General features: G+C 44.4%; 4 protein-coding genes and 1 pseudogene across 6 annotated transcripts in view; 3 read left to right on the forward strand and 2 right to left on the reverse strand.

Annotated features, from left to right (window-relative positions):
* Positions 1-14,070, forward strand: part of LOC139010973 (zinc finger protein 14-like) — a 25,040-nt gene extending 10,970 nt beyond the window's left edge. The window contains exons 2-4 of one of the 2 annotated variants that reach the window (XM_070416109.1): positions 6,666-6,792; positions 6,986-7,058; positions 7,894-14,070. In XM_070416109.1, coding sequence (XP_070272210.1) covers positions 6,666-6,792; positions 6,986-7,058; positions 7,894-9,415 — 1,722 coding nt within the window. In that variant the 3' untranslated portion in view covers positions 9,416-14,070. Of the gene's footprint in view, positions 1-6,665; positions 6,793-6,985; positions 7,059-7,890 lie in introns of both variants that reach the window. The other variant, XM_070416110.1, reaches the window with a different exon arrangement.
* A 1,122-nt stretch (positions 14,071-15,192) lies between these two features.
* LOC139011456 (ornithine decarboxylase antizyme 2 pseudogene) lies at positions 15,193-15,760 on the reverse strand (annotated as a pseudogene).
* An 11,937-nt stretch (positions 15,761-27,697) lies between these two features.
* Positions 27,698-43,282, forward strand: LOC139010975 (zinc finger protein 14-like). Its single transcript, XM_070416112.1, has 4 exons — positions 27,698-27,775; positions 39,366-39,492; positions 40,381-40,453; positions 41,458-43,282. The coding sequence occupies exons 1-4, from the start codon at positions 27,773-27,775 to the stop codon at positions 42,902-42,904; spliced, it is 1,650 nt and encodes a 549-aa protein (XP_070272213.1). The 5' UTR covers positions 27,698-27,772; the 3' UTR covers positions 42,905-43,282.
* Positions 43,283-63,612: 20,330 nt separating this feature from the next.
* On the forward strand, positions 63,613-90,130 carry LOC139010971 (zinc finger protein 14-like). 2 transcript variants are annotated; one of them, XM_070416104.1, is made up of 4 exons: positions 63,613-63,695; positions 84,421-84,547; positions 84,927-84,999; positions 85,855-90,130. In XM_070416104.1, exons 1-4 carry the CDS (start codon positions 63,693-63,695, stop codon positions 87,881-87,883), a joined length of 2,232 nt encoding a protein of 743 aa, XP_070272205.1. In that variant the 5' UTR covers positions 63,613-63,692; the 3' UTR covers positions 87,884-90,130. The 2 variants fall into 2 exon arrangements, with proteins under 2 accessions (XP_070272205.1, XP_070272206.1); XM_070416105.1 differs by lacking the exon at positions 63,613-63,695 and having other exon boundaries at positions 84,537-84,543.
* A 14,094-nt stretch (positions 90,131-104,224) lies between these two features.
* On the reverse strand, positions 104,225-120,564 carry LOC139010977 (zinc finger protein 709-like). Its single transcript, XM_070416115.1, has 4 exons — positions 120,479-120,564; positions 108,371-108,497; positions 108,080-108,152; positions 104,225-107,336 (listed from the first exon to the last, which is right to left on the reverse strand). Exons 1-4 carry the CDS (start codon positions 120,479-120,481, stop codon positions 106,346-106,348), a joined length of 1,194 nt encoding a protein of 397 aa, XP_070272216.1. The 5' UTR covers positions 120,482-120,564; the 3' UTR covers positions 104,225-106,345.
* Positions 120,565-121,896: the final 1,332 nt, after the last annotated feature.

Raw genomic sequence — 121,896 nt, forward strand, 5'->3', positions numbered from 1 at the left:
TTGCTCTTTTTTGTCTGCAAATATATCCTTCCCTGTTGCCTGTTTTTGGCTTCGCTTCCACTTTGCAAGAGCAGGTTTGGCTGACAACCTTGCCGACCTCCTCTTGGGCTCCTCCTTGGCCACCCCCTCAGCAGAACTGACCTTCCTCCTGGGCATCCTGGCAGCGGGGCAGGCACATGCTGGTTGCCTGAAGGCTTGGGCTGCCTCAGGTACAACCCCTAGATGGGGAATTGGACCCTAGACACCTCTGTGTGGGGGCTGATGCTCTATCCCCTGAGCGACACTGGCCAAGGCTACCATAGCTTTTTTATCCATCTACCTATGGTGGGCACTTGAGCAGCTATCAGATCTTCTCTTTAAAAATTTTTTAAAAACATTTTTGTATTGATATAGAAAGAGAAAGGGAGAAGGAGAGACAGAGAAACATTGATGTGAGAACAAGACATCTATCTGCGGCCTCCTGCATGCCCCCTACTGGCGATCCAGCTCACAACCTGGGCATGTACCCCCACTGCGAATGGAATGACTAATCCATTGGTACACAGGATGACACTGAACCAACTGAGCCACACCGGCCAGGGCTTGCTGCTTCCAAATCTTGTCTATCCTATCTAATAAAGCAGGACTATGCTAATTGACCCTCATGCCATCACAAAGATGGTGGCACTCACAGCCAATAAGGAGGGAATATGCTAATAGACTGTCACGCATTCAAAGATGGCGGTGCCCACAGCCAATAAGGAGGGAATATGCTAACCCTCAAAGATGGTGGTGCCCACAGCCACAAGATGGTGGCGCCCAGTTCCCTCAGCCCTGCCTGCCTCCGGAGTCCCCCAGTCCCCTCAGCCCCTTAGCCACCCAGGGCTGCCCGAGGCTCAGGTAACCAGGGCCGGCCGAGGCTTGCGCTGCCAGCAGTGGCAGCAGCAGAGGTGTGGTGCGGCATTGTCTTCCTCTGATCACCAGGTCACCTCCTGCCCCTGAGGGCTCCCGGACTGTGAGAGGGGCAGGCTGGGCTGAGGGACCCCCCTCCAGTGCATGAATTTTCATGCATCAGGCCTCTAGTTAAAAATAATGCTACAATGAATATAGGGGTGCATATTTTCTTTTGAATTGGTGTTTTGGGGTTTCTTTGGATATATTCCCAGAAGTGGAATCTCTGGGTCATGAGGCAGTTCCATTTTAAATTTTTTGAGGAAACTCCATACTGATACTTGTCAACTGTGGATTTATTGATGATGGCCATTCTGACAGGTGTGAGGTGATTTTTCAGTGTAGTTTTAATTTGCATTTCACTGATAATCAGTGACTTTTAGCATTTTTCATGTCTATTGGCCATCCCTATGTTCTCTTTGGAGAAGTGTCAATTCAGGTCATATATATATATATATATATATATATATATATATATATATATACATATATACATACATACAGTGGGGCCTTGACTTACGAGTGTCCCGACTAATGAGTTTTTTGAGATACAAGCCGTCTCTCGGCCGATTTTTTGCTTTTTCAGTTGTGAGCTAAAATTCGGGTTACAAGCCAGCTTCAGATACCCCACCGCTAGTTGGCGCAGCGAACGACACAGTGAACGCCACAACATCAGCCCAGCATCATGTGTCTCACTTGTTCACTTTTTGATTTGACATACGAGTAATTTGAGTTACGAGCTCCATCATGGAACGAATTAAACTCGTAAGTCAAGGCCCCACTGTGTGTGTGTGTGTGTGTATATATATATATGCTGGGTTCTTTTTGTGTTATTTCCTTTTTTAACAAAAATTCTCTCCAGATATGTTTTTTATTGCTTTTGGAAAAATAGGAAGGGAGAGGGAGAGAGAGATACATTAATTAGTTGCCTCCCATATGCACCCCAACCAGCAATCTAACCCACCACTGGGATATGTGCCGTGACTGAGAAGCGAACCCACAAACTTGTGGTGTACAGGACAGTGCTCCAACCGAGTCACCAGGTCAGGGCTGCCCATTTTTTAATTGGATTGGCCATCTATATGCCCTCTTTAGAGATGTGTCTATTCAGGTCCTTTGCTTATTTTTTAATTGGATTGTGGGGGGTTTTGGTGTTGAGTAGTATAAATTTTTGTTGTTAATCCTCATCTGAGGAATATTTTTCCATTAGTTGTTTGTTTTTTTAGAAAGAAGGGATGAAGGGAGAGAGAGAAACATCGATTGGTGTGAGAGACACATTGGTTGGCTGCCTCCCACACACACTGATTGGGTCAGGGAACAAACCTGAACCCGCAATCCAGGTACATCCCCTTGACCGGGAATTGAACCCAAGACACTAACCAATGAGCCATAGTGGCCAGGGATTGTATACGTTCTTTATACATTTTGGGCAATTAACCCCTTATAAGACATTTCATTGTGGAATATGTTCTACCATTCAGTTAGTTGTCTTTTCATTTTGTTGGTGATTTCCTTTTAGTTTGATATAGTCCAAATTGTTCATTTTTCTTTTTTCAAAATATATTTTTATTGATTTTTTACAGAGAGGAAGGTAAAGGGATAGAGAGTTAGAAACATTGATGAGAGAGAAACATCCATCAGCTTCCTCCTGCACACCCTCTACAGGGGATGTGCCTGCAACCAAGGTACATGCCCTTGACCGGAATCAAACCTGGGACCCTTCAGTCCACAGGCCTATGCTCTATCCACTAAGCCAAACCAGTTAGGGCTGTTTATTTTTCTTTTGTTTCCCTTTCCAGAGGAGATATATCAGAAAAAAAAAATTGCCAGGAGAAATGTTCGAGATTTTACTGCCTATGTTTTCTTCTAGGATTTTTATGGTTTTGAGCTTTACTTTTTTTTTTTTTTTTTTAATATATTTTATTGATTTTTTACAGAGAGAAAGGAAGAGAGATAAAGAGTTAGAAACATTGATTAGCTGCCTCCTGCACACCTCCTACTGGGGATGTGCCCGCAACCAAGGTACATGCCCTTGACCGGAATCAAACCTGGGACCCTTCAGTCCGCAGGCCGACGCTCTATTCACTGAGCCAAACTGGTTAGGGCTTGAGCTTTACTTTTAAGTCTTTAATGCATTTTGAGTTTATTCTTGTGTATGTTGTAAGAAGCTGGTCTAGTTTCATTTTTTTTTTTTTGCATGTATCTCCCCAATTTTCCCAATACCATTTATTGAATAGACTAAAGTAGTTTATTCTTTGTATGCTCTTGCCTTCTTTGTCAAGTATTATTTGACCATAAATCCATGGGTTTATTTCTGGGATTTCTGTTCTGTTCCATTGATTTTCATCTGTTATTATGCCATTACCATGGTGCTTTGGTTACAATGGCCTTGTAGTATAATTGAATATTAGGCAGTGTGACTCGTCCAGCTTTGTTGTTCTTTCTCAAAATTGCTGTGGCTGTTTGGGGTATTTTGTGGTTCCATATGAATTTTTGGAATATTTGTTCTAGTTATGTGAAGCATATGATTGGTATCTTGATAGGAATTGCATTGAATGTATAAATTGCTTTGGGTAGTATGGACATGTTAGTGATATTAATTTTTCCTATGCATGAACACCATATATGTTCCACTTAAAGTTTACATTCCAATTACAATTTACATTTAATTTTATTTTGTATTCATTTCAGGTTTAGAAAATAGTGGTTAGACAAATCTTTATAAATGTTCCCCCTGATATATTTTTTTTTAATTTTTTTATTTTTAATTTTTAAATTTTTATTGTTCAGATTACATTTGTTCCTCTTCCCCCCCCCATAACTCCCCTCCTTCCAGTTCCTGCCCCACCCTCCGCCTTCACTCCCTACCCACTGTCCTCATCCATAGGTGCACGATTTTTGTCCAGTCTCTTCCCGAATCTCCCATTCCCCTTACCCCCCCAAGAATAGTCAGTCCATTCCCTTTCTATGTCCCTGATTCATTATAATCACCAGTTCATTCTGTGCATCAGGTTATTTATTCACTTGATTCTTAGATTCACTTGTTGATAGATGCATGTTTGTTGTTCACAATTTGTATCTTTACCTTTTTCTTCTTCCTCTTCTTAAAGGATACCTTTCAGTATTTCGTATAATACTGGTTTAGTGGTGATGAACTCCTTTAGCTTTTCCTTGTCTGTGAAGCTCTTTATCTGACCTTCAGTTCTGAATGATAGCTTTGCTGGATAAAGTAATCTTGGTTGTAGGTTCTTGGTATTCAGCACTTTGAATATTTCTTGCCATTCCCTTCTGGCCTGCAAAGTTTCTGTTGAGAAATCAGCTGACAGTCGTATGGGTATTCCCTTGTAGGTAATTGAGTCTCTTTCTCTTGCTGCTTTTAAGATTCTCTCTTTGTCTTTTGCTCTTGGCATTTTAATTATGATGTGTCTTGGTGTGGTCCTCTTTGGATTCCTTTTGTTTGGGGTTCTCTGCGCTTCTTGGACCTGTAAGTCCATTTCTTTCACCAGGTGGGGGAAGTTTTCTGCCATTATTTCTTGAAATAGGTTTTCAATATCTTGCTGTCTTTCATCTTCTGGCACCCCTATTATTCTGATGTTGGTACGCTTGAAACTGTCCCAGAGGCTCCTTACACTATCTTCACACTTTCGGATTCTTTTTTCATTTTGCTTTTCCAGTTGGGTGTTTTTTGTCAAATCTTTGGTTTGATTCTTGTGCTCCTCTGGTCTGCTATTGGGTATAATATTCTTTATTTCAGTCCGTGTATGCTTACTTTCTAATTTCTTTATCGTAGCATCGAGGGTCTCATTAGTTTTCGTGAGGCTCTGCACAAGTTTATAGCAAGCCCTCAAAATTGCGATTCTTAGCTCCATATCCTCCATTTCTGTCATGTTTTTTTGTCTCCGCATCTTTTATGCTTTCTTGGTGCACCCCCTTGTGGTCTTTGTGCGCAGTCTTGTTCTAGCCAAGCCTTAATTGTTGTAGTTAACACTAGAGGGATTTGACCACCAGGCCGACTGGCTGTTGGAATCAGCTGTCTGAAAAACTTCAGTCCTCTGGGGAGGCGCTAGTCCAGCCTTTGCCTGAGGCGATTGGCAAATGGCTCTGCGCAGGGCCTGGGCAGGGCGGGCTCAACAGGGCGGGGGGAGGGAGCAGCTATGGCTGCTCTCAGTCCGTCTCCAGGGGCTCTGCCTCTCTGTCCCCACAACCGCTGCAAACCTCGAAGGGACCGTAGCCAGACAGTCCCGCTTCTCCCGTCTGAGTCTGGGTCCCTAGAGACTCGCCCGGATCTGTAGCCCAGAGTCTGAGACTCACTCCTGATTGAAAACGACAACTGCGCACTCAGCCACCAGCCCGCTTTGCGCGCGCACCGCCGCACCACCGTACCTTTAAATTTTCCACACTGCGCCTCCTCTGGGCCTCGTAATGCTGTTGTTTTTCCTTCTAGTTGAAGAGTCTCTCCTCAGCCAGCCTTCCTGTGGTTCTGGGTGATGTCCGTTCCGTCTTTTAGTTGTATTTTTAAAGTGGTTGTTCGAGGCAGCAAACTCCGGTGTTTACCTATGCCGCCATCTTGGTTTCTCCTCCCCCTGATATTTTTAATATTCCCCTGGCACCTTTTGTATGCCAATTCATCATGAAAATATTATGGATTGCAATGAAGGCCATTGTACATGTCAAGTCTTAAATTGTGCCTCAAGGTCAAGGCCCAGCTTACAGTGTTACAGTTTTGCTGCAAAGACTTTTCTTTTGTGTGATCTATGGGTCCTAAAAATTTGTATTAAGCAACCCTCAGGCTCATGAGTGGGAGGACTGTTGTAGTGTCTAAGTTGCCCTGCTTTCCTCATGCCTAAGCTCTAACTCTGATAACTTCTTAGCTCCATGAAATGAGACAGGCAAAAGAAGGTCAAACTGACTCAGAAATAAATATTATATAAACAAATGATAATTCATACTTCTCCAAAATAATATTTTCATTCAACCAGGTAGAGCTAAAACACTTATAATAATCTGGAGTACTTCAGGATGATATGACCAATTACATTTTGTTACAAGTTGAATTTTCACATACCTCCTGGCCTCTCGTGTTTGGTAATGAGAATAGGAGAAAAAGCTTCTAGCCTGGCTGGCATGGCTCAGTGGTTGAGCATCTACCTATGAACCAGGAGTTTATGGTTTGATTCCCGGTCAGAGCATATGGTAGATGCCTGAGTTGTGGGCTCCATCACTAGTGTGGGCATCTGATCAATGATTCTCTCTCATCATTGATGTTTTTATCTCTCTCTCCCTCTTCTTTCATCTCTAAAATCAATAAAACATATGTTAGAAAAAAAAGAAAAACCTTCCAGGCCTTTATTGTATTCATAGTCATTAAAACGTTATACAGATATGATAGTGTGCTTCCTGGAATGCTGCATCATATGGTGGTTCTGAAGGAGATGAGTTTTCTCACCAGAAATTGATGTACTTAAAATAGACATATTTTGTTATCTTTTTCAAAGTGCTCTTTACCCTGACATTAGAGAGCAATGAAGTGATCACAATAAAAACAAACAAACACATGGCAATAATTCCATGTGTTCATGAGCAAGTAAGTGTGGCCAATAAATAATAGTCTGACACCCAAGTCATAGAATGAATGTTGGGGGGCACATGTCATATATGAACTTATGAGTTATATATAGATCTCTTGTGCTGTCTGTCTCATCCTTCCTCCTGTATATGTATGGGGGATGTTTTAGGACACAGTGGCCTTTGAGGATGTTAATGTGGAGTTCACCATGGAGGAGTGGGCTTTCCTGGATCCAAACCAGAAAAAACTCTACACAGATGTGATGCAAGAAACCTTCTGGAACCTGGCATCAGTAGGTAGTGATCACACCTTCTTACTTATTTAATCAATTAGAAAACAAATGTTGCTTGCTCATCAATATTGTTTTAAGAACTGAAATGTGGAAAGGGGAATGAATACATTGATAAACTGGGCATTGTCACAGCTCATTGTGTACCTGAAATCTAATCATTTTTAATATTCTTTAATAGTTTATAATGCTTTTTCTAGCATGTATTTTGGAAGAAAAATGTGAAGAACATGACAGTGAAGATCAGTATGAAAATCATGGGATGAGTCTTAGGTGAGTCACATTGACATGAGAAAGCATTAAGAGCATCATTGCTTTTTTAAAAAATATGTTTTTATATATTTATTTTCTTTATTTATATATTTAATGTTTTTTTATTTATTTAAGAAAGGGAGAAAGAGAAACATCAAAGATGAGAGAGAATTATTTAAGGCTGCCTCCTGTACGCCCCACACTCAGAATCAAGTCCAGAACCTGGGCATATGCCCTGTCCAGGAATTGAACACTGACCTCCTGGTTCAGAGGTCGGTGCTCAACCACTGAGCCTCGCTGGGGGCACAAAAATAATGTTTTTATTGATTTTAGTGTGTGGAGGTGAGAGGGAGAGACAGAAACATCAATTGGCTGCCCCCTGCATGCCCTGTATTGGGGTTAATAAGTATGCAGTCTGGCCACATTCCCTTTTGGGGAATTGAACCAGCAAACCCCTGGTGGGTGGATCCATGCTTAACCACTGACCACATGGGCCCAGTCCACAAAAGAAGCTTTAAAACAAGTAATCCAATTGTATCAGCACAGTTTTAAATTTATTGACTCTTACAATATTCTCATCCAAATGTTTTTTTCTGAAATATAATCTAGATATTTACTGTATAAAAATAACTACACTTGGAAACAGTATACAGAAGTACCATTAATTACTATAAGTGTTTTCATAATATCTATGATCCAACCTATTTCAGAGGTTTTAGGATATTTACATTCAAATATTGGATATCCGGATACGCTGAATTTCCCTTGAGAATGGTGAAAATGTCATTGTCATGCTATTAATAAATATTAAATTGTTAACAGAGTATTAATAATATGCTTCTGATTTTTACAGCAGTCATATGGTAGAGAGACCCTGTAAAAGGAAGGATGGTAGTCAATGCAGAGAAAACTTCAGCCAGATTCCAAGTCATAATGAAAGAAAGGAAACTCCTACTGAGATAAAACAACTGAAATCCAAGTTGTGTAGGCAAATCTTCATGGGTTATTTATCCTTGAATAACCACCTGAGCTCTCACATTGATCCCAAACTATACCTGTGTCAGGAATATGAAGAAAATGATTATAAATGTAAGGAACCTGAGAAAGCTTTCAAGCATCACCAACATATTCAAAGCCGTGAAGGCAGACCCAGTGGGAAAGCTTTCCACTATTCAGCTTCCCGTAGAAATCATGAAAGAACACATATTCCTAGGAAACCGTATGAGTGTAAGCAATGTGGGAAAGGCTTTAGTCGTCTCAGTTGCTTTAAACTTCACGAAAACACTCATAGTGGAGAAAAATCATATCAAACTAAGCAATGTGGCAAAGCTTTCAGTTCTCCCAAGTACTCTGGAGAAAATGAAAGAACACATACTGCAGAAAAGCCCAATCAATGTAAGAAATCTGGTAAAGCTTTCAGTTCTACTTCTCTTAGAAACCATGAAAGAACACATACCAACAAGAAACCTTATGAATGTAAGCAATGTGGGAAAGTCTTCAGTTTGCTCAGTTCTCTTAGAAATCATAAAAGAAGTCATGAAGAAAAGAAGCCTCATGAATGTAAGGAATGTGGTAAAGCATTCCGTCATTGCTGTTCCCTTCGAAAGCATGAAATAACTCATACTGGGGAAAAACCCTATGAATGTAAGCTTTGTGAAAAAGTTTTCTCTTCTTCAGTTGCCCGTCGACGTCATGAAAGAACTCATACTGGGGTAAAATGCTATGAATGTAAGCATTGTGGTAAAGGTTTCTATTATCAGTCTTCTCTCCTAGATCATGAAAGAACTCATACTAGGGAAAAACCCTATGAATGTAAGCTTTGTGGCAAAGTTTTCTCTCATTCAACTTCCCTCCAATATCATAAAAAAACTCATACTGGGGAAAAACCCTATGAATGTAAGCAATGTGGGAAAGCCTTCAGTTCTCCCAGCTCTCTTGGGAAACATAAAAAAAGTCATGATGGAAAGAAGCCTTATGAATGTAAGGAATGTGGTAAAACATTTCATCATCACTATTCCCTTAAAAATCATGAAAGAACTCATACTGGGATAAAGCCCTATGAATGTAAGGAATGTGGGAAAGTCTTCACTTGGCTCAGCTCTCTTGGAAAACATAAAAGAAGTCATGATGGGAAGAAGCCTCATGAATGTAAGGAATGTGGCAAAACGTTCCTTTATCCTGCTTTCCTTAGAATTCATGAAAGAGTGCATACTGGGGAAAAACCCTATGAATGTAGCCATTGTGGTAAAGCTTTCTCTTATCCAACTTCCCTCCGATGTCATGAAAGAACTCATAATAAGGAAAATCCCTATGAATGTAAGCTGTGGGGGAAAGCCTTTATTCATCCCAGTTCCCTTCAAAATCACAAAAACTCTTAATAGTGGAGAGAAACCATAAGGAATGAAATAACTCACACTGAAAATAAGCCCTGTCATGTAAAGATTGTAGAAAAGCCTTTGACCATCCTAGTTTTGTTTTGTTTTTTTAGTCCACACCTGAGGATATTTTTCCATTGAGATAGTGGAATTCAGAGAGAAAGAGCAATATTGATGTGAGAGAAACACATAAATTGGTTGCCTCCTGCATGCGACCAGACATGAAAACACACACAGTAGAGAAAAGCTCTGTAAATGTAAGGAATGTGATAAAGCTTTCAGTTTCTGCAAGTCTCAGAAAGCATGGAAGAACACATAATAGGGGAAAACCTTAATGTAAGCAGTGTGGGCAAACCTTTCATTGGATGTCACATGTTTCAAGACATAGAAGAATTCATAATGGAAAGAAGCCTCATAAATAAGGAATGAAGTAAACCTTTTTGTTATCCTTCCTCTTAAGTATCATGAAATGTATACTGGGAAGAAACCCTATGAATGAAAAAAATGTGGGATAACCTACAGTCATCTCAGATCCTTTCAAATTCACAAAAATTCTCAGAGTGGAGAGAAACCATAGCAATGTAAGGAATGTGGTAAAGCCTTCAGGTTCCAACTAGTTTTTACGGACATGTGAAAACAAATGTATTGATAAACACTGTTAATGTAAAGAATAGCAAAGAGCCTTCATTTATCTCTCAGCTCTGCCATCATGTGTGATTATCCATATTGGGGATGGACCGTAGAAATGTGAGAGTTTTAGAAAGCATTCATTTCTTCCATTTTATTGTAAAGGATGACAGAACTCACTGAAGAGAAGACCTGTCATGTAAAGATTGTAGAAGAGCCTTTGGCCATCCTAGTTCTTTACAAAATCATGGAGGGACTCACACCCAAGACTAAGTATATGAACATAAGGAATGTGGGAGAGCATTTCTTGGACATGTGAGAATGCACCTAGAGAAATAGTGAATACATATAGAGAAGGTGGGAAAGCCTTCAGCTGTCCCTTTTCCTCAGAAAGGTCATGAAAAAACTCAAGGTGTAAAATGTATTGAATGTAAAAATGTAGGAAAACCTTCATGTTGCCTCATATCCCTACAATACCATGTGAGAATGTACACTGTATAATTAACAACTAAAAAAAAAAAAACTTAACAAAAACTTTTAACACATACTTTCAGAGTAGCTAGAAAACTGCACTGGAAGGAAATCCTATTAGTGTAACTAACTGGTACATGTAAGCCTGCTGTAAATTAAGTTATATGCTGGAGTCCATTCATTGTCTTCACTAGCTGAGTTTAGACAGAGACCCCCAAAAGCTAGTAACCTTTGAAGTCCTAGCAAAGGTCAGAACTGTGCACCACCCAGTTAATTTAGGTAATAATAGTTGAAGCATCATCCCCACCTTAGTTCACTTAATTCCTTAGATACTTATGTAGATCCTTGTTGAATATTGTTGATCAGATACTTTGTCTATTCCTGGAAATCATCTATTGATGAGCTAATCAGATACTTTGTCTATTCCTTGAAATTGTCTGCTGATCTGTGTGTCGTTGAAACCCCCTTACCCTAAGGGCTACTCCAGATCAATAAAAGATTGGAGCAGCCTGAGCATGGGTGGAAGTCCTTCGGGACTTGCCCGCCTGGTCCCCCGATATTGCAAAATTATCTCGTGTCATTTCTCTCTCATTTGTTGTGCGGCTCCTCTTTCAGATACCGAACCCTACTCCACGCAGAACGTGGAGGGAGTGTTACTCGACAGTTATATACTCCCTCAAACTCACAGCATTAAAGAAGTCCTATAAGCTTTTGACATATTTGGCCATTATCAGTACTCATTCTTTTTTTATTAGTTTCTTTAAATTGATGCTTTAGAATGAGGAAGGCAGAGAGAAGTAGAGGGAAACATCGATGTGAGAAACATTGATGGGTTGTCTTGCCAAGTCCCCTGACCAGTAATGTGCCCTGACAGGTATTGAATGAATAGGCCCTACACACATATGTATTCTTTTTTAATTTTCAATTGCACTTGAGATTACTATTATTTGCCATATATTTTTACATAGTTACTGTTCATAGTTAGAGTCCCCCTGTGTATTCATGTTTTGTGTGTGTGTGTGTGTGTGTTGCTTTTGGCTGCGAATTGTGCTATGAAGTTCATATTAAGAAGATAATATTTTAGTTTTTTTCCTCATCTTTACCCTGCCAGCCAAGAATATCCTCAAAACAGCCAGCCACTGCTTTAATTCCATTGATGTTGGGTGTAAGCTTTACAGATGTTCACAATTCAACATTAAAGATCCAGCATAGGATGGCTTTTCCTGCAAGCCCATAGGTGTCCACCAGGCAACAAATGTAGACTGTCATGGTTGAGGCTGTTTTCTGAAGGGTGCACACTGTTCTCTAGATTGCATGTGCATGAGGTCTAATTTGACTAGAAATCATCTTGTCTTGTTGGTTCTACTACTAACTGATTCAGATCCCACTGTGACAGCTGCAGTGGTGCAGTGCCAAGGAGCCCCGTGACAGTTTGTTCTTGTACCACCCTCTGCAGTGAGGGCTCTGAGCCAGTCCTCCCATGTGAGAATCGGCATTTTCCTCATTGCAGGCAGACTCTGGATGTGTGGTGTCACTCACAGCTGAGCCTAATTTCTCAACGTTTTCAGTTATCTTGGGTTGTATGTGATTAAAATTATGTGCATTTTTCCTAATAAATGCATTTAAAAAAATATATATTTTATTGATTTCAGAGAGGAAGGGTGAGGGATAGAGAGTTAGAAACATCGATCAGCTGCCTCCTGCACACCTCCCCCTGGGGATGTGCCCGCAACCAAGGTACATGCCCTTGACCGGAATTGAACCTGGGACCTTTCAGTCCGCAGGCCGATGCTCTATCCACTGAGCCAGACCGGTTATGGCAATACATGCATTTTTAAAAATAATTTTCTTATTGATTTCAGAGAGGAAGGGAGAGAGAGAGAGAGAGATAGAAACATCAATGATAAGAATCATTCATCAGCTACCTCCTGTACGCTCTCTACTGGGGATTGAGCCTGGAATAGTGCATGTGCCCTTGACCAGAATCAACCCGGGATCTTTTAGTTTGCAGGCTTACACTTTATCCACTGAGCGAAACTGTCTAGGACAATGCTTATGTAATTTTTAATGAAATATTAACTGTTTCCCAACCACTCTTATGCTAAGAAATGTTATGGTGTTTTGTTATTTCCTGATGATGTATTTAATTATCCCATAGTAATTATGTATTTTCAGATCAATTTGTCATTTTTTCCATCTAATCATTATACACTCTGAGTCACAGGTGTCGTGTGTGTACAATTAAGACATGGTTTCCTCAGGGAAATTATATTTTTTCTTATCTGTATACTTATAATGTTTGGACCAGACTAGTTTCTTATTTGTTCAAAGTATTAAAAACTTCAGTCATGCCGAAACCAGTTTGGCTTGGTGGATAGAGCGTCGGCCTGCGGACTGAAGGGTCCCGGGTTCGATTCCGGTCAAGGGCATGTACCTGGGTTGTGGGCACATCCCCAGTGGGAGATGTGCAGGAGGCAGCTGATCGATGTTTCTCTCTCATCGATGTTTCTAACTCTCTATCTCTCTCCCTTCCTCTCTGTGGAAGATCAATAAAATATATTAAAAAAATAAAAAAAAAAATAAAAACTTCAGTCATGTATTTTTAGTTCCTGCAGCTAAAGACCAACAAAATCACATCTGCAGTAAAAGAGAAATGAGATGGAATAAATTAAAATACGCATGATCAGAAACCATAAACGCCTGAGATGTAACAGTAACAGCAGCCTTTAAAGGATTTCAATGTGGGACATTTTCTGTGTCTCTGATGAGAAGAGTAGCTGGAGGTTTTTTGTTTCAGCAGAAGGCACCGAGCCATCCATGTTCATTTTTGTTGTTTCCAGGGGTCATTTCCATGTGTACACTTCCAGGAGATGTTATGGAACATGGGGGAAAAGGTATTTCTTTTATTTCTTTAAAGAGCAAAGGACATCGAGTCTTGGTCCCTCTCCTTTCTCTCAGTGCTAATTTGTTTTCCTAGCGGTGTAGATATTTTATGATATAATCATTGGTATCTCCTATGACCCCCCCCCCCCATCATTCCTCCCACCATGCAAATGAAGACAGGCAAGTAGAAATCTTGTCCCAATTTACATAACTCATAACAGTAGAATCTCTATTTTGAAGTCCTAATGTGTGCCGCATTGTCCAAAGTCAAAAACTTTAGCTCAGAAGGACGCTGCTAGCCTTGTATAATTCTGTACCCTTGCAAATGCAGTGTCAAAGTTTCTAAACAGGACTTAAGAGACAACATGGTGACCCACTGCATGACATTCTGGAAAAGCTCCAGGTTTGGAGGAACCTGTACCAAATCCCTGTTCAAAGGTGAATACAGTAAAAACCGCCACCACGACTGTGTTCCTTTGGGTTAATGGAGTGTTTTCCGTCTTGATGGTGGTGTAACCGCATCTGTGGAAACTCATCTTGAAACAGTATGTGCGAATGTTAAAAATATGAAACAATAAAAGTGTTAAACTTGTTCTGCATGTGTGACACTTTCTTCCACCACCTTGTGGTCCTTCTGATAAAGAACTGAGAACACAGTCTGGAGAAGAACACAGGCCACAACAGGACGTTTGATTGTTTAACTTTAAATCAGTTTATTGACACTGTAACACAACACACTTGCCTTCCTGACACTCCCACCCCCTCACCCAGATTAGATCTCTCGCCCTTCCTCTCCCTTTAGAACAAGATGTATCTTGAAAACAGAAAAGGGCAGGCCACCTCCACAAGCCCAGGCCCTGAGGAGCAGGGTCTCAGGCGCTATTCAGAACCTGTTGTGGGGAGGGGTATGCAGTTAGCTCCACACTCAGCCAGGCAGAGGCATTCGGTCCTTAGGAACAGATTCCCCTCCCTCAACCGCCAGGGCCTGAGTCGCCATCCTCTTCCTCTCTGCTCTTTGTGACCCTAGGAAGGAGATGCTGGGGCCTGGGCCGTGCAGCCAGTAGCAAGAACTGGCCATGATCTGAGCATTGGACTTGGGTAGTGTTTTGTAGGGGCCCAGGCACCCCGAAGAAAGCCCTGGTGGTGGGAGTGAACTTGAATGTCCCTCTGCAAAATGCACTGATAGCATTTCACAGATGAAGCCAGTTTAACCAAATGCCAGAATAACACTAAGCTGTAAAAGGGGGTCAGGCCTACTTTCTCCAGGCCGGACACCAATGCACACAGAAGCCCAGGTGGAGCGTCAAAAAACAACACTGCTGCCCATGGGGCTGCAAAGCTTATACTCAGGAGCTCCTGGGGTGACAGGAAGCAAGGAAAGGAAATACACAAGTCTTAAAAACCAAAGAGAAAGCCCAATAGCTGGGGGGCCTGAGGCTGACAGTACTACTCACCACCTGTCCAGGTCTTGGCCCAGACCCAGATAGTCCCTCCCCCTCTAGGCAATGTCCTTCCTGTAGGCTAGATAGAGCACATCACACAGGGCAGTTTAGAAAGCTTCGAAGGCCACTTCATAAACATCTTCATTTACTACTGGTGGTCACATGTGAATAATATGTTTATACTGTTCTTTATGGGAAACAATTTCAGGGAGTCAACACCAAGAATACAATAGGCAGCCCTCACCCTGAGCCCCTCAGCGTCCTTCCCTAGTCAGCGAGGAGCCCCCTCCTCTGTCCCAGGGCTTCCTAACCCCCTCTGTCCCCACTGTGGCTCTTGGGCAAAGCATCTTCTGACCGTTAGTGCTCATGGGACAAGTTCTGGTCCAGCGGGTAAACCATGAACATCACATCTGACTGAGAGGGTACACAGGGATGGCCTGGCCGTACAACCTCAAAGCCCAAGAAGCTGGAGATCTTCAGGAGTGGAGCTCTGTCTTCCCAGCCTTTCCAGATGCAGATGGAGACATAGTTCACTTTCATCTTCTCTTCTGCAAACTCCAGCAGTGCTGACAACCCGTCTTTGCTCCCATCAGCTAACACTCCACCTGGGATTTTTATAAACAGGCTCCGGCTGCACAGGACTGCATCCCAGGGAGAGACCTTCCCCTCGGTGACCTCGTACTGGAAGTGGGCGATGTGAGGTTGTCCATCGTTCACGGGAGGTCCTGGTCACAGTGTGCTTCTGGTCCTTAGTTATTAGAGCTGAGAGAGAAGGATCCCTGCCGCCCCTCGCCCCTCGGGGATCTTCCTCAGTGGGTGACGGGCACCAGGAGCACCACAGAGGTCCCGGAACAATGTGCCTGCAGCACTGGAGCTGGGGGCAGTTACTCGGGGGCAAAATGCTACTGTCCTGGGTGCTTATCATCCTCGGCGGCTCTGCTCAGGGTGGGAGGGGGCAGCACAGGGAGTGGGTGGGTGTGGGTCGCGTGCGCAGGGCCAATCTTTGTGGGTTAAGACCCTGTCAGCCCGCGGGCTCACAGCCCTCCTCCAGCCTGGGCAAGCCCCTGCCTCCCACAACTGGACATTCTTTTTTTTTAAATTTCTTTATTGGTTAATGTATTACAAATGTGTCCTAATCCCCCCATTAACCCCCCCGCTCCCACTCATGCTCTCATCCCCCTGTTGTCCATGTCCATTGGTTTGGCTTATATGCATGCATACAAGTCCTTTGGTTGATCTCTTCCCCTTACCCCCACCCTCCCCTACTTTCCCTCTGGGGATTGATAGTCTGATCGCTGTTTCTCTGTCTTTGGATCTGTCCCTGTTCATCAGTCTATGTTGTTCTCTATATTCCACAAATGAGTGAGATCATGTGGTATTTATCTTTCTCTGACTGGCTAATTTCACTTAGCATAATGCTCTCCAGGTCCATCCATGCTGTTGCAAATGGCAAGAGTTCCTTCTTTTTTACCGAAGCGTAGTATTCCATTGTGTAGATGTACCACAGTTTTCTAATCCACTCATCTGCTGATGGGCACTTAGGCTGTTTCCAAATCTTAGCTATGGTGAATTGAGCTGCTATGAACATAGGGGTGCATATATCCTTTATGATTGGTGTTTCTAGCTTCTTGGGATATATTACTAGAAATGGGATCACTGGGTCAAATGGGAGTTCCATTTTTAGTTTTTTGAGGAAACTCCATACTGTCTTCCACAGTGGCTGCACCAGTCTACATTCCCACCAGCAGTGCACAAGGGTTCCTTTTTCTCCACATCCTCTCCAACACTTGTTGTTTGTTGATTTGTTGATGATAGCCAGCCTGACAGGTGTGAGATGATACTGCATTGTCGTTTTGATTTGCATCTCTCGTATAATTAGTGACTTTGAATATGTTTTCATATGTCTTTCGGCCTTCTGTATGTCCTCTTTCGAAAAGTGTCTATCTAAGTCTGTTGCCCATTTTTTGATTGGATTGTTTATCTTCCTATTGTTAAGTTGCATGAGTTCCCTGTAAATGTTGGAGATTAAACCCTTATCGGTGATATCGTTGGCTAATATGTTTTCCCTTGCAGTGGGCCTTCTTGTTGTTTTGTTGATGGTTTCCTTTGCTGTGCAAAAGCTTTTTATTTTGATGTAGTCCCATTTGTTTATTTTCTCTTTAGCTTCCATTACCCTAGGAACAGTATCAGAGAACAGGACGTTCTTGATACTGAATTTGACTTTAGGATACACCCTCTTGGGCAACATCTGCCCTCATGCACACAACTCAGAGACAGTGGTAGGGCTCTTGGCCCCGACCTTTGAGGTGATACCAGGGTTCTCGAGTCCTATTCAGGAAATGCTATGATCTTGATCTGAAATGAGGACTCTAACTGGTCTGCACAAGTGAGGTCAGCCTGGAACTGTCCTAATCTAACCCGTGGGCATCAGCCTTATGTCTTTCCAGGGCAAGTCTTGAGGCCTTTTCCGATCCTTACATTTGCCATCTGAAGCCAACTCTGTGCCTGCTGTCTGGGAAACATGTTTAAATGCAACACCTGTCCCACTTTGTCAATTTCCTGCTATAGGATCAGTTAGGTGAAAATAGCCAAGTCTAACTTCAAAATAAGCACAAGTGGTACCTTTAGCTTACTGTTCATGTTTCCTTCTTCCCAAGTGTTTGGGAAGACAACCAGCGTTGGCAAAATGTAGCCTCAGGTGACTCTGAGGTGAAGCAGGGACAGAACCCAGAGCCCATGTCATGAAGAACACGCCCCTGAAACCATAACCCCACTGTCCCATGAGCACCCCCCTGTGCCAGGAAGCACATTTCACAACAGTCTTCCTCCACCAACAATGTCAAAGGGGATGCCCTGCCTTTTCCTAGCCTCTAGGAGACCCCCAGGAGCCTACTGGTCCCTAAAGAGCCTTCCCTGAGTCCTGTGCACACTCCCCTGTGTTTTCAGAAGCGCATGTGCTGACCACACCCGGCCTCCTCACCTCAGATCTGCCTCCACAGTGTGCAGCAACCCCCCCCCCCACAAAGCTGGTGCCTACTCCTGTGGGATAACGCTCCAGAATTTCACCTCCATGGCCTGTGGCAAATGACATAGCACCCCCAGAGTCACTCTCACCTCACTTGTGTCCCAGAATGCAGTGCAGCACCACACCTCACTAAGGGGCTCAAAATGCTATGATTTCACCCTTCCCTGAAGTGCACAGGTGCAGGAGGTGGTGCCCTGTCCCCTTGTTGGAGCCACGTCCCCCTGTACTTGCAGGAAGAGTCAGATGAGCCACACCCATGGTCTTGCAACAGCTTCCACTGTTTTCTTGGGTCTCCAAGGTCACCTGCCTGTGGTTCAAGGTCCGTAGGCTGCCCCCTTTTCAAGGAACATTTAGTGAGAAGGAAACAGGTAATCAAATTCATCAGATGAATGAGTTATGGTTGGAAGGACACCATCAACACTCTTTGGAACCTGGTGTGCTACTCCTAGGATATGGTATTTTGTCATGGTATGAAAAGCAACATAGCAATTACTTAAAAATTACAAACTACTTCTCAGACTAGACTGAAACAGATACATGTTCACTCATGTTCATATTAACATTATTCACAACAGCCAAAAAGGAGAAGTAAATAACCACTCATCAACAGTTGAATGCATAAAAAATGGGATACACACATCAGGAGTATTATTCAGCTTGAAAAGAAAGCAAGCCTGACATGCTGCAACACAGGTGATCCCTGAGGACCTTGTGGTAAGTGAGTTCAGCCTGTCTCAAAAGATGACACACTGTGATTACACTTGTATGAGGTACCTGGAGTAGTCAAGTTCACTGAGACCAGAAGTAGAATGCTTGTTGCCAGGGGCTGGGGTAAAGGGAGAAGGAGGAATTGTCATCTAAGAAGTAAACAGTTTCATTTTGTAAAATGAAAACAATCCCGAAGATTAGTTTCACATTCTCAGTGCATGTTACACTCCTGACTATACACCTAAAACGGTGAAAGTGTACATTTTACTCTGTGTATATTTTGGGGCGCGGCTACAGTGTTTTGGACAGGTTCAAGCTGTGGACTGATGAGAGGGCACAGTCCTCTCATTTCCACGTGCAAGTCCCAGCTTGGAGGCCAGAGGCCTCCCACCACAGTTATAGCCAACAGCTATAGTTGCAAGCTTGAACCTGTGATCCGAACACTTGGCCCCACCTGCTTGAGTGATGTAGGTCAGGTGCATGTAGTTGAGTAGGATCGAGACCCACGAGAATGTTGTAAACATCTTGATCACGCCCTTATTTTGCCTCGTGGAATCTGCTATAAAGTAAAGACATGGCTTATGGGTATGGGTGCTGTCTCTCAGAGAAGCAGTATCCCACTGAGACCCAGCTTTCTTTCTCTTTTCTATCTTTTCTAAGCCTTTCAGCTGCCCCTCTCAGGTTCACCCTTGGCTCTGCCAGTACGACACATATTTTATCACAATTGAAGTAAAATTTTTAGGGAAATAGAGTGAAAACACAATCCACAGAGTGGATGAAAATTTTGCAAATCCTATATCTGATAAAGAACTTGTATCTAAAATATCTAAAGACCTCTTGCAACCTAATTCTTTTTTTTAAAGTAACATATTTTGCTCAAGAGCTTTTATTTTATTTATTTATATGTTTATTGATTTCAGAGAGGAAAGGAGAGGGAGAGAGAGATAGAAACATCAATGATGAGAGAGAATCATTCTGGATGCCCCGTACTGGGCATGTGCCCTCTCTGGAATCAAACCCGGGGCCCTTCAGTTCACAGGCCAACACTCTATCCACTGAGCCAGACCAGCTAGGGCACAACCGAATTCTTAAAAGTGAGATAAATCAATCTAAATATGGTAAAGTATCCCCATACACATTTTGCCAAAGAAGTTATGCAAATGGTCAAGAGCATATGAAAAAATGCTAGATAGCATTAGTCATCAAGGAAAGGGAAGTCAAAACAGTGAGACAGAACTTGGAATTTTAACACATTGCACAATTTAGATAATTGCTGTCACTGCAATGGAAAATGGTTAGAGATTCCCTATGTGTAGGCCTTTTCACCCCCCAGTCTCCACCCTCTCTCTGTCAGTCCTGCTCTACCCATCAGATTCTTCCCCTTCACACAAAACATCATACCCCAAACACTTCTGACTTCGAATCTACTTTTGACCCAGAAGACCACCAACCTTCACCCCCTTACACATCCCATCTCTCACCTGCAGTAGATTCCTGTGGGGAATCACTGGACTTGGCTGGAAAGTCTGTAAGGAGGAATCTCCAAAAGGCCTGGGGCCTCTAGGGACACTGCAGACATATCCGTTCTCCCAAGATTACTTACCCTACTGATTGCATCTCAAAGATAAACTTTAGCTCATACCACTGTTACCAAAAAAAAAAAAAAAAAAAAAAAAGCCTACAGAGGAAGGTGATTGAGGCTGTCTGGTTCCTTTAGCCAGGCAGTCCCTTAGCCCTCTCTTTCACAGTGTCAGAGTAATCATTCATCTGTCACTCAGGGTCTGCTGGCCAGCCCCTGCAAAGTGGTGCCCCATGTGAGGTCCAAGGAAGGCAACAAGATGCAGTGGGAACCTCAAAAATGAAGAGTAAGAAAAAGTTACTGCACAGTAAGTCATTGGAGCCTTGGACTTCCAAGTTCGAGGGTATGCTTTTCAGCTAAGCTTTCACAATAGGACAGCAGCTGTCCACCGAGTCATAGATTTCTTTGTTACTTAAACAGTTATTAAAAGCAAATGGTGCCTCGGTTACAAAAGAACAATTAAAGGGCCTGTTGCAGCCCTAACCGGTTTGGCTCAGAGGATAGAGAGTTGGCCTGTGGACTGAAGGGTCCCGGGTTTGATTCCAGTCAAGGGCATGTACCTTGGTTGAGGGCACATCCCCAGTAGGGCATGTGTTGGAGGCAGCTGATTGATGTTTCTCTCTCATCGATGTTTCTAACTCTCTATCCCTCTGCCTTCCTCTCTGTAAAAATCAATAAAATATATTTATTAAAAAATAATAAAACAAAGGGCCTTTTACATACTGTTATAATTTATAATCCTTGGTTTCCTGATGCTGGCACACTGGACTTTGACTTCTGGGAACAAATAAGTAGAAATGTATTTATTTATTTATTTATTTATTTTAATATTTTTAATGATTTCAGAGAGGAAGGGAAAGGGGGAGAGAGAGAGAGAGATAGAAACATCAATTATGAGAGAGAAGCACTGATCAGCTGTGGCAGGCATTTTTGGGCGGTAAACATGGGAGCCATAGGTGAATATTACTTAGGTGTGTGTAAAGAATCTTTCCCCAGAAATACTCTCATATCACCATCCCCAAGCAATGGATGCTGGACTCATACTTTTGGCCCTTCCCCTATAGGAGACCGAAAGATTGGCATTTTTCTGGACTATGAGTTGGGAGAGGTTTCATTTTATAATTTGAATAACTGGTCATTCTTGTATGGAATCACTGATACATTTATAGGAAAACTTAAGCCTCATTTCTCCAGTGCATCTTCTTCAGAATCTCTTGCAATCAGTATCATCAGAGTCTCGTGATGAAAAATTTGGATGAAATTTTGTATGTGCTTAGTTTCTCCCCTTGTTATTGAAGGGAATAGTTATAATAAAGATACTGATTTCAGTTTTGATGTTTGAATGTTGAAAGCCTTTAGGATGCACCCTTCTCTCCTCCCTGACCTTACACCTGGGAAAGCTGATGAGCAAGTCCAGGTGCTCCATCCTTGGGTGCAGGGGGAACGTTCCAATCAAGCAAGCTTCCACCAACAGCACCCAGTAACCACCAGGAACGCCATAAGCTAGTCCCTTTCCCCTGTGCTCGCAGTCATTTTGGGACTTCCACTAATATCCACCCTACTCTCCCCCGCAAAACTCATCATGTGAGTAATAAACTTTTTCATACTCTTCTGGTATGTGGTGAGTCATCATCAGTGTGAACATTTGAAACCAGTTTTGGATGGCTTGCACCTGGCTCTGCAAGCTGGTCACCACCATTGGCATGTGAGCAGGATTTTCCAGACATGAAGCACCCCACCAGGGCTTCCTCCTCTGGGTTTGTGTGGTCACACACCCTGGTTCCATGGGCCAGGGTGTCCTTGCAGCTTTGTTCTGCATTTGCTGAGTTCTGTAGAGGCTGTGGTGTAGATTTGACTGACCCAAGTGAGGAGTTTCAGTAAGAAACACATTCTAGGCCAGCCAGCGGTGCTCAGTAGTTGAGGATTGACCTATGAAACAGGAGTCAAGGTTTGATTCCTGGTCAGGGCACATGCCCTGGTTGCTGGCTCAGTTCCCAGTAGGGGTTATGCAGGCCGCAGTCAATGGATCATTCTCTCGCATCATTGATGTTTCTATCTCTTCCTTCCTTTCTGAAATCATTAAAATTTATATATTTTTTAAAAAGAAACACATTTATTTATTATTTATTATTATTTTTTATATAATTTTGGGGCAATTCTAATTATATTGTTTTTGTTTCATGTTTTATAAAATGTTTATGTACAGGGCAGAGCAAAAGCAGGTTGACAGTAGTGATACAAATATATACAGTAATAAATAACAAATAATACAAGAATAAAATTTTGCTTATTAACCACTAGAAACATACTTTTGTTTTAAATCCTCACCTGATGATATGTTTATTGATATAGAGAGGAAAGGAGAGAGGGAAAGAGAAACATCTATGTGAGAGAGAAGCACCAATCAGTTGCTTCTGTACTTGCCCTGACCGGATTGAACCTGAAACCTATGTGCCCTGAAAGGGAATCCAATCTGCTAGTTTTTTGGTGTAGGACACCGCAATCCAACAAAATGAGCCACCCAGCCAGGGCTGTAAACCTACCTTTTCCAATCCCTGTATGACTTCAAAACATCACATACTCATGTTTGACATTATGTGAAATTTCCAACCTTTGAGAACACGCTTCTGTTTGTATGCCTGTATGTGTATTGTTTACAATATTTGGAAATAAAGTTTTACTTTGCATATCTCCATACTCTTTGTCTATCTCCAGATCTTGAGAAGATGCTCAGCAGAGCTTTCATTGAGATACAAGGGACCACTGTACTGATCAGAGTAGCCACACTATGCGGTGGTGATCTCAGTTGCTGACTCTTGTAAAGTGCAATGGAGGCCAGCAGGATGCTGCTTCATTACCCAACCAGGGATCTAACTCCCTCAGTCATGTGCTGTCACAGCACCTATCATTACAACTAGAGAAAGAGGGAGCACTGAAGGGCCACCCTGAGCATTGAAAGCCAATACCATGAAGAGACACACGCTTTTCTCATATTCCATTTTCTAAAAGTAATTGCAAGGCCCTACTTCTCTGCAAGGGGTGAAGAAGAATACATGTATTATGAGGTGAAGAGCTACTGTTTGCCATAATTCCTGAATCCAATTAGACATTAGTGCAATATACATCAACGATGAGTGCTAGAATGAAAACTTGTAAATAGATTAACATAGACATTTATAATAGCTTGACTGAACCCTATAGCAGTTGTTGGGTAATATCCCCCAATAAAGAAGATATTTCAGTTAAGTAAAATAAGCCTAAAACATTCGTTATTTGGTAGCAATGTAAAACTATTATTTTGAAATTCTGGTGATTAATTAGAAAAGGAATCATTGAGACTAATCTATCCTATCTAATAAAGAGGGAATATGCTAATTGACCCTCATGCTGTTGCAAAGATGGCAGTGCTCACAGCCAAAAAGGAGGGAATATGCTAATTGACTGCCCCACCCTCAGATATGGCGGTGCCCACAGCCACAAGATGGCGGGCAGGGGAGGGCAGTTGGGGGTGACCAGGCCTGCAGGGGAAGGCAGTTGGGGGGGGACCAGGTCTGCATGGGAGGGCAGTTAGGGGTGACCAGGCCATCAAGAAAGGGTAGTTATGGGTGACTGGGCTGGCAGGGTAGAGAGGTTGGGGGGGACCAAGATGGCAGGGGAGGGCAGTTGGGGAGGACCAGGCCTGCAGGGGAGGGCAGTTTGGGGTGACCAGGCTGGCAGGGGAGTGCGGGGGGTAGGGGAGGGGTGACCAGGCCAGCAGGGGAAGGCAGTTGGTGACAACTGGGCTGGCAGGGGAGGGTAATTGGGGGTGATCAGGCTGGCAGGGGAGCAGTTATGCATCCATCAGGCTGGCAGGGGAGTGGTTAGGGGGTGATCACACAGGCAGGCAGGTGAGCAGTTGCGAGCCAGCAGTCCTGGATTGTGAGAGGGATGTCCGACTGCCGGTTTAGGTCTGATCCCTGAGTGGTCCCAGATCAGAGAGGGTGCAGGCTGGGCTGAGGGATACCCCATTCCACAAAGCACGAATTTCATGGACTGGGACTCTAATATATATAAAAGGCTAATATACAAAGTGTCCCCACAAAAGTTCAACCTGGAGACCAGGAGTTCTATCACTTGCTATGATGTGCGCTGACCACCAGGGGCAGTGAGCAATGAAGGAAGGCCCTGATGGCCGTGATGGATGGCAGAGCCCAGCACAGCACAGGCACCCTTAGATCAGTGGTTCTCAACCTTCTGGCCCTTTAAATACAGTTCCTCATGTTGTGACCCAACCATAAAATTATTTTCGTTGCTACTTCATAACTGTAATGTTGCTACTGTTACGAATCATAATGTAAATATCTGAAAAGCAAGATGGCCTTAGGCGACCCCTGTGAAAGAGTTGTTTGACCGCCAAAGGGGTCACGACCCACAGGTTGAGAACCGCTGCCTTAGATGAACTTCATGCACTGGGCCTCTAGTATCTAAATACAATGGGATGAATGAGGGGCCTGGGGAAAGGTGGAGAGGTCCAGCTGGCGGGGGCTTTGGTCTCAATGCATAAAAAATGGATACACACCCCCCAGCGGGGGGGTGGGGGGAGGGTTGCTGGAGGATTTGAGTGCTCAAAAGCGAGGGGGGTGGGTGTGGCTGGCCCCAAATGCACTGGGCAGAGACTGAGTGGGGAAGCCACTCTCACATCTAGTTGCTGGGGCTGGAGACAGGAGGAGGCACCAGGGTGGGGTGGGGTCCTCGACCATTCAGCTTCAGGCTTATTTTCCATGTGGGTCCCCGCCAGAGTGGGCTGCTTGGCGATGGATGCGCAGGGCAGTGGATGCAGGTGGGCAGCTCACCTGCAGTGTGCCTCTGCTTCTGGAACTCAGCGCTTCACCTGACCTGCGTCTGGCTCCTTGCCTGTCCTGGGCTCCTCTCTATCCCACTGGGGTGCATGGGGTGAATTCCCCTCCTTGCGGGTCTCCTGCCTTGGCTCTGAAGGGCTGTGGGACTTGGAGCAGCTGCAACAGGCAGGCCAGCCACCAGCGTCCCTCAGGCAGACCTGTGACTACCATCCCCAGGAAACCGACTTTGGAGAAAAACAGGCAGGAATGTAGTTTTTAATGGTGAAAATGAAGAAATTATTTGTCTTCAGGAGGCATCTTTCCTTCCCCTTTCACTTGCAGATGTGAATTAGAGAATGATGGGTGCTGTATGTGTGGAATTACTGTATTTCCTATTGGATCCACTGGAGAGTGTATTTGATATGGACATTATGTACTTATTGAACATCAACTGAGAGGCAGAGAGAAGACACTGAATTGTAGGCCCAACCCCTTCAATGTTGTAGTCATGGAAAATAATGCAAGGCAGCATGAGAAATATTGCAACCAAATATTAAGAGTAGTATGTTCCATAGGAGTTTTCAAGTAGAAAGAAAAGACTTGTCTGGACAAGTTTTAGAGAGAACAAGTTTTGTTTGGCTAGGATCTTGAAAGATGAGTTGGATTCTGAAAAGATAAAAGAGTCTTATTTGTGGGGCAGTCCAGAAAGCTCATTCAGGCTAGAGGAAAAGGAGCATGAAATGGAAGTCGTGGAAGATAGATAAACAGCCATTCCACTTCCCTCAGCGCAGTGCACTCTACTACCTTACTGAGTAGGTCTTTGGATGTGAAGTTGTACTTTGAAAACGCAGTTATATTAGTGCTGAGTTTCTTTTCAATAGCCTTTTCTTCATCAGCTAATCTTGAGAACTATAATAACCATAAAGGATGGTCTGAAATTAAACCACTTTAATTAGAAGCAGTTTATGGCAGATAGACATGTCCCAGGCTAGGATCTCCCTGACAAAACTCAATCTTTCCCTTCCCTACCCTGTCCATTGTGTTTTGCATCTAAGATAGAATACCTTGGCAATGTCAGGGTGACTCCCCCTATTTCAGACCCCGCAGTGCAGCAGGGCTGTGACTATAAATCCTCTCATTGTTATTGTTATGCTAATCATTAACTATTAACTACCCCGTACCCAGCTATGTAAAATATATATGTATGTGTATCATTTTGCTTTTCATCCTATCCCAGGTTTTCCCTGTTTGTTTCCTCCCAGCTTCCTAAATATATCCCCAGTGGATTTCATGTAACTCACTGGGATCTTCTCTTTTGATTGTAATGTATAAAATAAGGCACCAAACTGCCATACTCCGGACATTATCTCAATTCACTGAGATTTTGCCTCCTGGCAATGAACTCAAAAAAAATTCTCTATAGGTTTGAATGATTCTTACATTGATGGAACCCAGTTTTCTGATAAATCTCATTATTGCTGGATTAAACAGTGTAACTCTGCTGGCAGCAGCAATGGCACCCTGTGTCTAACATGTAGGGTCAGACCCAACCTGGGTTCAGCAACCTTGGTTCTTGGTTCTGGCTGGGTAAGAATACAGGGCAAGACCCAAAGAGTAAGAGAACATTTAATGGGTAAATTACAGAGGAAGGAGAAGTAAGTCTTAGGGGAAATGGGTTTAGGAAATGAGTTAAGGAAGTAAAGAAAGTGCTCTTGGAGCTTGGGAGCACAAGCTAATGGTAACCTGTCTGGGGGAGGAGGCGAAGGGGGTGGAGGGAAAGATAACAGGTTTGCTCCAGGGAGGGAGAGCGCACTGGGTCCTCCTTCCTGAAGGTTTTAAGGGTGGAGATTTCAGGGGAGGTCCCAGGGGAAGAGCTGAATGGAATATTCTGTAGCTTCCAGGTGTGTCCATTCAGGGATGTGGCCTCCACTGATGGATTGGCCGGCACCAGGACAGGGGTCATTATTCAATGCAGCTGGTCCTGATGTCAGCCCTGGCATTTTGCTGCTTATCTGGGCCTGGAGCTAGAGGAGGAAAAGTCACCCTCGGGACCAGGCCCCACCCTACAATTGGTTGCCCATTGCTGGACACCTGGGCCTTCCACCCTGGTGACCTCTGTCCCTGGCCCATCTCCCTGCTCTAGGTAGGTCTGTGGAACTGCCCACAAGAAAACCACAGGAAGGGGTGGCTCATGACCTCAGAGGAGCGTGACTGAATGACCAGTGGGAACACATGTTTTCATGTGAAAAACATTTTCTAAAGTTAACCATTCTAAATGCACAGAAGTCACTTTTCTCGCTGGAAATGATGGCTTGTTTCTGGTTTCAATGCTCTTTTTGGGAATCTGGCTGTGATCTGGGAGGATACCACCCTAAGGCATCCCTGGTCCCTGAGCCTGTGCACCTTTTTGGCAAATGCACAGGTTATAGTCCCATTGTCAATAAAGATGAAAATGGAGCCAGATTCATTAGGTGCCTTTTAAGTGTGTGTGTTTGCCAGGAAGGACCGCTGTTCCCTGGGGACTCTTAGCTCTGCCTCTCAATGCAAACTTCCCTGGACAGGAGTTGTGGCCGCAGGGGACTCAGACCTGTGTACCTCAAGCGCTAGGGGGCGATGTCGTGCAAAGTGTGCGTCCTATGATTAGCGGTGGGGGCGGGCGGGCGGAGCTATGCTCTGCTTCCACCCTGTTGTTGTTCACTTTACTTCAGCTGCACTGGGGTCACACCTCCCTTGTTCTGTCCTCATCTGCGATCTGCAAGGTGGTGGGTGGGAGCTGCAGGCGGGACTCGGGAGGCCCAGGAACTAGAAATGGTGAGTGTGCGGCCGGGCGCGGGGACGGGGAGGAGGGGCGGGTGGAGCCGCCGTGGCGGGACCGTCTCTCCACGGTCAGGTCCGGAGCCTGCGGACCCGAGGCGCCGGGGGCTCCGCTGAAACTGCAGGCCCCTCGGGCTCGCAGGGTGGGGCGCAGGCGGGACCCGGGCGTCCAGTGTGTCCCCGCGGCAGGGCCTTGGGCTGCGGAGCGCGTCTGGGCAGCTCTGCACCCTCATCCCCGCGGCTCCGCAGTCGGTGCGGTGACCACGGGGAGGGTCATGGGGGACAATGGTGACTCGGTCCCCGCGGTTCGTGCATGGGAGGAGCTGTGGTCTGTGGGGTCCCCTGTCCCTCCTTTCTCCCCAGAAGGATCCCGTTTTCTCCTGAGTTTAGATGTTTGTGGAGCAGGCTCTCAAGTCCACCCCATGCCCCCCAGGCCTCGCTCTGCAGCAAATGCCTGCATTTCCAGTCTCTCTCCCGAATCCTAAACGCCATCTTCCCTTCTCTGAGTCACAGCATCTTTATCAGCTATTTGTTTTGTGGTGCTTTTCAAACTCTTAAAACAAAATTCAACTGAGTGAATTGGAAGGTCTGACTGGCTTGATTCCCCATTAACGAAAAAAAACACACACAACACATTCAAACGTGTAAAGAATTTTTGTGAGTTTATTTGAGCCAAACTGTCAACAGTATCAGGGAAGCAGTATCTCAACTGGTTGGGATAATGCTCCAGGGAATGGCGGTTCCTCTTATATTTTTATACTTTGAAATCAAAGGAAGGGACTTACTTGGGTTACATGAAATCCATTGGTGATTGATTGGAGAGGCGGGAGGAAGCAAAGGGCGGGGGCGACTCTGGGATTGGATAAAGTGTAAAATGGTAGACACATACTTAGGTGGGTGCTGGGACAATTAACATGATAACGATGAAGGAATTTGTGGTATCTGCCCTGTTGCCTAGGCACTTTAAGTTGTGCCCCAAGGGGTCTGGAAAAAGGGAGGTTACAAGTTACCCAGACATTTCAAGGGTTTCTATAATAATAAAAGTGTAATATGCTAATTAGACCAGACATCTTTCCTGAGGACATTCCAGATGAAGCCAGGGCGGCAAGAGAAGCCTGGGTCCCAGGTGCCAGAGGGAAGCTGGTGCCCACAGCTGGGGAAGGAAGCCCTACTCTTGCACGAATTTCTTGCATCCGGCCGACCTCTTGTGTTATTATAGATGCAAAAAGACAGATGGGTTCAGTTAAGGTAAAGGTTTACCTTGTCATCAGTGAAGATACAGGCCTAGGATGTAACTACCCACCATAACTGCTTTTAGTTAAAGTTTAATTTCAGACCATCCTGTCTGGTTACCTTAGGTCTCTGACTTTGCAAGACCGCCATTGAGGCCTTCCCTGAGCTTGTGAGGTTAGCATGTGGCCACTGTGGCCCACACATGAATCAGGCAGCATCCCATCTAGTAAATGGAATCTCAGAGCAGCTGTTCACAATGGAAGGCTTTTACAATAGGCAGAAAGGAAGTGGCTTTGAGAGGTTAATAGCAAAAGAAAAGAAAGGATTGCTTCAGGCAGGGTCACCCTTCCTTAGGGGAAGGAACAGCAGGAGTCTTTAGACAGATTAGTGTTGAACAAGTGGCAGAGTGACTGGGCTAAAATTTTACTCCTGGGAGAGGTGAAACTGCAGTTACATACAGTCATGCACCCCTGAACCCGGGGAAGACATCCTGAGGCAATTTTGTTGTTTTCAGTTCTCTTACACAAACCTGCATGGTGTAGCCTGAAAAAATCAGACAGAGGCCGAAAACCAGGACTACAGGCTTTATTAGAAGGAAGCACCTGCAGGGCTGTCTGGCAAGGGGAGAACAGCAGCATGTGCAGGGGTGGGCACGCCTTTTGAAGGGCGCAATGGGAAGGGGTGGGGGTTTAGTGTATTTGGCGCACACTGATTGGTAGCTTACTGTATGGTCCATATAGGAACAAGGGCTTAGGATATTTGGCAGGTGTGGATTGGTGGTCCAATATATAGTCAATGTAAGGTACATAGTTAGTCACTCTGGTATTTCCGGGCTGCAGGTTACGTCGTACTCTGCCCACCAGTTGGGGGAAGGAAGGATCTATCATAGCCTACTACACACCTAGGTTATGTGGTATGGCCTGTGCATCCTTGACAACAGGCCTGTACAACATGCTACTGTACTGAATACTGTAGGCAATTGTAATGCAGTGGTAGTTAGCATTTATCAGAAGGTGCAGTAAAAATGCAGTGTGCCAGATAAATGGTACATCCCTGTGGGGCACTGACCCTGAATAGGACTAGAGGCTGCTCTGCAGGAGTCAGTGATTGGTGAGTGATTATGAAGACCTACGACATTACTGTACCCGACTGTAGAATTTATGACACTCTACACTTAGGCCAGGAAATTTACAAAAAACAGATTCATCAAGCCCAGGAGTCAATGATGCAATCAACAGGCACAGTCAACACAAGACCTGTGAGGCTGCTGCCTGCATAAAACTATTTCACAGCCAAGTTTTCTTTCAGTAAGTAGCATACCGTTTCACAGCAAAGTTTTCTTTCAGTAAGTAGACTTTTATGGTTTCATGACTTACATTTAAGTCTTTTATCCATTTTGAGTTTATTCTTGTGTATGGTGTAAGTTAGTGGTGTAGTTTCATTGTTTCCATGTGTCTGTCCAATTATCCCAACACCATTTATTGAAGAGACTCTGTTGACTCCATGCTATGCTCTGGCCTCCTTGGTCAAATGTTAATTGAGTGTAATGGCTTGGTTCGATTTCTAGGTTCTCTGTTCTGTTCCATTATTCTAGTACTAGAGGCCTGGTGCACAAAAATTTGTGCACTCAGGGGGCAGGGGGTGTCCCTCAGCCCGGTCTGTGCCCTCTCACAGTATGGGGCCCCTCAGGGGATGACCACCTGCTGGCGTAGGCCTGCTCCCCGGAGGATTGGGCCTAAGATGGCAATCAGACATCCCTCTGCCAGCCCGGCAGCCCTCGGGAGATGTCCACTTGCTAGCAGGGAGCAGGCCTAAACTGCAGTTGGACATCCTTAGCGCTGCTGAGGAGGCAGGAGAGGCTCCCACCACCACCGTTGTACTGGCAGCCATTAGCCTGGCTTGTGGCTGAGCAGAGCTCCTCCCATGTGAGAGTGCCCTGACCACCAGAGGGCAGCTCCTGCACTGAGCGTCTGCCCCCTGGTGGTCAGTGTGTGTCATAGTGGCCAGTCATTCCCAGTCGTTTTGCTGTTAGGGTCAGTTTGCATATTACCCTTTTACTATATAGGATAGAGGCCTGGTGCACGGGTGGGGGCTGGCTGGTTTGCCCTGAAGGGTGTCCCGGATCAGGGTGGGGGTCCCGCTTGGGTGCCTGGCCAGCCTGGATGAGGGGATGATGGCTGTTTGCAGCTAGTCACACCCCCTTCAGGGTGGGGGTCTCCACTGGGGTGCCTGGCCAGTCTGGGTGAAGGGCTGAGGGCTGTTTTGAGGCTGGTGGGTGACTGAAGCTCCCAACCTCTCCTTTTTTTCTTCTTTTTTTTTTTAATTCTGGGATTTATTTACCTTCTATGGCTGTCACTGAAACTGAAAGCCGGCTTTAGCTCTGAGGCTGGCTCCAGCTCTGAGACCTTGGCTGCTGAAAGCAGATAACTGGTTTTGTTTGGCTTCTATAATTGAAACAGTGTTGCAGCTCCAGCTCCCAGCCCGGCTGGCTGAAAGCAAGTTTCTGGGGTTTGTTTAGCTTCTATAATTGCAGCATTGTTTCTTATTGAGTGCAGCTCAGAGGCCAGCAGCGGCAGGTGGGGAACCTTGGCTTCCTCCATCACTGGAGCAAGCAAGCCTCCTGTTTGCTTCAGCTGCCTGGCTGCTGGCTGCCATCTTGGTTGGCAGTTAATTTGCATATCTCCCTGATTAGCCAATGGGAAGTGTGTCAGAGGTATGGTCAATTTGCATCTTTCTCTTTTATTAGTGTAGATATGCCTATTCTTGTGTCAGTACCAGGCTGTTTTTGTTCTGAGGTGGGACTCTTGTAGACAGAATATAGTTGGATCATGGTTTTTTATCCGTTCAGCTGCCCTATGCCTTTTGATTGGAGCATTTAATCCATTTACATTTATCGTTATTATTGCCTGGTAATTATTTATTGCCATTTTAAATATATACTTTATTGCTATTTTTACAGAGAGGAAGGGAGAGGGATAGAGTTAGAAACATTGATGAGAGAGAAACATCAATCAGCTGCCTCCTGCACACCCCCTACTGGGGATGTGCCTGCAACCAAGGTACATGTCCTTGACCTGAATTAAACCAGGGACCCTTGAGTCCGAAGGCTGATGCTCTATCCATTGAGCCAAACCGGCTAGGGCTTTATTGCCATTTTAATTCTGCATGCCTAGGTTTCTCTTTTTCTTATTATTATAGCAATCCCTTTTGCATTTCTTTTTCTTTTCTTAATTTAAATTCTTTAGTGTGTAAGTTATTACATATATCTCTTTTTCCCCCAATTGACCTCTCCCCAACTCTCCTATCCCCAGCACATACCCTCATCCCCTCCTGTCTGTGTCTATTGGTTATATGTATGCATACAAGTCGTTTGGTTGATGTCTTATCCGCCTCCCTCCCCTGCCAACTCTCTGAGGTTTGACAGTCTGTTTGATGCTTTTATGTTTATAGACCTGTTTTTTAAAATACTTTATTGATTTTTATAGGGAGGAAGAGAGAGGGATAGAGCTGTTTCCTGTACACCTCCTATTGAGGATGTCCCCGCAACCAAGGTACATGCCCTTGATTGGAATCGAGCCTCGGACCTTTCAGTCCACAGGCCAGCATTCTATCCACTGAGCCAAACCAGTTAGGGGGCTGCAGATCTATTTTTGTTCATCAGTTTATGTTGTTCATTATATTCCACAAATGAGTGAGATCATGTGATATCTTTCTCTTACTGGCTTATTTCGCTCAGCATAATGCTCTCCAGGTGCATCCATGCTGATGCAAATGGTAAGAGTTCTTTTTTTTTTTAATTGTTTTATTGCTTAAAGTATTACAAAGGGTATTACATGTCTCCTTTTTCCCCCGCCCTTGACAATCCCCTGGCCTCCCCTACCCCCCAGTGTCTTATGTCCATTGGTTATGCTTATATGCATGCCTATAATTCCTTTGGTTGATCTCTTACCTCCCCATTCTGCCCCCCTTTCCTCCCCGGCCTTCCCGCTGCAGTTTGACAGTCTGTTTGAGGCAGCTCTGCCTCTGTATCTATTTTTGTTCATAAGTTTATAATGTTCTTTATTATCCATGAATGAGTGAGATCATGTGGTATTTTTTCTTCATTGACTGGCTTATTTCACTTAGCATAATGCTCTCCAGTTCCATCCATGCAGTTACAAATGGTAAGAGTTCTTTCTTTTTTACAGCAGCATAGTATTCCATCGTGTAGATGTACCACAGTTTTCTAATCCATTCATCTACTGATGGGCACTGAGGCTGTTTCCAGATCTTAGCTATGGTGAATTGTGCTGCTATAAACATATGGGTGCATGCAAGGCCGGCGTGCCCCCCTCCCTGCCCCCTCGTGGGGACTCAGGGAAGGGGTACCGGGGGCCTCCCACTTATTCTACACCTCTAATGTCTCTTCACTGTGCCAGACTAGAGTCAAGCTCAACAGGGTCTTCTTTCCCCGCTGATTCCGCCAAGCCCGTTCCCTTGGCAGTGGTTTCACTGGATAGTAGGTAGGGACAGTGGGAATCTTGTTCATCCATTCATGTGCGTCACTAATTAGATGACGAGGCATTTGGCTACAGTAGAAGAGTCATAGTTACTCCTGCCGTTTACCTGCACTTCATTGAATTTCTTCACTTTGACATTCAGAGCACTGGGCAGAAATCACATTGTGTCAACACCCGCCGCGGGCCTTCGTGAAAGAGTTCTTTTTTACAGCAGCATAGTATGCCATTGTGCTGATGTACCACAACTTTTTACTTATTATTTTTAATAAATTTTTTATTAATTTCAGAGAGGAAGGGAGAGAGGGATAGAAGCATCAGTGATGATAGAGAATCACTAATTGGCTGCTTCCTGCATGCCCCCTGAATGTGCCATTGATTGGAATTGAACCTGGGACCTTTCAGTCTGCAGGTGGATGCTCTTATCCACTGAGCCAAACTGGCTAGGGATGCCACAATTTTTTAATCCACTCAGCTGCTGATGGCCACTTAGGCTGTTTCCAACTCTTAGCTATTGTAAATTATGCTGCTATGAACATAGGGGTGCATATATTCTTTCTGATTGGTGTTTCTGATTTCTTGGAATATATTTCTAAAAGTGGGATTACTGGGTCAAATGGGAGTTCCATTTTTATTTTTTAATTTATTTTAAAAAATATATATTTTATTGCTTTTTTACAGAGAGGAAGGGAGAGGGATAGAGAGTTAGAAACATTGATGAGAGAGAAAGATCCATCAGCTGCCTACTGCACGCCCCCCACTGGGGATGCGCCCACGACCAAGGTACATGCGCTTGACTGGAATCGAACCTGGGACCCTTCAGTCTGCAGGCCGACGCTCTATCCACTGAGCCAAACTGGTTTGGCGAGTTCCATTTTTAAATTTTTGAGGAAACCCATACTGTTTTCCACAGTGGCTGCACCAGTATCCATTCCCACCAGCAGTGCACCATGGTTCCTTTTTCTCCACATCCTCGCCAGCATTTGTCATTTGTTGATTTTTTTGTTGGTAGCCATTTCAGATGTGAGATGATACCTCATTGTCATCTCTCAGATGATTAGTGACTTTGAGCATGTTTTCATATGTCTGTTGTTCTTTATGTCCACTTCCGAAAAGTGTCTATTTAGGTCTTTTGCCCCCTTTTGCATTTCTTGTAATGCTGGCTTGGTGGTGATGTACACCTTTAGTCTTTTTTTTTTTTTTGGTCTGGGGAGCTCTTTATTTGACCAGTGATTTTGAATGATAGCTTTAATGGATATAGTAATCTTGGTTTCAGATGCTTGCTTTCCATTACCTTGAGTACTTCATGTCATTCCCATCTAGCCTGTGGAGTTTCTTACGAGAAATCAGGTGTCAGCCTTATGGGAACTCCTTTATAGTTAACAGTTTGCTTTTCTCTTGCCTTTAAGTCTTGGCAATTTAATTATGTGTCTGGGCGTGGGCCTTTTGGGGTTCTTCTTGCTTTAGTTCTCTGTGCCTCCTGAACTTGTGTGACTTTTTCCTTTTCCAGGTTAGGGAAGTTTTCTGCATTATTTCTTCAAACATGTTCTATATCCATTTCTTCCTTTCTGCCTCTTCTGGCAGCTATTCTAATATTGTTACATTTCACTTTGTCCCACAGCTCACTTAAGCTATCCTCCTGTTTTTGTTTTAATATATTTTTATTAATTTTAGAGAGGAAGGTAGAGGGAGAGAGAGATAGAAACATCAATGATGAGAAAGAATCATGGATCGGCTGCCTCCCACAAGTCCTCCACTGGGCATCGAGCCCACAACTTGGGCATGTGCTTCTAACTGGAATCGAACCTGGGACACTTTATTTCATAGGCCAACGCTCTGTCCACTGAGCCAAACTGGCTAGGGCAATCCTCCTGTTTTTTAATCATTTTTTCTTTTCTGATTGAGTGATATATTCAATTCCGTCTTCTAATTCACTGATTCGATCCTCAGTTTCCCTTAATCTGCTCTCTATTCCTTCCAATGTTCTTTATTTGTGTTATGCCATTCTTTATTTCCAACTGTTCTTTTTTTCAGTTACTATATCTTTTTTCATGTTGTTGAGCATCTTTATCTTCATACTCTAAGCTCTGTTACAGATACATTTCTTATTTCTGCTTCATTTATCCCTTTTTCTGGAGAATTCTCTTGTTCTTTCATTTGGGGGTTGTTTCTTTGTCTCCTCATTTTAGCTATTTGTGACTATGTACTAGGTAGATACTCTACACCTCTCAATTTGTGGTGCAGGACAGTGTTAAATGTTGTTTCTGACTAATTAGATCAGGCAAAGACTCATTCTCCAGAGACAGCTTGTACCTACAGAAAGATAGGATTTGGACTTGACTTGTGGCCCCAGGCAGTGGTCCTGAGGCATGGTGAGAATTTTTCAATGTGGTAGGGCAGTTGCTTCTGCCTGGAGTGTAACTGTTTTGTTTTATTTTTAATTTTTTTAGTTTCTTAAGTGGCCTCAGGGCAAGGTATTTTCCAATAGGGAATGTCCACTGTCTTCCCCCAAAACAAGGCAAATTTCTGTGTGGGACAGATGTTCTCTGCTGTGTGAGGGAATGACTCACCCCAGGAAAATGGGGATTTCTGCCTTCTGGCTCTACCCTCTGAGTCCCCAATCCTGGCTTCTGCTCACACAGCTCCAGGCCACTCCACTCTCCCTCTGCCAGAGCACAAGGTGGGTGGCTCCACAGGGAATTTTTTGCATTGACCCTTTCAAGGGTGGCTTAATTTTCAGTTGTGCTCTGTACTAGGGGGTCCATCTTGGGGATTAGGTCCCAGAGTTCTCTGTGGCAACCCACCATAGCTGAGATATCTCTGCGGAACTTCAGTTGTTGTCTTCAGTTGCATGGCTGAGCCTGTTGTGCCTCACTTCTATGTACCAGAGTGGGCAGTTTCATGCATTTCTAGGCAATTGGCAGGGAGAGTATGGTATTGTGCCCACTTTATTATTTTTTTTAATTAAAAAAAATTTTTTAAATTAAATATTTATTGCTCAGATTATTACATTTGTTCCTCTTTTTCCCCCCCATAACTTCCCTCCACCGAGTTCCCACCTCACCCTCCGCCCTTGCTCCTCACCCATAGGTGCACAATTTTTGTCCAGTCTCTTCCCGCATCCCCTTTCCTCCCCAAGAATAGTCAGTCCATTCCCTTTCTATGCCCCTGATTCTATTATAATCACCAGTTCAGCCCGCTCGCCAGTCCCTGCCCACCCGAGCCTGCTGCACATGCTGCCTGGCGTTTGGTCATCCATTCAGTCATTTTGGATGTTACAGACCCTGGCTCTCTCTATATATAGATATAGGTATAGGTATAGGTATAGATATAGGTATAGATATAGATATAGATATAGATATAGATATAGGTATAGGTATAGGTATAGATATAGATATAGATATAGGTATAGGTATAGGTATAGATATAGGTATAGGTATAGATATATAGATATAGATATAGGTATAGATATAGGTATAGATATAGGTATAGGTATAGATATAGGTATAGGTATAGATATAGATATAGATATAGATATAGGTATAGGTATAGGTATAGGTATAGGTATAGGTATAGGTATAGGTATAGGTATAGATATAGATATAGGTATAGATATAGGTATAGATATAGATATAGACATAGATATGTTGGGTGCTTTCCTTTTTTATTTCATACTTCTAAATCCTCACCGGCGCGTATGTTTTTATTGATTTTAGAGAGATAGGAAGAGGGAGCGGAGGAGGGGAACATTTATTAGTTGACTCCCTTTCATATCCCAATTGGGAATTAAACACTAAATTGGGCCTGGGGCCTGACCTGAAACCGAACACACCAACTTTTTTTTTTTTTTTTTTTGGTGTTTAGTTATAGAAATTCTTTATAAATTTTGGGTATTAACCCCTTTTCAGATATTTCTTTTCAATTATTTCATTGATGAATATGTTCTCCCTTTTAGTTGTTTGCCTTTTTATTTTGTTGATGGTTTTCCTTTTAGTTTGATGTAGTTTCATTTGTTTATTTTTTCTTTTGTTTCTCTTTCCCAAGGAGATATATGAAAAGTGATATTGCTAGGAGAAATATCCAGGGTATTACTGCCATTGTTTTTATCTAGGATTTTTATGGTTTTGAGTCTTACATTTAAGTCCTTCATGCATTTTTCTGTATTCTGGTGTAGGTATAAGAAGCTGTTCTAATTTCATTTTTTTGCATTTTCCCAGCAACATTTATTGAATATACTATCTTTATTCTATGTTCTTGCCTACTTTGTTAAGTAAGTATTCCTTCACTGTAAAGGCATGCATTTATTTCTGGGCTCTCTGTTCCGTTCCACTGATTTATATGCTGTTTTTATGCTAGGACCATGCTATTTTGATTACTATGGCCTTGTAGTAAAGTTGGATGTTAAGTAGTATGATTCATCCACATTTGTACTTCTTTCTCAAGATTGCTGTTGCTATTCAGGGTATTTTGTGGTTCCATATAAAATTTTTGAGTATTTGTTCTAGTTATGTGAAATACACTATTGGTATCTTGATAGGAATTACATTGACTCTATAGATTGCTTTACGTAGTATGGACATTTGGTGATATTAATTTTTCCTATCCACAAACAACATATATGCTTCCACTTATAATTTACATTTAATTTCATTTTGTATGTTTCAGGTGTAGAACATAGTGTTTAGACACATATTGCAGAGTTTTCTGCCTGATGTTTTCAGTACCCCCCGACTCCTAATGTATTTTGTCATCATGTGCCGTTTCAACATAAAAATGTAGCGGATTTTAATAAAGGCCTTATACATGCCAAGTTTTAAATTGTTCCTCAGGTCCAGGCCCTGGTTACATTGTTAAATTCCACCGGAAAGACTTTTTTGCGTGTGATCTATGGTTTCAATATATGTGTCTATATGTCCTGAAAATCATGTGTAGAGGACTTTTGTAGAGGGCTAAGTTGTCCTGTCTTGCTCATGCCTGAGCTCTAACCCTAACTTCTTTTTTTTTTTTTAATATATTTTATTGATTTTTCACAGAGAGGAAGGGAGAGGAATAGAGAGTTAGAAACATCGATGAGAGAGAAACATCGATCAGCTGCCTCCTGCACACCCCCCATTGGGGATGTGCCCGCAACCAAGGTACCTGCCCCTGACCGGAATCGAACCCGGGACTCCTCAGTCCCCAGGCCGACGCTCTATCCAGTGAGCCAAACCAGCCAGGGCTCTAACTTCTTATCTCCATGAAATGAAAGAGGAAAAAGGTCAGAGTTACTAATATAGAAACAAATGATCATTCATACTCCTCCACAAGAATATTTTCATTCATTCACGTGTATCTACTTCTAATAATCTGGAGTACTTCAGTACAATATGGCCAGGCACATTTTGTTCCAAGTTGAATTTCCACACACCGCTTAGCCTCTCCTGTTTGGTGATGAGAATAGAAGAGAAAGCTACCAGGCCTTTATTGTATTCAAAATCATGAAAACTTTATGCAGACATGACACTATGTTTCCTAGACTGTTGCATCAAATGGTGGTTATAATGAAGATGAGTTTTCACATAAGGAATCGATGCTTTCAGTATAGATGTATTTGAGTTAATTATATAGAACTTGTTCAAGGTGCTTTTTACCCTGACATTAGAGAGCAATGAAGACTTGAAGTGATCACAGTAAAATCGTATCAATAAATTTCATGTGTTCTTGAGGAAGTGAATGCAGCAAATTACTAATAGTCTTACAATCAAGTAATAGACTGAATGTTGGGTACCACATGTCCCATGTGAACTTCTTATGAATTATGTATAGATCCCCAGTGCTGTCATACCCATTCTTCTATATGCATATGTGGGATGTTTTAGGACTCAGTGGCCTTTGAGGATGTTAATGTGGAGTTCACCATGGAGGAGTGGGCTTTCCTGGATCTGACCCAGAAGAAACTCTACACAGATGTGATGCTGGAAACCTTCTGGAACCTGGCATCAGTAGGTAGGTATCACATAATCTTTCTTTCTTTCTTTCTTTTTTCTTTCTTCCTTCTTTCCTTCCTTCCTTCCATCCTTCCTTCCTTCCTTCCTTTCCCTCCCTCCCTCCCTCCCTTCTTCCCTCCCTCCCTCCCTTCTGGAACCTGGCATCAGTAGGTAGGTATCACAAATTCTTTCTTTCTTTCTTTCTTTCTTTCTTTCTTTCTTTCTTTCTTTCTTTCTTTCTTTCTTCTTAATATTTTTATTGATTTCAGAGAGGAAGGAAGAGGGAGAGAGAGAGATAGAAATATCCATGATGAGAGAGAATCGTGGATTGGCTGCCTCCTGCAAGTCCCCCACTGGGGATCGAGCCCACAACCCAGGCATGTGCCCTTGGCTGGAATCGAACCTGGGACCTTTCAGTTCAGAGGCCAACGCTCTATCCACTGAGCCAAACCAGCTAGGGCACACATTCTTTTTTTAAATATATTTTTATTGATTTTATTTTATTTTATTTTAATTTTGCAATATTGGTATTTTTATTGATTTTAGAGAGGGAGGAGAAGGAGAGAAATAGAGAAAAATCAATGATGAGAGAGAATCACTGATTGGCTGCCTTCTGTGTGCCTCACACTGACGATCTGCAAACCAGTCCTACTGGGAATTGACCTGTGACCTCCCGGTTCATATGTTGATGGTCAACCACAGAACGACTCTGCCCTGCAACAACTTGTTACTTATTTAGTCAATTAGATAATGAGTTGGTTGCTCATCAATGCTGTTATGCTATTTCAAGAACTGAAATTTGGAAAAGGAATACATTGGTAATTAACTGGGAATAATCACAGCTCTTTGTGTACCTAAAATCTAACCATTTTTAATATTCTTTAATAGTTCATAATTCTTTTTCTAGCATGTATTTTAGAAGTAAAATGTGAAGACCGTGACAGTGGAGATCAATATGAAAGTCATGGGATGAATCTTAGGTGAGTCACTTTGTTTGAGAAAGCATTAAGAGCATCTTTGTGGGTTTTTTTTTTAATGTTTTTATATATTTTATTTATTTATATATTTAATATTTTAAAACAATAATTTCGGAGAGCTAGGGAGAGGGAGATAGAGAGACAAACATCAGTGGTAAGGCAGAATTATTGATTCCTGCCCATGCCCCACACTCGGAATCAAGCCCAGACCTGGGCATGTGCCCTGAATGCAAATTGAACTGTGACCTCCTTGTTCAGAGGTCAGTGCTCAAGCACTGAGCCATGCCAGTGGTGTAAAATACGTTTTTATTGATTTTAGAGTGTGGAGGTGAGAGGGAAAGGTAGAAACATCGATTGGCTGCCACCTGCATGTCCTGTAGTGGGGTGAATAAATCTGCAGTCTGGCTGTTTCCTTTTGGGGAATTGAACTGGCACCCCCCTGGTGTGTGGGTCCATACTGAACCACTGAGCCACATGGGCCTGGTGCAAACAGAATCTTAAAAACAGGTAACCCAATTGTATCAGCCCAGTTTTAAATTTATTGAGTCTTCAAATAATCTCAACATGTTTTTTTCTGAAATAAGACCTAATGTTTAGTGTATAAAAAATAATTGCATTTGGAAACAACGTACAGAAGTACCATTAACCCTTTTCGGTCCAACATGGAGGCTGACTCAACAGACCAGGTGCTAGGAGCAGGTCCAACGTCGAGGCTGAGGTCGACACCGCAAACCGGTTCAACATTCAATCCCATCAATTAATTTGGACCAGACTGTTTGAATTCCAAAAATAAAATTGGACCGCAAAGGGTTAATGACTGTAACTGTTATCATAATATCATGATCCATCCAGTCTATTTCAGAGGTTTTAGGATATCCACTTTCAAATAATAAGAATGTACAGAAACCCTGAACTTTCTTTGAAAACAGTAAAAATGTCATTGTCATACTATTAATAAATATGAAATCATTAACAAAGTATTAATAATATGCTTCTGACTTTTACAGCAATCATATGGTAGAGAGATTGTGTAAATGGAAATATGGTTGTCAATTCAGAGAAAACTTCAGCCAGATTCCAAATCATAATGAGAAGACGGAAACTCCTACTGAAATTAAACAACCTAAATCCAGGTTGTGTAGGCAAATATTCATGCATTATTTATCCTTGAATAACCACCTGAGCTCTCACATTGGACCCAAACTACACCTGTGTCAGGAATATGAAGAAAACCCTTATAAATGTAAGGGACCTGAGAAAGCTTTCAAGCCTCACCAACATATTCAAAGACATGAAGGCAGCCCCAGTGACAAATCTTTCCACTATTCAACTTCCCATAGAAAGCACGAAAGAACGCATATTGCTGGGAAACCGTTTAAGTGTAAGCAATGTGGGAAAGGCTTTAATCATCTCATTTACTTTAAACTTCACAAAAATATTCATACCGGAGAGAAACCATATCAAAGTAAGCAACGTGGCAAAGCTTTCAGTTCTCCCAAGTACTCTCGAGAAAATGAAAGCACACACACTGGAGTAAAGCCCAATCAGTGTAAGAAATCTGGCAAAGCTTTCAGTTCCACTTCTCTTAGAAATTCTGAGAGAACTCATACTGGTGAGAAACCTTATAAATGTAAGCAATGTGGTAAAGATTTCTCTCATCGAACTTCCCTGCATTATCATAAAAGAACACATACTGGGGGAAAACCCTATGAATGTAAGCAATATGGTAAAGTTTTCTCTCATTCAGCTACTCTCCAAAAGCATAAAATCATTCATACTGGGGGAAAATCCTATAAATGTCAGTATTGTTATAAAGATTTATCTAATCGAACTTCCCTCCTACGTCATGAAAGAATTCACATTGGGGAAAAACCCTATAAATGTCAGCATTGTGGCAAAGCTTACTGTGATCGAGGTGCCCTCTGTCGTCATGAAAGAACTCATACTGGGGTAAAACCCTATGAATGTAAGTATTGTGGTAAAGGTTTCAATTATCCATCTTCTCTCCAAGGTCATGAAAGAATTCATACTGGGGAAAAACCCTATGAATGTAAGCATTGTGGAAAAGCCTACAGTTATCCACAGTCCTGTCAAAGGCATGAAAGTACACACACTGTCAAAAAGCGCCATGTATGTCAGAAATGTGGTAAGGCTTTCAGTCTTTCTGCATATCTTAGAGATCATGAAACAATACATACTGGGGAGGAACCCTTTGACTGTAAGCAATGTGGGAGATCTTTTAGATATTCCAGTTCTCTTAGAAATCATCGAAGAATGCATACTGGGGAGAAACTCTACAAATGTAAGGAATGTGAGAAAGCCTTCTATTCTGCCAGATGTCTTAGTAAGCATAGAGTATCTCATCATGGAAAAAAGCCTCATGAATGTAAGGAATGTGGTAAAACTTTCCTTTATCCCTATTTGCTTAGAAATCATGAAAAACATCATGCTTAGGGAAAACCCTATGAATGTAACCATTGTGATAAAGCTTTCTCTTATCCAAGTTCCCTCTAACTTTGTGAAATAACTCATAATAAGGAAAAACCCTATGACTGCAAACCATGGGCCAAACCCTTTATTCATCCCAGTTCCCTTCAAAATCACAAAAACACTAATAGTGGAGAGATATCAAAATGAATGAAAGAACTCACACTGAAAATAAGCCCTATCATTTAAAGACTGTAGAAAAGCCTTTGACCATCCTAGTTTCTTTCTCTCTTTTTTAAATACTCACCTGAGGATATTTTTCCATTGAGAGAGTGGAAGTCAGAGAGAAAGACAGAGCAATAGTGATGTGACAAAAACATATCAATTGGTTGCCCTCCTTCACATGCCTAGATATTTAAGGACACAAAGTGGAGAAAAGCTCTATGAATGTAAGGAATGTGGTAATGTTTTCAGTTTTTCCAAGTCTCTTAGAAAGCATGGAAGAACACACACTGCGGAAAAACCTTATGAATGTAAGCAATGTGGGAAACCTTCAGTTGTGTCACACATCTTGGAAGACAAAAGAAGACATGATGGGGGAGCCTGGAAGATGGTGGCATAGGTAAACACCTGTACTTGCTGCCTCTCACAACCACACCAAAACTCAACTAAAAGATAAAATAACTATCATCCAGAACTGCAGGAAGCTGTCTGAGTGGAAGTTCTACAACTAGAAGGAAAGGAAAAGGTGCATTGAGACTGGTAGGAGATGCGGAGGCGCGTGGAACAGGCTGGCGACCGGGTGCACTATTTTGTTTTTTTTTCAATCAGGAGGGAGATACAAGCTCCCGATTGCTCTGAACTCCAGTTCCGGGATACACTCTGGTTACCCAGACTCATACAGGGAAAAACTGGACTGTCTGGCATTGGGTTAGAACGAAAGGGCTGCTTTCTCTGAGTTGTTCACAGTGATCATTGTTCCTGTGGTGGAGGGGTGGGGGGTGGGCACAGGATGTGGAGATGCGGGGACCTCTCCGGTGTAGAGCTGACTGGCAGCTATTGCTGTTTGCTCTGCCCGTGTGATTCCCTGAGTACTCACCCCACCCAAGTTACAACCCCACCCAAGCTGTGCGCCGTGGCTTTTGCCTATGAATTGCCTGTCTTTTCTCAGCCTGAAACCTATCAAAGGGCAGCTGGGTCAGAGAGCACCAAAGCTTACAAAAGAAGGCCTAAGGCTCGGCAGCAGCCTGCATTGCTACACAGCTGGGCCTCATCCGGGCACCTCCAAACCCCAAAGAGGAGGAATCTGCAGATGTCTCTGTAGCTCCTGCTGGGTGGCCTCAGGCAGTGGCTGACTTTGCACCTCTGTGGAGATCCAAGTCCCAGTGTACCCAGTGGTCAGTGTGAGACCATACCAGATTATAACTATTCACATCCATAATCAACACACTCAAGTGGCAGACTGAGTGAGCACCAAAGCCCCATTAGGGTGTCTGCTGCATAGCAGCTCTCTCATTGCAGACACAGCTGGTTCTAACAGCCAATTGGCCAGGAGGTCAATTGCTCCCAGTGATAGCAATTGCAATCAAGGCTTAACTACAACAAGACTGTGAACCCATCCCACAAAGGGATGCACCAAGAGTGTCCACCTCAGGTGATTGGGGATGCTGAGCCACTGGGCATTATAGGACACCTACCACACAAGGCCACTATCAACACAGGGAAGCAGCCAAACTGCAGAAAGAAAGAAACATGTCACAAAATAAATAAATGGAGGAAAGTAAACTACTGGCTATATAGTTCAAAACCGTGGTTATAAGGTTACTCAAGAATCTTCTGGAAACCTCGGAGGAACTGTGTTCTATTATAGTTTCTATGCATTGTAGAGTCATTGTGTCTAGTTTCTCTACCATATTATAGATGAAGGAAATGATCTTCACTTGAGGTTGTAATAGCTATCATGTAATTTGTTCTCTCCAAGTTCCAGGCACTGTTTTTTAAAATTGGCACATATATATCCCAGTGTAGCTCAGTGGTTGAATGTCAACCTACATACCAGGAGGTCACGGTTGGACTCCTCCTCAGGGCATATGCCCTCTTTGGCGTCTCGATCCCCAGGATGCAGCCGATCAATCATTCTCTCTTATCATTGATGTTTCTATGTCTCTCTTCCTCTCCCTTCCTATTTGAAATCTACAAAAATGTATTTAAAAGAAATAAGAGAGCCCTAGCCAGCTTGGCTCAATGATTAGAGTGTCAGCCGCAGAACAAACAGTCCCTGATTTGATTCCAGTCAAGGGCACGTACCTTGGTTGCAGACTCCTCTCTGGCTGGGCTTATGCAGGAGGCAACCAATCAATGTGTTTCTCTCACATCGATGTTATGTCTTTCCCTCTCTCTTCCATTCTCCAAAAAAATCAGTGGAAAAATAAGAAAATAAAAAAGGTTAGTTTGGTATTTCTTCATTTTGTCCTATGGCCGCCCATGGGAAGCATTGAATGAATGTGCCTCACCCATACGTACATATTCTACCTTCACAGGAAAGTGCCTTTCAGTGGCCCAAAGAGGTTTACTCCATTTTCTTGTCAATAAATGTTTCTGTAATATTTCAATTGCAGTTGACATTCAGTATCATTTTAATAAATATTATCTATTTGTAAGTTTGCAAAGTGCACTGTAGAGTCCCATGTGAGTTATTTTCATCTATATCCTTTGCTTGTTGTCACTGCTTTTGGCTGGGTTTGAACTATGATGACTGCATTAAGAGGAGAATACCTGTGATAGGACAATAAGATCTAGAGTCAGAGATGACCCTTCCTGACTGTTAGGTCAGTGTGAGGGATGTTGTGAACTACATTTTGCACAATCTGGTGCTTCTATGGTTCCGTGTTAGAAATCACCAAGGCCTCACTTCCATGAAACTTGAATGCAGAGGTGGAATAGGATTAGATTGGTTTTGAATCCTCTTGTGTAAAGGACATGGCCAGAAGCATAGAGCTTTTGTGTACATTTGCTTTGAGTTTGTTTTCCTCAGTCTTTGCCCAGCCAGCAAAGAATATCCTCAAAACCACCAGCGACTGCTTCACTTCCCTTGATGTCGGGTGTAAGCTTTACAGATGTTCAGAATTCAACAGTAAAGACCCAGCATAGGTTGGCTTTTCCTGTAAGCCCATAGGTGTCCACCAGACAGCAAATGTAGACTGTCATGGTTGAGGCTGTTTTCTGAAGGGTACGCACTGTTCTCTGGTTTGCGTTTGCATGAGGTCTAATTTGACTAGTAATCATCTTGTCCTGTTGGTTCTACTACTGACTGTGATTCAGATCCCACTGTGACAGCTGCCATGGTGCAGTGCCACGGAGCCCTGTGACAGTTTGTTCTTGTACCTCCCTCTGCAGTGAGGCCTCTGAGCCAGTCCTTCCATGTGAGAATTGGCACTTTCTTCATTTTAGACAGACTCTTCATGGTGCTGTCACTCAGAGCTGAGCCTAATCTCTCAATGTTTTCAGTTATCTTGGGTTGTATGTAATTAAGATTATGTGCATTTTCCCCCTGTAATCAATGCTTCTGTACATTTTAAAGAAATATGAACTGTTTTCCAATCACTCTTATGCTGATAGCTACTGCATTTTATTGTTTCCTGAGATATGTTTAAATGTCCCAATGTAATTATGTGTTTTCGGATCAACATCTAATCTTTTTCATTTAACCATACAATCTGAGTTACAGTTATCACGTGTGTATAAATTCAGACATGTTTTCTCAGGGAAAATATTTTTTTATGTTTATTTGATACAGACTGCTTTCTTATTCATTCAAAATATTAAAAACGTCAATCCTGTTTTTCTGTTTGTTTGTTTTTACTTTGTTATTGTATTTTGCCTTGTAATAGATCATTTGTTTGCTATTCAGGGAAGCCAGACATTTTTCTGCATTGGATTCTTTATATTCTTTAAAAACCTGTTCTCTTTCATCAGGAATACAGACATGAATGCCTTTTTTGTGTGTGTCTTGATTCATTGTGGTCATGGAGTAGCTCTGTGATGATGGACATGTGTGACCTTTTCTTTTCAACCATGTATGTCTAGGGCTGGCACGGAGTTCAAGGCCTGCAACTCCTCTGGAACAGCTTTTGCCTTTCTTGTTATCTGAACACTGAGATATTTCCTAGAGTGTATTGGGTGCATTTCCAAAAAGTTTATATATATATTTTAATTATTTACTCCTTGAAAAGTTATCTCCTCTATGGGTCAACTGAAGTTCATAAATTTAGGAATATTGTCAAAGAATACAAACCAAGCAAGAAGACAAAGTCAGGGTTTCTTCCAAAGAAGCTGTTTTTAGTGATAGAGTATGACTTACATTTACAGTTTATTTTTAAATATATTTTTATTGATTTCAGAGAGGAAGGGAGAGAGTGAGAGAGATAGAAACATCAATGATGAGAGAGAATCATTGATTGGCTGCATCCTGCCCACCCCCTATTGGAGATCAAGCCTGCAACCTGGGCATGTGCCCTTAACTGGAATCTTACCCGGGACCCTTTAATCGACAGGTCAATGCTCTCTCTACTGATCCAAACCAGCTAGAGCTCTCTTACTTTTTTCTTTTTTAATTTAATTGATTTGAGAAAGAGAGAGACAGAAATATCAATCATTCTATTTATTTATATTCATTGGTTTATTTTTGTGTGTGACTTGGGATTTAACCTACTATCGGCATATTGGGATGATGCTCTAATCATTCGAGCTTCCCGGCCAGGTTGAAAAACAACATGGTGATCCACTACATGACATTTTGGAAAAGGCAAAGGATTGGTCTGGCTGGTGTCGCCCAATGGTTAGGTGTCAACCTATAAACCAGGAGGCCATGGTTCAATTTCCGGCCAGGACACACACCGGGGTTGCAGACTTGATTTCTAGTAGGGGGTGTGCAGGAGGCAGCTAATCAATGATTGTCATCTTTGAGGTTTCTATATCTCCATTTCCCTTCTCTTAAATCAAAAAAATATTTCAATAAGAAAAGAATAGGTAAAGGTTTAGAGGGGCAGTTCTCAACCTGTGGGTCGTGACCCTTTGGGGGTCAAATGACCCTTTCACAGGGGTCGCCTAACTATCGGAAAACACATATACTTACATACTGTATGTTCAATTTGTAACAATGAAATTGGGGGTCACCACAACATGAGGAACTGTATTAAGGGGCCGTGGCATTAGGATTGTTGAGAACCACTGGTTTAGAGGAATCTCGAACAAATCCTGTATAAACAGCCACCATAATTGTGTTCCTTTGGGTTAATGGAGAGTTTTCTGTCTTGGTGGTGGTGTAACTGCATTGTGAAAATACATAACTACTCTAAAACTGTTTTCAAATATTAAGAACAATATAAAATACCAACAGTGGTCCTAGCTGGTTTGGCTCAGTGGTGAGAACATTGACCAGCGACTGAGGGGTCCCGGGTTTGATTTTGGTGAAGGGCACATGCCTGAAGTAGTCTCAATCCCCATAGTTGACATGCAGGAGGCAGTTAATCAGTGATTCTTATCATTGATGTTTCTGTCTGTCCCTCTCCCATCCTCTCTGAAATCAAAAAGTATCCTATATAATAAAGAGGTAATATTGAAATTAACCCTCATGCCTCCTAGACAGAGCTTTTGATGCTGACTGGCATAGAAACCCATCAACCGGAACCAAATCTGGGTGAACTGCGAGGAGCCAATGGCTGCCTAGGAGGCAGAGCTTTTGACGTTTACTGGCATAGAAACCGATCAATCAGGATCAAATCTGGGTGAACTGCAAGGAGGCAATGGCTCCCTAGGACCAATCATAACCTAATCTGGGTCAACTGGGAAGGCAGACTTAAGGTGGGGGCTGAGGAGGGGTTTCAAAAGGAACAGCTGTTTGGTGTAAGGTATAAGAAATTTCAGTTTTTCAATGACCGGTTTGACAGTATAGTGCATATGGCTGGTTATCAGTCCAGATATAGGGATTATGTGTTTTTGTCTGCCAAGAGTATCTCCTCTGGCTGAAAAAGGGCCCCCACCCCCCATTTAAGCATTTCTATCCTATACAATCTATCTATACTAATAAAAGGGTAATATTCTAATTACAATGGGTCAACCGACCATCTTCTGGACATCCGACTTCCTTCCAGACAAAGCCATGGTGGTGGGGGCCGAGACAGAGTCAGTTAGGGGTGATCAGGCCGGCAGAGGAGGGCAAGTGGGCGTGAGATCAGGCTCCCGGGGAGGCCACTTGGGGGCAACCAGGCTGGCAGGAGAGGGCAATTAGGGGCGGGCGGGCAGGCAGGCAGGCAGAGAGGTTAAGGGTGATCAGGCAGGCTGACAGTGTGGTTAGGGGAAATCAGGCAGGCAGACAGAGGCAGTTACAGCCAATCATGCAAACAGGCAGCTGAGTGATTAGGAGCCAGCGGTCCCAGATTGTGAGAGGGTGAAGGGTGGGCAGAGGGGAATACCCCCAACCCCACGTGCACGAATTTCATATACCGGGCCACTAGTCTGGGCTGAGGGAACCCACCTCCATGCACACATTTTGTACACCAGGCCACTAGTATATCTATAAATACATACATACAAACAAAAGTATTTTCTGCTGGGAGAACGTTAAACAGTCCAAAACTGAGAGCGCTAATTGTGCAACACTTCCTTCCCCCACCTTGGGGTTCTTATAAAGAACAGAGGTCTGGGGGAGGACACAACAAGTTACAATTTCAGGAAACGCCCTCTGGGGCAACCTGTGCCCTCATTCACACAACTGCTGAGACAGTGGTAGGACTCTTGGCAGCCACCTTTGAGGTGATGCCAGGTTCTGGAGTGCTATTCAGGAAATGCTATGATCTGAAATGGGGAATCTAACTGGTCAGCACAAGTGAGGTCAGCCTGGGAATGTCCTAATTCTATGGCCGGCAAATTGCGGCTCGGGAGCCACATGGGGCTATTTGGCCCCTTGAGTGTGGCTCTTCCACAAAATACCGACTTCTGAGCATGGGCCACGAAATTTCAATCGCACTGTACATGCGCGCCCACACGTATTTTGTGGAAGAGCCACACTCCAGGGGCCAAAGAGCCAAATGTGGCTCGCAAGCTGCAGTTTCTGACCACTGTCCTAATCTAATCCTGGGCATCAGCAGATCTTGAGCCTGTTTCCAGTTATTAAGTTTCCCATAGTTATTAAGTTTCTCAAGCCAACTCTGCCTGCTCTCTGGGAAACATGTTTAAATGCAACATCAGTCCAACTCTGGAAATTTCCTGTTGCAACCTCAGGTGACTGTGGTGAAACAGTGATAGAACCCAGAGCCCATGTCACGAGGAGCAGGCCCCTCAAACACGGTGATCCCCACTGTTGCGTGACCATCACTCCTGTACCAAGAAGCACGTTGCACAGGAATCTCAAACCCCCCAACAATGTGAAAAGGAGATGCCCTGCCTGCCCTAGCTCTAGGAGTCCCTCAGGAGCCGGGCCGTCCCTAGAGCGCCTTCCCTGATCCTGTGGGCCATCAACCCTGTGGTTTGAGAAGCGAAAAGGCTGACCACACCTGACCCCCTCTCCTCAGAGCTGCCTCCAGAGTGAGTGTGGAGCCCACCCACCAAGTTTGGTGCCTACTCCTCCGGAACAGGACTCCCCCTGCAGAATGTCGGCCCCATGGACGATGGGAAATAACATCCCAGCCAGGAACTCAGCATCCCTGTGGGATCCCCTCTCACCTCACTTGGCTCCCAGAATGCAGTGCAGCACCACACCTAATAAGAGGCTGAGAATGCCAAGTATTTTGCCTTCCCTGAAGTGAGCAGGCACAGGAGGTGGCTCCTCGTCCCCTTGCTGGAGCCACTCCGTTTTTGCAGGAAGAGTATGAAATGAGCTAAACTCCTCCCATGGTCTTACAACAGCTTCCCGTGTTTTCCTGGGTCACCAAAGTCACCTGTTTGTGGTTCAAGGTCCCCAGGCTACCACCCATCCCCATCAAGGCACATTCAGTGAGGGGCAGAGATGAAAGGCTGGGTGAGGACAGGCTCAGGGGGCTGACCCAGGGAGACCAGTGCACCGAGGAGACCTCAGGGTGGTGGTGGACACCTTGTCCAAGAACCTGCAGCTGAGGACTTGGCAGCTGAGTGAGGACACGCAACCCTTTATTATCCTCCCTGAGCTTCCAGTGGGGAAGCAAAGTGAGGAAGGGCCCGTGCTTTGTATCTATTGAGATGATCTTGTCGTTTTTGAGGTTTATTCTATTAACGGTATGTTATATTAATTCATTTCTAAATGCAAAACCAACCCTTCTTTCCTGGGTTAAATCTCACTTGGTCACGGTGTATAGGTCATGTTATATATTGCTCAGTTCAGTTTGTTCATATTTCGTTAAGGCTTTTGCATCTATATAAAAGGTTGTCTGTGACCCTAGCTGGTTTTGCTTAGTAGATAGAGCATCGGCCTTCGGACTAAAGCATCCCAGGTTGGATTCTGGTCAAGGGCACATGCCTGGGATGTGGGCTTGGTTCCCAGTGGGGGACATACAGGAGGCAGCTGATCAATGATTCTCTCTCATCATCAATGTTTCTAACTCCCTCTCTCTCTCCCTTCCTCTCTGAAATCAATTAAAAAATTTTAAGTGTTCTCTGTGTAATGTACTATAATGTATTATATAATGCAAAATTATTACATATAGTGTGTATCTATGTGTATCTGTGTATCTATACTACTAATCTCCTAGGGCTGTCATGACCTAAATGACCAGACGAATGACCACTAGGAAGTGCATGGAGCACTTCTCAGTCCCTCCCCGTGCCCCACAGGCTCCTATCATAGCAAGGCTGGCGGCTGGCGGGGCAGCAGGGGGGTGGGTGGGGCAAGGCAGGCACTGCAGCTGCAGAGAAGGCCCAGAGAGAGGCCTGGAGAGAGAGGCAGGGCCTGATCCTCAGACGCAGCAGCTGCTGGTGAGGCCGGGAGAGAGAGAGAGGTGGGGCCTGATCCACAGCTGCTGCAGAGGCTACAGATCAGGCCCGGAGATAGGCCCAGAGAGAGAGATAGCTGTCAGCTGGGCCATTCTGGATTTCCCAGAAGAGCCAATGGCTTCCTAAGAGGCGGAGCTTTTGACGCTTACTGGCATAGAAACCTACCTATCAGAACCAAATCTGGGTGAACTGCGAGGAGCCAATGGCTGCCTAGGAGGCGGAGCTTTTGATGCTCACTGGCATAGAAACTGACCAATTAGAACCTAACTGGATGAACTGCGAAGACAGAACCTAATGTGGGGGCTGAAAAGAGGTTTTAAGGGCAACAGCTGTTTGCTATAAGGTGTAAGAAAGCAGTTCAATTTTTTAAATAACCGGTTTGGCAGTATAGTGCATATGGATGGCTTTCAGGCCAGATATAGGGATTATGTGTTTCTGTCTGCCAAGAGTATCTCCTCTTGCTTAAAAAGGCTCCCCCCCCCCCCCCCCCGTCTTTAAGCAATCCTATCCTATATAATCTATCTATACTAATAAAAGGGTAATGTGCTAATTAGACCTGGTCAACCCACCATCTTCCAGACGTCCCACTTCCTTCCAGATAAAGCCATGGTGGTGGGGGCTGAGGCAGAGGCAGTTAGGGGTGGTCAGGTCAGTAGGGGAGGGCAGTTGGGGACTAGACCAGGCAGGCAGGCAGGCAGAGGTGGTTAGGGCCAATAAGGCAGGCAGGCAGAGGCAGTTAGGGGCCATCAGGCAGGCAGGCAGAAGGGGTAGGGGCAATCAGGCAGGCAGGCAGGTGAGCAGTTAGGAGTCAGTGGTCCCAGATTGAGAGAAAGATGTCTGACCGCCAGTATAGGCCTGATCACTGTGTGATGGGGCCTGAACTGGCAGTTGGACATCCCCCAAGGGGTCCCCAATTGGAGAGGGTGCAGGCTGGGCTGAGGGAACCCCTCTGTGCATGAATTTCATGCACCCGGCCTCTAGTGTATATATAATGTACAATGTAGTGTACATGTAGTGTATGTAGTGTATGTAGTGTATATGTAGTGTATATAGTATATTCATATAGTATTGGTAGTATACTGTACAGTAGTGTATCTTAGCATATGTTTTGGATAATTAGAATATATTATATCATTAACATATAATTTATTTTACAGGGTAACATATAGCATAATTTTACAGAATAGTATTGCAGCCTTCTCAGCCTACAGGGTAGCAGGGGTCATTTCCATGTCTGTGCACAGAAGTATTAACAACCCTATTACATCCACCCATGAAGCACAGGGACACCTTGCTGTCTTGATACTACAACCTCAGGTTCCCTCACCCCTGTTTTTCTCTCTGCTTCTGAGTGCACCTGATGTGTCAGTGTGTTTCAGAAACTTTCACCAATTTATGCGGCTGTGATTGAAATAAAGCCCTGCGGTTTCATTTGTCCCATGTTCAGAGACATGTGTGAGATTCTCTTCTTTTTGAGTAATTATGAGCAGGGTTATTCCAGAGCGCTATATCCCAAAGGGTGATCGATTATGAGTTCTTGCTCTTGGTGCCAGAGAGCTGGACCATTGGCAATGGTCTAAAAGTTGTAAAAATGTCCAGATGGGGTCAGCTATTAGCCAGGGCGTTGTGTTTTATGATTGCCGGGAGGTGACTAATCTTGCTGTTCATTGGGTCCCCTTTCAGAGCAGGGATGACCGGGTTAGGGTCAGTCACAGCAGCTCTCCAGGGATCTCTTCTCCATTTCATGTGCTGGTGGCACAACACCATGGACATGAAAATTAGAGCAGGATTTATTTTTAAATGAACGAGAGAGGAAAAGCATCTTTCAAAACATCTCCTGTGCATATCAAAGTGGAGAGCTGCTGCAATCTTTTATGGCTAGGGTTCAGGATCTGAAGAAGGGGCTGTGCACAAATGAAAATGCTATACAAGAAATATGAATTTAGCCCTAGCTGGTTTGGCTCAATGGATAGAGCGTCGGCCTGTGGACTCAAGGGTCCCAGGTTCGATTCAAGGGTCCCAGGTTCGATTCCGGTCAAGGGCATGTACCTTGGTTGCAGGCACATACCCAATAGGGAGTGTGCAGGAGGCAGCTGATCAATGTTTCTCTCTCATCGATGTTTCTAACTCTCTATCCCTCTCCTTTCCTCTCTGTAAGAAATCAATAAAATATATTTAAAAAAAAAGAAATATGAATTTAGAAGGCATTGGGGGCCAGGGATGTCTCTCTCATGAAGAGCACGTACCAAAACTCTGGCCGGTCCACTTTTTATTCAGTTTTAGATACACATCTTGCCCTTAGTAAAGCATGGCAAACAGATAGTAGACGGACCATCTCAAAGGTTAGTAAAGATTTACTTTGAGACTATCAGGTCAGGAAATTGCTTTGAGCCATCGCTATCTCAACACAGAACAATCGGTACATAGGCTTAGCCCTGCTAAAGCTCAAGTTTCATCAGTTCCTTGATGCACTCTCATGATAGTATTGACAATGGATGGTTTCCTGCAGAGAGAGAACAGTATGCTTCAAATGGTTTTCTTTTGCATGAACACTGAAAAGATTGGAAAGAAACAAACTACATTGCTCTCTATAGGGAAACTAGCCCCCTTTGTTCAAGGACAAGCTAGAAGTGTTTCCTCAGGCACACTTCTCCATCTCAGCTTTAGTTTTTGACACTTGATCTTCAAATAAACAACTTACGATTAAAAAATGTTGTATTACCCATACTTTACTTCTGATTCATGGGTTGACAGCCACAGAGCCATGCCAGCTGGGCTACTCCTGAGTTTTAAGTGTCAGTTTTAAAAAAGCAAAGGAACTTATATACCAGTGTGATCTTGGATGGACAGAAGAGGAGTAGATCTCCACACTGCCCACCAGAATCTTCAAAGTTTACCTAGAAGCCTTCACTGAGTCATGTACATGGTTCAGATGGGATCAGCAACACATTGTTCTCTCAAAGCTGTGTCCTTGAAATGACTCTTAGTTCTCCATCCGTGGGCAGAACATATATCCCAAGGACAGGGGTGGGAGGAAGGAATCTGATTGCCCAGCTCATGGGTTGATGAGCAGTCAGGTTTTCTCAGTGACCCTCCCACAGAGCAGCTGCTTGAACCTTGTGTAACTCTTTCTATTAGAGCCATATGCCAAAGCTACCAGGAAAATCTATATACATACAAGGAACACTTTGTGCCTTTTCAGTGGAGCTCTTTGAAGAAAAGATCATCTCGTAGGGTGAGTCTTGAGACCTTATGGTTTCCATGGTGCAGGTGGATGCAGCAACTCTAAGTATATTCTGGCTTTGTGTTTGCCATGATGGAGACTACAGGAAACACCTCCTCTTACCACACACAACCCAGTAATTCAAGCACCTTGGAGAGCAGCATGAAGTGGCCTCAGCAAAGCGACCAGCTTTGTTGTGAGAAGTGGAGCTTTTTCTGCCCAGATGAGGCCACAGCTGGAACCATACAAGTCCCACAGGTGCAAGTACCAGCAGGGTGTTGAGGGGCAGGGATGCAATGTAATTCCTGCAGCAGCAGGTTCCTGAAGTTCAACCGTGTGAGAGAAGAGACCAAACATATGCATCTTTTCCAGTGAACACGCATTCTTAGTAGGAGATCATTTATTTGAGGTTGAATTAAAGAGAAAATGAAACAAAAAATCCAGAGGTATTCCAGGCTAGAAAATCAGAATGATTTCTAGAAAAACTGCCTAGAGACTATTGTTTTTGAGATAGCTGTGAAAAGGAAGGTGAAAAAAAGATGATGAAATGCAAATATATTCTCCATCTCAGTTCTTCATGGTGAATACCCACAGACCTTTCTTCCTGCTGTGTATGGTGACTGATGCCGCTCCTCCCCGTGTGGTCCTCCTGGTAAGCTGAGTCCTGGGTGAAACGTGTGCCCTCCTTTCCTCTCTCCATTGAGGTCACCTGTGGTTCTGTGGCTCTGCCCTCAGGCTGCCTGTGTCAGATGGCCTCCAGGTTCTTCTGTGTCCCAGGCTCGATGGGGTTATTGCTGCAGTTTGGGTGGGGCTGCTTGTCTCAAATGATACTAAAGGTGAGCATTTCATTTCCTCAGGGACTGGAGAGAGGCAATGGTCAGAGCCAGGAAGCTGTGCATTCTCTATGGAGAGGCTGCCTGGCAGGGAGTGCTTCCATCATGGTTAGAATGAATATTATATTAGTGCTAGTGGCCCGGTGCACAAAAATTTGTGCACTGGGGGGGGGGGGGGGGGAAGGAGGTGGGAGTGTCCCTCAGCCCAGCCTGCACCCTCTCCAACCTGGGACTGCTGGCTCCTAACCACTCACCTTCCTGCCTGCCTGATTGCCCCTAACCACTCTGCCTGCCAGCCTGATCACCCCCAACTGCCCCCCCCGGCCTGCTTGCCCCTAACTGCCCCCCCTTCTGCTGGCCTACTTGCCCTCAACTGCCCCCCCTGCTGGCCTGCTCACTCCAAATGGCTCCATCTTCTATTCCATTTGTGTCCTTTCCACCCCTAAGTTAATGTCATGTCCTTAATATGTGGTTATGAGATGTCTCTGTGACTGAGCTGGGAAACCTCCCAAGTTTCTCTTTCCTTTCCTTTCATCTCAGGATAACTGAGCTCTGCGGTTTGTGTGGGACCAAAGGCCCTGGGAATACAATGCTGAGCCCTCTGAACTCATTTTATTCTTTATCGTATTATTTGATTCCTGGGGCTGAATTAAACATGAAAACAGAAGAAAATATACCCTTAGATATAGAATCTGAGTCATTACCCGGAGATTTCTGTGGGAGTTGACACTGAGGCATAAGACACATGTGTTTATTGGTCAGTTTCCTCAACTATGGAACGAAGGTTGATCCTGCCCCTCGGATCCTTTGGAGGTTGGTTATGATGCATCCAGAGGGATTAACTGCAGCTCGGAGAGTAAGATCAGAAGTCAACAGACACTTGTTTCCTTTACCCAGACAGAGTTAGAAAAACACAACTCCTTTTATCATAACAGCAGCAAGGGCCATGCCTGTGGGAGGAGGAGCAGGGAACCAGGGCTTCCCCCTTGCTCCTTCCCCGCTCTCCCTCCCTCCATCCCTGCACTGATCCAGCTGCTATAGGAACCACTCAACTCAGGCTCTGGCCCCACCCATCTCACAGGGAGGAGTATGCGCAGTTTCTTGCAGACACAGAAGCAGCTGTGGAGTACGGAGGTGGTGGTTATTCCCCTGAGCAGGCGCTGAAGCCCTTGTTGATGTCTCCACTCCAGAGCCTGCGAGTCTGAGTCCTGGGAGGCTGCGCAGTGGAGGCACCACATTCCTTTCAGTAGAAACTGAAGATTGATAGGAGCCTGCTGCCTCGGGGGAAGGACCAAGAGGTCTGCCTTGCACCCATTCACCAATCCCCAATCCCACTTTGCTGATTGCGCCTCCTGAGCCCCGCAGGCCGGCGCCACACATGGGGCAGGGCACCCTCAGTCACCGTGCCTGCCTGAGCCCCGCCGCCCAGGGCCGCACATGGGGGCCTGGATGGTGGCTCCCACTGTCCCACCCTGCCTGCAGCATGCAAATTAGCTTCCATCTTTGTTGGTGGTTAATTTGCATATCAATCTGATTGGCTGATGGGCGTAGTGAAGGCACGGTCAATTTGCATCTTTGTATTTTATTAGATAGGATCACAGACTCACCAATCAGGGGGATTATTATTGAGATGTGTGGATGAAATGAGTCCACATGCTAACCTGCCAAGTTCAGGGAAGGCCTGTGTGTGATGGCCTTGCAAATTCAAAGAGCTAAAATAACCACAAGGAATGGACTGAAATGAAAACATTTTAACTAGAAGCAGTTTATTATAGACTGGAAGGGGTGGGGCCCCTCAGCCATGCCTGCCCCCATCACAATCTGGGAGCCCTCAGGGGTGGGAGGCATCACGGCGATTAGGGGAAGGCAATGCCCCCATCACACCTCTGCTGCTGCCACTGCCAGCAGTGCAAGCCTCAGCTGGCCCTGGTTACCTGAGTCTCGGGTTGGCCCTGGGTGGCTGAGCAGCCACCATCAGCAGCTTGTCTGCACCCTGGGCCGGCCCTGAGTAGTGGCTGCTGCCATTTGTGGCTTGCCTGAGCCTCAGTCAGTGGGGGGTGCAGGAGAACCCAAGGCCCTGGTGGGGGTGAGGGGACTCTGGCGGCAGGCACGCAGAGCAGCCGGCCCTGGCTGAGGAATGGAGGATACTCTCAATGACATGAGTTATAACTTCCAATTTGTTGGACACCCCAGTCAGCTTCAGCTTCGGGGGAGGGAGGAAGAGAGGGATGGGTAGCTCATTGGAGGAGCCTGGGTGAGCTGTCAATCAGTAGGTGAGCTGTCAATTAGTAGATCCTATCTAATAAAATACAAAGATGCAAATTGACCTGAGGCCCCTGGCGAGGCTGAGGGGACCCTGTTGGCAGGCGTGTGGAGCACCCGCCCCCCCTTGCTGTGGGCACTGCCATCTTGTGATGCATGATGGTCAATTTGCATATTATCATTTTATTATATACTAGTAGCCCTGTGCACGAAATTTGTGCACTGGGGTGGGGGGGGTGGGGATAAGGGCCCCTCAGTCTGGCCTTCACCCTCTCCAATCTGAGACCCCTCAGAGAATGTCCAACTACCTGTTTGTGCCCACACTTTTAACAGATAACAGCTCCATTGTTGTTCCTTTCTTATGCTTAAAACCATTGGAATTAATAGGTATTCAAAGTGTGTATACATTTTGGGGGGACACCCTGTATATCTCTAGTCATTGGTGAAAGAAACCAACCGCAGATTTGGAACCTCCAGACAGGGAACCTTGCTCATTCCCCACGTCTCCCCACTTCACTTTCCACCTTCGTGGGCAGCAGGAGAATCAATGTTTTCTCTCATTAATTCGGAAAAGCATGTCCTGTCACCCGTTGCCCAGCAGGAGTGTGCTAGGCCCCAAGCAAGCAAGGCTCAGTCAGGGCAGCCTTCACTCATGGGTGCTGGCACCCAAAGTGCACATTCCTTCTCTACAGTCACCCCGACTATCCCACTGTTCCACTGAGAGGATGGAATTCCTCTCTGCCTCTGGGCTCTTTTTTTTTTTTTTAAATATATTTTATTGATTCTTTACAGAGAGGAAGAGAGAGAGATAGAGAGTTAGAAACATTGATGAGAGAGAAACATCGATCAGCTGCCTCCTGCCCATCTCCTACTGGGGATGTGCCCGCAACCCAAGTACATGCCCTTGACTGGAATCGAACCCGGGACCTTTCAGTCCGCAGGCCGACGCTCTATCCACTGAGCCAAACCGGTTTCGGCATGCCTCTGGGCTCTTGATCTTGAACGCTGACCCAAGGCACCTCAGAGAGGGCCGCCCGCGCCCACCAGGTGTGTCTGTCTGCACCTGCTCCTGCCTCAGCACCTGCATTAACCCCCTAGAGGTGATCTCGTAGCTGCACTGGCCTCCGTGGGAACAGGGCATCACCACTCCGCCCTCTCACTGTCATCTCACAGGCGCCCACCCTCAGCACCCAGAACACCCAGACACTCTCCAAAGGACGTGAGCGCACCAGAGGGGATGTGTGCACATCCTGTGGGGGTGTTAGGCATGCTGGGTTGATGGAAGTGCGGTGGAGAGGCAGGGGGAACTTGTGCACGCCTTGGTTTGCAACTGTTACAGGCATGGGAGGGTGACAGTGTGCTGGGGCATGTTCGCACGCCAGGGGGGTATGTACACACCGGAGGCCTCTGGCTTTGCAGATCCGAAAACCCCCGGCCAGGGGGACATCAGTCTGGCCTGCCACGGTGGCTGTCCTTGCGATCCTGCACCTTCTGGGCCAGGAGGCGAATCTTGCGCAGTCACTCCTGGGCACTGATGGCTGCCTCCCCACCATGAAGGGTCACGGATCCGAGTCCCTGGACCGTGCACAGCCTCAAGTGCTGCCCCCGACCCGGCAGGGTCACAGATCCGTGTTTTGGTCCCGTGGACAGCCTCAAGCACTGAGCCCCGCTTGGCAGGGTCACAGATTCGGGTCCCGGACTGCAGACAGCCTCCCATGCTGCCCCCCTGCCCACCAGGTCATGGATCCAGGTCCGGGACCACGGAAAGCCTCAAGCACTGCCCCCTGCCTGGCAGGGTCACAGACCTGAGTCCCGGACTGCGGACAGCCTCCCGCAGTGCCCCCTGCCCAGCAGGGTCACAGATCCGGGTCCCGGACTGCGGACAGCCTCCCGTGGTGCCCTCCTGTCTGTCAGGGTCACAGATCTGGGTCCTGGGACCGTGGACAGCCTCAAGCACTGCCCCCCACCTGGCAGGGCCACAGATCCGGGTCCCAGACCATAGACAGCCTTGCCTGCTGCCACCTGCCTTCAGTATGCAAATTAGCCACCATCTTGTTGCTTCAGGGTGGGGGTCCCCACTGGGGTGCCTGGCCAGTCTGGGTGAGGGGCTGAGGGCTGTTTTCAGGCTGGCAGGCGACTGAAGCTCCACACCTCTCCTTTTTTCTTTTTCTTTTATTCTGGCATTTATCTACCTTCTATGCCTGTCACTGGAACTGAGAGCCGGCTTTCTCTCTGAGGCTCAGCTGCTGAAAGCAGGTTTCTGGCCTTTGTTTACCTTCTGTATTCGAAACTTTGTTGCGACTCCAGCTCTGAGATCCCGGCTAGCTGAAAGCAGGTTCCTGGGGTGTTGTTTAGCTTCTATATTTGTTACAATGTTTCAAACTGCAAGCTCAGAGGCCGGCAGCACAAGCGGGGAATGTTGGAGTCCTCCGTCACTGAAGCAAGCAAGCCTCCTGTTAGCTTTAGCTGCCTGGCTGCCGGCCGTCATCTTGGCTGGCAGTTAATTTGCATATCGCCCTGATTAGCCAATGGGAAGGGTAGCGGAGGTACGGCTAATTACCATGTTTATCTTTTATTAGATAGGATGATAGTCATGTCCCAGACTAGAATCTCTGTAACAAAACTCAATTTTTCCTTTACTTACACTTGTCCATTGTCTTTTGCATCGAAGATAGCATACCTTGGCAATGTCAGGGTAATTCCCCCTATTTCAGACCCCTCAGTGCACAACCAATGTAAGCAGGTCTGAGACCATAACTCCTCTCATTGTTATTGTTATCATGTTAATCATTAACTAATAACTATCCTGTACCCAGCTATGTAAAATATATATAAGCTAGAGGCCCAGCGCCTCCATTGCATGGCCTCTGCCACCCTGCGATGCTACGTGAAGCTTCCCACCCCCGGACACTCCATGATGCCCGGGGCCACTCGACTGCTCTGCAAGGCTCCCGCTGCTTGACTGCTCCGCAAAGCTTTATGTCGCCCCGCAAAGCTTGCTGCTGGACGCTTCGCGAAACTCCCCCTGCCCCGCCACTGCTCCGCAAGGCTGCCTCGACCCCACAATTGCTCCACAAAACTCGCTGCTGCCTAGGTGACAGCTCTGCTAAGTTCACAGCCACACTGTGAAGCAGCCCGCCACCACTGCTTAACAGTACCCAGTCCTGCCCCGCCGCAAGCCCCCCGCTCATGGTGAGCGGCTCAGGGACTGGGGGAGAAGGGGGACTGAGAGGTGCTCCATGTACTTCATGGTGACCAGTTGCCCATTCGGTCATGACGCCACCTAGCTCTTTATATACATTAGGACTAGAGGCCTGATGCATGAAATTCCTGCAAGAATAGGCCTTCCTTCCTCCGGCTGCCGGCACTGGCTTCCCTACGGCACCCGGGTCCGGGGCTTCCCTTGCAGAGGGAGGCCCCGTCCACCTGCCGCAGCCTGCTGGTCGGAGGCCTGGGCCTCCCTCTGCGGGGTGATCATGGGGCAATGACTGGGCCCGACCAGTCACATCATACCCACCTTGGCTGGCCTGGCGCCAGTGGGTGTCATAGCACGATCCCAGGTGGTCGTCCGAATGGTTGCCCGGATGGTCAATCTGCTATATGGCTGTTCAGTTGATTTGCATATTACGCTTTTATTATATAGGATATACTAGTATATGTATATAATTTTACTTTTCATCCTATCCCAGGGGTTTCCATGCTTTCCTTCCTCCCAGCTCCCTAATCTATCACCAATGGATTTCATGTAACCCACTTGGATCTTCTTTTGATTATAATGTATAAAATAAGGTATCAAACTGTCATACTTTGGACATTATCTCAATTAATTGACATTTTGCCTCCTGGCAATGAAATCATAAAATTCTCTACAGGTTTGAATAATTCTTATGTTGATGGAACCCAGTTTTCTGATAAATCTCATTATTGCTGGATTAAACAGTGTAACTGTGCTGGCAGCAGGAATGGCACCAGGTGTCTGACAGGTGGGGTCACACCCAACCTGGGTTCAGCAACCTTGGTACTTGGTTCTGGCTGGGTAAGAATATAGGGCAAGACCCAAACTGTAAGAGAACATTATTGGGTAAATTACAGAGGTAGGAGAAGTAAGTCTTAGAGGAAATGGGCTTAGGAAAGGAGTTAAGGAGGTAAGGGAAGTGCCCTTGGAGCTTGGGAGCACAAGCTAATGGTAACCTGCCTGGGGGAGGAGGAGAAGGAGGGGAAGGGGAAGGTACTGGTGTGCTCCAGGGAGGGAGAGCGCACTGGGTCCTCCTTCCTGAAGGTTTTAAGGGTGGAGATTTCAGGGGAGGTCCCAGAGGAAGAGCTGAATGGAATATTCTGTAGCTTTCCAGGTGTGTCCATTCAGGGATGTGGCCTCCACTGATGGATTGGCCGGCACCAGGCCAGGGGTCATTATTCAATGCAGCTGGTCCTGATGTCAGCCCTGGCATTTTGCTGCTTATCTGGGCCTGGAGCTGAAATACAATGAGGCATAGATGTTATCTCTAGGGAGGAGGAACAGGGGGTCCAAACCCAGGACCAGAGATCTGCTAGAGGAGGAAAAGTCACCCTGGGGACCAGGCCCCACCCTACAATTGGTTGCCCACTGCTGGACACCTGGGCCTTCCACCCTGGTGACCTCTGTGCCTGGCCCATCTCCTTGCTCTGGGTAGGTCTGTGGAACTGCCCACAAGACAACCACAAGGAAGGGCTGGCTCATGACCTCAGAGGAGCGTTACTGAATCACCAGTGGGAACACATGTTTTCATGTGAAAAACATTTTCTAAAGTTAACCATTCTAAATGCACAGAAGTCACTTTTCTTGCTGGAAATAATGGCTTGTTTCTGGATTCAATGCTCTTTTTGGGAATCTGTGGTTCTGGAATGATAACACCCTAAGGCAGCGGTTCTCAACCTGTGGGTCGCGACCCCTTTGAGGGTTGAACGACCCTTTACAGGGGTCGCCTAAGACCATTGGAAAACACATATATAATTAAATATTGTTTTTGTGATTAATCACTATGCTTTAATTATGTTCAATTCGTAACAATGAAATTGGGGGTCACCACAACATGGGGAACTATATTAAAGGGTTGAGAACCACTGCCCTAAGGCATCCCTGGTCCCTGAGCCTGTGCATCTTTTTGCAAATCCACACGTCAGACTCCAGTTGTCAACAAAGATGAAAATGGAGCCAGAGTCACTAGGTGCCTTTTCAGTGTGTGTGTTTGCAAGGAAGGACTGCTGTTCCCTGGGGACTCTCAGCGCTGCCTCTCAGTGCAAACGTCCCTGGACAGGAGATCTGGCTGCTTTGGGCTCAGGCCTGTGCACCTCAGGCGCTAGGGGGCGATGTCCAGCGAAGTGTCCGTCCTATGAGTAGCGGAGGGTCGGGCGGATGCGGCTACGCTCTGTTACCTCCCGGTTGCTCCTCTTCCTTCGGCGCCCCTGGGGTCGCAACTCCATTGTTCTGTCCTCATCTGCGATCTGTTAGGTGCTGGGAGCAGCGGGCGGGACTCGGGAGGCCCAGGAACTAGAAATGGTGAGTGTGCGGCCGGGCGCGGGGACGGGGAGGAGGGGCGGGTGGAGCCGCCGTGGCGGGACGGTCTCTCCACGGTCAGGTCCGGAGCCTGCGGACCCGAGGCGCCGGGGGCTCCGCTGAAACTGCAGGCCCCTCGGGCTCGCAGGGTGGGGCCCAGGCGGGACCCGGGCGTCCAGTGTGTCCCCGCGGCAGGGCCTTGGGCTGCGGAGCGCGTCTGGGCAGCTCTGCACCCTCATCCCCGCGGCTCCGCAGTCGGTGCGGTGACCACGTGGAGGGCCATTGGGGACAATGGTGACTCGGTCCCCGCGGTTCGTGCACGGGAGGAGCTGTGGTCTGTGGGGCCCCTGTCCCTCCTTTCTCCCCAGAAGGACCCCGTTTTCTCCTGAGTTTTGATCTTTGTGGAGCAGGCTCTTAACCGCCATCTTCCCTTCTCTGAGTCACAGCATGTTTATCAGCTATTTGTTTTGTGGTGCTTTTCAAACTGTTGAAAACAAAATTCAGCTGAGTAAGTGGAAGGTTAACTGGCTTGATCCCCATTCACGAATCGGACTGCATCCCATCTAGGAAATAGAATCTCAGAGCAGCTGTTCACAATGGAAGGCGTTTACAACAGGCAGAAAGGAAGTGGCTTTGAGAGGTTATTAGTAAAAGGAAAGAGGGGATTGCTTCAGGCAGGGTCACCCTTCCTTAGGGGAAGGAACAGCAGGAGTCTTTAGACAGGTTAGTGTTGAACAGCAAGTTGCAGAGTGACTGGGTTAAAACTTTACTCCTGGGAGAGGTGAAACTGCAGTTACATACAGTCCTGCACCCCTGAACCCGGGGAGGACATCCTGAGGCAGTTTTGTTGTTTTCAGTTCTCTTACAAACCTGCATGGTGTAGCCTGCTACACACCTAGGCCATATGGTGTAGCCTGTGGGTTCTAGGCAACAAACCTGTACAACATGCTTCTGTACTGAATGCTGTAGGCAATTGTGATGCAGTGGTAGGAAGCATTTATGAAAAGGTGCAGTAAAAATGTGGTGTGCAAGGTAGAAAATGGTACATCCGTGTGGGGCACTGACCCTGAATGGGCTCCAGGACTGGAGGCTGCTCTGCAGGAGTCAGTGATTGGTGAGTGAATATGAAGGCCTAGGAGGTTACTGTACCCGACTGTAGACTGTATCACACTGTACACTTAGGCCAGGAAATTTACAAAAAACAGATTCAATCAAGTCCAGGAGGCAATGATGCAATCAAAAGGCACCGTCAACACAGGACCTCTGAGGCTGCTGCCCACATAAAACAGCATACTGCTTCACAGCAAAGTTTTCCTTCACTAAGTAGTAAGCACAGAAAAATAAAAGGATAGTATAGCAAATACATAAACCAGTTTATCATCATCAAGTATTCTATGTAGTGAGCATAACTGTGTGTGCTGGACTTTCATAGGACTGGCAGCATAGGGAGCTTGTTTACACCAGCGTCATTATAAACATCTGAGTAATGCATTTTCCTGTGACATTGTGATGGGTATGACATCACTAGGTGATGTCAGTTTTTCAAATCCACTGTAATCTTTGTTTTATAGAAGGGGTTTTATTTTTCATTAAGTTATAATTGACATACATTAGTTTAAGGTGTACATTATAATGATTTTATATCCTATATAATAAAAGGCTAATATGCAAATTAACCAGATGGTAGAACAACTCGTCTCTATGATGCGCACTGACCATCAGGGGGCAGACGCTCAATGCAGGAGCTGCCCCTGGTAGTTAGTGTGCTCCCACAGGAGGAGTGCCACTCAGGCAGAAGCCTGGCTTACTAGCAGGGTAGGAGCTCCGCAGCAGCACTAAGGACCCCTCGGGGCCTGCGCCGGGCTGAGGGACCCTTCCCCCCAGTGCAGGAATGTCGTGCACTTGACCTCTAGTTTGTATATATTGTAAAGTGATCATCACAATAAGTCTAGTTAGCATCTGTCATTATACATACTCACAGAATATTTTTTCCTTGTAATGAGAACTTTTAGGATTTATTCTTAGCAACTTTCAAATCTGAAATAAAGTATTACTAACTGCAGTCACCGTACTATACATTGCATTTCCATGACATATTTTATAACTGGAAGTTTGTACCTTTTGACAGCTTTCATCCATTTGACCTGCACCTCACCCCTGTACACCACTCCTGTAACCTCTAGCAACCATCAGTCTGTGCTTTGTATCTATGGAGTTTTTTTGTGTTTTTAAAAAATATATATTTTTTATTGATTTCAGAGAGGAAGGGAGAGAGATAGAAACATCAATTATGAGAGAGAATCATTGTTGGCTGCCTCCTACATGCCCCCTATTGGGGTTTGAGCCCACAACCTGGGCATGTGCCCTTGACAGGTACCAAACCCTGGACCTTTCAGTGTGCAGGCCGACGCTCTATCCACTGAGCTAAACCAGGTAGGGTTGGACTTGTTTTTTTAAAAGATTCCACAGATAAGTGAGAATATGTGGTATTTCTCTTTTTCTGACTTATTTCACAAAGCATCATGCCCTCAAGGTTCATGAATGTGTTGTTTCAAGTGGCAGAATATTTTTTTCTAATGGCTGAATAATACAATATTCCTCTGTGTGTGTGTGTGCGTGTGTGTGTGTATGCACCATTTTATTTTTAAAAAAATTTTTTAATCCTCACCCGAGGATATTTTTCGGTTAATTTTCAGAGAGAGTGGAAGAGAAAGTAAAAGACAGAAAGGTGCATACACTTGACCAGAATAGCACCTGGGACCTTTCAGTCTGCAGGCCGATGCTCTATTTACCGAGCCAAACCAGCTAGGGCTTACTTTTTTTTTTCTCAATAAGTTGACACAATATATTAGTTTCAGGTGTCAAGTTAGTGATTAGACATGTATATAACTTACAAAGTCTAATACCATCAGACACCACACCTAATTATTAGAATATTATTGACTATATTTCCTGTGCTGTACTTTACATCCCCCTGACTAATTTATAACTACCAATTTGTACTTCTTAATCCCTTCACCTTTTCACCCATCCCTCAAACCGCCCCCCCCCCCCGCCACACACACAGCTATCATCCTGATCTCTATGAGTCTGTTTCTGTTTTTGGTTGTTTGATTTTTTTCTTTAGATTTCACATATAAGTGAAATCATATGGTATTTATCTTTCTGTCTGACTTGTTTCACTGACTTTAGCCTCTAAGTCCATCCAGGCTGTTGCAAAAGGTAAGGTTTCATTCTTTATTACAGCCAAGTAATAATCCATTGTATATATGTACCACTTCTTTATCCACTTGTCTGTTGATAAGCACTTGGGTTGCTTCCATATATTGACTATTGTAAATAATGCTCAATGAACCTATATTCTTTTGAAGTAGTGTTTGGAGTTTCTTCAGATATATACCCAGAAGTGGAATTGCTGGGTCATATAAGGCAGTTCCATTTTTAATTTTTTGAGGAACCTCCATACTGCTTTTCCATAGTAGCTGCACCAATCTTCATTCTCACCAATAGTGCATGAAGGTTCCCTCCACATCCTCACCAACACTGGTTGTTTGTTAATTTCTTGATGATAGCCATTCTGACAGGTGTGATTTGATAGCTCATTGTGGTTTTTTTTCCCCCTTGTAATCTTCAACCGAGGATTTGTTTATTGATGAGAGACAGAGAGACAGAGAGAAAAACATTGATTGGTTGCCTCCCGTACCGTTACTGGGAATTGAGCCCACCACAAAGGTATGTTCCCTGACCAGAATTGAACCTGAAATCTTTTAGGGATGATGCTCCAACCAATGGAAACAATTGTAGTTTTAAGTTGTATTTCTTATGAATAGTGACACTGAACTTCTTTTCATATGTCTGTTTGGCCATCTGAAATGTACCTCCTCTTTGGAGATGTAGCTGTTCAGGTCCTCAGCCCATTTTTTAATTGGATTGTTTATTTTGATGGTGTTGAGTTGTATTAATTCTTTGGTATTAACCCCTTATCAGATGTATAAAATATCTTTTCCCATTCAGTAGATTGTCTTTTCATTTTGTTGGTTTCCTTTGCCCTGCAAAAACTTTTGTTTATTTTGGTCTCGTTTGTTAATTTTTTTTTGTTTGCCTTGCTCGAGAAGACATGTCAGAAAAATATTGCTAAGAAAAATGTTAAGGGATTTTACTGATGATGTTACCTTCTAGAAGTTTCACATTTAAGTCTTTAATCTATTTTGAGCTAATTCTTGTATATGGTGTAAGAACGTGTCTAGTTTACATTTTTTTGCATGCACTGTCGTTTTCCAAACACCATTTATTGAATAGACTTTCTTTATTCCATTGTATGTACTTGTCTCCTTTGTCATACATTAATTTACCACATAAGTGTGGATTTATATTTTGTCTCTCTATTCTTTTCCATTGGTCTATCTGTCTGTTTTTATGCTGGTACCATGCTGGTTTGATTACTATAGCTTTGTAGTATAGTTTGATATCAGATAAAGTGGAATCTCTGACTGTTCTTCTTTGTCAAGATAGCTATGGCTATTTGTGGTTTCATATGAAATTTTGAATTATTTTTAACTATATTTTTATTGATCTCATAGAGGAAGGGAGAGGGAGAGACAGAAACATCGATTGGCTGCCTCCTTAATTACCCCCCACTGAGGATTGAGCCCGAAACCCAGGCATGTGCCCCAGGACCCTTCAGTCCAGGCTGACACTTTCCACTGAGCCAAACCAGCTAGGGACACATTTTGAATTATTTGTTCTAGTCCTGTGAAAAACGTCATTGGTATTTTGATAGGAATTGCACTGAATCTATAGATCACCTTGGGTAGTATGGACATTTTAATGATGTTAATTCTTCTTATCCATGAGTATAGTATTTACTTACATTTGTTTGTATCTTCTTCAGTTTCTTTCTTCAGTGTATTATAATTTTCTGAGTACAGGTCTTTTACCTCCTTGGTTAAATTTATTCCTAGGTATTTTATTTTTGATTCCAAATCCATTTTAATCTTATGGGTCTACCATCCTATATGGGGACTGTTGTTGACCACAGATTGTTATGTGACTTATGACTGTATTAAGTTTTGTTTTTGGTGATGTGACTTTACACAAGTGATTCATTGTGCACCTGTTGTCCTCTTTTTTAGTAGAATAGATGCAAAATTTCAATTGTTTATTATTTTCCCAGAGTCAATGAATGCCTGTTTTTTTAAAAAGTGTATTTTGTTTGTGTATTTACAGGTAGCTATAACCACCTGGAAATAATTTGCATAAAATCTCTGTGCCTCTCTTTCCAGGATCTACTATGGGAAACAGAAATCCTATGAGGAGTCCTTTGGGTGGTTGCTCTTGGGTAACTTTATGGATGTTGTACATCAGCCCTGCCTCTCCCCAAGTTTGTCACCTTGAAACATTTTTTCACTTTATTTTAGTCTCAGGTTTTCAATGAATAAAAATGTATGCAATTGCCCTAGCCGGTTTGGCTCGGTGGATAGAGCATCAGCCTGCAGACTGAAGAGTTCCAGGTTCGATTCCGGTCAAGGGCACATGCCTGGGTTGCGGGCTCCATCTCCAGTGTGGGGCATGCAGGAGGCAGCCGATCAATGATTCTCTCTCATCATTGATGTTTCTATCTCTCTCGCCCTCTCCCTTCCTCTCTGAGATAAATAAAAAAAGTACTTTTAAAAAAGTCATTGCAACTTAAAACAAAGTGTAAAATATTTTCAAGTATTCTGGACACAACTGCCTATCAGAGAAATAACACATTTTATTGTTACATTGCATGTATTAAATTATTGTTTGGCTTGCTTCTTCCCAGTGTGGGTAGGAATATTACAAGGTCTACTATTTTGAGTGAGTCAAATGGATTTTTAGAGCTTAGACTGGAAGTGTTGAAGTAAGATTAGTAGTTTATAAAACAAATTCTTGCCATATGAATAATAATTAATTAGCATCCTTTTTTTGAAATGCAATAGTAGATACTTGTGGATTTTCTTGTTGAGCTAGCAAAGTGCCTTACCATTTTAATCCCTTCATTACACATGAACACTGGCTTTAAGCCTGTTTGCTGATTGTTCCAACACAGGCTTTGTGTCGCTTGAAACATCAATGGTGGTCCAGAGCAACCTCAGCGGGGAGCAGAGGTCTGAGGCCAGGTGCTTTAAGCTAAGGAAGCTGCCCATGCCCTTGAGCCTGCCAAGGGAAGTACTTGAAGGCCCACTGACCTTCCTGGGGAGCCTCTCCCTGCAGGTGTCCTACCTGCTCACACCCTCCATTGAGTGAACCTTTACAGTGAGAGAAGCTACCGCCCTGGGAAGCTGGGGAAGCAAGTGCACCTGCGGGAGAGGGTGATGCCCCTTCTGAGGTTTTAGTTGTGGTCCCCCTGGGCCTGTTTCTAGGCATCGGGTGAAGTTTTGCATCAGGGTGTGGGTGCAGATTGAGAAAATCTGGGGAAGCAGGAGTGTGTGTCCTGGGTTAGGGACTGTGACATTGGGAGTTCATTTGGGTCAGAACCTAACACTGAATCCAGCTGAGCACCCCCTCACTGTGAGCTGAAGCCTGAGAGGGAGCACGTCTGTTGGTGGAGGCATGCTGGGAGCAGCACCTGGTGTTAGAACCCTGCGGTCGGATCGGATTTGGGTTTAGAAACCTTGGTTTTGAGTTCTGGCTGGGAATGAATTCAGAGCCAAGACTCAAATTATAAGAGAACATTTGCCGAAACCGGTTTGGCTCAGTGGATAGAGCATCGGCTTACGGACTGAAAGGTCCCAGGTTCAATTCCGGTCAAGGGCATGTACCTGGGTTGCGGGCACATCCCCCGTGGGAGATGTGCAGGAGGCAGCTGATCACTGTTTCTTTCTCATCGATATTTCTAACTCTCTATCTCTCTCCCTTCCTCTCTGTGAAAAAATCAATAAAATATATTTAAAAAATAAATAAATAAAAGAACATTTAATTGGGAAGTCACAGAAGTAGAAGAAGAAATTCTTAGAAGGCATGGGTTTAGGAAACAAGTTACAGAGGTAATGGAAGGGCCCTTGGCTCTTAGAAGTGAGAAAGGTAGCTGTTACATGCCTGGGGGGATGGGAGGGTGAGGAGAGGTTGGGACATGCTCCCAGGAAGGAGAGCGAGCTGGGTTCTCTGTCCTAAGGCTTTAGGGTGGAGATTTTAAGGGAGGTCCCGGGGAAAATCTCAGAATATTCAGCAGCTTTCCAGATGTGTCCCTTCAGGGTCTGGGTCTCCACCGATTGATTGGTTGTGGCCAGGGCACAGGTCATCATTCACTGCAGCTGGTCCTCAGGTCAGCTCTGGCATCGCTTTTCTGGTTTTGCTGCTTTTCTGGGCCTGCAGATAAAATAGAAGTGTTGCCTAGAGGTTATTTCTAGGGGGAAAAGGTCTGGGGATCCAAACTGCATGGCCAGCAATATGCTACAGGATGAAAGGTCACCCTGGGGATGAGGTCCCAGCCTACAGTTGTCTGTTGCTGGGCATGACCTTCTGTCCCTGACCCATTCTCCTTGCTCTGCTCATGTCTGTCTAACTGCCCAGCACATTTCCATTATTCCCCAGGGAGAGGAGGTATTGGAGCTCCCAGACTTCATTCCTGGGGTGGCTGCTCAGGTGTCCCTCCTCTGCTTCCCCAGGGACTGTAACACTCCAGGGTTCTGTCTCAGCCGGGAGAGTGAAGAATGTGGAACCTTCTGAAACTGGCTTTCCTCTGTCCTGTGGGAAGCAGGCTGCTCATCTGAGCTGAATCCAACGGATGTGTTTCTTTCCTTCAGATCCTTTATCCACTGACTAGGGAAGCCCTTTCACTCTAGTTTCCCTGAGAATGAAAATGTCAGTTGGCTGAAAATACAAAGTAGGAAAAAAAAAAAAAAAGATACAAGATGGAAAAAAAAAATATCAAGGAAATTTGTGAAAGCAAATAGTTTGTTTTTTCCCCCCTTTTTAGGCAAGACAAACTTCAGATGTAAAGTGAATGTATTTAGGATTTCAGGCATTTTTTTTTAATCCTCACCTGAGGATATTTTCCATTGATTTTTAAGAGAGAGGGAATGACAGAGAGAAACATCTTGATTGGTTGCCTCCTGCAGGAGCTGGGAGGACACTGCAACCAAGGTACGTGCCCTTGACCAGAATCCAACCCGGGACCTTTTGGATCTCAGGCAGACTAATATATATTTTAGTCTCAGGTTTTCAATGAATAAAAATGTATTCAATCATTGCAACTTAAAACATATATTTTTATTGACTTCAGAGAGGAAGGGAGAGGGAGGGAGAGACAGAAACATGAATGATGAGAGAGAATCATTGATTAGCTTCCTCCTGCATACCCCCTACTGGGAATCAAACCCAAAACTCAGGCTTGTGCCCTGACTGGGAATCTAACCATAATCTCCTGGTTCATGGGTCAACAGTCAACCACTGAGCCACACCCGCTGGACACATTTTTTATTTTTAGATTATTGTTAGTGTGGCATGTCTGTAGAGAACATTGACATTAAAAATGGTAACATCATTGAATTTTTTTTTAAATATTTATTTTTATTTTTATTTTTTACAGAGAGGAAGGGAGAGGGATAGAGAGTTAGAAACATCGATGAGAGAGAAACATCAATCAGCTGCCTCCTGCACGTCCCCTACTGGGGATGTGCCCGCAACCAAGGTACATGCCCTTGACCAGAACCGAACCTGGAACCCTTCAGTCCACAGGCCGATGCTCTATCCACTGAGCCAAACCGGTTAGGGCAACATCATTGAATTTTTAAAAATATATATTTTATTGATTTTTTACAGAGAGGAACGGAGAGTGATAGAGAGTTAGAAACATCGATCAGCTGCCTCCTGCACACACCCTACTGGGGATGTGCCCGCAACCAAGGTACATGCCCTTGACCAGAACCGAACCTGGAACCCTTCAGTCTGCAGGCCTACACTCTACCTACTGAGCCAAACTGGTTAGGGCACATCATTGAATTTTTATTGTAATTGATGTAAAAACTATTAAAACATATGTAGCCATATCCCATTTTCTTTTATCATTGACTAGAGTCCAAGTGCATGAAATTCATGCATGGGAAGGGTCCCTAGGGCCCATTGGGCCCTTCTGGCTGCCAGCCGGGGGCCCCCTTCTCCAGCTGCCGGCTGCCAGCCAGGACCTTCCTTCATTCCGTGCCGTCTCCTGGTGGTCAGTGCAGGTCACAGCGAGCGATCGAACTCCCTGTTGAACTCTCAAGGGGACAATTTGCATATTAGGCTTTTATATATATATATGCATGCTTCTATATCTCACTCTCCATTCCGCTCTAAAATCAATACAAATATACTTTTTAAAAAACATGTAAATTTCTAAAACCTCAAAACATTTTAGGAGCTAAACTGTTATTAAAGGAATTAAATTCTAGAATGGCTTCTTAAGTACAAAATTTAAAAAGAGTCCATTTCTGCATTTATTTTAAATAAATCTGTAAAATAGAAAAGTCCAACTTAAAGCTCACTCCCCACATATGCTGATCCCTCCAGTACTTGTTACTCCAGTCCCCCCTCAAATACAGTTTTGATCATTTCTTAGCAAATGTCCTAACGTATACCAAGTCTAGCCACTACCGCTGGATGCTCCACACCTGTGAGATCGGGCCTAAACTGGCAGTCGGACATCCCCCCTGGGGTCTCCGATTGGAGAGGGCGCAGGCTGGGCTGGGGGAACCCCCCCACCTGCACAAATTTCGTTCACCGGGCCACTAGTATATATATAAAATGGGTAAAGACCTGAATAGATACTTCCAGAAAGAGGACATACGGATGGCCAATACACATATGAAAAGATGCTCCCTATCACTAATCATCAGAGAAATGCAAATTAAAACCACACTGAAAAATCACCTCACACCTGCCAGAATGTCTATCATCAATAAATGCACAAATGTGCCAAAACCGGTTTGGCTCAGTGGATAGAGCGTCGGCCTGCGGACTGAAGGGTCCCAGGTTCGATTTCGGTCAAGGGCATGTACCTGGGTTGCGGGCACATCCCCAGTAGGAGATGTGCAGGAGGCAGCTGATCGATGTTTCTCTCTCATCGATGTTTCTAACTCTCTATCTCTCTCCCTTCCTCTCTGTAAAAAATCAATAAAATATATTTAAAAAATAAATAAATAAATAAATAAATAAATAAATGCACAAATGACAAGTGTCAGTATGAAGTTTCCTCAAAATTTAAAAATACAACTGGCTCATGACCTATCGATTTCACTTCTGGGAATATACCAAAGAAACTCAAAACACTAATTCAAAAGAAAATACGCACCTCTGCATTCATTTAGCATTATTTACAACTAGAGGCCCAGTGCACGAATTCGTGCACATTGAAAGGAAATTAATTAGAAGAAATATTTTAGAGACTGAGAGGGACTGCAGAAGGCCTCCAGGATGTGTCTGGCCATCTTGCCCAGTCTCAATCGGCCAGACCCCAGCAGGAAGCTAACCTACTGGTCGGAGCGTCTGCCCTTGATGGTCAGTGCACATAATAGCGACTGGTCGAGTGGTCACCCAAACGGTCGGATACTTAGCATATTAGGCTTTTATATATATAGACTAGAGGCCCGGTGCACAAAAATTTGTGCATTCGGGGGGGGAGGGGGGGAGGGGGGTCCCCCAGCCCGGCCTGTGCCCTCTCGCAGTCTGGGACCCCTCGGGAGATAACGACCTGCTGGCTTAGGCCTGCTCCCGGGTGGCAGAGGGCAGGCCCAATCCCTAGGTGCAGCCCCTGGTCGGGCTCAGAGTAGGGCTGATTGGGGAGTTGGGGCGCCGCCCCCTGTCATGCACAGAGCAGGGCGGAATGGGAGGTTGTGATGCCACCCTCAGTCACGCTCAGGATAGGGCCGATTGGGGGGTTGGGGCACCGCCCCATCACACTCAAGGCAGGGTCAATGGGGAGGTTGCGGCACCACCCCCTGTGATGCACAGAGCAGGGCCAATCAGGGGGTTGGGGCACTTCCCCCCCCCCCCCCCCCGTCACGCACAGAGCAGGGCCCATCAGGGGGTTGGGGAGCTCACCCCTCTCATGCACAGAGCAGGGCCCATCAGGGGGCTGGGGAGCTCCCCCGTCACGCACAGAGTAGGGCCGATAGGGGAGTTAGGGCACCGCCCCCTGTCACACACAGAGCAGGGCGGATCAGGGGGTTGGGGCGCCACCACTGTCACACTCAGGGCAGGGCCCATGGGGAGGTTATGGCTCTACCCCGTCACAGACAGAGCAGGGCCGATCAGGGGGTTGGGATGCCACACCCTGTCACACACAGAGTTGCAGGGCGATCAGGGGGTTTGGGCGCTGCACCCTGTCATGCTGATCTGGTGCCAGGAGACCTCTCGGCTCTGCTGATCCCGGTGCTGGGAGGCATATTACCCTTTTACTATATAGGATAGAGGCCTGGGGGCCGGCTGGTTTGCCCTGAAGGGTGTCCTGGATCAGGGTGGGGGTCCCCACTGGGGTGCCTGGCCAGCCTGGATGAGGGAATGATGGCTGTTTGCAGCTGGTCACACACCCTTCAGGGTGGGGGTCCCCACTGGGGTGCCTGGCCAGTCTGGGTAAGGGGCTGAGGGCTGCTTTCAGGATGGCGGTTTTGACTGAAGCTCCCAACCGCTCCTTTTTTTCTTTTTTTTTTCTTCTGGGCCAGCTTTAGCTCTGGCTCTAGCTCTGAGGCTTCCGCTGCTGGTTTGTTTCGGTTCTATAATCGAAACAATGTATAACTTCAGCTCTGAGATCCCAGCTGGCTATATTTGTTACAAAGTTTCAAACTGCCAGCTCAGAGGCCTGCAAGTCAGGCGGGGAACGTTGGAGTCTGCAGTCACTGGAGCAAGCAAGCCTCATGTTCGCTTCCAGCTGCCTGGCTGCCGGCCGCCATCTTGGCTGACAGTTAATTTGCATAAGGATATGCTGATTAGCCAATGGGAAGGGTAGCGGTCGTACGCCAATTACCATGTTTCTCTTTTATTAGTGTAGATAGCCCAGATTTGGAAGAAGCTCAAGTGCCCATCAGTAGGCAAGTGGGTGAAAAAAGCCGTGGTATAACTCAATTGAATATTACTCAGCCGTAAAGATGAAGGAAATCTTACCCTCTGTGACAGCACGGATGGACCTGGAGACCATTATGCTAAGTCAATAAGCCAGTAAGAAAAAGACAAATACCTCATGATTTCATTTACACGTGGAATCTAAGGAAGAAAAGAAGCTAGCAAAGTATAAAAAGATTCATAGATACAGAAAACAGACTGATAGCTGTCAGAGGCGAGGGGCGCTTTGAGGAAACTGGAGAGGGGTGGCGGGGTCACCCCAGGTGCAGAGCCTAGGTGTTGGGAGACTGGATGAAAAAAGGGGGAGGAATCAAGCAAAACAAACAAACTCTTAGACTCTGACAACAGCATGGGGATTACCAGAGGAAAAGGGGGGGGGGGGAGGGCGGGGGGCGGAGGTAGAAGAGGGTGAAGGGGAGGATTAAATGGTGATGGAAGGAGACTTTGGGTGGGGAACACACAACACAATGTACACATGATGTGTTATACAATTGTACACATGAAACATAATTTTATTAGCCAATGTCACCCCAATACGTTAAAGAAGTTTTTTTTTTCCAATTTAAAAACATAAAACTTAAAAAAGTGATTTTTTTCCAAAAACTTGATGCTACTCTAGGGGCACTTCTCCCAACTCGTCTCATTTCTGAGCTCTCCTGTGAGTTCCAGCAGCAGGACAGCCTATCCCAGGCACAGGACCTGCCCAACAGCATAATTCCCCTAAATGCTGCTCCCAGGGAGACATCATACCCACTGATGTCTAAGTGCAGGGAACAGAGAAAAGGTTCCCACTCACCACTGGTGATGCCAGAAAAAACAATGATCTATTCAGTAGAGCAATGACAAAATAGGAAAACCTCTCTTGTCTTAGGTCCAGGGAGAGTAAGGAATGAGACAAGCTCCCGGTGGAACACTATTTTTTTTCTACAGAGCAGGGTTTAGGAACCTTTTTTCTGACAAGAACCATTTGGATATTTATAACATCATTCATGGGCCACACAATATCATCCACTTAAAAATTAGCCTTCTTGCCATGCCTGCGGCGGTGCCGGGAGGAGTCGGCGTCCTCGGTAGAGGGAGGGTGGCTCCAGGCCAGGTTTTGGCGCCACCGGCTGCTGCCTCCTGAACTCCAGCGCCCACTCTATCAGCCTCTCACTCCGTCCCAATATGTCTCAAGATGGCGGCCAATGTGGGATCGATGTTTCAATGTTGGAAGTGCTTTGATTTACAGCAGCTGCAGGTCAGGCTTCTCCGCGCTCGGCCTCTCGCGGTGGCAGCTTCTGCCGGGGCCCCAGGCTGCCTGGTCGTGGAGGAGAGGGTGCGCGGAAAGCCGGACCGAGTCGGGTTCAAGTCCCTCTCTCTCCCCGGCCCCCGTTGGTAACTCGCTTGATCAGAAATTGATACTCTGTGTTCAATTCATTGATCAGCCCAAGGTGGCGCTGGGATCCACCGCCACCGCTGTCCCCGGGGTCGGGGTCGGCCCCCACTCCGGATGGCCTCAGGCCCTGCGCCACCACCATGGGACTGGGGAGGGGAGGCCCCGGCAGTAGTAGGTCGGTGGCGCCGTATTTCAGGGGAAAGTTTGTGGGGAGTTGCTGGGGGTGGCGGGCGGTGCCGAAGCGCCTTTCCTCTCCAGGAGCCTCCGTCTCCACTGCCGGGCTGAGCGGAGCAGAGCTGAGCTGGTGGCGCAGTCGTTGGGAGCTTTAGCCACTGCCCGCAGCTGTCAGCGGGCCGGCCGCGCTGCGGCTCCCGCATTTGGTGTCATTTGGTGTCATTTGGTGTCGGGCTCCTAAAGCGGACCCTCGGGTTTGTTTACGTCTGGGAGGGAGCCCCGGGGCCATCACAGACCCCGCAACGCCCTGCTCTTCTGCTGCTTATCCAAGTGGCGCTGCCGGGTCATCCGTGCCGGGACCCAGCTAGGGGTGCTTTGGGGAAACTCGGAGGGGTGGCAGGTCCGGGGAGCCTGGGTGTTAGGGTGCCCGGGAGCTCTCGGAGGTCGGGTGTGCGGGCAGATGCGTGTGGGGCTGTAACCTTCTCCAAGCAGCAGCCCCCCTCTCGCCCCCGCGCTGTTTCCCTGTGCGGGGGTGCCACCTCCCCGCCACCTGTCCCAGCAGCTCACCGGAGCCCAGGATTTCCTGCGGCCCCTAGTAACCCTCCTACTCCCCTTTGGCCCTCTCTTCCCAACTAGTTCCGGGGTTACGATGGAGCGCGCCCCAGTTCGGCACCAAAATGCCTTCTCGGTTTGAGTTCTTGAAAGCAGAGCCCTTGGGAGACCCGTGGAACTGTGGCGTGTGGGGCCATGGTCCACGCGCTGAGCCCGGGGCGCCGGGTCTCAGGCCTCTCCATCCGGCGCCAAAGCTGTCGCCGTGCTCAGGGGGTGCGTTCTTGTGGTCCACCTCCCCCGCCCCCCCAGGAGCAGGGCGCCCTCAGGGTGTGCCCCAACCTGCCAGCTCCATGCTCCCCGCGCCTGGACAGCCTCAGGACTCTGCCAGGTGGATGTTGTGCGTAGCGGGAGCCAAGTTGAAGGTGAGCGGGCGTGTGAGCCAGAAGCGCCGTGAGCGCTGGGGACCCTCTGCAGCTTAAAAGGGCTCAGGGCGTCCTGGCACTCCGGGGGTCCCTCGGCGTTCCCGAGGGCTGGGTACTGTTCACAACTGTAAGGTGTGCGTGATGGTAAACTTGGCCCAACTTTCCTAACCCAGAGGACTGGTGACTGTGACCTACAATACTTTTAGGAGGAAAGCAAATGAAATCCAGATGCAGGCTAATATGAAACGAAGCAGATTAGATTAAAACATATGTAAATGGAGTCTGACAACTTTAATTGTATACGCTTGTTTTTGCCCTTGGCTACGTAAGAACTTGGTAACGCAGACTCAGCATCGTTATGAAATCTCTTCAGATGTCTCGCTTAACTAGGAAGAAGACTATGTGAAATATGTGTTTCCGATAAGATTAAAACTTAAAGGAGTTTGAGTATGTATTGACTAAAATAGATTACTACAATGTGTCTGTTGTGTAAATTCCTGGATATACTGAACATAGCCAAATGGCATTTTTGATATGTTGGTCTACCCTGTTTTATTAAAAATAGCTCCTTTTCACCATTAAAAAAAAATTGCCTGCTAAATTTGGTCAAACATTTATTTAACTGGCAGAGCCAGAGCAAATGATTCCAGGACCACTTCAAAGAGGTCCCAATACCATACTCTGCCTGCCAATTGCCTTGAAATGCATGAAACTGCCCACTCTGGTACACAGAAGTGAGGCGCAACAGGCTCAGCAATGCCACATGGGGCAGCACAGCTCCCAGCACCATCCACCCGGCACCCAGCAGCCACAGGTCAGCAAGTCTGAGAAACAGAAGACAGACGCACACAGGTGGTATGTTGGGATGTGCTGTTCCTGGCAGCAAATTCAAAGGGTCACCTGCAGAGGTGTGAATGTGAGTGATGCTGGTGTGTCACACCCCTCACACCCACACCAGGAGAGCAGGACAAGCCTTAGGACTCACATAGAGGTCTCAGGAGGGCCGGGCTGGCCTCTCAAGCAGCTGAGACCTGGCTTCAGAGCCAGAAATGGAGCCTGGTGTGGTCATGTGGGCCTTGAAGATGGGTCTTGGGAAAGAGTTCTGCACAGGCAGGGATTCTGTGGTTTGAATCACCTGCCTGCTCTATAGGAGACACCACCCAGGCTTTCTTTTCTTTTTCTTTTTTTTAAAATATATTTTATTTACTTTTTACAGAGAGGAAGGGAGAGGGATAGAGAGTTAGAAACATCGATCAGCTGCCTCCTGCACACCTCCCACTGGGGATGTGCCCGCAACCAAAGTACATGCCCTTGACCAGAATCGAACGTGGGACCCGTCAGTCCGCAGGCCGACGCTCTATCCGCTGAGCCAAACTGGTCAGGGCCACCCAGGCTTTCTTATCAGCTTGTTCAAGTGCGAGGCAATAGGGACAAGAGCGGCTGAGGCTCAAGCTGTCAGCAGGCAACCATCAAAAAATGAAGTTTGGTGTGGAAACCACATGGCTCAGTGGTTGACCATCCACCTATGAACCAGGTCACAGCCCTGTTCAGGGCACATGCCCAGGTTGCAGGCTTAATCCCTACGGAGGGGGTATGCAGGAGACAGCCGATGGATTATTCTTCTCATCATTCATGTTTCTATCTCTCCCTCTCCCTTCCTCTCTGAAATAAAGATTATATATATATGTATATAATACATATGTATATGTATATATATAAATGAATAGTCTGAGTCCTAATCCTATCTAATAAAAGAGAAACATGGTAATTAGCCATACCTCCGCTACCCTTCCCATTGGATAATCAGGGCGATATGCAAATTAACTGCCAGCCAAGATGGCAGCCGGCAGCCAGGCAGCTTGAAGCTAACAGGAGGCTTGCTTGCTCCAGTGACAGAGGAAGCCAACGTTCCCCACCTGCTGCTGCCGGCCTCTGAGCTTGCAGTTTGAAACATTGTTACAAATATAGAAGCTAAACAAAACCCCAGTAACCTGCTTTCAGCCAGCCGGGATCTCGGAGCTGGAGTTGAAACAGTATTTCGATTATAAAACCCAAACAAACCAGATACCTGCTTTCAGCGGCCGAGGCCTCAGAGCTGGAGCCAAGCCTCAGAGCTAAAGCTGGCCCAGAATTAAAAAAGAAAAAAGAAAAAAAGGAGCAGTTGGGAGCTTCAGTCACCCGCCAGCCTGAAAATGGCCCTCAGCCCCTCACCTAGACTGGCCAGGCACCCCAGTGGGGACCCCCACCCTGAAGGGGGTGTGACCAGCTGCAAACAGCCATCATCCTCTCATCCAGGCTGGCCAGGCACCCAAGTGGGACCCCACCCTGATCCAGGACACCCTTCAGGGCAAACCAGCCAGCCCCCACCTGTGCACCAGGCCTCTATCCTATATAGTAAAAGGGTAATATGCCTCCCAGCACCGGAATCAGCAGAGCCGCGAGGCCTCCCAGCACCAGGATCAGTGTGTCAGGGGGCAGCGCCCAAACACCCTGATCGCCCTGTGGCTCTGTGTGTGATAGGGGGCGGGGCCACAACTTCCCTATCCACCCTGCTCTGTTCCTGACAGGGGAAGGTGCCCCAACCCCCTGATCAGCCCTGCTCTGTGCCTGATAGGGGGGAGCTCCCCAACCCCCTGATCGCCCTGCGGCTCTCTCTGTGTGTGACAGGGTGTGGCGCCCCAACCCCCTGATCGGCCCTGCTCTGTGTGTGACAGGGTGCGGTGCCCCAAACGCCCCCCCACGGGCCCTGCTCTGTGTGTGATGGGGTAGAGCCATAACCTCCCCATCGGCCCTGCCCTGAGTGTGACAGTGGCGGTGCCCCAACCCCCTGATCTGCCCTGCTCTGTGTGTGACAGGGTACGGAGCCCCAACCCCCCTGATGGACCCTGCTCTGTGAGTGACAGGGGGCAGCGCCCCAACCCCCTGATCGGCCCTGCTCTGTGCATGACAGGGCGTGGTGCCGCAACCTCCCCATCGACCCTGCCTTGAGTGTGACGGGGGCGGTGCCCCAACCCCCCAATCGGTCCTACCCTGAGCGTGACTAGGGGTGGCATCGCAACCTCCCGATTTGCCCTGCTCTGTGCATGACAGGGGGTGGCGCCCCAACTTCCCAATCAGCCCTGCTCTGAGCCCGACCAGGGGCTGCACCTAGGGATTGGGCCTGCCCTCTGCCACCCGGGAGCAGGCCTAAGCCAGCAGGTCATTATCTCCCAAGGGGTCCCAGACTGCGAGAGGGCACAGGCCTGGCTGAGGGGCCCCCCTCCCCCCGAGTGCACAAATTTTTGTGCACCGGGCCTCTAGTTACAACATAAGAAAACCCCTGTGGAGCTTGCACACTGCTGGGGAGTCAGCTGCCTGGGCCTGAGTGTGGGCGAACCTATGACACGCGTGTCAGGGGTGACACGCGAACTCATTTTTTGGTTGATTTTTCTTTGTTAAATGGCAGTTAAATATATAAAATAAATATCAAAAATATAAGTCTTTGTTTTACTATGGTTGCAAATAACAAAAAATTTCTATATGTGACATGGCACCAGAGTTAAGTTAGGGTATTTCAAAATGCTGACACACCAAGCTCAAAAGGTTCACCATCACTGCTCTAAGGTGTCAGTGACTGACTTGTGTGCCTCAGGGGAAGAGGTCATTCCCCCAATGTTTCCTGTGAACCTGACTGGTGCCTCCCGCTCAAGAGAGATGCCCTAGTCCCATCTCTGGACTCCCAGCAGCACGCCCCTCCTGGTGGCTGCCGGCCGCCATCTTGGCTGACAGTTAATTTGCATAAGGATACGCTGATTAGCCAATGGGAAGGGTAGCGGTCGTACGCCAATTACCATGTTTCTCTTTTATTAGTGTAGACTAGAGGCCCATTGCACGAAATTTGTACATGGGAGGGGGGTCCCTCAGCCCGGCCTGCGCCCTCTTCAATTCGGGACATCCCTCTCACAATCCAGGACCACTGACTCCTAACCACTTGTCTGCCTACCTGCTTGATCGTCGACTAACCGCTCCCCTGCCGGCCTGATGGCCCCCAACTGCCCTCCCTGGCCAGCCTCATGGCCCCCAACAGTCCTCCCCGGCCAGCCTCATGGCCCCCAACTGCCCTCCCCTGCTAGCCTGATCGCTCCTAACTGCCTCTGCCTCGGCCCCCACCACCGTGGCTTTGTCTGGAAGGAAGTCGGATGGTAGGAAGATGTTCAGCAGTCTCTCGGTCTAATTAGCATATTACCCTTTTATTAGTGTGTGTGTGTGTGTGTGTATATATATATATATACACACACACACACACACACACATATACATATACATATACACACACATATGCTGGCTTCTTTGCTTTCTTTTATTTCATGTTTTTAATTCCTCACCAGCAGGTATGTTTTTTATTGATTTTAGAGAGATAGGAAGCTGTGTGGGGGTGGGGGTTGGGAGGGCATCTATTGGTTGACTCCCATTCATACCCCAATTGGGAATCAAACACAAACTGGGGCAAGTGCCCTGACCTGAAACAGAACACATGATCTTTTGTTTTGTTGTTTAGTTGTATAATTTCTTTATAAGTTTGAGTAGGAACCCTTTTTCAGATGTTTCATTGATGAATATGTTCTCCCATTTAGTTGTCTGTCTTTATTTTATTGATGATTTCCTTTTAGTTTGATTAGTCCCATCATTTATTGAATATACTACTTTTGTTATATATTCTGGCCTCCTGTGTCAATTATTCCTTCACCATAAAGGCTTGGCTTTATTTCTGGCCTCTCTGTCCCATGCCACTGATTTATATGCTATTTTTATGCCAGGACCATGCTGTTTTGATTACTATGGCCTTGTAGTATAGTTGGGTATTAGGTAGTGTGATTCATCCACATTGTTCTTCTTTCTCAAGATTGCTGTTGCTATTCAGGGTGTTTTGTGTTTCCATATAAAATTTTTGAATATTTGTTTTAATTATGTGAAATACACCATTAGTAACTTGATAGGAATTGCATTGAATCTATAGATTTCTTTAGGTAGTATGGACATTTTAGTAATATTAATTTTTCTTATTCATAATCAACATATATAGTGTACATATATAGTGTTCCACTTACAGTATATACATTGCAATTACAGTTTACATTTAATTTATTTTGTATGTTTCAGATGTAGAACATAGTGTTTAGATAAATTTTACAGTGTTGTCCACCTGATATTTTCAGTAACCCCCTCACCCCTTATGTATTTTGTAATCATGTGCCATTTCTACATGAATATATTGAGGATTTCAATAAAGGCCCCTTCCATGCCAAGTCCTAAATTGTTCCTCAAGATCCAGGCCCCAGTTACACTGTTAAATTCTACCAGAAAAACTTTTTTGTGTGTGATCTTATGATTTCAATATATATGTCTGTGTGTCCTAAAAACCAGTATGAAGTAACCCTCAGGCTCATGAGTAGAGGACTTTTGTAGGGGGCCAAATTGTCCTGTCTTGCTCATGCCTAAGCTTTAACTCTAATGTCCTACCTCCATGAAATGAGAGAGGCAAAAGAAGGTCAAACTGAGTTACTAACAAATAATATAAAAATAAATGATCATTCATACTCCTCCACAAGAATATTTTCATTCATTCAGGTGTATCTGACTACTTCTAAGAATCTGGAGTACTTCAGGACAATATGGCCAAGTACATTTTATTCCAAGTTGAATTTCCACACACCGCCTGGCCTCTCCTGTTTGGTGATGAGAATAGAAAGCTACCAGGCCTTTATTGTATTCATAGTCATTAAAACATTATGCAGATATGACAGTGTGTGTCTTGGCCTGCTGCATCAAATGGTGATTATAAAGGAGATGAAGTTTCTCACAAAGAATCAATGGACTTAACATAGAAATATTTTAATTTATTAATATAGAAGTTGTTCAAGATGCTCTTCACCCTGACATTAGAGAGCAATGAAGACTTGAAGTTATTACAATAAAATCATATCAATAAATTCCATGTATTCATGGGGATGGGAGTGTGGCAAATAAATAGTCTTGATAGTCTTACAAACAAGTCATAGACTGAATGTTGGGGACCATGTGTCCTATGTGAACTTCTTATGAATTATGTATAGGTCGCCAGTGCTGTCATAACCATTCTCCTATATGCATATGTGGGATGTTTTAGGACTCAGTGGCCTTTGAGGATGTAAATGTGGAGTTCACCATGGAGGAGTGGGCTTTCCTGAATCTGACCCAGAAGAAACTCTACACAGATGTGATGCTGGAAACCTTCTGGAACCTGGCATCAGTAGGTAGTTATGACAAATTCTTTGTTTTTTAATATATTTTTATTGATTTTAGAGAGGAAGGGAGAGGGAGAGAGAGAAAAAACTTAATGATGAGGAAAAATCACAGATATAGCCAACAAACCAGGCCTACTGGGAATTGACCCGTGAATTCCTTGTTCACATAGGTTGATGGTCAATCAGTGAGCTACGCTGGGCGGCAACAACTTTTTACTTATTTAGTCAATTAGAAAACTGGTGTTGCTTGCTCATCAGTGCTGTTTCAAGAACTGAAGTATGAAAGAGAGTACATTGGCAATTAAACTAGGAATGATCACAGCTCATTGTGTACCTAAAAATCTAACCATTTTTCATATTCCTTAATAGTTTATAATGCTTTTTCTAGCATGTATTTTAGAAGAAAAATGTGAAGGCCATGACATTGAAGATCAGTATGAAAATCATGGGATGAATCTTAGGTAAGTGACATTGACATGAGAAAGCAATGTCTCATAAGAGAATCTGTTTTTTGGAAAATATGTTTTTATAATGTATTTTATTCATTTATTTTTTAAAATATTTATTTTATTTATTTCAGAGAGATAGGGAGCGGGACAAAAAGAGAGAAACATCAATGATGAGAGAGAATTATTGATCAGCTGCCTCCTGCTCATCCCACACTCAGATTCAAGCCCACAATTTGGGCACTTGCCCTGGCCGTGAATAGAACCATGACCTCCTGGTTCATGGGTCAAACCTCAACTACTGAGGCATGCTGGTGGTGTGAAAATATGTTTTTATTGATTTTAGAGTGTGGAGGTGAGAGGGAGAGATAGAAACATGAATTGACTGCCTCCTGCATATCCTGTACTGGGGTTAATAAGCCTGCAACCTGGCCATGTTCCCTGTCAGGGAATTGAGCTGGAAACCCCCCTGGTGCATGGGTCCATACTGAACAACTGAGCCATGTGGATCCGGTCCACAAAAGAATCTTAAAAATAGGCAATCCAATTATATCAGCCCAGCTTTAAATGTATTGATTCTTAGAAAAATCTCATCAAAATGTTTTTTCTGAAATATGACCTAGATGTGTAGTGTATAAGAAACAATTACACTTGGAAACAGTATACAGAAGTACCATTAATGAATATAAGTGTTTTCATAATGTCTATGATCCAACCTATTTCAGAGGCTTTAGGATATCCACTTTCAAATAATAAGAATGTACAGAAACCCCGCACTTTCCTTGAAAATGGTATATATGTCATTGTCATATTATTAATAAATATTAAATCATTAACAGAGTATTAATAATATGCTTCTGATTTTTACAGCAGTCATATGGTAGAGAATCTCTGTAAATGGAAGGATGGTTGTCAATGCAGAGGAAACTTCAGTCAGATTCCAAATCATAATGAAAAGAGGAAAACTCCTACTGAAATAAAACAACCTAAATCCAGGTTGTGTAGTCAAGTCTTCATGCATTATTTATCCTTTAATAACCACCTGAGCTCTCCCATTGGGCGCAAACTATACCTGTGTCAGGAATATGAAGAAAACGCTTATAAATGTAAGGAACCTGAGAAAGCTATTAAGCATCACCAACAAATTCAAAGACATGAATGGAGACCCAGTGGAGAAAAAACCTATGAATGTAAGGTATGTGGGAAAGCTTTCCACTATTCAACTTCTCTTAGAAATCATGAAAGATCACATGTTGGTGGGAAACCATATGAGTGTAAGCAATGTGGCAAAGACTTTAGTCATCTCATTTACTTTATAATTCACAAAAACACTCATAATGGAGAGAAACTATATCAAAGTAAGCAATGTAGCAAAGCTATCAGTTCTCCCAAGTATTCTCAAGAAAATGAAAGAACACACACTAGAGAAAAGTCCTATCAATGTAAGAAATCTGGTAAAAGTTTCAGTTCCAGTTATCTTAGAAATCATGAAAGAACACATACTGGTGAGAAACCTTATGAATGTAAGCAATGTGGGAAAGTCTTCAGTTGGCTCAGCTCTCTTGGAAAACATAAAAGAAGTCATGATGGAAAGAAGCCTCATGAATGTAAGGAATGTGGTAAAACATTCCATGACCGCTGTTCCCTTAAAGATCATGAAAGAACTCATACTGGATCAAAACCCTATGAATGTAAGCATTGTGGTAAAGATTTCTCTCATCGAACTTCCCTCCAACGTCATGAAAGAATTCATACTGGGGAAAAACCCTATAAATGTAAGCTTTGTTGCAAAGCTTTTTCTTATGTAGTTTCCCTCCATCGTCATGAAAGAACTCATACCGGGGAAAAACCATATGAATGTAAGCTTTGTGGTAAAGTTTTTTCGTATTCAACTTCCCTCCAAAATCATAAAACAACTCATACCGGGGAAAAACCCTATGAATGTAAGCAATGTGGAAAAGTCTTCAGTAGGCTCAGCTCTCTTGGAAAACATAAAAAAAGTCATGAAGGAATGAAGCCTCATGAATGTAAGGAATGTGGTAAAACATTCCATGACCGCTGTTCCCTTAAAGATCATGAAAGAACTCATACTGGATCAAAACCCTATGAATGTAAGCATTGTGGTAAAGATTTCTCTCATCGAACTTCCCTCCAACGTCATGAAAGAATTCATACTGGGGATAAACCCTATAAATGTAAGCATTGTGGCAAAGCTTTCTCTTATCCCACTTACCTCCAACGTCATGAAAGAATTCATACTGGGGAAAAACCCTATAAATGTAAGCATTGTGGCAAAGCTTTCTCTTATCCCACTTACCTCCAATGTCATGAAAGAACTCATACTGGGGAGAAACCCTTTAAATGTAAGCATTGTGGCAAAGCTTTCTCTCATCCAGCTCCCCTCCAAGATCATGAAAGAACTCATACCGGGGAAAAACCCTATGAATGTAAGCATTGTGGCAAAGCCTTCCATAGTCGCAAGTACTCTCGAGAACATGAAAGAACACAATGTGGAGAAAAGCCCTATGAATGTCAGCAATGTGGCAAAGCGTTCAGACATTCCACTTCTCTTAGAAATCATGAAAGGATGCATACTGGGGAGAAACCCTATGAATGTAAGGAATGTGAGAAAGCCTTTTTCTCTGCCAAGTGTCTTAGAGAACATAAAATAACTCATCATGGAAAGAAGTCTCATGAATGTAAGGAATGTGGTAAAAGTTTCCTTTATCCCTATTACCTTAGAAATCATGAAAGAACTCATACTGGGGAAAAACCCTATGAATGTAAGCATTGTGGCAAAGCTTTCTCTTATCCAGCTTCCCTTCGATGTCATGTAAGAACTCATACTGGTGCTCTAGCCAGTTTTGCTCAGTGGATAGAGCATCGGCCTCTGGACTGAAAGGTCTTGGGTTCGATCCTGGTTCACTTATCTCTCAGCTGTACCATCATGTATGATAATCCATATTGGGGATGGACCCTAGAAATGTAAGAGGGTTAGAAAGCATTCATTTCCTCCAATTTAATGTGAAGGATGAAAGAACTCACTGAAGAGAAGCCCTGTCATGTAATGATGATAAAAGAGCCTTTGGCCATGAAGGGACTCACACACAGCAATAAGTGTATAAACATAAGGAATGTAGGAGAACCTTTCCTGGACATGTGAAAATGCACCTGTAGAAATAGTGTACACTTATAGCAAAGATGGGAAAGTCTTCAGCTGTCCCTTTTGCTTGGAAAGGTCATTAAAAAACTCAAAGTGGAGAATTGTATTGAATGTAAAAATGTAGAAAAACCTTCTGTTGCCTCATATCCCTACAATACCATGTGAGAATGTACACTGTATAATTGACAATTAAAACAAACTTTGAAATTTTAACAAATACTTTCAAAGTAGCTTGAACACTGCCATGAAAAGAAATCCTATTAGTGTAACTAACTGGTACATGTAAGCCTGTTGCAAATTAAGTCATATACTCCCCAAAACTCACAGCATTAAATAAGTTCTATAAACTTTTGACATATTTGGTCATTATCAGTACCCATTCTTTTTTTTGTTAGTTTTTAAATTGCTTTTTTGAAGTGAGGAAGGGAAAGAGAGAGAGAGTAGAGAGAAACATTCATGTGAGAGAGAAACATAGATGGGTTGTTTTCCCATGTGCCTAACCAGGGATAGATTCTTCTACCCAGTGATGTGTCCTGACAGGTATTGAATGAATAAACCCTACACACATATGTGTTCTTTTTAATTTTTGAATTGCACTTGAAATTCACTACTATTTTAGCTAATAAGTATTTGCCATATATTTGTACTTGAAGTTCACTGGAGAGTCCCATGTGAATTATTTTCATGGTTGGTTTTTGTGTTGCTTTTGGCTGGGAACTGTGCTATGAAGTTTACATTAAGAAGAGAATATTTTAGTTTGTTTTTCTCGATCTTTGTCCTGCCAGCCAAGAAATCCTCAAAACTGCCAGCCACTGCTTTACTTCCATTGATGTCAGGTGTAAGCTTTATAGATGTTCACAATTCAACATTAAAGATCCACTATAGGTTGGCTTTTCCTGCAAGCCCATAGGTGTCTACCACGCAACAAATGTGGACTATCATGGTTTAGGCTGTTTTCTGAAGGGTACGCACTGTTCTCTAGATTGCATTTGCATGAGGTCTAATTTGACTAGTAATCATCTTGTCCTGTTCATACTACTATTGATTATGATTCAGATCCCACTGTGACAATTGCAATGGTGCAGTGCAAAGGAACCACGGGACAGTTTTAAAGTTCCTTCTAGCCAAACATCAACAAAATCACATCCCTATTTTTAAAAGGGATGTAATGAAATGTATTCAAATAATATAAGTAACCACAAACTGTCCTGCCCAGCAATGCTCAGTTGAGCATCCTCCCGTGCACTGAAATGTCATGGGTTCCATTCAGGGTCAGGGCACATAACCAGATTTTGGATTCAGTTCCTGGTTCAGGCACATAGGAAAGGCATCCTTTCAATGTTTCTCTCACATAGATGTTTCTTTCTCTTGGAAAAAAAATCAATAAACAGTGGTGGATGGGGGAAGAAAGATATCTGTAATATATTCAACAATAGAAATAAATATAAAAATATGTACAGTCAAACATCATTTCTCAAATGTCTCTCATCTCGAAAAATTCTGTTCTTGACTAAATTGTACACAGAAAAAAATGTGTCCATGGAGGAACCAAACTTCAATTTTGTAACTGACAGTCTTCAATCTGATACCTCACTTAGCATGACCAAAAGCTTCTTTTAGGCAACCAAGGAGAGAGTGCTTTTTTTGGGGGGTGGAATCAATGACTAGCACGGGAGTGCTAATGTTGTTAAAGGTGTGAGTGAAACAATGATCACAGGCCACTGAAGAGATATTAAAACTTGTTGATTTGGATAAAGGAAAAGCAGTTAGCCAGTGACAGCCATTTTGGAGGCAATGTAACAAGTAAAGATGTTACATACTGACCTGAAAGACACCCTTCACCTGAATGCTAAAAGTGATTCCTTTGAGCTAGTAGGGGGTGGTTTGATAAATTGAACAAAAGAAGTGTTTATTTATAGATTAAACAGTACATTAGACATGTGCAGTATATAAGAAAGGTTTTAACAGGGAATCACTTTTGGTTTCTGGAACAGATTAATTCAATTTACATGATTTCTAATGGGGGGGGGGGGGCGGGAATGATTCGGTTTTTGCACAAATCCCTTCTCAAACAGCCTTGAGGTTCTACTGTACAAAAAAAGAAAAGAAAGTCAACAAACATCCTCTGTGAAGATTTTTCAAAAGAGAATGACCACAAACCAAAAATGATGTAACAGCACACTTAAAAGGATTTCTTTCATTTCCTTTGTGATCGATGATTTGATTGCCATTCAGGAAAACAAGACATTTTCCTGCGCTGCATTTTGTGAGGAAATGAACTTAATTCTACCTCTGGTAATGATAACCATTTTTATATAGAGCACAGAATATATGATTTGCCGAACCTAAATTGTAAGAAGCACAAATCATACTAGTGAGAAAAGGGGAGTTTTTGTTATTTTTATTCTTTGGAAACCTGTTCTCTTTCATCAAGTATGCAGACATCAATGCCTTTGTCTTGATTCATCATAGTCATGGCATAGCTTTGTGTGATGATGGACATGTGTGACCTTTTGTTTTCTTTTTTTTTTTTTTAAATATATTTTATTGATTTTTTACAGAGAGGAAGGGAGAGGGATAGAGAGTCAGAAACATCGATGAGAAAGAAACATCGACCAGCTGCTTCCTGCACACCCACCACTGGGGATGTGCCCGTAACCAAGGTACATGCCCCTGACCGGAATCGAACCTGGGACCTTTCAGTCCGCAGGCCGATGCTCTATCCACCGAGCCAAATCGGTTACGGCACCTTTTGTTTTCAACAAGGTATATCTAGGGCTGGCATGAGTGTAAGGCCAGCAACCAGGGGTCTGGAATAGCTTGCCTTGCTTATCTAAATACTGAAATATGTACTATAATGTTTTGGATGCATTTCCAAAAGGTACCGTAGTGAAATATATATAAAATCACATGCTCCTTAACAAGATATATGAGACTTGCTATCTCCTTTATGAGTTATCTGAGGTTTATAAATTTAAGAATATTATCAAATAACACAAACCTAGCAAGAAAAAACATTAGCATCTCTTATAATGAAGCCATTCCTACTGAGAAAGTATGATCTTTTTTTTTTAATATTAATTTTAGAGCCCTGGCTGGTGTGAGTCAATGTTTAGAGTGTTGGCCTGAGGACTGGATGTTTGCAGTCCTGGTCACATAAAAGTGACCGATTTTCTATTTAATAGCAATGTAAAATAATTTGAAATTTTCTTTGGAATGGCATATCATTTTGCTGCTATTCAAACGGAGTGAGCAATTTGTGTACCTTACGAAACTTTTTAGTTTCTTTATGTTGAAGAAAGTTCTGGTCATCTGCACAGTTGCAGCCCATCATGGGTTTTCTGTGAGTGGAGTGATTTCCTGTGCAAGTCCAAGGTGGGTTCTTGGTTAACATGGCAGAAAGCTATCACCGTTTAGAGGACGATGATCTAAGAAATAATTGAGGTGAACTGCAGACAGACAGTGTCAGCAAAGCAGGTAGATTTGTTATTGTGAAACTGGGACCTTTTCTGTGCCTTTGATGAGAGGAGTAGCTGGAATTTTTTTGTATCCGGGGAAGGCACCAAGCCTTCCATGCTCGTTTTTTGCTGTTTGCAGGGATCATTGCCATGTGTTTGCACTCCCAGGAGATGAAACATGGGGGCAAAGTGATGGCTCCTGTTTCATTCAAGAGCCATGGACATCCAGACTTGGCCCCTTTGCTTTTTTCAACGCTAATTTCTATTTCCTTAGTGTGTAGAGCTGATGTGAGTTTATAATTCCTGCTATGTCATTGCTCTCATCATGTAAATGAAGAACATTAAGCAGAACTCTTACTCAAAGTTACGTAACTCATAATAAAGGAATCTCTCCATTTTAAAGTCATAATGTTTGCCCCTCTACTGTGGAATGTTAAAAACTTTAATCTCAGAAGAACCTGCGAGGCTTGTATAATTATTTGTACTGTTACAAATGGGGTGTCACAATTTCTAAACAGGACTAAAAATTCAAAATGGTAATCCACTTCGATGACATTCTGGAAAAGGTAAAGGTAGAAGAACAGACCTGTGTTTAAAGGTAGATTCAGCATAAATAGGCACCATGATTGTATTCCTTTCTTTGATGGAGTGTCTTCTGTCTTGATGGTAGTGTAACTGCATTTGGGGAAATTCTTGAAACAGTGTGTATAAATACTAAAAACAATATAAAACAAAAGTGTTTTCATTCCCTAGCCAGTTTGGCTCAGTGGATAGAGCATCAGCCTGGAGACTGAAAGGTCCCAAGTTCGATTCTGGCCAAGGGCATATGATTCTCATCATTGATGTTTCTATCTCTCCTTCCTTCCTCTCTGAAATCAATATATATATATATATATATATATATATATATATATATATTTTTTTTTTTTTTTTTAAGGTGTTTTCATTCTCTAGTAGGTTACGGATCGAGCGTTGGCCTGTGGACTGAGAGTCCCAGGTTCGATTTGTGGAGTTTAACTACTGGGTATGGTCCAAGAAAGAGGAAGAGAGCCCTGCAAATAGCACTGTCCTTTGAAGTTTTTGTGTGTGTGTGGAGGAAATAGACTTACTAAAGTAATCTAGGCAGCCACCGAACAAATGATTAAGCAAATAATAAAAATCTCCAGAAGATAGGAGACCAGTACTCAGAATCACTATATTTTATATTACCTGAAATGTCCACTTTTCAAAAAAAATATAAACCATGAAATGATACAGGAGAGTAGGAACCATATTCTGAGAGAAAAACAGCAATTGAAAAATGACCAAACTCTCATAAGGACACCCCAATTAAATTAACAGCTGACGTGTAAATTCAAAAGGGCTATGTAGTAAATCTGAGAAGCTCAGTGACTGGATGTAAGCTCACATGATCTAATCATAAATTCCTAACTGGGCATGTCATAGTGCATAGTCACACCTCAGGCCTATATCTTCCTTAGTAAAATGTTTATCTTTGCCTTAACCGTTTGAGTCCCAAGCAGCGCAATTGCGCTGCTGAGATTTTATGTCGAGAAAACATACGATTCGTTTGAGTCCCAGGGGGTATTGAAAAAACACTGTCGAAGAATCCCAAACAGCGCAACTGCGCTTTCTCTAAATGAGTACGAAAAGACCCAAACAGCGTGATAGCGCTTGTTTTATTTTATGTCGAGAAATACCAAGCAGCGCGATTGTGCTGCTTGGGACTCAAACGGTTAAGCAAGCCCTGTTCCATATTCTTAAATGTCTAGTTTAACACATTTTAATCCTATGTAATAAAGAGCTAATATGCAAAAGGTCGCCACACCCTCACACCAGAACTGCTCAGACACTCAACACTGGGGAGAGAGGAATGGGAACCAGCCAGGCACAAATGAGCTCACAAGAGAGGAATGGGGACCAGCCAGATACAAGTGAGCTCATGAGAGAGGAATGGGGACTAGCCAGGCTGCAGCCTGGGAGAGGGACAGGCTACCTGTCCCACGGTCCCAGGCGCGCCAGTAGCTGTGCCTGCGCCTGTGGCCCGGGAGAGGGAGAAGCCACCTGCCCTGCAGTCCCAGGTGCCAGCACCTGCACCTGCGGCCCAGGAGGGGAATAAGCCACCTGCCCTGTTGTCCTGACGCCTGCAGGTGTGGCCCTGCAAAACCACCCACCCATGGTCCCCTGTGGCTGCAGCCAGCCTGGGCAAAGCCGGCCTGGATCCTGGGGTGCCTGCAACCAGCTGGAGGAGGGAATCTTGGGTCCCAGGTGCGGTGTGAGGCAGAGGTGGTTAGGGGCGATCAGGCTAGCAGGGGAGTAGTTAGGGGAAATCAGGCAGGCAGGCAGAGTGGTAGGGGTGATCAGGCAGGCAGGCAGGTGAGCAGTTTGGAGCCAAAAGTCCTGGATTACAGGAAGTAGTTGGACAGCCCCCGAGAGGTCCAGAATTGGAGAGGGTGCAGGCTGGGCTGAGGGACCCTTCCCCACCCCCCCACCCCGCATGAATTTCATGCACCGGGCCTCTAGTATATATATATACATATTCATTGATTTCAGAGAGGGAGAGACAAATATCAATGATGAAATAGAATCATTGATCAACTGCCTCCTGCAAGCCCCCCACTGGGGATCGAGCCCGCAACCTGGCATGTGCCCTTGACTGGAATCGAACTCGGGACCCTTCAATTCGCAGGCCAGCGCTCTATCCCCTGAGCAAGACTTGCCATGGCATCAAAATGCTTTAATATACCTTTGAGATTGTGGAATAATCCTCTTTTCCAGAACCCTCAGAATGAGCACGTGGTTCTGTTGGCTGCATACCATCAAGCCAGCATTATAAGAAATGCTAAAAGGATTGCTGAGAAAAAATAGAGAGAGAAACCTAGGCATACAGAATTAAAATGGCTCTAAATAAATGCCTCTCAATAATAACTCTAAATGTAAATGGATTAAATGCTCCAATCAAAGGTGGAGGGTAGCTGAATAGATACAAAAACATGACCCAACTATATCCTGACTACAGTGGTCACCAGCCAGTGGCCCGTGGACCACTGGTGGTCCGTGAGGTCCGAAAGTTGGTGACCGCTGGACTCTGCAAGAGGCCCACCTCAAAACAAAAGACACACACAGGATGAAAGTGAAGGGATAGAAAAATTTTTTCCATGCAAATGGAGAAGAAAAAAAAAGCTGGAGTAGCAATACTCATATCCAGCCAAACAGACTTTAAAAGCATCCTGCTAAGCGAAATAACCCAGTCAGAGAAAGAAAAATATCATATGATCTCACTCATTTGTGGAATATAATGAACAACATAAACTGATGAACAGAAATGGAGCCAGAGGGGGGGGAATATGCTAGAACCGTGGTCCGCAAACTGCGGCTTGCAAGCCACATGCGGCTCTTTGGCCCCTTGAGTGTGGCTCTTCCTAAGCCTTAGGAGTACCCTAATTAAGTTAATAACAATGTACCTACCTATATAGTTTAAGTTTAAAAAATTTGGCTCTCAAAAGAAATTTCAAACGTTGTACTGTTGATATTTGGCTCTGTTGACTAATGAGTTTGCTGACCACTGTAGCTAGAATATAATAGAAATAATCCTGTTATTTGCAGATTTTTAATATTTTCTACAACTTTTGTGATATCATACTATGTTAGTATAGTTTTGGTAATATTATTATACTTAAAATCCTTTTATTCTTGAAATAATGTTTATTGCATGCAATATATGTAAGATCATTTTCTTGAATAATTGGTGTTAATTGCATGTAACATTGTCATATTGAAAATCGTTAAAAAAAGAAGTCAATAATCTATTTAGTAACTTAAATGTATTGAAAACAGATCCAATCCAGTTGATTCATTCATTTAACAGTCTTTATTAACTGGGACTAGAGACACAGTGGTAAATATGACTATGGCTTGCTTTCTGGGGAAGTTACAGCCAAATAATAAACAAGTTAACAAATAAGGCCGAAACCGGTTTGGCTCAGTGGATATAGCGTCGGCCTGAGGACTCAAGGGTCCCGGGTTCGATTCCGGTCAAGGGCATGTACCTGGGTTGAGGGCACATCCCCAGGGGGAGATGTGCAGGAGGCAGCTGATTGATGTTTCTCTCGCATCGATGTTTCTAACTCTCTATCTCTCTCCCTTCCTCTCTGTAAAAAATCAATAAAATATATTTTTAAAAAAAACAAATAAGTAAAAACTCATTACAGAATAGTGCTTTGAAGAAGTCATGTGAAAAAGTCAGCAATCAGTCTTTCTAGTCCAATTCTATTTTTAGAATCAGATTTATTTTGAGCAATAAATTAGTTATTTAAAACAAACAAACAAACAAACCAAAAAAAACCCCACAGCCTGGGGTTGTGCCCTGACAGGGAATCAAACCTGAAACCTTTCGGTGTACAGGACAATGTTCCAACCAACTGAGTCATACTGGAAAGGGAACAAACAGGTACTCACACTTTGTTAAAAATGCATGCAAGAGTTAAGAGTAGTGTTGGAGCCCTGCCGGTGTTGCTCAGTGGTACTCCCCATGCACCAGGAGGTCATCAGTTCAATTCCCAGTCAAGGCACATGCCAGGTTTGCAGGATTGATCCCCAGTAGGGGAATGCAGGAGGCAGCCGATGGATGTGTCTCTGTCATTGATGTTTCTATCTCTCCCTCCCCCTCTCCCTTACACTCTAACAATAAATAAAAACATTTTTTTTAAAAGTAGTGTTGGAGAAATAGTAGCACCAAACTAAGCCTCTTTCAGAAAGATTGAAAGAAAACTGAAAAAATTATAAACTTCATGATCTAAGTCAAAAATAAATAAAAATAATCAACCAATGAATGCATAAGTTAAGTGGAACAACAAATCAATGTTTATCTCTCAAAAGCAATAAAAGTTTTTTTTAAAAGATATGCTTTTAGAAGGGTTTGAAGATTGGATCATTCCCATTACAGAAACACAGGACAAGATATGGAATGCACAGTGTTTGCTGAAAAAAACATGTGAAGCAGTATTCTGGAAAGTTTTTCTAAAACTAGTGAAAAACTGAAGGAGTCCTGCATTTTTCTTAACCTGCTTCTGTTTAATAAGGCAACAATCCTCTGCTTCATAGGTGCTCTGCATAGGTGTTCTGCATAGGAGGTCTATGCTGTTCATCAGATGTCATGTTTTAGTTCCTTACAAACAGGGTGAGAGGCATGCGAAAACTAACATTAAAATTTTGAAACAGCAGCAGAATGAGTGCATTTTCGTTTTTGTTCATTGTTGGTGGTTAAGAAGAAAAATCCACACTAACCGGTTTGGCTCAGTGGATAGAGCACCGGCCTGCGGACTGAAAGGTCCCAGGTTCGATTCCGGTCAAGGGCATGCACCTTGGTTGTGGGCACATCCCCAGTAGGAGGTGTGCAGAAGGCAGCAGATCGAGCTTTCTCTCTATTGATGTTTCTAACTCTCTATCCCTCTCCCTTCCTCTCTGTAAAAAATCAATAAAATATATTTTTTTAAAAAGAAGGAAAATCTTCCCCACCCCCCTGTAATTGTTGTGAACACTTTGCTTTGTGGTGACTGTTTCATTTGGGGGCGGTGGGTACAGGGAGTAAAAGTAGCCGTTGTCTGTATGTCCCTGGCATCTATTCAGAGCCCTGTGCAGAATGTAATGCTCTTTGCCCACCATGACCTGCTTTTAGCTAATTTCAGACCATCCTATGTGGTTACATTAGGTCTCTGTGTTTGTAATTCTAATATAGCTTCGAAAGTGGGGCACAGGTGTGGGCATGCCTCCTGGCACCCTGGTATTGGCAGCACTCTTTTCCTCTTTTATAGAACACATTCTGAGGTTAGATTCATTACTAGCTGATTGCTGTATTGTATTACTAATGCCCTGAGGGTCAACCCTTGCTCCACCATTAATCCAATAAAATTCTGGATCCTTTGTAGAAATTCCTTTTGAAGTCACTGTTTGGTATTTGTCCTGACCCTTGGAAACCTACTCTCCTAAGTCGAATTCCAGGTTCTATCCAAAACCTAGTCAGCCTACAGTCCTGGCTATATCTTCATCAAATAACAAAACTACTCTTAATTGCCGTCCACCTTATTCTTATTTTCTTGAGTCGGTCCTTTCCCTTGAACTTTTCATGATCTTTTTCTGGCCAAGTTAATTCCTTTGGGAAGGTATTGAGAGCTTTATGTTTTATGGCTGTCTTCTCTCCCATATTCAGGCAAAACAACTCTCAGGACCCTGGAGCCGCAGTGGGGACAATAGGAAGCCTCTCTCTGGGTGACAATCCCATTTTAGGAGCTGATTGTTCAGTGAGGGGAGAGGTGGTCCCCTTGACTGTCTCCCGGGCGTCTCATGGTTGGCTCATGTTACAGCCACCTCATGAGCTGGAGAAAAGGGTGATGGGTGCCCCAGAATTCCCGGCAAAGCATGGCTTTGGCAGAGCCTCTATCCTGAGAAGGGGCTGGGTGTTCCCACTTTTCACGTGAACCCAGAGACTTAAATTCAGCAATAGGTGGATGGGGGCAGGGTGGGTGATGGGAAATCCTGCTCTTCCTAGGAAAAGGCCTAGTTCTGGCAACTTGGGGAGAGAGTAAGTTGTATGCTGCTTCCGGGCACAGCACTCTGGAGGGGAACATCCACTTGCTGAGTTCAGAGGCAGGGGGAGGGAGAGGGGAGGAGTAAGCATGATTCAAATACCACAGACTCTCCCCTTTCTCACAGAAAATCCACCAGTTTTCTTCAGTAGATACTCCTCATTTGCTGGTTGTCTGTAGGACAATTTCCAGAGGTTTCAATGGTTGTTTTAAAAATAGTTTTCACAGATGCACGGAGGAGTGGGTCAGTGGAAGCCCTTGGATCATCACACCACCCGGATGCATTTAATAGACTGCCCATATCAGAAGGTGCTCTCCAGATTGGCATGCTGTACAATGGAACCACAGGAAGGAGTATCACCTGTCGTTTTATAGGTAAATACATTGAGAAAATTCATTAAGGTTTGTGAAAAGGTAATGCACACTTCAAAGAATTGTTGTTCAGGAAACCAAGATGGCGGCATAGGTTAACGCCGGAGTTTGCTGCCTCGAACAACCACTTCAAAAATACAATTAAAAGACGGAACTGACATCATCCAGAACCACAGGAAGGCTGGCTGAGTGGAAGTTCTACAACTAGGAGGAACCGAGAATCAGAGGAGGCGCAGTGCTGAAGTAAAATACTAAGGTGCGGAGTGCGCGCAGCGCAGGCTGGTGGCTGAGGGCGCGGTTGTCTGTTTCAATCCGGAGGGAGCCAACGACTCTGAGCTCCAGATCCGGGCGAGTTTCTAGGGACCCAGACTCAAACGGGAGAAGCAGGACTGTCTGGCTACGGTCCCTCCGAGGTTTGCAGCGGTTGCTGGGACAGAGAGGCAGAGCCCCTGGGGACGGACTGAGAGCAGCCATAACTGCTCCCTCCTCCGCCCTGTTGATCCCGTGGGACCCGCCCCGCCCAAGCCCTGCACAGAGGCATTTGCCGGATAGCCTCAGGCAAAGGCTAGATTAGCACCTCCCTAGAGGACACAAGTTCTTCCACTGCAGACACAGCTGATTATCACAGCCAATCGGCCTGGAGGTCAAATCCCTCTAGTATTAACTACAACAATCAAGGCTTAACTACAACAAGACTGCGCACAAAGACCACTAGGGGGTGTACCAAGAAAGCGTAAAAAATGCGGAGACAAAGAAACAGGACAAAACTATCAAGGGAGGATATTGAGTTCAGAACCTCACTTTTGAGGTCTCTCAAGAGGCTTCTAGAGTCTGTCGATAAACTTGATGAGATGTACAGGAAATCTAATGAGACCCTCGATGGTGTGATAAAGGACCATCTAGAAAGTAAGCATACACTGACTGAAATAAAGAATATTATACAGACTCCCAACAGCAGACCAGAGGAGCGCAAGAATCAAGTCAAAGATTTGAAATTCGAAGAAGCGAGAAACACCCAACCGGAAAAGCAAAATGAAAAAAGAACCCCAAAATACGAAGATAGTGTAAGGAGCCTCTGGGACAGCTTCAAACGTACCAACATCAGAATTATAGGGGTACCAGAAGATGAGAGAGAGCAAGATATTGAAAACCTACTTGAAGAAATAATGACAGAAAACTTCTCCCACCTGGTGAAAGAAAGAGACTTACAGGTCCAGGAAGCGCAGAGAACCCCAAACAAAAGGAATCCAAAGAGGACCACACCAAGACACATCATAATTAAAATGCCAAGAGCAAAAGACAAAGAGAGAATCTTAAAAGCAGCAAGAGAAAAACAGTCAGTTACCTACAAGGGAGTACCCATACGACTGTCAGCTGATTTCTCAACAGAAACTATGCAGGCCAGAAGGGAGTGGCAAGAAGTATTCAAAGTGATGAATAGCAAGAACCTACAACCAAGATTACTTTATCCAGCAAAGCTATCATTCAGAATTGAAGATCAGATAAAGAGCTTTACAGATAAGGAAAAGCTAAAGGAGTTCATCACCACCAAACCAGTATTATATGAAATGCTGAAAGGTATCCTTTAAGAAGAGGAAGAAGAAGAAAAAGGTAAAGATACAAATTATGAACAACAAATACGCATCTATCAACAAGTGAATCTAAGAATCAAGTGAATAAATAACCTGATGTACAGAATGAACTGGTGAATATAATAGAATCAGGGACATAGAAAGGGAATGGACTGACTATTCTTGGGGGAAAAAGGGTGTGGGAGATTCGGGAAGAGACTGGACAAAAATCGTGCACCTATGGATGAGACAGTGGGTGGGGAGTGAGGGCGGAGGGTGGGGTGGGAGCTGGAAGGAGGGGAGTTATGGGGGGGAAAAAAGAACAAATGTAATAAGCTGAACAATAAAGATTTAATAAAAATAATAATAAAAAAACCTATGTCAAAAAAAAAACAAAAACAAAGAATTGTTGTTCAGTGGATGCATGCATACAGATGTGGCTTCCCATTAACAATAAATTAGTCATTTGATTATTAACAGCATGTGAAAACTTTTATTGTTTTATATTATTTTTAGTATTTAAACATACGGTTCCATGAGTAACTATGAATTTTCACAAATGCATAGTTACACCAACATCAAGATGAAAAACACTCCATCAACCCAAAGGAACACAATCGTGGTGCCTGTTTATACTGTACCCACCGTTACCCAAATCAGCGAGCTGAACAAGACGCCTAATGAACCAATTAGTTAGGAGTCATCTTTTTTTTTTTCAAATATATTTTTATTGATTTCAGAGAGGAAGGGAGAGGGAGAGAGAGAGAGAGAGAGAAACATCAATGATGAGAGAATCATCGATCAGCTGCCTCCTGCATGCCCCCCACTGGGGATCAAGCCTGCAACCCAGGCATGTGCCCTTGACCAAAATCGAACCCGGGACCCCTCAGTCCACAGGCTGACGCTCTATCCACTGAGCCAAATCAGCCAGGGCAAGGAGTCATCTTTATTGCGTGCAGGTTCATAGAAGATTACCTCTGTCAAATTCTGAACAAACACAGGAGGGAGTATTTCCTTTTTATATCCTTCTAGTTCTTTGTGTAAGACAGCTTGTAACCTTGAGTACATATCAGATCTATATAGACACCTGTAACCTTGGATGAACAAACACTGAGCATGAGAATATGAGAATTATTATCAGTATCAGTGTATCAGCCTCTTTAGATGGCTAGCTTGCAAGGTCAGACAGTTAAGTTTATCTTTTCCTTTATTCAAGCTAAAAAACAAAGTTATATTTTGTAGAATAAGAGACTATCTAAAAATAACAGAGTAGTTTAAACAGCAGTTTTCCAAAGGAGGGACTACCATGCTTCACCACCTTTAAACCCAGGTCTGTTTGAGGTTCCAAGTGAAAAGTTTGGGGTAGGGCTGGGGTCGCACAGAACAGACTCAAGGCTCAGTGTAATCAGTGTGGTATTTATTCAAGGCACCTGGATGCAGGTGGACTGATTTCGAAAAAGAAATCAGTGGTGAATGGGGAGGGAGCAGGCTTTTTATGTGCCCAGGGAGAGCTACAGACGGGGCTTCAGCTTGACACACGTATCAGGACCATAGTTTTATGACCTTGCCCTTTGTTCTTCTGCTGGTGCCAGATGTCCTTCCTCTAGGGGGCTGTGCAAGAATTATGGCCTTCATGAATTTATGTAAAATAACCACTCAAAGGGAGCATGTTTGTGCCAGGCTTAGGATTGCAGAATGAGCTTTTTTTGTTACTAAGTTAGCCCTGTTTCTTGATTAACCCTTTCACCTAGATCCTTACCTTTTCCAGAATATCATAGAAGTCTTGCCTTTTAAGTCCTGTTCAGAAACTTTGACACCACATTTTTAAAGGTACATAATTTACAAGCCTGGTGGCATTCTTCTGAAGTTCACATTTTTTGACATTGCACAGTAGAGGAGCACACATTATAACTTTAAAATGGAGAGGTTGCACTATTCTATGTAAATTTGGACAAGATTTCTGCTTAACTTTCTTCATCTGCACAGTGAGAGGAATGATGGGGACAAGGGATCATAGGAGATAGCAATAACTATAAAATCATATGAGCTCTACACGCTAAGAAAACATAAATTAGCACTGAAACAAAGAGAAGGGGCCAAGTCTGGATTTCCTTCCCTCTTCAATGAAATAAAAGCATCACCTTTCCCCCCATGATTCATAACATCTCCTGGAAGTGTAAACATGGAAATGACCCCTGCAAACAGCAAACATGAGCCTGGATGACTTGGTGCCTTCTGCTGAAACAAAAAACCTCCAGCTACTCCTCTTATCAAAGGCACAGAAAATTTCCCAGTTTGACGATATCAAATCTACCTGTTTTGCTGATACTGTGTCTGCAGTTCACCTCATTTTTTCCTTAGATCATCGTGAACAGCGATAGCTTTCTGCCATGTTAACCAGGAACTCACCTTGGACTTGCACAGGAATCACTCTACTCAGAAAACCCATGATGGGTACAACTATGCAGATGACCAGAACTCTTTCTTTTCGTTTCTCTTTTTCCTTTTCTTTTCAATATTTTTATTGATTTCAGAGAGGGAGAGAGAAACATCAATGATGATGGGGGAAGAGTGGGGCAGTTGGGAGGACCTGGGGAGTGATTGCTGATGGGGATGTGTTTTTCGAAAGTGATGAAAATGTTCTGAAATTGAGTATGGTCATGGTTATGTAACTCTGAATGTACTGAAGCCACTGAATTATTAAGGGTGAATGTTATAGTGTCTGAATTATATATCAAGAAAAATGTCTAGAGCCCTAACCGGTTTGGCTCAGTGGATAGAGCGTTGGCCTGTGGACTGAAAGGTACCAGGTTCGATTCTGGTCAAGGGCATATACCTTGATTGCTGGCACATCCCCAGTAGGAGGTGTGCAAGAGGCAGCTGATCGATGTTTCTCTCTCATCAATGTTTCTAACTCTCTATCCCTCTCCCTTCCTCTCTGTAAAAAGTCAATAAAATATATATTTTAAAAAAAAAGAAAGAAAAATGTTTAGAGAGAACCAAGATGGCGGCATAGGTAAGCGCCTGTACTTGCTGCCTTTCATAACCACATCAATACCATAACTAAATGGCAGAACAACTACCACCCAGAACCGCTGGAAGTCTGACTGAATAGAAGTTCCACAACTAGAGAGGTGAACAAGGCGCATTGAGACTGGTAGGAGGTGCGGAGGCGTGGAAAGGGCTGGCACCTGGATGCGCTGCTCTTTTAATTGGGATGGAGATACAAGCTCCTGCTTGCTCTGAACTCCAGTTCTGGGCGAGACTCTGGGGGACCCAGGCACATACGGGGAGAAACTGGACTGTCTGGCATCGGGACAGGAACGTGAGGGCGGCTTTCTCTTAGAGGGGCTCGCAGCGATCACGGGGGTGCGGGATGCAGAGAACCAGGGACTTCTCCAGTTCAGGGCTGACTAGCAGCCATTGCTGTTTGCTCCACCCTAGTGATTCCCAGAGGACCCCCCCCCCCCCCCACTAATTTACAACCCCACCCAAGCTGTGGGCATCAGCTTTTGCATATGAATGGCCTGTCCTTTCACCTAAAACCTGTCAAACTGCAGCTGGGTCAGAGAGCTTCCAAAAGAAGGCCCAAGGCCCTGCCGGCCTTGCTTCACTGCTGGGCCTCGTCTGGGCACTTCCAAACCCCATACAAAGAGGAGGAATCTGCAGATGTCTCTGTGGTGGCCCCACGCAGTGGCTGACCTTGCACCTTCTTGGAGATCCAAGAGCCAGTGTACCCAGTGGTCAGAGTGAGACCACACTGGATTACAACTCTTCACATCCATAAGAGACACACTCACGGGGCAGACTATTATATAGGATTAAATAAAAAAGAAATCCTTATAAATATGCTGTTACTCCTACACCCTTAAATCATTTATGGTTTGTGGTCATTCTTATTATTTGAATTCATTCCATTATATGTCTCTTTTACTACATGTGATTTTCTTGGACTTTCACTGGAGAGGACTAAAAAAACAAAAACATGACTGAAGTTTTTAATTGTATGAATAAGAAAGAAGTTCATGTCAAAAATTATAAGTAAACAAATTAAAAATGTAATTTGCCTCAGGAAAACATGTCTGAATTTGTACACACATGATAATTGTGATTCAGAATGTATAATGATTAAATGGGAAAAATTACAGGTTGATCTGAAATTACATAATTACATTGGAATATTAAATATATCCTCAGGAAATAAAAACAATAATAGTTCTTAGCATAAGAGTGCTGGGCAAACAGCTATTTCTTTAAAAAGTACAGAAGCATTGATTAGAGAGAAAAAATGCACATAAATTTAATCACATGCAAAGATAACTGACAACATTGAGAGATTAGGCTCAGCTCTGAGGGACAGCACACATCAGAGTCTGCCTGCAATGAGGAAAGTGCCGATTCTCACATGGAAGGACTGGCTCAGAGCCCTCACTGCAGAGGGTGGTACAAGAACAAACTGTCATGGGGCTCCTTGGCACTGCACCATGGCAGCTATCACAGTAGGATCTGAATCACAGTCAGTAGTAGAAACAACACGACAAGATGCTTACTAGTCAAATTAGACCTCATGCAAATACAATCGAGAGAAGAGTGCACACCCTTCAGAAAACAGCCTCAATCGTGACCGTCTGTTTGTTGCCTGGTGGACACCTATGGGCTTGCAGGAAAAGCCAACCTATGCTGGGTCTTTACTGTTAAATTGTGAACATCTGTAAAGCTTACACCCGACATCAAGGGAAGTGAAGCAGTCGCTGGTGGTTTTGAGAATATTCTTGGCTGGCTGGGCAAAGATTGAGGAAACAAACTCAAAGCAAATATACACAAAAGCTCTATGCTTCTGGCCATGTCCTTTATACAAGTGAATTCAAAACCAATGTAATCCTATTCCACCTCTGCATTCAAGTTTCATGGAAGTGAGGCCTTAGTGATTTCTAACACGGAACCATTAAGGCACCAGATTGTGGAAAATGTAGTTCACAACATTCCTCACGTTGACCTAACAGTCAGGAAGGGTCATCTCTGACTCTAGATCTTATTGTCCTATCACAGGTATTCTCTTCTTAATGCAATCATCATAGTTCAAACCCAGCCAAAAGCAATGACAACAAGCAAAGGATATAGATGAAAAAAATTCACATGGGACTCTACAATGAACTTCGCATATGTACAAATATATCGCAAATATTTATTGACAAATAATACTGAATGTCAACTGTAATTGAAAAAATAAAAAACATATATTTACAGGAAAATGGAGTAAGGCTCTTCAGGCCAATGAAAAGGCACTTTTCTGTTAAAATAGATTATATATATGGGTGAAGCATATTCATTCAATACTTGTCACAGGAGGCCAGTAGGGAAAAAAGAACAAATACCCAAGTACCATTTTTCAATGTTCCTTTCCTTACAGAACAATTACAAAAATTACATAAAAGTTAAACCTACTTGCATATTAGTAAACCACTTCCATTCACCCATGGATGTAATAAATGTTTATTATCTGACTAAAAGGAAAAAAATACCTGTTAAACTTACAAACTCTGGCTTAAAGTCTCTACAGAATTATATAACCTCTACTTGCAAAAGTAGAATTCTGTACTACAGAATCACTTTAAGATGAGTCAGTGTTAATGACCATAGATGTCTAAATGCTTATTGCATTTCTTTCATGTTGTGAATTTTTGGAAGTATAGGAATTAATTTGCACTGGGCTTACATGTACTAGTTACAGCAATATGATTGCCTTCCAGTGCAGTTTACAAGCTCCTCTGAAAGTATTTGTTAAAAGTTTGTCTTCACTAGCATTATACAATACCTATTCAGTGTACATACTCACATGGCATTGTGGGGATATGAGGCTAAATGAAGGTTTTCCTACATCGTTTACATTCAATAGAATTCTCTCCGCTTTGAGTTTTTTTTCATGGTCTTTCCAAGGAAAAGGGACGGCAAGAAAGGCTCTCCCACACTCCTTATATTCGTAGACTTATTCTTGGGTATGATTTTGTAAAGAACTAGGGCAACCAAAGGCTTTTCTACAATGTTTATACTGACAAGGCCTCTCTTCAGTGTGAGTTCTTTCATTCAATAGAATACACTGGAAGAAATGAATGCTTTCTAACACTCCTGACATTTTTAGGGCCCATCCCCAATCTGGAGCATCCTGTGATTGCACAGCTGAAAGATAAATAAGGCTCTCCCACATTCTTTATATTAACAGGGTTTATCTCTAGAGTGTGTTTTCAAATGTTTATGTAAACTACTTGAGTAACCGAAGATTTTACCACATTCTGTACATTCGTAGGGTTTTTCTCCACTGTGTGTTCTTTCATGTACTCGAGAGGACTTGAGAGAACGGAAAGCTTTGCCACATTGTTTACACTCATATGGTTTCTCTTCACTATGAGTTTTTTCATGAACTTGAAAGTAACTGAGACGACTAAAGGCTTTCCCACATTGCTTACACTCATAGGGTTTCTCCCCAGTATGAGCTATTTCATGATTTCTAAGGGAAGTGGCATAACGGAAAGCTTTACCACATTCCTTACATTCATAAGGCTTCTTTCCATCATGAGTCCTTGTATGATTTTTAAGATATTTGAGAGAACTGAAGGCTTTAGCACATTCCTTACATTCATAGGGCCTTTCTCCATTGTGTATCATTTCATGATGTCGAAAGTTTCTTGGACATCGGAATTCTTTCCCACACTCCTTACATTTAAAAGGTCCATCTCTAGTGTGCTTGATCATGTGTTTTTGAAATATGAGGAGAGAACTCCAGGCTTTCCCACACTTCTTACACTCATAGAATTTCTCTTGAGTATGAGTTCTTGCATGTCGACATAAGTTACTTAAATACCTGTAGGCTTTACCACATTTTGTACATTCATAGGGCCTTTCTCTACTGTGTTTCTTTTCATGTACATTAATATATCGGAGATGCTTGAAAGCTTTCCCACATTCCTTACATTTATAAGGCTTCCCTTCATATTCCTCACACTGATATAGTTGGGGTCCAGTGTCTGAGCTCATGAGGTTATTAAAGGATAAATAATGCATGAAGACTTGTCTACACAACCTGGATGTGGGTAGTTGTATTTCAGTAGGAGTTTTCTTCCTTTCATTTTGATGTGGAATCTGTCTGAAGTTTTCTCTGAATTGACTCCCATCCTTCCATTTACAGAGGCTCTCTACCATATGATTGCTGTAAAAATCAGAAGCATGTTATTAATACTTTGCTTATCAATGATGTTGTATTTATTACTAGTATGACAGTGACATTTTTACCATTTTTAAGGAAAGTATGGGGTTTCTGCACATTCAGGTTGTTTGAGCGTGGATATACTAAAAGCCTTGAAGGTGGACTCAATCGTAGATATTATGAAAATAGTCATAGTCATTAATGATGTTTCTGAATAGTGTTCCTAGTGTACTTTTTAAAAAATTCTTACCCAAGAGAATATGTTTATTGAGATGAGGGCGGGGGGGGGGGGATATCAATGTGAGAAAGAAACATCAATTGGTTGCCTCCTGTACGTGCCCCTACCAGGGATCAAACCTGCAACCTAGGTATGTGCCCTGAATGGGAATCAAACCTGCAACCTTTTGGTATACTAGATGATGCTACAACCAACTGAGCCACCCCGCAAGGGCCCATGTGTATCTATTATTATTATTATTATTATTGTTAATCCTCACCAAAGGATATTTTTTTTCCATTCATTTTTAGAGAAAGTGGAAGGTAGGGAGGAAGAGGGAGGAAAGGAGGAAGAGAGAGAGAGAAAGATCGATGTGAGAGAGAGACATCGATGGTTGCCTCCCGCAAATACCCTGACTGGGGCCAGGGATTTAACCTGCAACCCAGGTATCTGCCTTTGACTGGGAATATTTGATCATATATTACGATTATCTTGTGAAACATTGCTTTCTCATGTCAGTGTGACTCACCTAAGATTCATTTCATGATGTTCATACTGATCTTCACTGTAATGGTCTTCACATTTTCCTTCTAAAATACATGCTAGAAAAAAGAAAGCATCATAAATTATTAAAAAATACTAGTATAAAAAATGGTTAGAAAAAAAAATGGTTAGACTTTAGGTCCATGATGAGCTGTGATCATGCCTAGTTTAATTATCAATGTATTCCCTTTCCACATTTCAGTTCTTGAAGCAGCACTGATGAGCAGACAACATAATTTTCTAATTGACTAAATAAATAAGAAGTTGTCATCACTACCTACTGATGCCAGGTTCCAGAAGGTTTCCAGCATCACATCTGTGTAGAGTTTCTTCTGGGTTGGATCCAGAAAAGCCCACTCCTCCATGGTGAACTCCACATTAACATCCTCAAAGGCCACTGAGTCCTAAAATATTCCACATATGTATATGGGTGAGTTAGACAGCACTAGGGATCTATACATATTTCATAAGAAGTTCCCATAGGACACGATGTCCCCAACATTCATTCTATGACTTGCTTGTCAGACTATTATTTATTAGCCACACTCAATTCCTCATGAACACATGGAATTTATTGATATGATTTTATTTTGATCACTTAAAGTCTTCATTACTCTCTAACGTCAGAGTAAAGATCACTTTGAAAAAATTCAAATAATAACATAATATCCCTATATTAAGGACCTCAATTCCTGTGAGAAAACTCATCTTTTTTTAAAAAAAATTTATTTATTTATTTGTATTTTAATATATATTTATATTGATTTTAGAGAGGAAAGGGGAAGGAGAGATAGAAACATCAATGATGAGACAGAATCATTGATTGGCTGCCTCCTGCATGCACCACACTGGGCAATGAGCCTGCAAACGGGCATATGCCCTGACCGGGAATTGAAACATGACCTCCTGGTTCATAGGCTGACACTCAACCACTGAGCCATACTGGCCAGGCTAAAATGTGTTTGCCAATTTAGGGAATGCTAATTGCTTACTTTTACCTTTTTTCTCCCTACCTGATCCCTCCAGATTTTGGCAATTCTTAATAAATGAGTCATGGCAGTATATTTCTTCGCATTAATCCATTAAGACCAGTTCCAAACTATGTGTCCCTATTAACCAAGACTTTGGAATGCCGTGTCCAAGAGAGACATGCCTGGATTCTGGACGTCACCAGAAAGCCTTAAGGAACTGAGACTGACTCTTAAAGCTGATCGGTCAATCAAAAGTCACTTGCAGAAATGGCCTAATACCTTGCTTGGTCATGTGGTTCATCACAGTCTTTCCAGGTAAAGGATGAAGGTTATTTTCCTGAAAGATGGCAAGGAAGGAACCTCAAGACACCTTCGTGGACATCAAGGACTTGAGGACTTGACCCAAACCTACGGGTATTTCAGGCTCAGCCTAATGCCAACTGTGGCTTAACTTCTCCTCCTGAGGGGCTGACTGCTCACTAAAGGTCAATTTAAAGCAGTGGTTCTCAACCTTCTGGCCCTTTAAATACAGTTCCTCATGTTGTGACCCAACCATAAAATTATTTTCATTGCTACTTCATAACTGTAATGTTGCCACTGTTATGAATCGTAATGTAAATATCTGATATGCAGGATGGTCTTAGGCGACCCCTGTGAAAGGGTCGTTCGACCGCCAAAGGGGTCGCGACCCACAGGTTGAGAACCACTGATTTAAAGATTCCTTGTGAAAAATCAAGCAAAGCAAATTTGAAAGAGCCCATGTGATTGATTTGATCAGTTGCTATTCTTGTTGTGCTTATTCAAACAATCAGGCCAAACTAAAACTGGACTTAATGCAATCTCTTTGAAAATGAGGGTAATCTTAGGGAGAAAAATTGTGTTTCAGTGGAAATCACAATTGGCAATATTGGACTCCAATGCAGTGAACTGTCTTCAAAGTATTGTTTTTAAGGTTATGTTTGTGTATGCCATATAGCAGTGGTCGGCAAACTCATTAGTCAACAGAGCCAAATATCAACAGTACAACGATTGAAATTTCTTTTGAGAGCCAAATTTTTTAAACTTAAACTATATAGGTAAGTACATTGTTATTAACTTAATTAGGGTACTCCTAAGCTGGCCTTTGCTAAAATAATAATAAAGCCACCAACACAAAATAATTACAATTCTTAAGTTGATGACAAAAATACCTGTAGGATTTGCAGCTGGTTGGAAAAATACAGGTAACTTTATGCTTCGAGTAGGTACTTTTGTCACCCGTGCGCGATTTGTGGACACGACTAGCACTAACCACTGCACAACGAGACTGCTGACTGACTGGCTCACTCAACTTGTGCATGAATCGCCTGCATCCCCCGCACTGCGTATCCTGAGGCCCACCTGCACTGCGTCTCCCCTCGCCCGACCAACTGACACCCTCCACTTCTTCTAACACCACTTCTTCAAAATAGACTCGCCTAGGCTGAAAACCGACTTCTGCACATGGGCCACGAAGTTTCAATCGCACCGTACGTGCGTGCCCGCACGTGGTATTTTGTGGAAGAGCCACACTCAAGGGGCCAAAGAGCCACATGTGGCTCTCGAGCGGCAGTTTGCTGACCACTGCCATACAGGCCTCAGCCCTGATGACATTACCAGAGATGTTTTACCTTCAGACAGTCTATCAGACTGTCATGGTGTGATTTAATCCCAGCAGAAGCCTTGTATCTGGAAATCTTTTCACTTAGTTTATGATTTGCTGTATGCATTAACGCTGTGTTTTGTGTTCTTCTATTTTCATAGAATGTATGCCCATGTCTTATTTACCTGATTACTTGCTCACACAATATAGGCCTCTCTTAGAAGCCAACTGAATCACTGTGTCTTGAAAATGAGAGTCAATGGTTTGGACTTATAGCTGAGTCAATGAAGTATGGACAGTCTATCGGCTTCACTAGAAACTACGTTCCCTTTTCTGTCCAAAGGCTTCAGACAGAAAAGGCTCATAGTTTCTCATTAAGTAAATCTTAGATTTCCCTTAGCTTAATGTGAGTTAACACATTGCAGACCAGTAGCTTTATTGCTAGCTTTACCCAGTGGCCAGATAAGTTTATATTGAACGAGTACAAAAAACGTTTTACGTAAATGTTAAAGGCACGCTTTAAAATTAAATATCCATTGCATTTTTATTTTTAATTTTTTTTAAAAAATATATTTTATTGATTTTTTAACAGAGAGGAAGGGAGAGAGATAGAGAGTTAGAAACATCGATGAGAGAGAAACATCGATCAGCTGCCTCCTGCACATCTCCCACTGGGGATGTGCCCGCAACCCAAATACATACCCTTAACCGGAATCGAACCTGGGACCCCTCAGTCTGCAGGCCGACGCTCTATCCACCGAGCCAAACCGGTTTCGGCACCATTGCATTTTTAAGTTATTTATTACATGTTCTTACAAGCTAATATCTTTTAAAAGAATTCTCATGATTGGCCTCAAGCCTTAGAACAGAAACACGAGAATTCTCAGGATCCGTCCGCAATGTGTTATGTATGATGGACAAAAGTTTCCGACAGGTGCAACACACCTGCCTCCAGGGAAGAAGCTATTCTCCCAACCTAATTGGGGACACTGTAAGTTAATCTTTCCCTTTACCACTTGGGCTCTTACCTGTCACTGGACGTTTAGTCTCCTCACTTTTGAATTGTGCCTGTTAACCTTCTTGTCAAGTCTGTCATTTCTAGAACAGAACAAGAATGCCAGCTTGTCCAATGAACCAGCCTCCTAGTCAATGCCTATGTCACCTCCCAGGGACACCAGAATGACCTGGACTTAAAGAATCCCTACATGAAGATTCGCTGTCCCTTTAGCTACCTCCTTCCTGGTCAGACAGGGAGAACATTTGAGCCTTGGGATAGGCAGGACTATGTCTCTTCACAGCAGGAAGCAATTACAAGAGATGGAGACCTTAGTCCATTTTTGCTTTGTAAGATTACAAAGAGGTTCCTTTTCTCTCAGGGGGGTTGGGAATGATACTGTTGTAATAACCATTGTTATTAATAATACGAAGGGAAGGCCAGGCATTATAGGCATATCCTGAGGAAAGGGGACTGGACAAAGGGAAGATAGATGCATACCCAGTAAAGCTGGGGTGAAATAGGAAAGTCTGTCAGTCTTACCTGGGAAAAAAGGTCATTGGCCAGAATGGGCATGGCCACTGCAAGCACATGAGGATTTGGGATATTTAATCCCCTGAACATCCCTGAACAAAGAAATTCCCTCTCTTGTGCCTTCAGGACCCTTGGGGCTCCTGTTGCTTGGGGCGTGCTCTCTGGCATTCTCCTATGTGGCCCACAGCCATGTGGACCCTCACCCACAATGGACTAGTGGACTGCAGCTAGCCTAATGCTGTACTGGATCCAGCTGCAACATGGAATGGAAACTCTGGACAGTGGCTTTGCTTCTAGCTCTACTGAAACCCAAGCTACACTTCTTCTATGACTGGACTAAGGGAGATGGGACTTTAGAAGCCCAGAGATAGCCCTGACCAGTTTGGCTCAGTGGCTAGAGCGTCGGCCTGTGGACTGAAGAGTCCCAGGTTCGATTCTGGTCAAGGGCATGTACCTTAGTTGTGGGGATGTTTCTCTCTCATGGATGTTTCTAACTCTCTAACCCTCTCCCTTCCTCTTTGTAAAAAATCAATAAAAAAAAAAATCACTTGTTCTCCCCGTGAGTCTCAGAAAGTTATTTTTCTTGAGATATAAGAACTCAACTCCTGGCAGCAGCCAGTGGGGAAGAGGACCTTCCACTTTGTCTGAAAACAGTGGGATAGTCACTGGGGAAGGGGTGGAAGGACACCTGAGCAAACCACAGAATGAACTCTGGGAGCTTCTCTTCCCAGGGAATAACGAAACTGCTCCCTCTCTCAGGCTTCAGCTCATAGTGAGAAAACACTGCTGGATTCAGTGTAAGGTTCTGACCCAAATGAACTCCCAAAGTGACAATCCCTAACCCAAGACAAAGACCCCTGACTTTCCCAGACTTTCTCAATGTACACAAATTACATACACTCTGACTGCAATTACACTGTGGATACAAAATCCAATCTGTCTAGAAAAAGGCCCCGGGGAACCATAACTAAAACCTCAGAAGGGGCATCACGCCCTCCCTCATGTCCACTTGCTTCCCCAGCTTCCCAGGGCTGTAGCTTCTCACAGTAGAAGCTTCTTCCATGGTGGGTGTGAGCAGGTAGGACACCTGAAGGGAGAGGCTCCCCAGAAAAAATCAGGGGCCTTCAACTACTTCCCTTTGGAGGCTTGGGGCGGGAACCTTCCTGAGCTTTAAGTAACTGGCCTTAGGCCTCTGCTCCACTGAGGTTGTTCTGGACCACCACTGATATTTTAAATGACACATTGCCAGTGTTCCAACAATCTAGCAAAGTCATTTAAACACGGTGGTTAGCCCTGGCCGGTTTGGCTCAGTGGATAGAGCATCGGCCTGCGAGGTCACGGTTTGATTCCCGGTCAGGACACATGTCGGGTTGCGGGCTCCATCCCCAGTAGGGGGCATGGAGGAGGCAGCCAATCAATGATTCTCTCTCATCATTGATGTTTTTTTCTCTTTCCCTCTCCCTCTCTCTCTGAAATCCTATATAATAAAAGGCTAATATGCAAATCAACCAAATGGTGGAACAACTGGTCACTGACACACACTGACCATCAGGGGGCAGAAGGTCGCTATGTCATGCACTGACCACCAGGGGGCAGATGCTCAATGCAGGAGATGCCCCCTGGTAGTCAGTGCGCTCCCACAGGGGGAGTGCTGCTCAGCCAGAAGCTGGGCTCACGGCTGGCGAGTGCAGCAGCGGTGGCAGGAGCCTTTCTCGCCTCTGGCAGCGCTAAGGATCCCTTGGGGGTCCTGAACTGCGAGAGGGCGCAGGCTGGGCTGAGAGACCCCCCGCCAAGTGCACGAATATCATGCACCGGACCTCTAGTAAATAATAAAATAACAATGGGGACATCAATGATACTTTCAACAATGCAGAATTATTGCACATAGTGGAAACAATAAAACAAGTAAATATATTGTCATTAAAACCTAGTATCACCGCCGAAACCGGTTTGGCTCAGTGGATAGAGCGTCGGCCTGCGGACTGAAAGGTCCCAGGTTCGATTCCGGTAAAGGGCATGTACCTGGGTTGCGGGCACCTCCCCAGTGGGGGATGTGCGGGAGGCAGCTGATTGATGTTTCTCTCTCATCGATGTTTCTAGCTCTCTATCTCTCTCCCTTCCTCTCTGTGGAAAATCAATAAAATATATTTTAAAAAAAACAAAAAAACAAAAAAAAAACCTAGTATCACCAACAGGTACCACTTCTCATAATAAACTCTAGTTGGATGCAGTTACAAAGAATGTAATTGAGTGGCTTTTTAATTAGTATCTTAATGTGTTAATTTCTTGGTTATCTAAAATTGTACTTTTCTCGAAGAATGCCTTAAGAAATCAATTTAATATGAACTAAATTACATTAAAAACAAAGTGTGGTGTGTTGCCATCAATGCCCTTGATCTGTATACTATGCTCTAGGACTGTTGAGTTTATATTCCTCAATAAATGTTAATATATTTTTGTTTAATATAAAAACTAGAGGCCTAGTGCACAGATTAATGCACGTGGGGGCAGGGGGGCCCTCAGCCTGGCCTGCACCCTCTTGCAATCCGGGACCCCTCGGGGAATGTAGCAGTGCACTAAGCGGCAGGCGGCCAGGGAGGAGCTTAAGCTGGCACCACGCCACTCACACTCATCCTGGCCCACTGTGCCTGCTGCCACTGCTCGGTAACGCTGCAGCGGAGTCTGGAGAGGCTCCCGCCACTGCAACTGCACTCACCAGCCGTGAGCCCAGCTTCTGGCTGACCAGTGCTCCCCCTGTGGGAGAAGACTGACCACCAGGGGGAAGCTCCTGCACTGAGTGTCTGCCCCCTGGTGGTCAGTGCGCATCATAGCGACTGGTCGACCGGTTGTTCTGGTCATTTGGTCATAACGGTCGCTTAGGCTTTTATATATATCTAGATATTATGATTCTGAAAAGTACTCCTTTGGGAAAAAAATAAGAGAATGAGGCTTGCTTTCAAAATTCTAAGACTATGCCTTTCATAAAGAGATTCTGGCAAAGGTAAACTAAAATAAATATAAAAGTACAAAAATACATCAAAATGGTGGAAAGAATTTCATGACCTTGCTTGAGCTGCTCAGGACAAAGGTGACCACTCAGACATAGCCAATTATGCATTTGTGTGGCAGATGAAATCTTTAGTGATGAATCTGATTAACATTCAATAATAAACATACAGGCTGAGAAAATGACCAAGCACCTCCTGCAAACATCAACTAAGGCTTTGTTAGGATTGAGGTCAGCCTGGTATTCCAGAAAGGTGCATTAAGATAAAAAGTTTACCAAATGTGTTAACATGGATCCCTCTTAAAAAACACAAAACCCCTATTACACAAAGGTCACCTTTTAGCAGCTGACTTGTCTGATCAATCAGTTAGGAAAATAATAGGCCAACCTTCTTTACGAGTCACATCTATTTAATTTTTAGAGAAGTTTTAAATCAATTTGGTTTAATCTCCAAACACTGGAAACGTGATAAAATCATGCCATAGAACATTTAGCAGTTCCACTGCCTAAGTTTTTCTACCAATGACCCTTTCTGAGTAACTTGAAGTGATTCTGTTTTACTCGTACATACATTCCTAAAATGCCTTAGATCCAATTAGGCTTGATCATTGTTTCTTATCTAAGTAAGCATGAATTAATAAAGTATGAAGGAGGTTAGATGAGGATACAACAAACTGTACTTTAAAAATACTTTATGTAAGAATAGCATACATATAGAGAAGTACACAAATAAGAGTTCCCTAAATTTTCACAACGAACACATCCCATTAACCAATAACTGGGTTTTTAAAAACTAAGTATCAAGAAACAGCATCCTGGAAGCCCCTTCAGTCACCAGATCCCTCCGTGCCAGCCCAATAACCTGACTTTATTTTTATGTTGATTTCCAAGAAGAAGGGAGAGAGAGATAGAAACACCACTGATGAGAGAGAATCATTGATTGGCTGCCTCCTGCATGCTCCCCGTTGCGGGGGGATCAAGCCCACAACCTTGGCATGTGCCTTGACCGGGAATTGAACGGTGACACTCCTGGTTCATAGTTCAAGCCTCAACCACTAAGCCACACCGGTGGGCTAACCTGGCTTTAAACAATATAAGTTAGTTTGGCCTGTTTATGAATTTGCTCTTTGATTTCTTCATTAACCCATTGGTTGTTTAGTAAGTAGCATGTTTAGCCTGTACATGTTTGCTTTCTGGTTTTCTTCTTGTAATTGAGTTCTAGTTTCATATCATTGTGGTCAGGAGTGTTGCTTGATATGATGTCTTTTTAAATTAATAAAATTGTTTTAACATGTGATCTATCCTGGAGAATGTCCCATGTGCACTTGACAAGTATGTGTATTTTGTTTTTGGCTAGTGTTCTGTAAACATCTATTAGGTCCATCTGGTACAATGTGTTAAGGCCAATGTTCCCTTGTCGATTTTCTGTCTGGATGGTCTCTCATTGTTGTATATGGGATGTTAAATTCCCATATTATCATTGTAATACTGTCGATCTCTCCCTTGACGTCTGTTAATATTTGCTTTATGTATTTAGGTTCTATGTTGGATGCAGAAATATTTATAAGTGTAATGTCCTCTTCTTTGATTGATCCCTTTACCATTATATAATGCCACTGTTTTTCTCTTTTATATTCTATACCAAAAACATAAAATAGAATCAGATGCATGAAAGCATGGAATAGACTGAAGAATCTCAGAGGGAAGGGTGGGGTGGAGGTGGGAAGAGATTAATTGAAGATCGAACCTGTGGACACAGACAATAGGGTGGTGAAGGCCTGGGGCAGGGGGAACTGGGTGGAGGCAGGCAGTATGGGATAAGAAACTGGACATCTGTAATACTCTCAACAAAGATTTTTTTTTTTAAATATATTTTATTGATTTTTTACAGAGAGGAAGGGAGAGAGATAGAGAGTTAGAAACATCGATGAGAGAGAAACATTGATCAGCTGCCTCCTGCACATCTCCCACTGGGGATGTGCCCGCAACCCAGGTACATGCCCTTGACCGGAATCGAAACTGGGACCTTTCAGTCCGCAGACCGACACTCTATCCACTGAGCCAAACCGGTTTTGGCAAGATTTTTTTTTTTTTTTTAAAGAGAGAACAGGCTATGGGTAGTGTGGCTCAGTTGGTTGAGTGTCATCCCATGCACTGAAAGGTTGCTGGTTTGATTGCCTGTCAGGCTGCATGCTTGGGTTGCACACTTGATCCCTGATAAGGAGTGTGCAGGAGGCAGCGAATAAATGTTCTGCTCTCATATCCATGTTTCTCTCCCTTCCTCGCTCTCTAAAAGAGGGATCTCTTACCCTATGGGACAGCATGGATGGACCTGCTAAGTGAAATAAACCAATCTGAGAAAAGACAAATATCACATAATCTCACTTATTTGTGGAATCTAATGAACAAAATGAATTGACAAACAAAAAACACCCAAAGCATGGAGGCATGGAACAGGTTGACATACCTCAATGTGGGGTTGGAGAATCAAGAAGAGATAAACCAAAGAACTTATCCTATCCTATAAAATAAAAGGCTAATATGCAAATCAACTGAATGGCGAAACTATATCGCACACTGACCACCAGGGGGCAGACATTCAATGCAGGAGCTGTCCCCTGGTGGTCAGTGCACTCCCACAGGGGGAGTGCTGCTCAGCCAGAAGCCAGGTTCACAGCTGCCGAGCACAGCGGCAGTGGCGGGAGCCTCTCCTGCCTCCGTGGCAGCGCTAAGGATGTCCAACTGCCAGCTTAGGTTCACTCCTCGTGTCAGCTGGACATTCCCCGAGGGCTCCTGGACGGCGAGAAGGTACAGGCCAGGCTGAGGGATCCCCGAGTGCACAAATTTCATGCACCAGGCCTCTAGTATACTTATATGCATAGCCCATGGACACAGACAATAGGGTAGTGAAGACCTGGGGGTGGGGTGGGTAGGGACAGGGAGAAGGGGGGTAAGGGGGGGGGGAATGGGAGATATCTATAATACTATCAACAATAAAAAATATACAATCAATCAATCAATCAATAAAGACAACAGGCCCACAATGGATCACTTGTATAAGTCACACCATCAAAACCAAAAGTTAATACAGTCATGAACCTATGGTCAACAACAGACCACATATAGGATGGTGGTCCCATAAGATTATAATGGATTTGGCCCCAACTGAGTGGCTCAGTTGGTTGGAGTGTTATTTCATACAACAAAAGGTTGCAGTTTTGATCCCAGGTCAGGCCACATTGCCTGGGTTGCAGGTTTGATCGCTGGGGGAGTGGGGGGATATGAGAGGCAACCATCTGATGTTTCTCTCTCACATCGATGTTTATTTCTCTCTCTCACTCCCCCTTCCTCTTCCTAAAATCAATGAAAACATATCTTGGGGTGAGTATTTAAAAAAAGATTATAATGGGTTTGAAAAATTCTGATCACCCAGTGATGTCATACCCACCATAACATCGTAGGACCATGCAGTTTATAGTGATGCTGGTGTAAACAAGCTCCCTATGCTGCCAGTCCTGTCAAAGTCCAGCACACACAGTTATGGTCACTACATGGAATACTTGATGATGAGAAACTGGTTTATGCATTTGCTATACTATCCTCTTTATCTTTGTGTGCTTACTACTTAGTGACAGAAAACTTTGCTGTGAAGCAGTATGCTGTTTTATGTGGGCAGCAGCCTCACAGGTCCTGTGTTGACTGTGCCTGTTGATTGCATCATTGCCTCCTGGGCTTGATGAATCTGTTTTTTGTAAATTTCCTGGCCTAAGTGTACAGTGTGATAAAGTCTACAGTCGGGTACAGTAACGTCCTAGGCCTTCATATTCACTCACCAATCACTGACTCCTGCAGAGCAGCCTCCAGTCCTGGAGCCCATTCAGGGTCAGTGCCCCACACGGATGTACCATTTCCTACCTTGCACACCGCATTTTTACTGCACCTTTTCATAAATGCTTCCTACCACTGTATTACAACTGCCCACAGCATTCAGTACAGTAGCATGTTGTACAGGTTTGTTGCCTAGAACCCACAGGCTACACCATATGGCCTAGGTGTGTAGCTGGCTACACCATGCAGGTTTGTAAGAGAACTGAAAACAACAAAACTGCCTCAGGATGTCTTCCCCAGGTTCAGGGGTGCAGGACTGTATGTAACTGCAGTTTCACCTCTCCCAGGACTAAAATTCTAATCTAACCCAATCAATCTGCAAGTTGCTGTTCAACACTAATCCATCTAAAGACTCCTGCTGTTCCTTCCCCTAAGGAAGGGTGACCCTGCCTGAGACACTATTTAACCTCTTTTTTTAAAAAATATATTTTATTGATTTTTTACAGAGAAGAAGGGAGAGGGATAGAGAGAAACATTGATGAGAGAGATCGATCAGCTGCCTCCTGCACGCCCCCCAGGGTGGATGTGCCTGCAACCAAGATACATGCCCCCGACCGGAATCGAACCCGGGACCCTTCAGTCTGCAGGCCGACGCTCTATCCACTGAGCCAAACCTCCACTGAGCCAAACCGGTTCGGCCACTATTTAACCTCTTAATGACGCTTCCTTCCTGCCTATTGTAAACGCCTTCCATTTTGAAAAGCTCCTCAGATTCTATTTTCTAGATGGGATAGTGCCAGATTCGTGAATGGGGAATCAAGCCAATTAGACCTTCCAATTTATTCAGTTGAATTTTGTTTTTAACGGTTTGAAAAGCACCACAAAACAAATAGCTAATAGAGACGCTGTGACTCGGAGAAGGGAAGATGGCGCTTAGGATTCGGGGGAGACTGGAAATGCAGGCATTTGCTGCAGAGCGAGGCCTGGGGGACAGCGGGTGGACTTGAGAGCCTGCTCCACAAACATCTAAACTCAGGAGGAAACGGGGTCCTCCTGGGGAGAAAGGAGGGACAGGGGCCCCCACAGACCACAGCTCCTCCCGTGCACGAACCGCGGGGGCCGAGTCACCATTGTCCCCAATGACCCTCCCCGTGGTCACCGCACCGACTGCGGAGCCGCGGGGATGTGGGTGCAGAGCTGCCCAGACGCGCTCCGCAGCCCAAGGCCCTGCCGCGGGGACACACTGGACGCCCGGGTCCCGCCTGCGCCCCACCCTGCGAGCCCGAGGGGCCTGCAGTTCAGCGGAGCCCCCCCGGCGCCTCGGGTCCGCAGGCTCCGGACCTGACCATGGAGAGACGGTCCCGCCACGGCGGCTCCACCCGCCCGGAGCCGCCCCTCCTACCCGTCTCCATGCCCGGCCGCACGCTCACCATTTCTAGTTCCTGGGCCTCCCGAGTCCCGCCTGCAGCTCCCACCACCTTACAGATCGCAGATGAGGATGGAACAAGGGAGGTGTGACCCCAGGGCCGCAGAAGGTAAAGGAACATCCGGGGTGGTTGCAGAGCGTAGCCCCACCCACAGCCCCCACCGCCCCCACCCACCCGGCGCCCAGCTCAGATGACAGACACTTCGCACCACATGCCCCCTAGCGCCTGAGGTGCACAGGCCTGAGCCCAAAGCAGCCAGATCTCCAGTTAAGGGACATTTACACTGAGAGGCAGCTCTGAGAGTCCCCAGGGAACAGTGGTCCTTCCTTGCAAACACACACACTGAAAAGGCTCCTAAGGAATCTGGCTCCATTTTCATCTTTGTTGACAACTGGAGACTGACGTGTGGATTTGCAAAAAAGGTTCCAATAAAGAGCATGAAACCAAAAACAAGCCATCTTTCCGGGAGAGGGGACAGGAATGAGTTCTGAGTATTTAGAATGGTTAACTTTAGAAAATGTTCCGGACATGGAAGCACTCCCTGCCGGCAGCCTCTCCATAGAGTATCACAGATTCCTGGTTCTGACCATTGCCTCTGTCCAGTCCCTGAGGAAATGCTCACAGTTAGTATCATTTGAGACAAGCAGCTCCACCCAAACTGCAGCAATAACCCCATCGAGCCTGGGACACAGGAGAACCTGGAGGCCATCTGACACAGGCAGCCTGAGGGCAGAGCCACAGAACCACAGGTGACCTCAATGGAGAGAGGGAAGGAGGGCACACGGTTCACCCAGGACTCAGCTTACCAGGAGGACCACACGGGGAGGAGCGGCATCAGTCACCATACACAGCAGGAAGAACGGTCTGTGGGTATTCACCATGAAGAACTGAGATGGAGAATATATTTGCATTTCATCACCTTTTTTTCACCTTCCTTTTCACAGCTATCTCAAAAACAATAGTCTCCAAGCAGTTTTTCTAGAAATCATTCTGATTTCCTAAAGTCTGGAATACCTCTGGCTTTTTGTTTTGTTTTCTCTCTCATCTCAACCTCAAATAAATGACTTCCTACTAAGAATGCATGTTCACTGGGGAAGATACACATGTTTGGTCTCTTCTCTCACATGGTTGAACTTCAGGAACCTGCTGCTGCAGAAATTACATTGCATCCCTGCCCTTCCACACCTTACTCTTATTTGCACCTGTGGGAATTATACAGTTCCAGCTGTGGCCCCATCTGGGCAAAAAAATGCTGCAGTGCTCCCTGCACTGAGTGCCACGAATTTTTCTGCTTGTCAAAGGTTCTTTAATCACTGTGGTCATCATTGGAGACATGCTATCTTTGAAAGAGCATGTATTTCTTGTGATCTTCATCATGGCAAACACAAAGGCCAGAATATGCTTAGAGTGTCCGTATATCC

Source organism: Myotis yumanensis, unplaced genomic scaffold (genome assembly GCF_028538775.1).
Source record: "Myotis yumanensis isolate MYYU_CA2020_CCGP unplaced genomic scaffold, mMyoYum1.0.hap1 SCAF_5, whole genome shotgun sequence".
In the NCBI taxonomy this organism is placed as follows: Eukaryota; Metazoa; Chordata; class Mammalia; order Chiroptera; family Vespertilionidae; genus Myotis; species Myotis yumanensis.

Coding starts and splice junctions, on each gene's coding strand:
- LOC139010975 (XM_070416112.1), top strand. Junction 39,493..40,380: donor CTGGAACCTGGCATCAGTAG/GTAGGTATCACA, acceptor TTCTTTTTCTAG/CATGTATTTTAGAAGTAAAA. Junction 40,454..41,457: donor AGTCATGGGATGAATCTTAG/GTGAGTCACTTT, acceptor TGACTTTTACAG/CAATCATATGGTAGAGAGAT.
- LOC139010971 (XM_070416104.1), top strand. Junction 84,548..84,926: donor CTGGAACCTGGCATCAGTAG/GTAGTTATGACA, acceptor TGCTTTTTCTAG/CATGTATTTTAGAAGAAAAA. Junction 85,000..85,854: donor AATCATGGGATGAATCTTAG/GTAAGTGACATT, acceptor TGATTTTTACAG/CAGTCATATGGTAGAGAATC.
- LOC139010977 (XM_070416115.1), bottom strand. Junction 108,153..108,370: donor CTGGAACCTGGCATCAGTAG/GTAGTGATGACA, acceptor TCTTTTTTCTAG/CATGTATTTTAGAAGGAAAA. Junction 107,337..108,079: donor CATCATGAAATGAATCTTAG/GTGAGTCACACT, acceptor TGATTTTTACAG/CAATCATATGGTAGAGAGCC.